This window comes from Jaculus jaculus, chromosome 8, assembly GCF_020740685.1.
Source record: "Jaculus jaculus isolate mJacJac1 chromosome 8, mJacJac1.mat.Y.cur, whole genome shotgun sequence".
NCBI classification, from domain to species: domain Eukaryota; kingdom Metazoa; phylum Chordata; class Mammalia; order Rodentia; family Dipodidae; genus Jaculus; species Jaculus jaculus.
This window is the reverse complement of record NC_059109.1, coordinates 112,030,047-112,172,461: the sequence shown is the minus strand read 5'-3', so window position 1 is coordinate 112,172,461 and position 142,415 is coordinate 112,030,047. Positions and strand designations below refer to the sequence as shown.

The 142,415-nt window shown below is 46.7% G+C and overlaps 4 protein-coding genes across 5 annotated transcripts; all 4 read right to left on the bottom strand.

Moving 5' to 3' along the window:
* Positions 1–24,197: 24,197 nt before the first annotated feature.
* Positions 24,198–41,889, bottom strand: Bpifa1 (BPI fold containing family A member 1). 2 transcript variants are annotated; one of them, XM_004668090.2, is made up of 10 exons: positions 41,791–41,889; positions 31,771–31,985; positions 30,011–30,185; positions 29,681–29,840; positions 28,547–28,654; positions 28,131–28,280; positions 26,791–26,875; positions 26,427–26,490; positions 26,015–26,089; positions 24,198–24,382 (listed from the first exon to the last, which is right to left on the bottom strand). In XM_004668090.2, exons 3-9 carry the CDS (start codon positions 30,171–30,173, stop codon positions 26,049–26,051), a joined length of 771 nt encoding a protein of 256 aa, XP_004668147.1. In that variant the 5' UTR covers positions 30,174–30,185; positions 31,771–31,985; positions 41,791–41,889; the 3' UTR covers positions 24,198–24,382; positions 26,015–26,048. The 2 variants fall into 2 exon arrangements, with proteins under 2 accessions (XP_004668147.1, XP_045013311.1); XM_045157376.1 differs by lacking the exon at positions 41,791–41,889 and adding an exon at positions 33,648–33,666 and having other exon boundaries at positions 31,771–31,845.
* On the bottom strand, positions 39,982–57,407 carry Bpifa3 (BPI fold containing family A member 3). The gene is made up of 7 exons (XM_045157377.1): positions 57,278–57,407; positions 53,234–53,387; positions 44,147–44,254; positions 42,828–42,977; positions 41,791–41,875; positions 41,208–41,271; positions 39,982–40,074 (listed from the first exon to the last, which is right to left on the bottom strand). The coding sequence occupies exons 1-7, from the start codon at positions 57,405–57,407 to the stop codon at positions 40,064–40,066; spliced, it is 702 nt and encodes a 233-aa protein (XP_045013312.1). The 3' UTR covers positions 39,982–40,063.
* Positions 57,408–81,757: 24,350 nt separating this feature from the next.
* On the bottom strand, positions 81,758–90,724 carry Bpifa2 (BPI fold containing family A member 2). The gene is made up of 8 exons (XM_045157247.1): positions 90,247–90,724; positions 89,129–89,270; positions 88,355–88,462; positions 87,362–87,514; positions 83,596–83,677; positions 82,873–82,936; positions 82,003–82,084; positions 81,758–81,913 (listed from the first exon to the last, which is right to left on the bottom strand). The coding sequence occupies exons 1-7, from the start codon at positions 90,560–90,562 to the stop codon at positions 82,044–82,046; spliced, it is 906 nt and encodes a 301-aa protein (XP_045013182.1). The 5' UTR covers positions 90,563–90,724; the 3' UTR covers positions 81,758–81,913; positions 82,003–82,043.
* A 20,851-nt stretch (positions 90,725–111,575) lies between these two features.
* On the bottom strand, positions 111,576–133,435 carry LOC101605274. Its single transcript, XM_045157055.1, has 10 exons — positions 133,351–133,435; positions 130,758–130,991; positions 129,477–129,861; positions 126,989–127,093; positions 122,987–123,127; positions 120,747–120,810; positions 120,436–120,496; positions 116,251–116,342; positions 113,579–113,741; positions 111,576–111,679 (listed from the first exon to the last, which is right to left on the bottom strand). Exons 1-10 carry the CDS (start codon positions 133,433–133,435, stop codon positions 111,576–111,578), a joined length of 1,434 nt encoding a protein of 477 aa, XP_045012990.1.
* Positions 133,436–142,415: the final 8,980 nt, after the last annotated feature.

Below are 142,415 nucleotides of genomic sequence, written 5' to 3'. Positions count from 1 at the left end.
TAACGTGCTTGCCTGTGAAGACATGATGGCCTGACTTTGAATCTCTCACACCTACATCATATGCTGTGTACCGTACACACTGCAATCCCAGGCAGAGCGGGGGATCTCTGGGACTTGCTGGCCAGCTAGTCCAGCTGAATTGGCAAGTGCCCCGGCCAGTGGGGAGCTAAACAAGGACCCGAGGGGAAATTAACCTGGATGGGAGACAAGAGACACAAAGAAGGAGACCAAGTCTATATTCTGATCAAAGTCTCAGATTTATTCAGGCAAGCACAAGCTTATATATAGAAAATAAAACTTTCTAGACAGTGCCTATGTGCCTAAAGTCTGCTCCACAAATGCCTCTGTGTCTGAAGACTGTTTGCCAAGGCCATACGGTAAGGTCTCTGTGCCTGGAGATCCAAAAACAGCTTCAGTTCTCATGGTCAAAGAGCAGTTACAGCTCCCAACATCTCCTCCCTTCTTTTATACAAAAGACTGGGAGACCTGCTATTCAGCGGTGGGCTTTAACCAACTGGGGGAGTATTGACCTGACACCTCCCGTGGGCTGTCATTTTTTCGACCCACAATCTTGGCCCTTGGTACCTTTTGGGGAGGGGAGGCAGGACCTATATGCTCATAATAAGTGTGGTACCAACCTCCGTGCAAGTCAGGTTTTTCTCTCAGGGAATTCAGAAGTGGTCAGAAAGGGACCTTCGCTTGCAGTGCTTTGCCTCACACCTATGTTGGTGCCCACATCGTACTCACTTTATTGTGAGCCGATATGCATAGGTCTGAATCCTGTGCATCTCCTAAAGGAGGGGAGCCAAGGACGTATTCTATAGTGCATGGCTTGGACCTCTGCGCAAACATTCACAATAGACTTCATTAGACACTTGAAGAAAATAGGCAATAGGCGTAAGAGAAGCAGAAGGCAAACTTCCACAGCTGCAAAGCCGCCTATCCAGGAACTTAGAGAGTCCCAACTAAGCAACACAGACTTAATTGCAGCAAGTAAATCATTAGCAGCCTTAGTGGCAACAAAATCAAGATGACTATTTTGTATAGCTAAAATTTCTGAATGTAAATTAACCAAATCTAACGAAATGTTATCATGGTGCCAAATTCCTTCCTGCTCAGATGTCCTCTCCTTGAGAGGCTTTAGATATTTCTCTCCCTGAGCTCTTCATCTCCAGCCCCAAGAGTCAAATAAATAAATAAATAAAAATAAAATATTAAAAAAAAGAAAGTGTCTTAAAAATAAGGTAGAGGGCTGGAGAGATTGCTTAATGGCTAAGATGTTTGCCTGCAGAGCCTAAGAACCTAGGTTGGATTCCTAGGACCCATGCAAGCCAGATGCACAAGATGGTGCATGCGTCTGGAGTTCATTTGTAATGGCTAGAGGCCCTGGTGCACCCATTCACTCTCTCTCTTTCTGCCTCTTTCTCTTTCTCTCTCTCACTTTCAAATAAAACAAAATTAAATTTAATTTAATTTAAAAAATAAGGTAGAAAATGATTGAGGAAGACATCCAATGTTGTCTGGCCTCTATATGCACACACATGCATACCACACACACATAATAATAAAAAGAGCATTTGAGCCAGCCCCCAACTGTGAACCTCACCGTGACACCCTCATTTATTTTCTTTTTTTAAAAAAAATATTTTATTTATTTATTGGAGAGAGAGAGAGAGAATGACACTCTAGGGCCTCCAGCCACTGCAGACTCATGCACCACCCTGTGCATCTATCTGGCTAACGTGGGTCCTGGGGAATCGAACCTGGGTCCTTTGGCTTTGCAGACAAGCACTTCAACCATTTAGCCATCTCTCCAGCACTACCCACATGTATTTCCATCAGACCCTAGGAGCCTTGTAATGAGATGGGGTAGCTAAGGCTTGCTGACAAATGAGAGATGTCCTGGGACCTTCTATTCAGGAATCTGCTCAGATGACCTCTCCTTGAGAGGCTTTAGACATTTCTCTCCCTGAGCTCTTTGTCTCTAGCCCCAACAGCCTCTCTCCACTACTGAGCTCAAGTCATGTGATAGGTCTAGAGACAAAGATGGGTGGGGAAGGGTGGCCCTGAGGAGAATCAGCATTGTTTTGCTTGGCGTCTACTTCAGAGGACGTCATTGCCCGTTCTGTAGACATGCAGGATTAACTCTCAACCAGGATGGAGAAGCCAGTACTGTATGGGGTGAGGGTGCCGGTGTGTCTGCCACTGAGGGCAGGCAGGCTACTCCTTCAGGAAAAATAAACCCATCAGAATCTGAGAGGTCAGCGCTCTTGGCTTTATCAGGGTCTCCTGCACACATGCCCCCGAAGTTACAAGACCTCACTCTTTACTAATTAGTGCTTTCACTTTGACTGCTCACACCCATCGAGGCTGAGAAGTGAACGGACACTGTGAGTCAGCCAGCAGCATGATGAGAGCTTGTGCTTGGTTTCCAGCAACTTCGGCCCTGTGGCTGCTGGAGAGATGCTTCTCTTTCAGGATTCAGAAGCCTTTACATTGTCGTGTTCATCTGGAGCCGGGAAATTATATCTCTGAGATCATTCTCCTCCTTTGTTGTTCTATCAAGAGATGTGAGAAGTGACCAGCCAACACCATTATATTTCTCAGTGCTGTGGTTTAAACAGAAAATGTCCCTAGAAAGAGAGAACTCACCAGTGGAGATAAACAATAGTAGATACTGCAAGCCTTATGTTTGGCCAGCCAGATGAAATAAGCCAATGGGTGCAATAGTGGCATGTTTGTTATGGGGGAAACCAACTGTCCTCTAATTGGACTGGAGGCCCGCTGAACGGGAGGGAATGCATCCCTGATACTGAGAATCTACAACGGGGGTAGTCACGAGCCCTGGGATTGTAATATCTGCTGCTGCCTGGCTAAAGGTATATACTATGCTCACCAAACTGCCCAGTAAGTACTTCTCTTAATGTTTATACCCTTATAGTAATGCTACTTTCAGTTTTGGTAGAGAAGTTTCTCTTTTCAGATGGCAGTGACCTTGGGATGACTCAGAAGGCATCATGGTGCTGAGAAGAAGTGACAGAGGAGTGCTCAGCACTGCAATATCTCAATCACACCTTCCAAGGCTCAGAGTCCATTGTGGAAGAGGTGGTGGAAGAATGTAAGAGCCAAAGGAAGGGCAGGACTCTTTACAACTTGCTCCTCTAGACACAAAATGGCCTGGATATCCATGACCTCACAGTGACACCATCTACACAAGACCATCATAATAGGAGGAAAAGATCATGACATCAAAATAAAAGAGAGACTGATTTAGAGGAGGAAGGCATATGGTGGAAAGTGGGGTTGCAAAGGGGAAAGTGGAGAGGGGAGAGGAATTACCATGGTTTATTGTCTATAATTATGGAAGTTGTCAATAAGAAAAAAAAAAAAAACTTCAAAAAGAAAAAAGAAAAAGGAAATGTCCCCTATAGACTCCTGTATTTGAACATTTGGTACCAACGTGGTGATACTGTTTGTGAAGCTGTGGAACCTTTAAGAGGTGGAACCTTGCTGGAAGTGGGTCACTGTGGCGGGCGGCGCGGGGGGGGGCTAGGGGGGTGCTGGCCCTGAAGTTTTATAGTTCAACCTCATTTCCTATTCCTCCTATTCCCTCTCTCTTCCTGACTGGATGCAATGTGACCAGCCAGTATCCTATTCCTGCTACCAATGTCTTCCCTGCCATGATGGGAGGTATCCCTTCAAAACTGTAAGCAGAAGAGACCCATTTCCTTCTTAACTTGCTTCCTGTCAGGTAGTTCATCACAAGCATGAGTAACATGATGAATGCACTTTGCTTTCCAGAAATGTTTAGTGTTTAGAGTCACTCATTTTTTAATTTTAATTTTTATTTTTTTTGCCTCTTGTAAGTGGTAAATCAGCAGTATCCAATGCATTTGTCTTGCACAGTTCTTAAAACGGTACACACCATGGACTCTCAGTACACACCCTACTTTCAGGACAGCCGTGTGGTCACGTGGGACAGCCATCTCCAGACACCACCAAGCTCAGGAGAGAATTCATCCTTCCAATTCCGTTGTTCTAGAACTACTCTCCTGTTACCAAAATCTGTTTGACATGGGGTTCTCCAGAGGAACAGAACCCATTGAATGCAGATCTATTATCAAAGGCAATTAATATTAGATCGATTTATACAATAGGGGCGAGAGAGTCCAACAGAGGCCATTTGTACGCTGGAGAGATAGATTCCAATAGCTTGTGGGTCCACGGAGCTGAATGCCTCAGCAGTTTCAAGGTGGCACTGAGGGCCTGGAAGTTTGCTGGAGAGTCCCACATCGGAATTGCCAGTGACAGACCCAGAGGCACAGCTCCATGCAGCCACCCAGAGCAGCCCAAGGGATTCTCCTCACAGCTCTCTGCTCAGGTAAAGCCGGATTCTTAACTATGCTTCAGAAAAGAATTTCAGGATGAATCTGTCTGAAACAGAACTGGCTTTTATTTATTTATTTATTTTTATTTAGTTCTTGTGTGTGTGTGTGAGAGAGAGAGAGAGAGACAGAGACAGAGAGAGAGAGAGAGGAAGCCAAAGAGAGAGGAAGAATTGGTGTGCCAGGGCCTCCAGCCACTGCAATTGAACTCCAGACTTGTGTGCATGCATCACCTTGTGCATCTGGCTTATGTGGGTTCTGGTGAGTTGAACCTGGATCCTTAGGCTTTGAAGACAAGCACCTTAACCACTAAGCAATCTCTCCAGCCCCAGAACTGGAGTTTTGTTTTGGTTTGTATGCTTGTTTGTATTTCGAGGTAGGGTCTAACTCTAGTCCAGGCTGACCTGGAACTCACTATGTAGTCTCAGGGTGGCCTTGAACTCTCAGCAATCCTCCTACCTCTGCCTCCTAAGTGCTGGGATTAAAGGCATGCACCACCATGCCTGGCTGGAGTTTTAATATTATTTTAAACATGTGTATTCATGGTGGTGCATGCACCTGGAGTTTGTTTGCAGTGGCTGGAGGCCCTGGCATGCCCATTCTCTCTCTCCCTATCTGCTTCTTTTTTTTTTTTTAATTATTTTTATTATATTTTTTGAGAGCGACAGACACAGAGAGAAAGACAGATAGAGGGAGAGAGAGAGAACGGGCGCGCCAGGGCTTCCAGCCTCTGCAAACGAACTCCAGACGCGTGCGCCCCCTTGTGCATCTGGCTAACATGGGACCTGGGGAACCGAGCCTCGAACTGGGGTCCTTAGGCTTCACAGGCAAGCACTTAACCTCTAAGCCATCTCTCCAGCCCGCTATCTGCTTCTTTCTATCTCTCTCAAATAAATAAAAATTAAAAAAATTAAAGTTTTTAAACATGTGCATTAAGAGAGAGAGAGAAGGTAAAAGGAAAAGGACAATATACCCCCAATTTGGGATGTGGACTTTTCAAGAAAGAGTTGTGCTTAATTGTCTCAATAGCTATGTAGACAATTTTGGTAGCTTTTGAAGTTACATTGCTCACAGGGTTTCTAAGAACTATTTTTTCCCTTTCTATTTTTCTCCCTCCAGTGAAAGAGATCACAGGATAGTTCCTGAGGTCCACTGGATAGGATAGGATTACAGGCAGTACAGCAAAACCACAGGTCACTGGGTTGCACAGGGGAGTTAGGACACATTTTTACAGTCAGTGAAATTGATAGTCTTGTTTGTGAGATTTCCAGAACATTGTAGTCTTACTTCTGGGAAAGGAGTCAGGCCATACCCAAAGGTCTTATACACCTAGGCCTTAGGTACGGTTCATTGCTATTTTAACATTTTTATTTGAAAATCTGTATGAAAGCAATGCTGTCTCTATGAAGGCATTCTTCACAGCAAATTTCGAGCTGGAATTCTTCTTTTTTTTTTTTTTTTGATTTCTTTTTTTAAATTTTTTTTTTAATTTTTATTAACATTTTCCATGATTATAAAATATATCCCATGGTAATTCCCTCCCTCCCCACCCCCACACTTTCCCATTGAATTCTTTTTTTTTTTAGCTTTGAATATTTCTTTAATATTACATTTAAATATTCTTTTAAAATACAACATTATCACAATTTAAAGAACCTAAAGAGAAAAAGTTTTCAGAGAACCAGACAAGCTTTGGATTCACAGTGAGAATACTACCTGTGTACAGTGAGAAAGGAAACTGAAAATTAAGCTCTGGTAATGAGTCATTTCTTACCAACCTAGACTGAGTGGAATTAACCTTCCTAGCAACTGCGAGCTAGAATTTGTCCAACTCAGGTAGCACCAGAGATGAGATGGACTAGGCTATATAAAAGGCCCTTTGCTTCACATTAGTCAATGCTAATGTTCATATTTAGCATTCAGGAGTTTGAGATCCATTCAAATCAGAATTGTGGAACTAATGAAAGAAATGGGTTTAGATTAAGAAACTGGAATTTTGTGGAAATATCAAATATCTTGTGGATTGGCAATAAGCATAATAATTACAAATTTAAGTTCACTTGATTCCAGGGCCTAATGGGTTTCTTAGTGAGAACTGGATTTCTCAGCCTGAATTAAGCTGGGGCTTTTGTAAGGATGGAATGTGCAGAACCCCATCTCTTCCTACAGACTTTCAGAAAGATTCTTCTCTCCACAGCTGAATTCCCAGTTAAGTTTCAATTCTGAGTTTGAGAGTTTTAGTGAAGTAAGGGTGTACTCTATTGGTTTGGGAAGTATCTAGCCCTTGGGTACTGAAGATAACTTTTTGTGAGGGAATGGGAAGAGATAAGGACCTATGAACTTCAATAAGAACTTTCTTCTAACACAAAACCAAACTAATCAGGAGGGCTGGAGAGATGGCTTAGCGGTCAAGGTGCTTGCCTGTAAAGCCTAAGGATCCAGGTTTGATTCCCTATTGAGCTGGAATTCTTAACTTTCAGCAGGATGGGTGCTTCAACTAGGCTCTGAGATACGAGGGTTTCTTTCCTTCCCTGTGTCCCCTTAACTTTCCTTGTCATTCTGTCCTGCCTCAATGTCCCCCTCTGACACTTCACTTCCTTAGCCTTGAAGGCTGATGATGACCAAATCCCATTTCCTGAAACTCCTCTTTTGAGCAAGGATAGAGACCCTGTCAAAAGCCTTGATCCAGGGGGCGGGGGGGGGGGATGGAGAGATAGTTAAGGCATTTGCTTGCAAAGCTGAAGGATCCCGGTTTGATTCCCCAGGACCCACGTAAGCCAGATGCACAAGGGGGCACATGTGTCTGGAGCTCATCTACGGTGACTAGATGCTCTGGTGTGCCCATTCTCTCTCTCCCTCCCTCCCTCTTTTTCCTCTCTCAAGTAAAAAAATAAAAATAAGGGCTGGAGAGATGGCTTAGCGGTTAAGCGCTTGCCTGTGAAGCCTAAGGACATTGGTTCGAGGCTCGGTTCCCCAGGTCCCACGTTAGCCAGATGTACAAGGGGGCGCATGCGTCTGGAGTTCGTTTGCAGAGGCTGGAAGCCCTGGCGGGCCCATTCTTTCTCTCTCCCTCTATCTGTCTTTCTCTCTGTGTCTGTCGCTCTCAAATAAATAAATAAATAAATAAAAAATAAAAATAAAATATGTTAAAAAAAAGTCTTGATCTGTATAAAGGGATATGAGGTCAGAGCTTGGAGACTGAGGATCATCATTCCAAGGGAATGTGGAAGAGAAGATATTATCACTCGGGACAACAAACTCTATCTCAGCAATTATTCACACAGCAGATTGTCATACCTGATCCCAAAACCAGCACCAGAAGTAGCAGGGTCGTTTTAGTCATGAGGTGCTAGGAACATGCTCCCGCCATCTTCCCTGATGCCGGGGGTGGGGGGGTGGGGGTGGTGGCCAGCTCTGAAGCAGTGTTGCTGAGTGTCCTTGATGGCTGCTTAGCCACTCTGCATTATTATTTTGGCTTGGTTTTCTGCTGTTGTTTCTTGGCTAGAGACCCATAGGGCGTTCAATGAATGCCATCGGAACCAAAGATAGGAATGCTCCTAGAGCTTCACAGAATAACCATGGCTGTCACTGCAGTTACCTTTGCATTGCTGGACAAACATCCCACCAGACGCAGCTTATGGGAGGAAGGTGTTTATTTCAGGCTCACAGAGTCCAGGAGAACAACATCAATGGTGGAAGAAGCCGGCCCCCTTTCCATAGATCCAAGCCAAGAGGCACCATCAAATAGACCGCAAACAAGGAACAGCCAGAGTTCCAACTGCTCTGAACACACCTTGGGGCTGGACTTAAGATCAGTCTCCAGTGACACACCTTCCAGCAGATGCCTGGAGACTTAAGTTGCAAGCTTAATCAAGAATACCTCCGGAGGCTAGGTGTGGTGGTGCACGCCTTTAATCTCAGCACTTGGGAGGCAGAGGTAAGAGGATTGCCATGAGTTTGAGGCCACCTTGAGACTACATAGTGAATTCCAGGTCAGCTTGAACTAGAGTGAGACCCTACCCTCAAAAAACAAAAACAAAAACAAAAACAAAAAGCCTCAGGGGGCTGGAGAGATGGCTTAGTGGTTAAGGCATTTGCTGCAAAGCCAAAGGGTCCTCGTTTGATTCTCTAGGACCCATGAAAGCCAGATGTACAAGGCGGCACATGCTTCTGGAGTTCGTTTGCAGTGGCTGGAGGCCCTGGCATGCCTATTCTCTCTCTCTCTCTCAAATAAATAAATAAATAAAAAGTTAAAAAATTAAAAAATATACTTCAGGGGCTGGAGAGGTGGCTTAGTGGTTAAGGCACCTGCCTGCAAAGCCAAAGGACCCCAGTTCGATTCCCCAGGACCCATGAAAGCCAGATGCACAAGGTGGAATATGCGTGTGGAGTTCCTTTGCCATGGATGAAGGCATTGGTGGGCCATTCTCTCTCTTTCTGCCAATTTTTCTCTTTCAAATAAGTAAATAAAAATAAATAAATAAAAGAAAACACCTCAGGCTGTGGGGAGATAACACATTACATTCACATACAAACCGCCACAGCTGTCCAGAAGGACACTGCTATAAGGACTGAGCTACTGAGATTCCAAGCCACTCCCTTGTATGCAAGAGAGCCCCCTGAGGCCCTGCTTGGGAGAAGCAGCTTGGGGTTGACACCCAGAGAAGCACACTTGGTTTAGCAGTACAGTTGGATCCAAAACACATTAGGAATGGCGCTTCCACGCAAGAGATGCTCCAGCCCCCTTTCTGGTAGCACAACTTACCAAGGCCAAAATTGTGAATTTAGACACCATGGGTCTTCATCTGGCTGCCTCTGCGTATCTGTCCTTGAGCCATTATAAAGTTACCTTCATTTATTTATTTATGTGAGAGAGACAGAGACAGAGAAAAAGATAGAGTATGGTGCGCCAGGACCTCTAGCCCCTGCAAACAAATTGTAGATGCATGCGCCACCTAGTGCATCTGGCTTTACGTGGGTACTGGGGAACTGAACTTGAGTCCTTAGGCTTTACAGGTAAGTGCCTTAACCACTGAGCCGTATCTTCGGCCCCAGACATAAGATAGCATACTCAGAGGAGATCTCCAAGGACACCTGGAGAGAAGTTAGCCACCAGAGGCACAGGATGCCCAACCCCTGGTGAATGGTTTTTGGACAGGCCAATGCTGTCCAGTCCAAGAGCAGAGCTCAGTGTGAGTATCCAAGGCTGTTCTCTTCTTTCTTCTAGATGCACAAGGGAACAGTGGAAGTACAGTGTAGCCTCACTAGAAACTGGAAAGTGGGAACATTTTCGTCTTGAAAACGACATTTCAGGAAAAATTTCTGTTTGTAAGACTTATCTCCTTCTCTGATGCTCAGCTCTTGAAATAGGAAAGACAACACCCTAAGATGCACGGCCAGCCCCACTTCCTGACCTTGTGATTTCATTTAAGGAAGATCCCAGGCCATGAGTGTTTGCCACCTTGTTGCCATGGAGACCTGTCTTTGGACATGTAGCTCTGAGGTAAGTGACTACTTACTGCTGAGGAGGAAATACTCAGATCTGGCAAATGACAGATCTAGATGAAAGCTACAAGATCTTTGGTTTAACAAAATCCACATACATGGCTACACGTATATAAATACTGTCCCCATATATGCTGTACATTGTTTGCATGGAGATATATATATATATATATATATATATATATATATATATATATATATGTTTGTCCTCATATATGCTTAAGTTATATATTGCTTTCATAGTTATAAATTGACCTATGGGGGGCTGGACGGATGGCTTAGTGGTTAAGGCCTGTGAAGCCTAAGGATCCTGGTTCAGTTCTTCAGATCCTGCATAAGCCAGATGCACGCGGTGGTACATGCGTCTGGAGTTCTTTTTCAGTGGCTAGAGGCCCTGGTGCACCCATTTTCACCTTCTCACTATCTCTTCCTCCTCTCTGTGTCTCTAATGAATAAATAAATAAATAAATTAAAAAATAAAAATAAATCTCTAAAAAACCAAATTGATCTATGGGAAAGTGAGTGCTCATGTCAATTGAAACTGTTAGATTATCCCAAATTCCTTTTAGTTCATAGTGAAACAGAAGTTACAGAACAAGTCTTAGATCAAACACCCCCAAGAGGCCATACTTGGCCACTGATTGCAATATGCTAACGGAAGAGACAGTGCAATGGTGAAGGTCAGAGTGAGAGAGATTTAGTCAAGGTGACCATGGTGGGGGGAGGGGATCGAGGGGCCCCAGGTCAGGGTTCAGGTTTAAGTAGATAAGGAATGAATACAAGGGGCCAGGGCTGCATAGCTGGGCGTTGCTGATCAGGATGGGGTCTGGTTGCAGCTATTGCCTTGGTTCTGGTTCTGTGGGGTGGTCCAAAGAACCATGAGGTGGAAACTGCCGCTCTTCCCTGCACTCTTTTTTTTTTTTTTTTAATTTATTTATTTGAGAGCGACAGACACAGAGAGAAAGACAGATAGAGGGAGAGAGAGAGAATGGGCGCGCCAGGGCTTCCAGCCTCTGCAAATGAACTCCAGACCCTTGTGCATCTGGCTAACGTGGGACCTGGGGAACTGAGCCTCGAACCAGGGTCCTTAGGCTTCACAGGCAAGCGCTTAACCACTAAGCCATCTCTCCAGCCCTTCCCTGCACTCTTAACAGAATGTACAGCCATAGATCCACAGTAAATGGGGCCAGCAAATCACGGCTGACACCTCTAAAACCATGGGCCAAAGAAAACCTTTTCTCTATGGTAGTTGATTACTTATTTATATTTATCATAGTAACAGTATAGTAACATTATATTTACTGTAGTAACTCAGGTATTCATTGTAGCAACAGAGAACCAACGATACAGGGCTATAGCCTACACGACATTTACTTACACTCAATCTATGCTTGTAATGCACTTACAGTAAAAATTATTTATTGCTTATATGAAATGCCAATTTAAAACTGCCATATCCACACATATACTTATTTATTTGTTTTAAATTAACATACAAAGTAACAGGCTTTATTATGGCATGTTCACGTATATCACTTAATATAATAATTTCCAGAATTATTCATTTTCTGCAAAATTTCAGAATTCCATTTTTTTTCTTTTTTGGTTTTTCGAGGAAGGGTCTCACTCTAGCTCAGGCTGACCTGGAATTCATTATGTCGTCTCAGGGTGGCCTCAAACTCATGGAGATCCTCCTACCTATGACTCCCAAGTGCTAGGATTAAAGGCGTGGGCCACCACTCCCGACTCCATTTTCTTTATATATGAAAAAAAATTACACTATATATGTGTCACATTTTCACTTTCTATTGAAAGGCTGACTCCATTTCCTTGATATTGTGAATAGAGCAGCAATAAACATGATGAACAAGTTTCTCTGGATAGGACATAGAGACCTTTGGGTATGTGACCAGGAGTCAAAAAGATGGGTCATACTGTATTTCTATTTTAAGTTGTTGAGAAACCTCTTTACTGATTTCCACAGTGGCTCTACCAGTTTATACTCTCACCAGCAATAAATAAGCGTTCCTCTCTTTTCCCGCATCCTTGACAGCATTTATTTTATTTTATTTATTTTTCTTTTTTTTAATTTTAATTCATTTATTTTAGAGAGTGAGGGAGGGAAAGAGGCAGAGAGAGAGAGAGAGAGAATGGGCTGCACCAGGGCCTCTCTCTGTAAATGAACTCCAGACGCATTTGCCACCTTGTGCATCTGGCTTACGTGGGTCTTGGAGAATCGAACAGTGGTTCTTTAGCTTTGCAGGCAAATTCCTTAACCACTAGGCCATTTCTCCAGCCCCTTATTTTATTTTTTGATGAGAGTCATTTTGATTGGGGTGAGATGGAATCTTTTAAAAATTTTATTTATTTATTTTATTGACAGCTTCCCTACTTACAGACAATAAACCATTATAATTTTCTCACCTCCCCCACTTTCCCCTTCACAAATCCACTCTCCATAATATCCTCTTCCTCTCTCCATTAGTCTTTCTTTTATTTTGATATCAGCATAGGAGGGAATCTTTTTTTTTTTAAGTTTTTCTTTGTTTTTGGTTTATTTTTATTTATTTATTTGAGAGCGACAGACAGAGAAAGAGGCAGAGAGAGAGAGAGAATGGGCACGCCAGGGCTTCCAGCCACTGCAGACGAATTCCAGATGCGTGCACCCCCTTGTGCATCTGGCTAACATGGGTCCTGGGGAATCGAGCCTTGAACCAGGGTACTTAGGCTTCACAGGCAAGCGCTTAACCGCTAAGCCATCTCTCCAGCCCTTTTTTTTCTTTTTGAGATAGGGTCTCCCTCCGGGTCAGGCTGACCTAGAATTCACTATGTAGTCTCAGGGTGGCCTTGAAGTCACGGCGATCCTCCTACCTCTGTTTCCTTAGTGCTGGAATTAAAGGTGTGTGCCACCACACCCAGCTTATAAGATGGAATCTTAAAGTAGTTTTGCTATGTATTTTCCAGATAGCTAAGGATGTTGAATACCTTTAAAATATTTCTTGGACATTTGTGTATCTTTTTCTTAAAATATTTTAGTTATTGATGTTGAGAGAGAGAAAGGGAGATCCAGGGCCTCTAGCCACTGTAAATGAGCTCCAGATGCATGCACCACTTTGTGCATCTGGCTTTACATGGGTACTGGGGAATCGAACCTGGGTTTTTAGGCTTTGCAGGCAAGTATCTTAACTGCTGGGCCATTTCTCCAGCCCCCATTTATGTTTCTTCTTTGAGGACTATCTCTTCAGCTCATTTTCTCATTTGTTAATTGGCATGGTGTTTGGTTTGTGCATAATTTTTGTAGTTCATTATATTTTCTAGTTATTAAGCCCTACTGATATCAAAGGCTGATATTAAGCCCTGTATAGCTGGCAAAGAATTTTCTCCCATTCTATAGGCTGCCTATTCCCTCTGCTGACAGTCTCCTTTGTTTTGTTTAAATTCATATGATCCCTTACATCAATTCTTGGGATCATTTCCTGTGCAATTGGAGTCATTGCTAGAAAGTTTTTTTTTTTTTTTTTTTTTTTTTTGCCTATAGCTATATGCTGAAATGTTTTTCTTATATTTTCCTCTGGTGATTTCAGTGTTTCAGGTTTTACACTAAGGCTTTTTTTTTTTTTTTTTTTTCCTCCCAAGATAAGGTCTTGCTCTAGCCAGGCTGATAAAGCTTTTTTTTTTTTTAAATTATTTATTTATTTTTTAGTGACAACATCAATAATTATAGACAATAACCCGTGGTAACTCTCTCCCCAACAACTTTCCCCTTTGCAATGCCACTCTCCATCATACCCCTTCCCCCTCTCAATCAGTCTCTCTTTTATTTTGATATCATCATCTTTTCCTTCTATTATGGTAGTCCTGTGTAGGTAGTATCAGGCACTGTGAGGTCATGGATATCCAGACCATTTTGTGTCTGGAGGAGCATGTTGTAAGTCCTACCCTTCCTTTGGCTCTTACATTCTTTCTGCCCACTCTTCTGCAATGAACCCTAAGCCTTGGAAGGTGTGATAGAGATGTTTCAGTGCTGAGCACTCCTGTGTCACTTCTCAGCACCATGGTGCCTTCTGAGTCATCCCAAAGTCACTACCATTTGAAAAGAGAAGCTTCTCTAACCAAAAGTGAATAACATTAATACATGGGTATGAACATTAAGAGAAGTGCTTACTGGGCAGTTTGGCAAGCATGATATATGCATTTAGCCAGACACCAGCAGATATTACTTCCCTAGGGCTCATGACTTCCCCTGTCATAGGTTTTTCAGGTATCAGGTATGTGTTCCCTCCCATGGAGCAGACCTCCAGTCCAATTAGAGTGCAGTTGGTTTCTCCCATAACAGACATGCCACTATTACACATCTCATTTCAACTGACTGGCCAAATTTAAGGCTTGCAGTGTCTGCTGTTGAGTATCTCCAGTGGTGGTTTTTCTCTTTCTTCCATGGAACTGTATGCAACATAGCTGTTTCTAGCTTTCTATACACTGGTCTACAGGGAAGGTATTTTCAGCTCAGCTCCAGCAGGGTTTCTCAGTGACCTTGCAGCCCCAGTAGGTGGAGTTTTTAGAAAGAGGGTCTCACCATCTATTCCTGGTGGGAAACCAAGAGCCTCAGCAATGGTCTGTAATGTTTTGAGGGGCATCTAGGAACTCCCTGGCCACAAATTCACTGGAAGTATCCCATCCCTGGTGCTGAAAATTTCCTAGTAATAATCTATGGCTTCTGGGTGTTCCATTGTCCAAAAAAGTTGGTTTCCATATGACTTATTCATACCCTCTTAGATTTTTTTTTTTTGTTTTTTTGAGGTAGGGTCTCACTCTAGCCCAGGCTGACCTGGAATTCACTATGTAGTCTCAGGGTGGCCTCAAACTCACGGTGATCCTCCTACCTCTGCCTCCCAAGTGCTGGGATTAAAGGTGTGCGCCACCATACCTGGCCCCTCTTAGATTTTGATTAGCCTTCCCTCCACCTTTCCTTTATTCAGTCTCTTCCATCCCCAGTAATCTGTTCTTCTACTTACATATATACAATACTGTCCTATTAGGTCCCCCTCCCTTTTTATTCCCTTTATATCCCCTTTCTAGCTTACTGGCCTCTACTAGTGAGTTTTATTCCAACTCACATAGAGGTGCAAACATTTGTAGCTAGGATCCACATATGAGAGAGAACATGTGATATTTGGCTTTTTGGGACTGGGTTTCCTCACTAAGTATAATCCTTTCCAGATCTACCCATTTCCCTGTGAATTGTGTAATTTCATTTTTCTTTACCACTGAACAGAACTCTATTGTGTAAATGTGCCACATCTTCTTTATCCACTCATCCACTGAGGGACATCTAGGCTGGTTCCATTTCCTAGCTATTGTGAAAAGAGCAGCAATAAATATGGTTGAGCAAGTATCTCTAAGGTAATGGGATGAGTCCTTAGGATATATGCCTAGGAGTGAGTGCCATAGCTGGGTCATATGGTAGATCTACTTTTAGCTGTCTTAGGAACCTCCACACTAATTTCCACAATGGCTGGACCAGAATGCATTCCCACCAACAGTGTAGAAGGCTTCCTCTTTTTCCACATCCTCGCCAGCATTTATTGTCATTTGTTTTCATGGTGGTAGCCAATCTGTCAGGAGTGAGGTAGAATCGCAAAGTAGTTTTAATTTGTATTTCCCTGATGGCTAAAAAAATATACTTATTTGTTTGCAAGCACACAGAAGAGAGAGAGAGTGGGAAAGAGGGAGAGAATGGGCACACCAGGGCCTCCCAGCCACTGCAAATGAACTCCAGCTGCATGTGTCACTTTGCACATCTGGCTTTTGAATTGACTGTTGTGCATGGTGAGTGACAGGAATCGAATTGCAAGTGGATCTGCAGCTCGGTCTGCATCACTGGTTGAAAAGCCTCCACCCAAGTGTATGTTTTTGGAAACCTTTGTCAAAAATTGGCATCAAAATAGAAGAGAGACTGATTGAGATGTGGAGGGGATATGATGGAGAATGGAATTTCAAAGGGAAAAGTGGGGGGGGGGGAAGGAGGGAAGGTATTACCATGGGATACTTTTTATAATCATGGAAAATGTTAATAAAAATTGAGAAAATAAATAAAATTGGATGTCCATAGTTGTGTAGGTTTATTCTGGGATCTTCTAGTTTGTTCTATTAGTCTACATGTCTGTTTTTGTGCCCATAATATATTGTGTGTCACCATGACTCTGTAGTGTCATTTGAGACCAGGTGCTATTTAGATTTTACTTTCAGAACTGAGGATGGAACCCAGGTCCTTGTGAGTGATTACTACTGAGCTACACTTTCATCATGTATATGTATGTATGTATGTGTGTGTGTATATATATATATATATATATATATATATATATATATGTATACATATATATGTATTTCCCCCCCCCCCCCAAGGTAGGGATTCACTCTAGCCCAGGCTGACCTGGAATTCACTATGTAGTCTCAGGGTGAACTCAAACTTATGGGAATCCTCCTATCTCTGACTCCCAAGTGCTGGGATTAAATGCATGTGCCACCATACCTGGCAATCTCTCTTGTATTTTTATTGGTACGCCTACAACAGGTAGTCAATGTAAGATGACGGGCTGGGTGTGGTGGCACATGCATTTAATCTCAGAACCCAAGAGGCTGAGGTAGGACGATTGCTGCGAGTTTGAGGCCAACCTAAAACTAATTCCAAGTCAGTCAGGATAGAGTAAGACCTTAACTTGAAACCCCCCCCCCCAAAAAAAAAAGTGATTTACGTGCTGGTTGGACATTTTACAGTTTATACTCAGGTGGAGACTAATCAGCATTAAAAATAATTTTTAGGGGGCTGGAGATTGCTCAGTGGTTAAGGTGCTTGACTGTGAAGCCTAAGGATCCAGGTTCGATTTCCTAGGACCCACAAAAGCCAGATGCACAAGGAGGGGTGTTGCAGTCAGGGTCGCATTGCTGTTAGAAATCACCCAACCAAGAGCAGCTTGTGGGAAAAAGAGATTTATTTTGGCTTACAGGCTCGAGGGGGAACTCCATGATGGCAGGGGAAAACGGTGGCATGAGCAGAGGGTGGACATCACCCCCTAGCCAACATAAGGTGGACCACAGCAACAGGAGGGTGTGCCATACACTGGCATGGGGAAACTGGCTATAATACCCATAGGCCTGCCCCCAACAATACACTCCCTCTAGGGGGCATTAATTCCCAAATCTCCATCAGCTGGGAACCTAGCATTCAGAACACCTAAGTTTTGGGGGGACACCTGAATCAAACCACCACAGGGGGCATGCATCTGGAGTTCGTTTGCAGTGGCTGGAGGCCCTGGCATGCCCATTCTCTCTCTGTCTCTGTCAAATAAGCAAATAAAATTTAAAAAATATATTAAAAATAATTTTTAGGGGATGGAGAGATGGTTTACTGGTTAAGGTGTTTGCCTGCAAAGCCTAAGGGCCCAGTTGAATTCCCCAAGACCCACATAAGTCAGATGCACAAGGTCGTGCATGCATCTGGAGTTCATGTGCAGTAGCTAGAGGCCCTGCCTTGCCCACTGTGTGTATGTGTCTCTCTCTATTTGCTTTTCTCACTCTCAAATAAAAGATAAATAAATAAAGTTTGAAAAAACTTTTTCCGTGTGTACATACACATGTGTTTGGTGCATTTGTGCATGTGGGTGAGCATGTACACATGTGCCCATGCATGTGGGGGTCAGAGGTCAACACTGGGGAGTCTTCTCAGTCACTCTCCACCTTAGTCTTTGACACAAGTCTCTTGCTAAACCTAGAGTTCACCAATTCAGCTAGACGAGCTAGCCAGTAGGCCTCAATGATTCCCTGTCTGTTTCTCCAGCACTGGGATTAGAGGCACATGGCACCATGCTTGCTATTCTATGTGGGTGCTGGGGATCAGGTCCTCATGTTTGTGTGGAAAGCACTTTACATATTCTAATATATGTGTATACATATGCTTAAAAGCACACATATATATGTGTGTATATATTTACTTATTTCTTGTTAAGTACTGGATTTGTCTAGAGTCCTTCAGTTTTCAATCTGCGGCAAATAGCCTGAGCTGTGGAGCTGGCTACTGGGATCTGAATGCTGAGCTCACCAGCTGTGACTTTAGGCATTGGAGTTCCCATCTCTGTTTAGACCTGATGAAAATCGCTGCAGGACAGCAAACTCAGGACTGCGGCTGGGAGTAACATGTGCATCAGCGCCCTCTGGTGGCTGCAGGGTAAACTGCACATTGGCATATAAATAGATTCCTGGAGATTGCGGCGTTGGCAAATCTAGAATAGAGGCTTGCCAGGTGACACCCATTAGCTTTATTTATGCTTTATATCCATTGGAATAGTCTACCTATTTTTTTCTTCAAGAAATATATAACAGACAACCTTATAGCAATATTTTAAGTAAATAAGATTTCTCGGGGCTGGAGAGATGGCTTAGCGGTTAAGGCACTTGCCGGGGAAGCCTAAGGACCCATGTTCGACTCTCCAGATCTCATGTTAGCCAGACCCACAAAGGTGAGGCAAGTGCTAGGTTTCACATGCCCACTAGGTGGCGCAAGTGTCTGGTGTTCAATTTTAGTAGCTGAGGCCTTGGTGTGCCAATTCTCTCTCTCTCTCTCTAAAAATAAAATAAAATAAAAAGATTTCTCAGAATCAAACTTCAAAGTAGATACATGTAAGAGAAAAATTAAGTTTTCATGGATAATGAATTGAGAAAAAGAATTCCTTCTTTCTTAAATATAGCATCACCAAAAAAAGTAATCAAGGCAGGCTAGGTCCCTACTGAGACGTTATTCTGCTGCCACTAGAATGAGAAAAGAATTATATAATGGTGGAAGGATATCGCCCCTTGTATCAAAATTGTTTCTTCTGGCCAGGCATGGTGGCTCACACCTTTAATCCCAGCACTTGGGTGGCAGAGGTAGGAGGATAGCTGTGAGTTTGAGGCCACCCTGAGACTACATAATGAATTCCAGGTCAGCCTGAGCTAGAGTGAGATCTTCCTTGGAAAAAAAAAAAAATTAAAAATAACCAAAAAAAAAAAAAAAAAAAGAAGAAGAAGAAGAAGAAGAGGAATTGTGCCTGTCAGCTTGGGATGGAGAAACAGCTGGGAGATCAGTAAGGCTTGTGTCTGGGGAAGCCTGGGAAGGCTTTGCCACACAGCATTAACTAAGTGTGAAGACACACCCTGAATGTGGATGGCATCATCCTGTGTGCTGGGGATCCTCATGGGATACAAGAGGAAGAAAGTCTATTAGTGCAACCATTCTCTCTCTCTCTCTCTTTACTGAGGTTAGCTGTCCTGCTCCACCATATCCTTCCTCCATTGTGCACTGAACCCTCCAAAACAGTGAGCCAAAATACCTCCCCCACCTTTGTTTTTCTCAGGTATTGGTTATGGTGAGTAAAAAATGACTAACACTCCTAGCCACAGGTGATTGGACTTCTGTATGAGTAGGAAGAAAACTCAGTAGCAAAGGCCAGTAAGCTAGAAAAAGAGATATAAAGGGAAGAGAAAGGAAGGGAGGGGGTACTTAATAGGATGGTATTGTATATATGTCAGTAGAAAAATAGACTAATGGGGGTGAAAAGGCCCCAAGTGAGGTCAGGAGAAGAGATTTGAATAAAGGAAAGGTGGAGGGAGGGCTAATCAAAATCTAAGAGGATATAAATAAATCATATGGAAACCTACTTTTTTGGACAATGGAACACTCAGGAGCCGTAGATTGTAGCTAGAAATTTTTCAGTCCCAGGGATGGGATACCTTCCAGTGATTTGTTGGCCAGGGAGGTCCCTGATGCCCCCAACACATTATAGGCCATTGCCAAGGCCCTTGGTTCCCCACCAGGAATAGATGGTAAGACCCTACTGCTGAAGACTCCACATACTTGGGCTGCAAGGCCACTGAGAAATACTGCTGGAACTGAGCTGAGAACCTCCTCCATGTAGACCAGCTGACAGAAAGCTGGAATAAGCCATTCTGCATGCAGTTCAATGATAGAGAGAGAAATCACCAGTGAAGATACTCCACAGTGGACACTGAAAGCCTTATATTTGGCCAGCCAGGCCAAATGAGCCAACAGGTGCAATAGTGGCATATCTGTCATGGTGGAAACCAACTTCCCTCTAATTGGACTGGAGGCCTGCTCCATGGGAGGGAATACATCCCTGATAACTGAAAACTTAAAACAGGGGTAGTCATGAGCCCTAGGGGTGTAATGTCTGTTGCTGTCTGGCTAAATGTATATACTATGCTCATCAAACTGCCCAGTAAGCACTTTTCTTAATGTTCAAACCCTTATATTAATGCTACTCTCAGTTTTAGTAGAGAATCTTCTCTTTTCAGATGGCAGTGACCTTGGGATGACTCAGAAGGCATCATGGTGCTGGAAAGAAGTGACAGGAGTGCTCAGTACTGCAGTATCTCTATCACACCTTCCAAGGCTCAGGGTCTATTGTGGAAGAGGTGGCAGAAAGAATGTAAGAGCCAAAGGAAGGGTAGGACTCCTTACAACGTGCTCCCCCAGACAGAAAATGGCCTGGATATCCATGACATCACAGTGCCTGACACTACCTACACAAGACCACCATAATAGGAGGAAAAGATCATGACATCAAAATAAAAGAGAGGCTGATTGAGAGGGGGAGGGGATATGATGGAGAATGGAGTTTCAAAGGGGAGAGTGGGGGGAGGGAGGGCATTACCATGGGATATTTTTTATAATCATGGAAGTTGTTAATAAAAAATTTTTGAACAAAAAAACGACTAACACTGGACCACCCATGCTTGGCTATCTCGTGTTTTCCCTGAAGATGTCATTACCAATAAGCAATGAGGGTAGGCAGAGGTAGGAAGATTGCCGTGAGTTCGAGGCCACCCTGAGGCTACATAGTGAATTCCAGATCAGCCTGAGCTAGAGTGAAACCCTCCCTCAAAAAATAAAACAAATAAGTAATGAACAGCAGCATTTAGTCTGCCCTTGGGGTTGGTAACCAGTCCATGCCATTTTGCTCAGCAGTGTGTCACAGTGAGCAGGGTTACTGAGGAAACACATCATGCATGGCACAGTAGACATGGAAGGTCATTGCTCCAGGGTGGGTCAGCTCTCTGGTGGAAGGGTACGATGGACTGACTGAAGCACTGGCCACCTCAGGGACACACAGAGATAAATGAGGTGTGGCAATTATTAAATCCTATCACATCCTTCGAGTTGTAGATGATGCCTGGGGGAAAGGGAGAAGAGGAGCCATGCCGGTAGCCCTTTCTGGTCTGGGTTGCTCGGTGGGGGAGGCCTCAAATGAGACCCGTTTCCATGTGCAGTTAGACAACAGATGGCCCTGCTGGGAATGAGGCTGATAAAACAATGACGTCATCCTCTGAGGGACAGATTTGATAATGAAAGGGCAGATATGGACAAAGACCAGGGAAGTCTTCCACAGCCTGATTAGTTCTTGTCTGGTAAAGGACCATTGTAACAGGGCCTACTTATACAAAGCCAGATGCATAGGCTTGCACAGGAAGTGCTAATCTCTCTTTCCATGTCAGGAAAGGTTATGTATTACATTTGAATTATATGTTCTTGGTTGACTTTATCCTTCTCAAATAAGCTGTATTTTGGTGTTGACTATGGTTGCCTTTGATGTTTCTTGATTTTTAGGGCCTTTGTCTTTTTCTTTTATTTATTTATTTATTTTTAATTTTTATTAACATTTTCCATGATTATAATACCCTCCCTCCATGTCTTTTTCTTTTGTCACCTATTGGGGGCACCAACTGTTTGGCCCCAGACTGACTTGGCACCTGTTTCAGACTAGAAATCTTAAACTCCTAGTTGATAGGATTAAGAGTGTGGGGCAACACATACCCTCAGGGACTTTGGCTTTACTAGATTATCTGTTTAGTTTAATCCCCACACTTGTGTAAGTACTCTGTGCTGGTTTTGATTGAATGTCTATTGCTCAATTGAATTCTAGAAATTTCCAGTAATTTGCTTCACCTAGTCTACTACAATACTTGAATAGCAGGAAAACTTAACACCTAGGGTCACTTCTGTTATTTCTCTTGGAATACAAAATCTACACCCTGGGGCTGGAGAGATGGCTCAGCAGTTAAGCGCTTGCCTGTGAAGCCTAAGGACCCTGGTTCGAGGCTCGATTCCCCAGGACCCACGTTAGCCAGATGTACAAGGGGGCACACGCGTCTGGAGTTCGTTTGCAGTGGCTGGAAGCCCTGGTGTGCCCATTCTCTCTCTCTGTCTCTCTCTCTCTCTCTCTGCCTCTTTCTCTCTCTGTCTGTAGCTCTTAAATAAATAAATAAAAATAAACAAAAAAAATTAAAAAAAAAGAGCTACACCCTGGCACCTTAAACTCCTACACCGAAGATATATAAAGTCGGCTTTACATGGCTAAGAACAGTGCAGATAATTAGAAAATGGCACTGTGGTGGTTGGGACGTGAGCTATCCCCCATAGCCTCTTGTGTTTTGAATACTTAGTCCCCAGCTGGTGGCAATTTGGGAGAAGGAGTCTTGAAGGAGGCAGTGTGTCACTGGTGGCTGACCTTGAGGATTATTAGCCCCCCCCCCCCAAAAAAAAGTTATTTTATTTACAACCCTAATTGGTTTTCTCTAGACCTGTCTTTCACAAGCCCCTTAGCAGCTAATACTCTGGACCCTTAAAGTGTCCTTTTTTCTACTCTTCGTTTTTGCCATTTCTTTCTTTTTTTTACTTTTTTTTTATAAATTTTTTATTTACTTATTTGAGAGCGACAGACACAGAGAGAAAGACAGATAGAGGGAGAGAGAGAGAATGGGTGCGCCAGGGCTTCCAGCCTCTGCAAACGAACTCCAGACACGTGCGCCCCCTTGTGCATCTGGCTAACGTGGGACCTGGGGAACCGAGCCTCGAACCGAGGTCCTTAGGCTTCACAGGCAAGCGCTTAACCGCTAAGCCATCTCTCCAGCCCCTTGTTTTTGTTTTTTGAGGTAGAATCTCACTGTAGCCCAGGCTGACCTGGAATTCACTATGCCATCTCAGGCTGGCCTTGAACTCACAGCAATCCTCCTACCTCTGCCTCCCAAGTGCTGGGATTAAAGGTGTGCACCACCATGCCTGGCCATTTCTGTCCTTTTGTTTGGAGAACAAAAAGGAGGCCAGGATGCCTGGGTCCAAGTAAGCAAATGATGGGCAGTGGGTGACATGTGTGGCTTTTCAGCTTCCCAGACATCTCCTTCAGGGTCTCCCAGGCATCTCCCCAAGGAGTGGCCACAGTTCAGATTTCCTCTCCCTGTTGCAGTCAGTTTATCCTCGCACAGTTCTGGTTGCCCCTGGCTCTCCAGTGTGAGATGTGGGCTGGAGTCTCACCTGGAACATCTACTCTGTCCGCTGCTTCACTTCTTTTATCAAAGCATAAAATTAATAAATATTTCTGTAAGACTCTCCACCCACCAGGTTCTGGAAATTGAACCTAAGACTCACCTTCTAGGCAAGCACTCTGCCACTGAGCTAGATCTATAGCCCAATTCTAGAAATCTTAATGATCTCTTTTTTTATTCAATTTTTCAACAGCTGTGGAAGCCAGTGACTTTACTGACAGAAAACAGAAGCTTCTCTAAATATTATTTTCAATTCTTTCTTCAAAACTGAAGGAAGATCCAATAAAACTGTCAACTGATAAGTTCTTACAAATAATGTCTGATTATTGATTGCTGTGATTTTTTTTGGAGTGGTATAACTCAAAATTTTCAAATAATTGAGCAGCCTTGCTATAATAACTGTCTCACTATGTATTTGTTTCCTTTCCTTTTTTTTAAGCAGGGAGAGAGACAGAGAGAGAGAGGAGAGACGGAGAATTGGTGCACCAGGGCCTCCGCCACTAAAATCAAACTCTAGACACTTGCGCCACCTAGTGGACATGTACAACCTTGCGCTTGCCTTGCCTTTGTGCGTCTGGCTAATGTGGAATCTGGAAAGCCCAACATGGGTCCTTAGGCTTCGCAGGCAAAGCTATCTCTCCAGCCCTCACTATGTGTTTCTGAGAAAAATCCTCCTCAGCTCTTCTCTCATGCTTTGCTATTTGTGAGTCGCCATCTGTGCCTGTCATGTTCCTCCCTCCCAGAGTCCTCACGAATCCTTCCTCATGACAGAAGAGCAGTCATCAAAACTCCTCACCTCCTGGAGCCGCCTCCCCTTAGCTGCTCAATAACTAGATCCACACATGAGGGACATCCTGGTGTGTGGCCCTGACCCCCTAATCAGAGCTCTCCCTCTCCTCCTGGTGATGTTGAGGAACAGTGAAAACTCAGTGCGGAGGGAGAGTCCTTTATTTACTGAGGAACATGGGGTGTTGGCACTCATGCCTAGAGGGAAAGGAGTGGGGCAGGTTCCCTGGGGAGGAGAAGGCAGCCTCGTGATGCTCCGGGACGTGCTCTGCCTCCTGCAGGCTCGGAAGCTGGGCAGGAGGCTGTAGGCTGAGCAGCAAGAAATGTTTCTGTTGGGAGAAGAGCTCAATCAGGAGGGAGGATTGGGGCTGGAGAGATGGCTCAGCGGTTGCTAGCAATGTCTGTTGGCCTGAGTTCCCTTCCTCAACATCCATGTAAATAGTCAGATGCAAAAAGTGGCACATGCATCTGGTATTCACTTGCAGTGGCAAGAGCTCCTGACATGCCACCACACACAAGCACATGCAAATAAGTAAATAGGAATTTTGTTTTGTTTTGTTTTTTGAGGTAGGCTTTCACTCTAGCTCAGGCTGACCTGGAATTCACTATATACTCTCAGGGTGGTCTTGAACTCACGGCTATCTTTCTACCTCTGTCTCCCAAGTGCTAGGTTTAAAGGCATGTGCCACTGCACCTGGCTAAATCAGAATTTTTTCAAGATGGAGACCTGGAACTGGAGAGATGGCTTGGTGGTTAAGGTACTTGCCTACAAAGCCTATGGACCCAGGTTTGATTCCCCAGAACCCGCATAAGCCAGATGCGCATGTGTCTGGAGTTCATTTGCAATGCTAGAGGTCCTGGTGTGTCCATTCCCTCTCCCTGTCTCTAATAAATAAATGAATAAAAATAAAACATTTAAGAGGGAGACCTGAGGCCAGTGACACTCATTAGCACTGTCCCATCATCAAAAATGTCCTCTGAGGGACAGAAGCAGGCTGAGGCCCAATGAGAGCATCCCAGCCACAAGCTGCATGTATTTGAACATGTGTATACTTGTGTGTACTTGACTGTGGTGAGTCTGCAGATGTGTGCACATGTGCACGTGTGTGCTCTTGTGAGAGTGCATGCATGTGCATCATGTATGTGTTTGGTGTGTGTACCCGCTATCACGATTCTCTTTGTAGCCACTGTGGTACCTCTCTGCCTCTGTCAGGTGTTCCGCGGACTTTTCTGTGTATCCTGTGTATGCCTGCGAGGGTATTTGTCTTTTTCTGTGGGTATCACTAAGACTTGGATCTTAAATGCTCCCCAAAGCCTATGTGTCAAAACCTTGGTCACCCAGGGTGTAGCTGCTGGGAATGGGAGGTGTCTTTAGATCACTGGGACAGGCTCTTGGGGGGAATTGTGGTCCCATATAGCTGTTTCCTCTCCTTTCTTACTCCTGGGTGGTGAGTGAGTGGTTTTCCTCCAGCCTGTGCTTCCTCCAGCCCCAGAGCTTGGGAACAACCAATCATGGACTGAAACCTCCAAAGCTGTGAGCCAAAATAGACCCTTTGCTCTTTATAAGCCAATCATCTTGGGTATTTCTTTTTTAATTTTCTTTTTTTGAGACAGGGAGAGAGAGAGAGAGAAAGAGAGAGAGAGAATGGGCACGCCAGGGCCTTTCAGCCGCTGTGCACGAACTCAAGATGTGCGTGTCCCCCTTGTGAGCACGCGTGGCGTTGCACGCTTCCATCACTGTTGCGTCTGGCTTCGTGGGACCTGGAGGATTCTAACGGGAGTCCTTAGCCTTGGCAGGCAAGTGCCTTAACCGCTAAGCCATCTCTCCAGCCCTTAGGTGTTTCTTTATTGTGATGGGAAGTTTGCTAATACTGGTCCCATTGTCCCAAGAGACCTGTTTTTGTTCTACAAGGAGGATAACACCTGGTCACTGGGTGCTGGGGAGCAGGGACAGCACTCACTGGCTCCGCTGAGGCGGGCTCCTTCCCAGGAGGCCTAGACCTTGATGACGAATGTCAAGCCGTGGATCAGTAAGTCTAGCAGGGGAGAAGAAAAGACAGCCTCGAGTCACAATCTGGAGGGGACAGCACCCAACGAGAGCCCACACACTGCCCACGGTGGGGGCCAGCGAGGGGAGCTGTGGGTCCTCAGCCTGGCCCAGGCACGTGGGAGGCGCTGGGCCTCCCCATCCAGCCAGCCCAGCTGTTCTCGGGACTCTCTCCCACAAAATCACCTCCATCTTTTCGGGGACAAGTAGCCCAGGGCAGGGAAGGTGGGGCTAATGTGACATGTGACCTTGCTGTCCTATGCAGGATGGGGGCAAAGCTCTCTGAGGAGAAAGCTGCTTCTTCAGAGCTCGGACACAGTACTTACCAGCAATGTCATGCACCAGGGTGACATCCAGTTGGCTGAGAACCCCATTGACCAGAGGGCATACCTGGCCCAGGGCAGAGAGGAGAGTTAGGCGCAGGGGAACCCGCAGGGAGAACCTTGGGAACTGTAGCCTACCCAGGACGGAATCTGTGAGGAGCCTTTTTATCAGCCCAGGGCAGAAAGCAGCCAATGCATTTGGAGGGGTGGAAAGATAGAACATGGGCAAAGGGGTCAAAGGACAGATAAACGGGGGAACTTTACTTCCCACACACCAGAGCTCAGCCTAGCTCATTCCAGAACTCTCTTCCAGCCTAAGACCTTCGGAGTCCCAGGGAGTAGGGGACTACCACTTCTGCCTTCTTACCTTGCCCTGCACCAGCTCCGGAAGGACTTTAGTCAAGATTCCCGTGAGGTTGTCCAGAAGGCTCTGAAGGGGGAAGGGGACGACTCTGGAAGAGAAAAGCCATGTGTGTGAAGCAGCGGTCCGGGGTTGGGATGAGGAAGTCCTCAGGGACCAGCTTGAAGTCTCAGTGTCCAGTAACCGAGGCCAAGCCTCACCCACTCATACCCACAGCAGCCGACCAGCAAGGGTTCTAGCCCGAGAGTTATACCCAACACAGCAGTGGGTACACAGTTGTGTGTAGAACAAACACGTGGTTCCAGGACATAGTAGGTTTTCAACAAGACCGTGTAGAATGTATGAGCCATGCTTAGTATGTAGCCATCATGAGGATTCAGTGAAACGATGCATGTGAATCACAACATGTGTGTTCAGTACGTGTTAGCCATGGTATGAACAACTCTCTGCTATGAATGACTTGGCCTCATCATGTGAAAGGTAACTGAAATAAACAACCCAGCTAGGAATTATACCTATTTAACCCTTAGTAAGATTCTATCAGTAACTCCACTGTAGTTCCACAGTACAGATAAGTAACCTGAAACCAAATTGGAGAGGTGGTGGTGGTCAAGTTCACACTCGAGACCCTCTGACTCGATCCAGCTTCCTGTAATAGCTGGGGGTTTAAACCTCAAGTTCCTTACTGCCCAATCCAACATAAAATTTGTCACCTTTTTTGTTTGTTTGTTTGTTTTTTTGAGGTAGGGTCTCACTGTAGCCCAGGCTGACCTGGAATTCACTTGGTAGTCTCAGGTAGCCTTAAAGTCATGGTGATCCTCCTATCTCTGCCTCCTGAGTGCTGGGATTAAAGGCGTGCACCACTATACCTGGCTAAGCTAATTTTTTTTTATATGTGTGAGAGAGAGAGAGAGGAAGAGAGAGAATTGGCATGCCAGGGCGTCCAGCCACTGTAATCAAACTCCAGATGTGCATGCCACCTACTGTGCATATGCGACCTTGTGCACTTGCGACACCTTGCATCTGGCTTATGTGGGACCTGGAGAGCCAAACATGGATCCTCGGGCTTCTCAGGCAAGCGCCTTAACCACTGAACTATCTCTCCAGCCCTTGTCTTCCTGTCTTAACAAAGCTTCAGTGAGACGATCTCTATTCATTTACTCACTCATCTGTCCATAGAACTGCCTATAATCTTCTCCCCAACCCACCAAGCATCTTACAATGCACTTTTCATCTATCCACCCATCCATTCACCCACACATCTTCCGTTCCATCCTTTTATCCATTCTCCCCTTACTGCAGCATCCCACCCTGTTGTGTGTGAGAAGTCAGCCCTTTGGCCTCACCCATTCATCAGGGAGATTCTCAGGCTGCCAGGGGAGTGGGTGCAGTCACCGAGGACCAGGTGGATCCTCCCCTGATTGTTTTTCACAGCTAAGACTTCCGCAGTGATGTTCAGCCTCACAGCCAGCTCCAGCAGATCGCCAATCAGGTGCCTGCCGGGAAAGGAGGAAACAGCCCTGTTGGTACCTGGTCCCGTCATGCTCCAAGGGGGAGGGTTTATCCCTGACAGGAATTCCAGCCTCACCTTACTCCATCTTTCTCCCAGTTCCCAGTGGGAGAAACTGAGGCCCAGAGAGGTCATGTGACCCAAGGTTACTGGGCATAACAGGAAGTGAGCTGAGGCCTGTGTGGCTGCCCACAGCCGTTACATGCTGCCTTTGTGAGCCATGCCTCCCATACCCCCTTGGGACCTACTCACATTTTCACTTTGAGCGTCAGGCCCAGAGGGATGTTGACATAGAGGCGATGGCCATCTGGGCTCTGTACAAGGCCCAGTTCCAGCAGCTGGGGGTTTGTGACTTTTATGCTATTCAGGGTGCAACGGTGGAGGGAGAAGCATTAGTCTCTGGAGGTCCAAACCTGGAAACCACCACGAACCCAGGGTGTTCCTTTCAGAAGGAGGGCGGGCCTCCTGGGATGAGGGTGGCAAGGTGGACAGACTTGCAGCCAGAGCCGCACTGGGTGCCCAGCCACGTGCCCGTCTTTCTCGACAGCTGCTTTTCAGGGACCCGAGGAGCACCTCATTTGCCAAGGAGAGTATAGAAAGGGTGGAAAAAAAGCCTTCTCCAAGCCATCCACGGGTCAGGTGATTTATACCGTCCCCGGTCTTTCTCTATGGATACCGTAATCTCCATTTGTGGAGAAACCCAGCCCAGAGAGACTGGAAGCCTTGTTTTGGGTCATCCAGTGAGTACAGTTCATATGCAGTCTGTCTGTTCCCATGCCACCAAGCAAGACCTGAGCGGCTGGACATCGTGACAGTGGCTTGGATCCAGCCCTACTGAGGACCCAGGCGTGGCGTCAAGCTTCCCTTGTTGCTCTGGGCTCAGAGTCTCTGGTGACTCATGAGAAGCGCCACATCGTTTGTGCACAGATGTCACACTGCTTAGTGACACTGTTGATCGAACTGGGGAGGGTGGCCCGGTGACTGCTCACGGCACTCAGGCAGGAGGACAGTGACTGCCGTGGGCTGGGGCAGGCCTTGGCTTTGGACTTTGGTGAGGCAGGGGCTGGTCCCTCACGCTGTGTCACCCCGCCGTGTGAACACAGGCACGTCTCCGTGCCTCCACTGGGGATGATGAAGCTGACAGTGAAGGGTTGCCATGGGGATTTAGAGACACTACTGGGGTCCCCAGATGTGCTTTAGGACGGGGGGGGGGTGGGACTGTGAGTGCAAGAGGCCCATTGTTCCCTGCCACACTGGAGGAAGGTCTTAGGATCAAGTCAGTCCCAGCTTCATGCCCAGCCCATCCTCTCCCTCGTAGGGGCTGCTGCCTAGCGTTAGATCTTCTGTTGCTGGTGGGGACCAAGACTCTGCTTTATGGCAACTCACTCGATGATGTTGTTTAGGAGAGGAATTGATGACGTCAATTTTTCGAGCAGACCCCCAACCAGGCCACCAGAACTGCCTCCTCCAGACTTCAGGATGTCCAAGATTGGAAGGTTTTCCAGAATGCCCAGCAGGTTTCCAGACAGCAGGCCACCACTGAGAGCTGTGACGGTGTACAAGGGTCTCAGTTCAGTTCTGACAAGCGCAGTTCCTCAGACCCTCTCCCCCCACTCACCCTTGTCCTTCCTCGTATTGGGAGCTTGGGTGTGCAAAAGCACAAATGTATAAACACATCACACACACACATACACAAAGGGGTTGTCACAGACTCACCATCTGTGAAGCTTCCAGCAAGATGATCTGTAGGATTCGAGGGAAGAGCTGGGGTGACGGCCAAGGGCAGGCCCTGGCCCAGGGATAAAGGCAGGCTGTCTAGCTGGGCCCTGGTCTGAGCCAGCAGCCCACAGAGGACAACAAGGCTCTGGATCTGCAACATCGCTCTTGCTGTCTGTGGACAGAATGGCAATTCCACCGTGATGTGGACACTGGAGGAATCTATCCACTGCCTCCTGTGCCCCTGGGAGTGGGGTGGCTCTTTGTCTTCTCTTCTAGAACACCAGAGGGTGACTAGCAATAATAGCTAATGCTCCTGAGTACTTTCAGCCACAGGCTGATGGTTTTACAGTAGGTGACCAAATTTATCTTCTTAAGATGGCCTTACTCATGACCAGCATTTCATAAATAACAGAGACCTAGTGACTGCAGGGCAATTTCTCTCAGGATCACAATTTTGCAGCATCAAAAAAAAAAAAAATCTTGGGGAGGAAGGGCTGGCTCGGTGTTTGCCTGCGAAGCCTAAGGACCCGGGTTCAATTCCCCAGTACCCACATAAGGGGCACATGCATCTGCAGTTCGTTTGCAGTGGCTGGAGGCCTTGGTGTGCCCATTCTCTCTCTGCCTCTTCTCTCTCTCTCTCTCAAATAAATAAATAAATTTAAACAAATCTGGGAGCTGGAGAGGTGACTTAGCCATTAAGATGCTTGCCTGAAAAACCTAACAACCTGAGTTTGGCTCCCCAGTACCCACATGCATCTGGAGTTTGTTTAGAGCGGCTAGAGGCCTTGTCACACCATTCTGTTTCTCTCTGCTTGCAAATAAATAAATACTTTTTTTTTTAAAGACAAACATTTGAAGTGGGCCACTTCTGTCTATTGAATTAAGTGACCTTTTGGTTTCTTCTCTAGGCAGAGATAGGACTGTTTATTAAGGTGGCTTGATCAGCTCTTCCTCATTCCTATGCTTCTTCTTCTTCTTCTTCTTTTTTTTTTTTTTCCCTGTTTCATTCCTACCCTTCATAGCAGATGAAGAGGTTTAAACATGCCAGTGGATGAAGATGGGAACAGCTCTTACATTGTCCCTGCTAAGAGATGGTCCTTTGATCTGAGTGTTCAGGTCAGGATAGCCTGGAGACACTCCTCACAAGATACATTATCAGAAGTCACATTTTTCAGCTAACACCTCCATGCAGCAGGCAACCTCAAGTTAAAATTCTTTTCTTAGAGCTTTTTTGTTTGTTCATTTTGCTCTCTCTGTGTGTGTATGTGAGTGAGGTAGGGTTTTACTCTAGCCCAGGCTGACCTGGATCTCACTCTGTGGTCTCAGGCTGGCTTTGCACTCACAGGGATCCTCCCATTTCTGCCTGCTGAGTGCTGGGAATAACAGCGTGCGCCGTCATGCCTGGCTTCCTTTGAGCTTTTAAGTAGGGTACAATGAGAATCCATTGCTATATCAATGTTGTGGTCTCTTAGGGAAGCAGAGTAGCCTTTTTGCCTGACCACAGCCAGTTCTGTTTCTCTTGCAAGGTCTCCAATGAGTGTCCCTAAGCACAACCTGCCAGAGGTGCCCGTAGTGAGGGGCCTGGCCTCCCTGGTCCTTAGTGAGGGGCCCAGCCTCCCTGGTCCATAGTGAGGGGCCCGGCCTCCCTGGTCCATAGTGAGGGGCCCGGCCTCCCTGGTCCATAGTGAGGGGCCCGGCCTCCCTGGTCCATAGTGAGGGGCCTGGCCTCCCTGCTACCCAGAAGGGGCATTTCTTACCTGGGCTGCTCACTGACTCAGTGGCTGTTTTGGTCTCCTCTTCTCTCCTCCTTGTTTCTGCCAAGCAGGTAGCCTCTTTTATAGTATGAGAATCAGGAAATGTGAGATTGGATGATGGGTTTCTAGATAATTCTGAATTCTGCAATCTGGTAGTATTTTTCAGAGGCATCCAAAGTAAATAATTGCCAGTCACATTAATAGGTGAGTCAGTCAAGCTATTTGGTCCAAAAATTAAACAGAGAAAAAAATTTGAGATGGCATGTTACTCAAGACTTCATGGTCCCATGCACGAGGCTGAGGTTAGGGACCCATGCTTAGAGGTGGCCAGAAGATCAGGTTTAGGGTGTTGAAAGGGGCAGCTATGGGGAGCCCTGTTAGGGAACTTGGCCTCATTTCTGGGTCCTCATCCTTCCCTGGGCCAGTGCTTTTTCTTCTAACTGGCAAACTCTTGCTCCCACAGCATCTGGAGTTAAACTACCTCTGGCCTCCCCATTTGTGAGCTGTCCTTCAATTCTGTGTGTGGGGGTCTTCTGTCTTCTGTCTTTAGGTACATGACAGCCACGTGCCTATTCAATGGCTCAAGAATCCTAGGAGGGAGGGGCTACTGTGTCTCCTTTACAGAGGGGAGAAACTGGGGCCCAGTGGGGACGTGTGACCCAGAGAGGACATGGAACAGTAAAAACGCAACTCCCTGGGTAAGAATAGTGAGGAAAACAAAACTAGCAGCTCATACTTGTCAGGCTCTTGCCTGTGCCAGGCCCTCACAACATCCAAGGTGGGGAATGCCTTTTTTGTTTTTTGTTTTTTTTGAGGTAGGGTCTCACTCTACCCCAGGCTGACCTGGAATTCACTATGTAGTCTCAGGGTAGCCTTGAACTCACAGCAATCCTCCTACCTCTGCCTCCCACCACATGCTGGGATTAAAGGCATGTGCCATCAATCCTGGTGAAAATGCGGGTTTTTTAAAAATTTTATTTATTTATTTGTAAGTGACAGGCAGAGAGAGAGAAAGAGACAGACAGAGACAGAATGGGCACACCAGGGCCTCCAGCCATTGCAAACGAACTCCAGACATGTGCGCCCCCTTGAGCATCTGACTAACGTGGGTCCTGGGGAATCGAGCCTCGAACCAGGGTCCTTAGGCTTCACAGGCAAGCGCTTAACCGCTAAACCATCTCTCCAGCCCGAAAATGCGGTTTTTAAAAATATATATTTATTTGTAAGGAGACATGCATGCATGAGAGACAGACAGAGATAGAAGGGGGAGAGAAAGAGAGAGAAAGAGAGAGAGAGGGAGAGAGAGAGAGGGAGAATGGGTGCCTCAGGGCCTTCTGCTGCTGCAAACTCCAGATACATGCAGCACTTTGTGCATCTATCTTTATGTGAGTACTAGGGAATCAAATCCAGGTCATCAGGCTTTGCAAACAAGCCCTGCCCCAACCTTTTTTTTTTTTGGTTTGTTGAGGTAGGGTCTCACTCTAGTCCAGGCTGACCTGGAATTCACTATGTAGTCTCAGGGTGGCCTCGAACTCATGGTAATACTCCTACTGCTGCCTCCCAAGTGCTGGGATTAAAGGCGTGCACCACCATGCCTGGCTGCTCCAACCTTTTTGTGACCTCCATGGACTCCTGTAGAATGAGGTCTCTGCTATATTTGTGGAGAAACTGACGCAGCTATGATCAGGAACAGAGCCAGTGAACCGATGCTTTGATGTTTGGAGGCTGGGTATTAAGTCACAGCAGAAATCAGAATAAATTAGGAAGTAGCCCTGGTCCTGTGAAACCTGGGCAGGTCGCTCCAGTTCCAGAATCTCCCTTTCCTCATGTGTAAGAGGGACTCGGGGTGGGGGAGGGGCTGTCCAGACCCTCTGTCTTACCATCTCTCCCTGGGGCACCTCTCTCAGGTCTGTGGCGGGGTGTGGGCATGGAGTACCTTCTGTTCTCCGTTGTCTACAGGGTTGCTGGAACCCCTTCTGTGTTGAGGACTCTCTGCAGGTGGGGTTGACGCTTTTCGGCACTGGAACCGTGTTCCAATCAAACTGGTGTCCTCTTTCATTTCTCCTGGCCTCTCTCCCTCCCATGGAGCTGCATGCAGCATAGATTTTCCAGCTTTACTATTAGCTAGTCTACAGGGAGGAGGTTTTCAGCTCAGCTTCAGCAGGATTTTTCAGTGCTCGTGTAGCCCAAACATGTGGAGTCTTCAGCAATAGGGTCTTACCATCTATTCCTGATAGGAAACCAAGGGCCTCGGCAGTGGCCTGTAATGTTTTGGGGCATCAGGGACCTCCCTGGCCAACAACTTGCTGGCAGGTATCCCATCCCTGATACTGAAAATTTTCTAGTAACAATCTATGGCTTCTGTGTGCCATTGTCCAAAAAAGTAGGTTTCCATATAACTTATTCATACCCTCTTAGATTTTGATTAGTCCTCCCTTTCTTCTCCTGACCTCACTTAGGCCTTTCTACCCCAGTAATCTGTTCTACTTACATATATACAATGCCATCCCCTACGTCCTTCCCTCTTTTCCCTCCTTTATAGCCCCTTTCTAACTTACTGGCCTCTGCTACCGAGTTTTATTCCAAGAGTTGAGTTTTCTTGTCAAACAATTTACCTATGCCAGCTTCGTTCTCTAGAACTTGGGAGTGGGGTCTACTTCCTTTTGAGCAAGGTCAGGTTGGGAGTTGGGTGTGAAGAATTTAAAAGAATTAATTAATTAATTAATTAATTTAAGAGAGAGAGAGAGAGAATGGGCATGTCAGGGCCTTTAGCCACTGCAGAGGAACTCCAGAAACATATGCCACCTTGTGCATCTGGCTTACATGGCTTCTAGGGAATCAAACCTGGGTCCTTAGGCTTCACAGGCAAGTACTTTAACTGATAAGCCATCCCTCCAGCCCCTGAGGTTTCTAAGTGGGCTTGAAAACTCTAGAGAGTTCTCAGAGAGAAAGTGAGGCACCCTACATTTGATGAGAAAATAAATGCTCTTAAGCCGAGTGAGCCTCAAACTCCCCCTGCCTTAGAGATTGATCTAGAACAAAAGTTAACAAGACCCTTTTATGAGACACTAGTGCTTTATACCACCTGTATGACTCCATCTGGAAAACTGAGGTGCAGAGAAAGTAGTGACCTGTCCAGGGTCCCCTCAGCTGGAAAGAGGTAATGTCAGGCCACCATTTGGGACTATACAGTTTCAGTGTCCTTCAAGGGCAAGTTTGCGCATCAGCCTTCAGGTCAGCAAGCACCAGCTGTGTTCTCTGGAGACCTCTCATGGTTGTGATGGGAGCCGGCTCTGAGTTCTAAACCCAGCTTAACTCATTAGCAGCCAAGTGGCTCTAAGCAAGACGTTTTACTCCTCCTTTTCTTCCCCTTTGTTCTTGTTTTTAAAGTTTTACTTTTATTTGTTTTTATTTTTTAATTTTAGAAAGAACAAGAGAGAGAGAGAGAATTGGTGCACCAGGGCCTCAGCCACTGAAATTGCACTCCAGACACTTGCGCCACCTAGTGGGCATGTGCGACCTTGTGCGTGCCTCACCTTTGTGTGTCTGGCTTATGTGGGATCTGGAGAGTTGAACATGGGTCCTTAGGCTTTGCAGGCAAGAGCCTTGACTGCTAAGCCATATCTACAGCCCCTTTTGTGTGTGTGTGTGTATGTGTATATGTGTGTAGGTGCAGATGTGTGTGTCGGGGGGGCAGAGACTGGTATCGGGTATCCTCTTCAATCACACTCCACTTTTCTCACTGAACCTAGAGCTCACCGATTCAGCTAGACTAGCTAGCCAGGAAATCCTAGGGGTCCACCTGTCTCCACCTCTCTAGCACTGGAGCATGAGTGACCATACCCAGCATTTTATGACTCCAAACTCTCAGACTCCAAACTCAGGTCTTCATGCCTGTGCAGCAAGCACTTTACCCACTGGACCATCTCTCCAGCTCCTTTCTTTTTAAATTTTTTTTTAAAAAAATATTATTTATTCACAAGTAGAAAGAGATAGAAGAGAGACAGACAGAGAGAATGGGCATACCAGGGCCTCCAGCCACTGCAAACAAACTCCAGGCACATGCACCACTTTGTGCATCTGGTTTTATGTGGGTCCTGGGGAATTGAACCTGGGTCATTAAGCTTTGCAGGCAAGCACCTTCACCACTGTTCTCTCTAATCTCCCCCCCCATTTTTAGCATAATACTTTATTTATTTCAGAAAGAGAGAGAAAGAGAGAATGGGTATGCCTGGGCCTCTAGCCACTGGAAACGAACTCCAGATGCATGCACCCCCCCTTTTTTTTTAATTTTTAGAAGTTTATTGTGGTAAGAACACAAACTAGGAGCTACTTCTTCAGTGTATTTTTTATGACAGATAGAGAGAGAGAGAGAGAGATGGTGTGCCAGGGCCTCCAGCCACTGCAGTTGAACTCCAGATGCATTTTCCAGCTTGTGCATCTGTCTTATATGGGTACAGGGGAATTGAACCCAGGTCCTTAGGCTTCACAGGCAAGTGCCTTAACCACTAAACCATCTCTCTAGCCCTTCAGTGTACTTTTTATTTATTTATATTTTTAACGTTTTATTTATTTATTTGAGAGAGAGAGAGAGAGAGAGAGAGAGAGAGAGAGAGAGAGAGAGGGAGAGAATGGGCATGCCAGAGCCTCCAGTCATTGCAAAGGAACTCCAGACATATGCACCACCATGTGTGTGTGGCTAACGTGGGTCCTGGGGAGTTGAACCAAGGTCCTTTGGCTTTTCAGGCAAACGCCTTAACTGCTAAGCCATCTCTCCATCCTGCCTTCAGTGTACTTTTAAACACAGTACATTACTATCTGTAGGAACAAGATTGTGCTGCAAACTAGAACATTTCTAACTCTTTCCCTCATGAGCTGTTTCCTCAATTATAATGGGTAACTAACCACACCCGCCTCCCAGAGCTGTGGGGGAGTTAAAATCTGGGGAAACCAACGCACTGCCAGCTGCATACCTGGCCTTGCAACCAAAGGGCTGCAAAGGTACAAACCTCCAGGACAAAGCTAAATATTTGTGACTTGATTTCGTTTCAACTACTCCCGGCTGTGGAGTCCACTATCATGAGAGAGGGCCAAGAGCTCAACAAGCCCTTTCAGGTGAAAGTGTGGTGAGTCTTAACATGAAAACAAAATTTGAGAATCCCAAGGAGGTATCTCGATGAAGCCCTCAAGCCAGCCCAGGAGGCATCAAGAAGAGGGCAGACAAAAGCGCCTTCGCAAGGGGTCACTGCCTGGCCCTTCGGTGTTTGTTCTGTGACTCAGGAGCAGGAAGAACACCGGGAGCTCAAGGATGTCAAGTGGAAGGGTGGGAAACACGAACATTTAGGGTTGCAAATCCCCGGTGAAGCATTTCGGATTAGGGAGGATGAATTGAAAGATGGAGGCGAGAAGCTCTGTGGCCTTCTCCTCATCCCTGAGTTGTTGACATTTCCTTGTTTGAACTTGTCAACCGCTGAGCCTGGATTTCATCACTGGGTACAGAGGGGTGTGTTGGAAGGGAAGGCCAGCGTGGGCATTCACAGTAGTTAAAGAGCATGAATGCTGGACTCTGGCTGTCTGGGTGTGGTAGACTTAGTCACTGTCCCACTGTGTTACTCTAGGCAAGAAGTTGTCTCTTTGGGGGCCTCAGAGCTCTCAGTGTTAGAAGCAGACAACAGTTTTTATCACATGGAGTTGCTGTGAGGCATTAATGAGATGCTGAGTCTAAGTTCTAAGCACTGAGCTCAGTGCTGGCCAAGTGCCCGATATGTGTGTGCTACTGTTATGAATATGTGTGATGTCCTGATTCCTCAACCCTTGGGCAAGAAGGGCGGGGATCGATACTTAATCACCGACTAGCCAGTGGCCAAGAAAGACTCTCAGAGTTCAGCAATGAATCAACGAATTAAATGGCATTAAATAAACATTTTCCTACCCACCTAGCACATGGTAAACATATTGCAAACGATTTAAGATATGCATATAATATGTATATATATAATTTATTTATTTGAGAGAGAGATAGGGACAAAGAGGAAGACACAGAGAGAGTAGATGTGGGCATGCCAGGGCCTTGAGGCTGCCACTTCAAGTGAACTCCAGATGTATGTGCCACTTAGTGTATCTGGCTTTACGTAGGTACTGGGGAATTGAATTCAGTCCATCAGGCTTTACATGTGAGTGCCTTAACTGCTAAGCCATCTCTCCAGTCTGCAAATGATTTTTCATGTGTTCCTAACACAAATGCTGTATGCTAAATATTTTCTTTTTTCTTTTTTTGTTTATTGTTTTTTGAGGTAGGGTCTCACTGTAGCCCAGGCTGACCTGGAATTCACTATGTAGTCTCAGGGTGGCCTCGAACTCACGGCGATCCTCCTACCTTTGCCTCCTGAGTGCTGGGATTAAAGGTGTGTGCCACCACGCCCGGCAATATTTTCTTTTTTAACAAGTGTTATATCGGGGGCTGGGGTCGTGGCTCAGTGGGTAAAGTGCTTGCTTTGCAAGCATGCAGATGAGTATCCAGAGTATCCCAGTGTTGAGGAGGTGGAGAGAGGAGGATCCCTGGTGGGCCAGTGAGAGACTCTGTCTCAAAAAAAAGAGGTGGACAGTGTTCCTGAGGAGGACACGTGTGGTTGTCCTTCAGCCTCCAGAAGCACGCACACACACACACGTGTGTCCATATACATACGTATATACACACCACACACAAGTTATTCAAATACAGTACATCTCAGAAACATGCGCACTCATGAAAAGCTGGATGAGTTTCCCAAACACCCCTCCCCATAGCCAGCACCTAGGTCAAGAGATAGACTTGGACCAGTTGGTTCCTTGAAGCGCCTCCTGGTCCCTATTGTAACTACCTTGACCTCGAACAGCATGCGTTCATTTTGCTGTTTTTTTTTTTTTTTTTTGAGGTAGGGTCTCACTCTAGCCCAGGCTGACCTGGAATTCACTATGTAGTCTCAGGGTAGCCTCGAACTCACGGCATTCCTCCTACCTCTGCCTCCCGAGTGCTGGGATTAAAGGCATGCGCCCCCATGCCTAGCTTCACACCCAGATTTTACATGGGTGCTAGGGGTCCAAACCCAGGTCCTCGTGCTTGAATGGCAGGCACTTTACCTGCTGATCCATCCCCCAGCCCTTTGGTGTATTTTTTTTAAATTATTTATTTATTTATTTGAGAGCAACAGACAGAGAGAGAAAGACAGATAGAGGGAGAGAGAGAGAGAATGGGTGCGCCAGGGCTTCCGGCCTCTGCAAACGAACTCCAGACGCGTGCGCCCCCTTGTGCATCTGGCTAATGTGGGACCTGGGGAACCGAGCCTCGAACTGGGGTCCTTAGGCTTCACAGGCAAGTGCTTAACCACTAAGCCATCTCTCCAGCCCCCCTTTGGTGTATTTTTGCTGACTGCACAGCTCACGGTGCACCCTCCCCATGTGACTGAGCAGGCCCCAGCTCAGCTGTTATTTTTGGATGTAGTGTGTGATCTCCTACCAGCAGTGGCCCAGGACTCCCGGGGCAAAGTACACTGGGTTATTTTTATTCCCACAAAGCAGCTGACAAAGACCAGACAGTAACATGCTTTGGTCCAACATAGCCAGTGAGTCTTCAAGACCAGGGCTCATCCATTCATTTCATCCCATCCTTTGCTGAGATTACCTGCTGGGCCACAGAGAGGCGCTGGCCCTGGGGGCCACACTGGTCACTTGTCAGGCTGCACCTTCATGGAGCTGAATCTGTTCTGGGGTCAGGTCTGCTTTTCACTCCCACTTTGTTGTGATTTCTTTATACCTCCCAGGCATCAGGCAATGGGCCTGGCACATGGCAGGTGCTAGATAAATATGGGTGACTGAACTTGAGTATGAAAAATTTCAGGGCTCTCCCAGCAGTGATGAGCAAAGTCATGGGTATGCGGGGGTTGGGGGGAGCTTTCTCTGGTACTTCTGGGTGATGAGCAAACCTACAGATATTTGTTCTCAGGGTTCAAGCAGGGGCAACCAGTGTTCCCTTTAGAGTGAGAGTTTATTATGGAGAAGACAGGATGTCCTGGGGCCTAGGGTCAAGTTTCCAGTGAGCAGAAGCAGTTCCTTCCACATTGAGGGAGACTTAAGGTCCAAACTGGTGGGTTCCTCCTTCTGACCAAGCAGCCGGAGGACCCTGGGGCTGTCCTGGATTCAGACTTGGTCAGGTTCGTAAGCAGTCACCTGTTCTGGAAGGAGAGGAGGCAGTCTCGGTTCGCAGGTGGCTTCTCCAGCCCCCAGGTCCACACCAAAAGCAGCTCTCTTCCATCCATTCTCAAAGACCTGCTGGCAGGTGGACTTACTTCACTCATTCCAAATGACATCCCTCAGCTCACTTCCTGTCCTGCACTCTCAAGACTGTGGACTCTACCAGGGCAGGGGCTGATGCTGTTCACCTGACCTTGAATGGGGTCTTGGGTTTGGGTGGGACCAGTGTTCCTTATTAAGCTGGCAGAATTGGGCTGGAGAGATAGCTTAGCGGTTAAGGTGCTTGCCTGCAACACCTAAGTACCCAGCTCTGGGATTACAGGCAGTGACACCACGCCTGGCATTTTACATGGGTTCCGGGGACCCAATCTCAAGTCCTCATACTTGAATGGCAAGGTCTTTGCCTCTGAGCACCTCCCCAGCTCCATCAAGATATTTCTTTAAGACTGTTTCTTTGGAGATGAATTGATGTCTAAAATTTGATTCAAGGGCTGGAGAGATGGCTAAGTGGTGAAGAAGCTTGCCTACAAGGCCTAAGGACCCATGTTCTACTCTCCAGATCCCACATTAGCCAGATGCATAAAGGTGAGGCAAGTGCAAGGTCGCACGTGCCCACTAGGTGGTGCATCTTGAGTTCAATTGCAATGGCTGAGGCCCTGGTCCACCATTTCTCTCTCTTTCTCTAAAATAATAATAAAAAATGTTGGGCGGGAGAGAAGGCTTAGCTGTTAACCGCTTGCCTGTGAAGCCTAAGGACCCCGGTTCAAGGCTCGATTCTCCAGGACCCATGTTAGCCAGATGCACAAGGGGGCGCACGCATCTGGAGTTCGTTTGTAGTAGCTGGAAACTCTGGTGTGCCCATTCTCTCTCTCTCTCTCTCTTTGCCTTTTTCTGTCTCTGTCACTCTCAAATAAATAAATAAAAATGAACAAAAAAATAAAAAAAATAATAAAAATGTTCAAACGGACAGAATTTTGTGGAGGAAGCTAGAATCACTGCTTTGGTATCTTGATAAGGTACGGCCTCATTAGCAAGAGTTCCCTCCATCCTCTTACTTCTCTTGGGGGACGATAATAGCCATCACTATAGGGTTGCCTGTCATATACCCTCACAGCACATAAGCTGGCATCACTAGGCGCCCCAAGGCTGGGGTCCCTTCTTTGGCACTTGCCAAACCTAAGGAAGCCTTCTGGGATGGGCCTGACACTCACCTAGGAGGCCTTTCAACAGCTTCACATCCAACTGCTTGAGGGTCTCGCCGATCAGGGGACACACCTGGGCCCCCGGCACAGAGAGAAAGTCAGCCAGGGCTGGGAAGGAGCTGAGGTATGCTAGGCTGGGAGTGCTGACACCATTACATTTTCCGTAGGACCCGGACAAGAGGGGGTCCACTCTGAGGACCAATTCCACACCAGGTACCATGCATAGCATGCCCATGGTTCATATACTGAATTCCCATAAGTCAAGCTGGGTGTGGTGGTGCACACCTTTAATCCCAGCACTCGGGAGACAGAGGTAGAAGGATCGCTGTGAGTTAGAGGCCGCCCTGAGACTACAGAGTGAATTCCCATTAGTCTATGAGATGGGGACTGTGACAGCTTTCATGCTACAGGTGGGGAAATGGAGCCTGAGGAAAGCTATCCCTTGCCTGTAGAAATAAATGGATGCTCATTGAGATTTGTTTTTCAGGTTCTACAGCCCAGGGATTGAAGTCTTCTGCTAAACTGCCCACATATATGCCTCAGCCCTCAGATCCAAAGATGTCCAGGGACCGCACATTTTTCTGTAACTTACCTGATTCGCCACCAGATTCGGGGTAAGTTTCCCCAAGTTTTCTTTGAGGTTGTGGAGAAAATGTTTCGTCTTGGATGGAATCACTCTAGGAAGAGAGGCAGGTGTATTGGACAGAACAAAACCAGCCTGGGCAGCAGTAATGCCAGGCAGCATGTGCCAATCCTGTTTTTTACACAGACTCTTCCCTGGCCCTGTGGGCAGGGTATCCTTGTGAGCAACAGGCAGAGGGGTCTCTGAGAGGTGACACGATTTGATGAAAATCGCACAACTGCTTCTGTCAGGATCATATCAGGAGATCACCACAGTTAGATCTGTCAGGAGATCAGCAGAGATTGTAGTCTTCCTCTACACTGTCTCCTGAGAGAGTCTGCCATAGTCTAGAGCTTTGCTAACCATCTGGGGCTTAAAAGAGCAGGCATTCATGGGTCAGCATTCTGCAATTACAGACATAAATCTGCACGACCCTAGCCTTGTGTCGAGGCCAAGAGAGTCAGTCAGCCCGTCCCTAGATCTTCACCTTCTCAGTTGTCACCATTGCGTTCCTAGCATTAGTAGACATGGTGTCCTGCCTGGGGCTTGGGAAATTCCTGGGAAGTGTATGGATGTTATCTTCATGAGGCGCCTCATGGTAGACAGAGGGGACTGTCCAAATCAGGTCAGCAGGCACAGGCGCTTGGGTTGGGAGAATGAGTGGCTGTTATGCAGGGGAAAGCCCTTCCAGAGACTGGCGAGTAAAGAGCTGCAGAACCCGGCCGGGGACAGGACAGAGGGGGACGAATGACATCACTGTCATTGTTCAAAGCTGCAGCTCTCTGGCACAGGGCTGGGGGAGGGAAGGCAGCATCACGCATTGGAAAGTGATTTCTGCAGTGGGATGGAAAGTGGAGTGAAGAGCTGAGATCGGAGCGAGGGAATGTGGGCTTCTGGGAGGGAGGGGGGCCCTGACTTCAGGCGTGGGTCCTGGCAAAGGGGTGAGAAAGACGTAAGGCTGCAGCAGCCTGTGAGGTGGGGCGCCGTGGGAGGGAAGGGGTCCTTACTCAGTGGGATCCAACATGCCCACGCTGCCGAGCGCTATCCGGCATCCGCCCATTACCAGCTCCCTCCGGCCAAACTTATCTTTCTCCAGCCAGAACTCCGTGGTGAGGCCCATGCACGCATGCATCTTGACGATGTTCTCATTTAAGGGCCTGCGGCGAGAGAAGAGGAGCAAACAAGCGGAGGCATGTGGAGGCGGCCTCAGGAAAGACAGCTCCCCTGTGGGCAAAGCTGGGACCCACCGTCCTCCCCACCACACAGGCCGAGCTCAACCCTAAGTCAGTGATTACCGAGAAAACAGCTTCTATCTAGCCAGAGTGATTTCTGCCTTTCTTTTTTTGTTCTCTCTTTTTTTTTTAATTTTTTTTTGTTCATTTTTTATTTTATTTATTTGAGAGTGACAGACACAGAGAGAAAGACAGATAGAGGGAGAGAGAGAGAATGGGCGCGCCAGGGCTTCCAGCCACTGCAAACGAACTCCAGACGCGTGCGCCCCCTTGTGCATCTGGCTAACGTGGGACCTGGGGAACTGAGCCTCGAACCGGGGTCCTTAGGCTTCACAGGCAAGTGCTTAACCACTAAGCCATCTCTCCAGCCCCTTTTTTTGTTCTCTTGCTTTTGGTGGTGTAACAACAATGCCTTGGCATGTTGAGCTATGCCCCAAACCCTGGAGTGGCTTTTGAAAATCACTTAAGAAGACCATTTCAGAGCTGGAGAGATGGCTTAGTGGTTAAGGCCCTTGCCTGTGAAGCCTAAGGACCCATGTTTGACTCTCCAGGTCCCGCATAATCCAGGTGCGCAAAGGTGAGACAAGCGCAAGGTGGCACGTGACCACTAGGTGGCGCAAGCATCTGGGGCCCTAGCATGCCAACTCTCTCTCTCTTTAAAAAATAATAATAATAAAAAGAGGATCACTTGAGGCACCTTTGGAAATTCAAGTGTTAAGAGCTCATCAGGAGTTTAAGATCTCTCCCATTAGCTGAAGATTCTTCACAGGAGCAAGTTAAGGACATGTGAGCAGGAGGGGACTGAGCTCACAGGAAGAGGCCCCGTCTCTCCATCCATGGGGCTGGATGCTGAGCCCACATAGATTTGACTGAACAAATGGCTTTTCTCCAATGCCTGTCATATTTGTTTCAATGGAAAAAAAAAAAACCAAGGTTCACAGAGAAGAAGTGACTTGTTCAAGAGCACAGTGAGTTCAGGAGCTAGAATTTGAACTCAGGTGAGGGTCTGGATTTCCCAGTCTGCCATTTCCCTCCCAGCTCCCAGGTCCCTGGGAAGAACAGTGCCTCGTGGGTACTGCTTGGGTAAGACTCACACTCTCGATTCAATGTCAAATTCAAGTGAGGTGTTTGCCGAGAACCACTCCTTGGGGAAGGACATCTGGATCCCACCACAATCCAGCTGGACGTTGGTGATTTTGATGCTATGCGGGGAAAGAACACTGGGTGAGTGACGGCAGCCAGCGGGCCTGAGACTGGCCTGCCTGTCTGCAAAGGGGGGGCTGCAGGCGAGGTTGAGAATCAGGACCTGTTGCAGACACCCTCAAAACTAGAGGAGGTGCAAGTGCCCTGGACTGCCAGCTGTCCCAAAGACCCCAAATGGTTCCCCACAAATGTGATTTGTGCAAGACAAAGCCAGCTGTTGACAGGACCCCAGTCCTCCTCTGCGATCAAGGTTCCCCATCTCAGTACATGGACCTGCCATCTGCTAGGGGGAGCTCTTTGGCATCTCCTCACCCTGTACCCCCACATTCTACACTTCTGCAAATCACGCTGGTCTGCTTGCATATATGGCCTTGAGCTTGGCCGTTCCTGCTGTTCACACTTGGTCAAGGTCACTGGAAATGCTCTCGTGCCTTTCTCCTGGGCTCCTGCTGGGATCTTGGCCTCAGAACGGTCTGTTCTCTATGAGGCAATCTGAGGGGCTTCTACACTCCTACTTCTCCCCTGGTTTCTCACTCACAGAATAAAATCCAAGCTCCACACCATGGGCCCCAAGACCTGCAGGATCCGTCCCCACCCACCTGTGGTAGCCCCATCTCTTACTGCCCGCTGTTTGTTCAGCTGGCCACGGGGGCAATTTCTCTTCCCCAAACACACCTAGGTCTTTCCTGCGTCAAGGCTTTTGCACCTACGAGCCCCCGGGCCTGCGTTCCCCACAACCTCCACATCACTCGCCGCCTCCTCTTCATCAAGGGCTTCCTCTTTAGAAAAGTCTTAACCAGCTCCCACATTCTCATCTAAACTTGTCTTCCGAACACGTCTCTCTCCTTGAAATTACTACTGTCTGTGACTCATGTTACTACCTGGGATTTTTACTGCCCCAAGTGCAATGGACACATGTCTTGTTCATAGCTCCACTTTAAAAAAAAATTTTTTTTTGAGGTAGGGTCTCACTATAGTCCAGGCTGACCTCGTGCTCCCTCTGTAGTCCCAGGCCGGCTTTGAACTCACAGCGGTCCTCCTACCTCTATCTCCTGAGTGCTGGGATTAAAGGCGTGCGCCACCATGACCAGCTCATAGCTGAATTCTTTTTTTTTTCTTTTCACAATTTTTATTAACAGTTTCCATGATTATAAAAAATATCACATGGTAATACCCACCCCTGCACTTTCCCCTTTGAAATTCCATTCTCCATCATATTACCTCCCATCTCAATCATTGTACTTATATATATACAATACCAACCTATCAAGTACCCTCCTCCCTTCCTTTCTCTTCCCTTTATATCTCCTTTTTAACTTACTGGCCTCTGCTACTAAGTATTTTCCTTCTCACGCAGAAGCCCAATCATCTGTAGCTAGGATCCACATATGAGGGAGAACATGTGGCGCTTGGCTTTCTGGGCCTGGGTTACCTCAATTAGTATAATCCTTTCCAGATCCATCCATTTTCCTGGAAATTTCATAACTTCATTTATCTTTACCACTGAGTCGAACTCCATTGTATAAATGTGCCACATCTTCATTATCCACTCATCAGTTGAGGGACATCTAGGCTGGTTCCATTTCCCAGCTATTATAAATTGAGCAGCAATAAACATGGTAGAGCACGTACTTCTAAGGAAATGAGATGAGTTCTTAGGATATATGCCTAGGAGTGCTATAGCTGGGTCATATGGTAGATCAATCTTTAGCTGTTTTAGGAACCTCCACACTGATTTCCACCATGGCTGGACCAGATTGCATTCCCACCAGCAGTGTAGAAGGGTTCCTCTTTCTCCACATCCCCGCCAACATTTATGATCATTTGTTTTCATGATGGTGGCCAATCTCACAGGAGTGAAATGGAATCTCAGTGTCGTTTTAATCTGCATTTCCTGATGACTAGTGACATAGGACATTTTTTAGATGTTTATATGCCATTCGTATTTCTTCCTTTGAGAATGCTCTATTTAGCTCCATAGCCAATTTTTTGATTGGTTTGTTTGATTCCTTATTATTTAACTTTTTGAGTTCTTTGTATATCCTAGATATTAATCCTCTATCAGATATATAGCTGGCGAAGATTTTTTCCCATTCTGTAGGTTGCCTCTTTGCTTTTTTCACTGTGTCCTTTGCAGTACAAAAATCTTTGTAATTTCATGAGGTCCCAGTGATTAATCTATGGTTTTATTGCTTGAGCAATTGGGGTTGTATTCAGAAAGTCTTTGCCAAGACCAATATGTTGAAGGGTTTCCCCTACTTTTTCCTCTAGCAGTTTCAGAGTTTCAGGTCTGATGTTAAGGTCTTTAATCCATTTGGACTTAATTCTTGTGTATGGCGAGAGAGAAGAATCTATTTTCACCCTTCTGCAGATATATATCCAGTTTTCCCAACACCATTTGCTGAAGAGGCTGTCTCTTCTCCAATGAGTATTTTTGGCATTTTTATCGAATATCAGGTGGCTATAGCTACTTGGGCTTACATCTGGGTCCTCTATTCTGTTCCACTGATCTACATGTCTGTTTTTGTGCCAGTACCATGCTGTTTTTGTTACTATGGCTCTGTAGTATAGGTTAAAATCAGGTATGGTGATACCACCAGCCTCATTTTTATTGCTCAGTATTATTTTAGATATTTGAGGTTTTTTGTGATTCCAAATGAATTTTTGGATTGTTTTTTCTATTTCCATGAAGAATGCCTTTGGAATTTTGAAAGGGATTGCATTAAATGTGTAGATTGCTTTTGGTAAGATTGCCATTTTCACAATATTGATTCTTCCAATTCAGGAACAAGGGATGTTTCTCCACTTTCTAGTGTCTTCTGCAATTTCTCGCTTGAGTGTTTTAAAGTTCTCATTGTAGAGATTCTTTACTTCCTTGGTTAGGTTTATTCCAAGGTACTTTATTTTATTTTTATTTTTTTGATGCGATTGTGAATGGGAGTGATTATCTGATTTCATCCTCTGTGTGTTTGTTGTTAGCATATATGAAGGCTACTGATTTCTGTGTATTTATTTTGTATCCTGCTACATGGCTAGTAGAGTCTTTAGGGTCCTTTATGTATAGAATCATGTCATCTGCAAATAATGATAACTTGATCTCTTCCTTTCCAATTTATATCCCTTTTATGTGTGTCTCTTGCCTTATTGCTATGGCTAAGACTTCCAAAACTATATTAAATAAAAGTGGGGACAGTGGACACCCTTGTCTTGTTCATGATTTTAGTGGAAAAACTTCCAGTTTTTCCCCATTTAGTAATATGTTGGCTGTAGGCTTGTCATAAATAGCTTTTATTATATTGAGATATGTTCCTTCTATTCCCAGTCTCTGTAGGACTTTTATCATGAAGGGATGTTGGATTTTGTCAAATGCTTTCTCTGCATCTAATGAGATGATCATGTGATTTTTGTCCTTCAACCCATTTATATAATGTATTACATTTATAGATTTGTGTATATTGAACCATCCCTGAATCTCTGGGATTAAGCCTACTTGGTCAGGGTGAATGATCTTTTTGATATATTCTTATATTCTGTTTGCCAATATTTTGTTGAGAATTTTTGCATCTATGTTCATGAGGGAGATTGGTCTGTAATTTTCTTATTTTGTTCTACCTTTGCCTGGTTTTGGTATCAGGGTGATGCTGGCTTCATAGAAGGAGTTTGGTAGAATTCCTTTCTTTTCTATTTCCTGGAAAAGCTTAAGAAGCAATGGTGTTAGCTTTTCCTTGAAGGTCTGGTAAAATTCAGCAGTGAATCCATCTGGGCATGGATTTTTTTTTAGTTGGGAGATTATTGATAACTGTTTGGATCTCCATGCTTGTTATAGGTCTATTTAAGTGATTAATCTCATCTTGATTTAATTTAGGTAGGTCATATAAATCAAGGAAATCATCCATTTCTTTCAGATTTTCATACTTTGTGGAGTATATGCTTTTATAGTATGTCCCTATGATTTTTTGAATTTCTCTGGAATCTGTTGTGATGTTACCTTGTTCATCTCTGATTTTATTAATTTGTGTCTCTTCTCTCTTTCTTTTGGTCAGATTTGCTAAGGGTTTATCAATCTTGTTTATCCTTTCAAGGAACCAACTCTTTGTTTTATTAATTCTTTGGATTTTTTTTTTCTATTTCATTAATTTCTGCCCTAATCTTTATTATTTCTTCCCATGTACTGATTTTTGGTTTGCCTTGTTCTTCTTTTTCCAAGGCTTTAAGGTGAAGCATTAGGTCGTTTACTTGCGACCTTTCTAATTTCTTAATATAGGCACTTAAGGCTATACATTTACCTCTTAGAACTGCCTTCATTGTGTCCCAGAGATTTTGGTATGTTGTGTTCTCATTATCATTTGACTTTATAAATTTTGATTTCCTTCTTGATTTCTTCATTGATCCATTCCTCATTTAGTAGTGTATTGTTTAGTTTCCATGATTTTATGTATGCTCTATAGCCTTTCTTGCCACTGATTTGTAGTTTAATTCCATTGTGGTCAGATAGAATGCAAGGAATGATTTTTTTCCCCTGAATTTGTTAAGATTTGCTTTGTGTCCTAATATATGGGCTATTTTAGAGAATGTTCCCTGTGCTGCTGAAAAGAATGTATATTCTGTAGCATTTGGATGAAATGTCCTGTATATATCTGTTAGGTCCATTCCTTCTATGACCTCATTTAGACCAGATGCCTCTCTGTTTATTTTTTCCCCAGGATGACCTGTCAATTGATGAGAGTGTGGTGTTAAAGTCACCCACCACCACTGTGTTTGGTGTTATCTGTGACCTATTAGCTCTAATAGTGTTTGTTTGATGAATTTGGGAGCCCCCATGTTAGGTGCATATATGTTTAAGATTGTAATGTCCTCCTGTTGGAGTGTGCCCTTAATCAATATAGAGTGACCTTGCTTATCTTTCTTGACTAACGTTGGACTGAAGTCTATCTTGTCAGCTATTAGGATAGCAATCCTTGCTTGTTTTCTAGGCCCATTTGCTTGAAACACCATTTTCCAACCTTTCACCCTAAGATAATGTCTATCTTTTGTAGCAAGGTGAGTTTCTTGGAGACAACAAATTGTAGGATCCTGCTTTTTTTTTGGTTTTTCGAGGTAGGGTCTCACTCTGGTCCAGGCTGACCTGGAATTAACTCTGTAGTCTCAGGGTGGCCTTGAACTCATGGCGATCCTCCTACCTCTGCCTCCCGAGTGCTGGGATTAAAGGCGTGCGCCACCACGCCCGGCTGGATCCTGCTTTTTAACCCAGTCTGCAAACCTATGTCTTTTTGTTAGGGCATTGAGGCCGTTGATATTAAGAGATATTATTGAAAGGTGTGTATTTATGTTTGCCAATTTTTTTTTTTGTGTGTGTGGTTCTGGTTCTACCTTTGCTCTCTTGTGTTAACTAGTATTTGAGTATTGCTTGTTTTCTCCAGGTTCCTTATATGTGTGTTTTTCCTTTTCTTCAGCATGGAGGATTCTATCAAGTATTTTCTGTTGAGCTGGTTTTGTCTTCAAATACTCCTTTAACTTGCTTTTGTCATGGAATGTCCTTATTTCTCTGTCTATTTGAATAGATAGCTTTGTAGGATAAAGTAACCTTGGTTGACAGTTGTTATCTTTCAGAACTTGGAATACATCACTCCAAGCCCTTCTGGCTTTTAAAGTTTGTGTTGAATATTCTGCTGTAATCCTGATGGGCTTGCTTTTGTAGGTAACTTGATTTTTCTCTCTAACTGCTTTCAATATTTTTTCTTTGGTTTGTGTGTTTGGTAGTTTGATTATAATATGACAAGGAGAGGTTCTTTACAGGTTTTGTCTGGCTGGGGCTCTAAAGGCTTCCTGTATCTGCATTGGTACCTCTTTCCCAATTTGGGGGAAGTTTTCTTCTATGATTTTGTTGGAGATGCCAACTATGCCTTTGGAGAGGAATTCTTCTCCTTCTACTATGCCCTGAATTCTTATATTGGATCTTTTCATAGTGTCCCAAATATCTTGAAATTCCCACTCATACTTTTCTGTAAGTTTGTCTTTCTCTTTGTTGGACTGTATTAGATCTGCCACCTGGTCTTCTAGCTTAGATATTTTGTCCTCTCCTTCATCCATTCTACTGGTGAGATTTTCTACAGAGTTTTTTATTTCATTAACTGTGTTCTTTGTTGCTAGTAATTCTGCCTGGTTTTTCTTTATTATTTGTATTTACTTATTTGTGTCTTGTATTGCCTTCTTTATTTCATTAAATTGGTGTCCTGCATCTTCTTTGATTTCCTCTTTGATTTCTTCGATTTGTTCTTTGACTTCTTTGAACATATTTACCATCATTCTTTTGAACTCTTTCTCAGGCATTTCCTCTAACTTGTTCTTACTGGAGGTCATTTCTGATGCATTAATACTTTTAGGTGGATTTATATTGTCTTGCTTTTTAGTGTTCCTTATGTTATAATGTATATATTTTTGCATCTTGGATTAAGTTAATGCTTGGATTTTCTAGCTAGCTGGGCATTCTTAGCTGTATCAATTGATTTGATGTTATATATCTTCAGGGTAGGAGCTTAAGGTATTAGGTGTGGCTCTTAGGACTCTCAGAGTATCTACAAAGGTGTTCCTAGGGGTTGAGTTTCCCTGCTATGGGAGTATTCAAATAGGCTGAGTGGTATAAAATACAGGTAGATTCTAAAATTTAACTAAACACTGTACACATTCAATCAAAAACAGCACCAAGTATTTATGCAAGAGTAGTTATTTTAACAACGAGATCCTCTATCAACAAAGAGGTTAAGATTTCTGGTCTGTTGAGGGATCCCAGTCAGCTTGTGACCAAGTGAGACCCTTCCCTGGTGCAATCCCAGTTACCTTTTTGGATGATTTTTGGTTTCAGTCAAGTTGCTGGCTGGGTCATTGGGCTGCTGTTCTGATTTCTGGAGCTGGGCACTGGCTTTTCCTGTGGGGCAAACCAAGCCTGGCAACTGTGGCCCGGCAGATCAGCACCCCTGCTGCTGGATCCGCTGCTGCTGCCTTTGTAGCTGCTGCTGCTGGAGCCACTGCTGCTGGATCTGCTGCTGCTGTTGCTACTGGATCTGCCGCTGCTGGGGCCACTGTTGCCGGTGCCAGAGCTGCTGATGTTGATGCCAGACTCTGCTCCTGCTTAGGTCCTGCGGTCGGCTCAAGTTTGTGTGGCTGGGTCCAGGGACCGCTGCTCTGTTCACTGGAGCTTGGCACAGGCGGTGGGGGAGGGGATGGAGTCGCAGCTGCTCTGGTTCTCTCGCTGTTCCACGTATCCTTCTACCTTGTGATCTGCTCCTCCATCGCTCACTGCTGCTCTCCCTTCACGTTTCCTGAGTTGTGGAGAGCCCAGGTGTGAGTGGAAGCTCCTGCACCTGGCTTTTCCTGCGGCTCTAGCTGAGCCTGGCGGCTTTCTGGTGCGCCACCGCGCTGTGGTTGGCAGAGCTGCCAGGGCCGCTTTTGCCGGCCTGTGCGGGCTCTGGATGCTCTGGATCTCTCCTACTTCTCCACTGCTGTTTCAATTTCCTATACATGTCACTTTTTAGTAAAAGTGTGTATTTTACTGAGGTTTTTGGTCTCCCCCAGGCTGCTTTGGCATGGTACCTACGCCACCATCTTAACCGGAAGTCTCTTTTTTTAATTTGAGAGAGATACAGAGAGACAGAGGTAGAGAACTGGCATGCTAGGGCCTCAACCACTAAGCTGTCTCTCAAACTTTCATAGCATAATTTTTTTCTTTTTCTCTTTTTCCTTTCTTTTCTTATTCCTTTCTTTTCTTTTCTTTTTTGAGGTAGTGTCTCACTCTAGCTCAGGCTGATCTGGAATTTACTATTTAGTCTCAGGGTGGCCTTGAACTCACAGCAATCTTCCTAACTCTGCCTCCCAAGTGTTGGGATTAAAGGCATGCGCCACCACGCCTGGCTTCATAACTGAATTCTTGATGCAGTTCAGCTGAAGTCCTGGCACACAGTAGGTGCTTAATGAGTAGCTGTGACATTTGTGAAAGCATTGAATGAAGGGAGGTGTAGACATTATAGAACAACCCTGATGGTACCATTGTTGAGCTTTCAGATGGAGAGAATGGGAGGTTCAAGTCCAAGAGAAGTTGCTCAGGGACAGAGCAGGTAGAGCAATGATTCTGCCAGGGAGCAGCATGATGGCCTTGGAAATGGAGATGTACCATGTCTGTCTGAGCAGGGTAGCAGAGGATGAGGGCAGGACAGGCCCAATTCTGCCACGTGAATCCCAGCTACTGATGGTATGTGTTTCCTGTGTGACCAGATAAGTGACATGCACATTGAGAGCTTGCAGCATCTCCTGGAGGCAGGGACAATCGCTATGCCATTTCCCTGGTGAGGAATTGAGGCTGGTGCCAGTTTGCTACAGGGCACTGCGTAGAGTTACAAGCCACCAAGTTGAGTCCCACATGAGTGGGGACCCAAGTACCTGTTTGCAGCCCTGGCTTCTTTTGACACCCCAGATGTTTATACAGGCTGGGTTCCTGTTGTACAGACAAGTCTAGAACGGTAGAATGACCCCCCCCCCTCAAGTTGGCAGCAAAGCTGGGATTTACCATATTTATTTATTTATGAGAGAGAGAGAGAGAGACCAATAGAGAGAGAATGGCCATGCCAGGGCCTCTAGCTGCTGCAAACAAATACCAGACTCATGCGTTGCCTTGTGCATCTGGCTTTACATGGGTACTGGGGAATCGAACCTAGGTCCGTTGGCGTTGCCAGCAAATGCCTCAACCACTAAGCCATTTTTCCAGCACAAAGCTGGGATTTAAATGAGACTTCTGAGCTGTTACTACTAGTTTCTCTGCTCTACCAATTCCCCACAAATATCCCCCTGGCATTGGCTCCACCCATCCGCATCGCTGGGCCTTCTGTCTTGTCTTCCTTCCCACCTCACGAGCTGTGTGTACTATCCTCCTAGCTCTGCTCGCTGACCCAGACTCCCGAGTGTGCCCAGAGCCAGGTGGGGCTTACCTGATGCCTTGCTGCTGTTGGACGTTCGTGCTGCCACCCATCAGCCAGCCCACCATCCCCTGGGCCACCTGTCCTGAGACATTCAGCTGGTCCAAGAGGCCGATGTTCTGGATTTGGCCTTCAGCATTGTACTTCAGGAGGCCCTGGGCAATAACTGGAAAACCAATGAGAGACAGGGCTTTGCACGTTGTTGTGATAAGGTAGGGGTATGTGAGGGGTAAGAGGCCCGGGGTATGGACTGGTGCACCCTCTTTCTGCTAAGCCACGTTTCATGTTGCTCTGTCCCCCATAGAGATCCACACCCTTCACCTGTGAAATCCCGCTCTGCAGGATTGACACGAGAAACAAAAACAAATCCTGGCGGGCAGCAGCTGCCCCCAGATGCTCTGGGCAGAAGTCCACCCCTCGCGCCCCTCGCCGTGTCTCTGAGTCTGCAGGACAGAAGGAATGCAGGATGGAGGTCAGCAAGACAGAGCGAGGCAAGGAAGGAATTTACTCCCTCCTTCTCTCCTTTCTTTTCTTCTTCCCTCCCTTCCTTCTTTCCACTTACCTTGACAGAAAAGAGCTAATCGGTTAAGGCACTTGTCTGTGAAGCCTAAGGACTCAGGTTTGACTCCCCAATAAGCCAGATGCACAAGGTGACACATGCATCTGGAGTTTGTTTGAAGTGGCTGGAGGCCCTGGTGTGCCCATGCCCATTCTCTCTCTTTCTCTCTCTCTCCCTCCCTCTTTCCCTCTCTCTCAAATATATAAATTATATATATATATATATATATATATATATATATATATATATATATATATATATATGAAAAGAGCTAATCTCCAAAGGAAGATTTTCAAAGCTGCTAGCTTGCTGAGTTCTGGTCCTCTGGGCCACAGACCCTCCTGCCTGGGATGGGAGTCTCAACTCTGACAAAGCCTGGAGCTCCAACAGGGCGCGCATTTTCTTCACAGCCTCTCCCTTCCCCACTCCATACCAGGTGCCACAGTGGGAACCCTGGGTAATGTCGAGTAGAAACAGTTGCTGCTCCCCACCCTCTCTCCCTCTGGGGCCAGTCCTAGACCTCCTTTCAAGATCTTCTGCTTAGCCTGACAGTGCTAATTTGGGTCATGGGCCAATTGTGAACCCAAGAAAGTCTCCAAGGGTGAGCCACACACTGATAGCTCAGACCAATAATCAGACAGCCTCATCTGGATTCAGAATTGGAATGATTATGTGAATCAAGTCTGTATTCAGGCTGGATGTGGTGGCATTTGCCTTTGATCCTAGAACTGGGAGACAGAGGTAGGAGGATTGCTGTGTGTTCGAGGCCACCCTGAGACTACACAGTGAATTCCAGGTCAGTATAGGCTAGAGCAAGACCCTACCTCAAAAAACCAAAAAACAAAACAAACACAAAAACCAAATCTGTACTTAGGTGGGAAAGATTGGATGGGCAGATGGGTGGGTGAATGGGTAGATGGATGGACGAGTGTATAGATAGATGGATGGACAGATGTATACATGGGTGGATGGACAGATGGATGGGGTGGGTGGATAGATGGATAAGTCCATCCATTCTTGTTTCTTTCATGCGCGACAAAGAAAATGTACCTGGAGTCACAAATTCAGGTTTAAAGTCTGGCTTTGTTATTTCCCCCAAGTACTGAATTCCTAATCTGAGTAAGATTTGTGGTAATATGAGCCGGGTTTCTGTAAGGAATATTGAGACCATCCATCCAACAAATACTGAGTATCTGCTGGGTGTAGGTGCTGAGCCCTAAGGACACAGTTGCTGTCATATTGCTGAGACAAAACACCCGATCAGAAGCAGCCTGTAGAAGGAAAGGGTTGGTTCTGGCTTATTGTGTCAAAGGGGACGTTTCCTATGGCAGGGAAGGCATGGCTTGAGAACGCGGAGCATCACATCTTGTAGTATCAGCAGGGAGGAGGCAGCAAAAGTGAGCTCACTAAAACGCCTGGTGAGATTGAGCTGATATAACTCAAGGTCAGCCCAAATGACACGCCTCCTCCAGCAAGGCTCCACCTCCACCAGCTGGGGACCACGTGTAAAGCTGAATCACAAACACATAAGGCTATGGCAGGAACATTCCACATTCAAACTGCCACAGACAAAACCAGCTTTCTGTCTAGTGGGAGAGATATGTTCAGGATAGAGCAATATTATAGGTATGACCAGGCTGCTTAGCAGTCAGAGTTAATGACACTAGCAGCACCATTAGCCATTGGGAGTTTGTTAGCACCAAATACAAGTGGTAGCCAGTCAAATTTCCTTCCTTCCTCCCTCCCTCCCTCCCTTCCTCCCTCCCTCCCTCCCTCCCTCCCTCCCTCCCTCCCCCCCTCCCTCCCTCCCTTCCTTCCTTTCATCCTTCTTTCCTTCCTTCCTCTCACCTACCTAGCTGCTTAGCCTTCCATTTTTCTCCTCTCCATACCCATCCATCCATCCATCTAGTTTTTCCCATCTAAATGCTGATTTTATTCAGGAACTCTGATTCTGGGTCCTGATGAAACTGTGTCTATTTGAGCTATTAGTGTGTGGCATCACACACACACACACACACACACACACACACGCCTTTAATCCCAGCACTCCGGAGGCAGAGGTAGGAGGATTGCCTTGAGTTAGAGGCCACCCAGAGACTCCAGAGTGAATTCCAGGTCAGCCTGGGCTAGAGTGAGACCCTACCTCGAAACCCCTCCTCCCAAAAAAAGGAATTCAAAGAAGTCAAAAGAACTAACAAGATTATGATGTTATGATGAGATGCTTGAATTACCTACTCATCAGCTAAAGACACACTGACATATTGGTGATCACGGACTGGCCACACACTAGTAGTGAAGATGTGTGATGCCCTAAATTGTGGAATTGTGTTCCCCTTTCCTCCTGTGACTACATTTGAGATGGGGCCTTCAAGAGTATAAATAAGGTTGGATGCAGCCACAGGGCCAGCCATAACCCCATAAGAAGTCAAAGGGGCACTAGAGATCTCTTTCTCCGAGAGACCATGCAAGGACACATGGGGAAGGTGGCCATCTGCAGCCAGCCAGAGAGGGAGACCTCACGAGGTGACAGTCCCGTCTGCATCTTGGATGTGGACTTCCAGCCTCTAGAACTGTGAGAAAATAAATGTCTATTGTTTAACCACCGCCCACCCTCCAAACCTCAGGTTTGTGGCATCTTGTTGATGATACAGGTGAATACCCTCTGGTGGTGGGGAACGTGGGAGGGAGATATATTTACTTATTACTGGAGCGAGTATATCCTGGCCCAGCCATCTTGAGGATCCCAGCAGCTTTAGGTAAGCTGAGCTCTACATCTGCTTTGGACACAGCCTAGAGGAATTCTCCCATACATTCCAACAGGGACTCATCCAAGGATAGCTCATCTCCGTGGCCTTTGTGGGAAGTTACAACCTAAGTGACTATCCCCAGGGCAATGCCTGATTAAAGGAGGTAATGACCTTATGGAGCTCTACACTGGCCAAAGCCGTGAAGATGTCAGCAGTGTGGAAAATGCAAACCGCAGTGAGCAGCATGCCAGTCTTGTAAAATTCTAGGTACAGGCAGAGTTAAAAAAATTATATATATGTATATATATTTGGTTTTTCCAGGTAGGGTCTCACTCTAGCTCAGGCTGATCTGGAATTCAGGTTGGCCTTGAACTCACAGCAATCCTTCTACTTCTACCTTACCAGTGCTGGGATTAAAGGCATGCGCCACCACTCCTAGCTTTAAATATGTATTTTAAAGTGGAAAGTGCCTGCCAAGGCAGTACAGGAGTGAGAATGAGCACGTGGAGAAAAAAAAATAACATAAAACAATGAGGGATCTGGTAGTGATTCCTATAAGTGATGATGTACATAACAATGGGTGTAAATTTAACTCTTTTTTTTTTTTTTTTTTACACTTGAGGCCCAAGAAAGCAAAAGGAAAGGAAGAGAGAGCCCAACCCAAGGTTACCCAGAGGTCAGTGATGCGGGTGCAGTCTGTGCCTTTCCCATCCCCTGTGGTCAGCGGGCCGAACGCAGGGCTGAACTCACTTCTTGCCAGGGTGGACTTGCTGTCTATGCAGCCCATGGCCGGGCCAGGCCGAGGCTGCTGATGCAGGGCCGAGGGGAAGGCCAGCGATGCCAGGAGGAGGAGGAGGAGGAGCCTCCGGAGCAGGTGCATCTTGGCAGGTGTCAGTAAAGACCGGATGGGCGGGGGGGGGGCACTCAGCTGTGAGGGTGCACCCCGGCTGATGGGCCTATGGCTGTCTACGGGCGGGTGACTCCAGAGTGGCCCTGGGCATGCTGCGGGAGGTGGCGCGATGGGCTCTGGCAGCTGCTCCCAGGGCTGTCACGTGGCCCGCAGAGGGCAGAGGCCAGGGTGTCAGAGGGAGGCCCCGTTGCTTGGAGACACTCAGCAGAGCCACTGTTGGGTCATCCAGTAGGAGTCCTCTCCCTGTCCTTGACACAGGTTGCATGTGGTGGCCCTCTACTGAGAAGGCATGAGTGAGGATGGCCAACCCTGTCTGCACCGTCCAACTTGACTAGAACTTTCTATCTTCTCTAGGTCTCGAGAAGTTCTTCATCTTCTAACTTCAAGGTTATATACCCTTCCTTCACCCACATTTTTTCACCCACACCCAGGCCCTGCTTTACTCTCTGTTTCTGTGAGTTCTACCTTTGTAGATTTCATATATATAAGTGGGATCAGTGTGTCTTTTCGTATCTGGTTGGTTTCACATAGCCTAATGCCCTCTTGGCTCATCAATCTCAGAAGTGGTAGCACTTATTCTTTGTTAACATTTAATAATATTTCATTCATCCATTAATAGACACTTAGATTGTTTTTATACAGTGACTGTTATGAACTATTGTTATAGTCAGGTTTGCATTGCTGGCAGGAATCACCCAACCAAGAGCAGCTTGTGGGTAAAAAAAGGTTTATTTTGGCTTACAGGCTCGAGGGGAAGCTCCACTATGGCAGGGAAAATGATGGCATGAGCAGAGGGTGGACATCACCCCCTGGCCAATAGCAACAGGAGAGTGTGCCAAACACTGGTAAGGGGACACTGGTTATAATACCCATAAGCCCACCCCCAACAATACACTGCATTAATTCCCAAAATTCTATCAGCTGGGAACCCAGAATTCAGGACACCTAAGTTTATGGGGGACACCTGAATCAAACCACCACAACTATGTTTCAATGAACATAGGAAATATATATATAAATAATAAATAAATAAATAAAATAAAAATAGAACTGATAACCATATATATTTTTTATATAAATTTTATTTTATTTATTTATTAGAGAGAGAGAAAGAGGCAGATAGAGAGAGAATGGTCACTCCAGAACCTCTAGCCAACTAACCCCAGATGCATGTGCCACCTTGTGAAACTGGCTTCACGTGGGTACTAGGGAATCAAACCTGGGTCTTTTGGCTTTGCAAGTAAGCACCTTAACCATTAAGCCATCTCTCCAGCCCTATTTTTAATTTTTTAAGACATTTTATTTTCCATATGGTTGCACCAATTTACATTTTCATCAATGATACATAAGGGGCCCATTTATATTCTTACCAACATATGGCATATTTCAATTTTGATTTTAGTAATATTTAAGTTGGTATAGAAAGCAATGTTTCATTGTGGTTTCTTTCTTGTTTTGTTTTGTTTTTAGAGGTAGGGTCTCACTCCAGCCCAGGCTGACCTGGAATTTACTATGTAATCTCAGGGTGGCCTGGAACTCACAGTGATCCTCCTACCTCTGTCTCCGGAGTGCTGGGATTAAAGGCGTGCTTGGATTAATGGCATGTGCCACCACACTTAGCTATTGTGGTTTCTTTAAAAAAATAGTTTTATTTAATGTTGTTAGAACTTATTTGTGTGTGTGCAGGACACAGTATACATGTGGGGTCATAGGATAGCCTTGTGTTGCGCCTTGTTTGAAACAAGGTGTGTTGCCACTGCAGGTGACCTGCCAGACTGCTACTGAACATCCCACTAGCTGGCCCGCGAAGTTTGGATCCTCCTGGCTCTGCCTCCCATCATCATAGGCTTGCTGGGATCACAGATGCATGTGCCACTTTGCATCCAGCTTTACATGGGTGCTGGGGAATCGAACCCAGGCCAGTAGGCTTTGGAAACAAGCACCTTTAACTGTTGAGCCACTTCCTAAGCCTTTACCATTAGAGAAAGAGAGACAGGGAATTTGGGTATGATTACTGGCATGCGTATGCCACGGCACATGTGTAGAGAGGTTGGAAGACTACATAACTTTCAGGTTGCTTCACACATTCCACCTTATCTGAGGCAGGGTCTCTTTCTTTCTTGTTCCCTTCCCCTCTCCTCCCCTTCCTGGTGCACTTGCCATGACCTTCTTCTGAGCTTCCAGGAAATTCTCTCGTCTACACCTCCCATTTCATTTTCAGCATGCTGGTATTGCAAACGTCTGCTTCTTAAGTGGGGCCTGGGGACAGAACTTGGTTTGAACAGCAAGTGCTTTATCCACTGACAAAGCCCTTCCTGTGGCATCTTCATGCATATGCGTTACTGCTGCCACCCATGCTCTTGCCCTCCTTCAGCTGGTTCCTGTCTTTCCTCTTTAGCCCCCTTTTCTCTTACCACATGTTTTCCAGTCTTTATTTCCTACCTCCCTTAAAAATCTCTTTCTCTCCTCTCATGATCCTTTTTTAGTCCCTTCCTTCCTTCCTTCCTTCCTTCCTTCCTTCCTTCCTTCCTTCCTTCCTTCCTTCCTTCCTTCCTTTCTCTCTCTTTCTTTCTCATACACACTGTTTTAAATTTAGCTCTTTCATATAAGAGAAAATGTGGTATTTGACTTTCTGAGCCTGCTTGAAATAATGATTTCTGGTTCCATGCACTTTCTTGCAAATGTCATGATTCAAGTTTTCTTTTGTTTTTAAATTAAATTTAATTATTTATTGACAACTTCTATAATTATAAACAATATCCCATGGAAATTCCCTCCCTCCCCCCACTTTGCCCTTTGAAACTCCATTCTCCATCATCACCCCTCCCTCTCTCAGTCTCTCTTTTATTTTGGTGTCATGATCTTTTCTTCCTATTATGATGGTCTTGTGTAGGTAGTGTCGGGCACTGTGAAGTCATGGATATCCAGGCCGTTTTGTGCCTGGAGGAGCACGTTGTAAGGAGTCCTACCCTTTCTTTGGCTCTTACATTCTTTCTGCTACCTCTTCTGCAATGGACCCTGGCCTTGAAATATGAGATAGAGATATTTCATTGCTGAGCACTCCTCTGTCACTTCTCAGCACCATGGTGCCTTCTGAGTCATCCCAAGGTCACTGCCATCTGAAAAGAGAAGGTTCTGTAACCAAAAGTGAGAGTAGCATTATTATATGAGTATGAATGTCAAGAGAAGTACTTACTGGGAAGTTTGGTGAGCACAGTATATATTCACTATAGTATAATTTGTAGTATAGTATATTTAACCAGGCACCAGCAGATGTTACACCCCTAGGACTCATGACTACCCCTGTTGTAGGCTTTCAGTATCAGGGATCTATTCCTTCCCATGGAGCTGGCCTCTAGTCCAATTAAGGGCCGTTGGTTTCCCCCATAACAGACATGCCACTATTGCACCCATTGGCTCATTTGGCCTGCCTGGCCAAATTTAAGGCTTGCAGTGTCCATTGTTGAGTATCTCCACTGGTGATTTCTCTCTCCCCAATTGAACTGCATGCTTTCTGTCAGCTGGTCTACATGGAGGAGGCTTTTGGCTCAGCTCCAGCAGGGTTTCTCAGTGACCCTGTAGCTCAAGTATGTGGAATATTCAGCAATAGAGTCTTACTATCTATTTCTGGTGGGAAACCAAGGGCCTCGGCAATGGTTTGTAATGTTTTGGGGGTGTCAGGGACCTCCCTGGCTAACAAATCACTGGAAGGTATCTCATCCCTGGTACTGAAACTTTTCTAGTAACAATCTATGGCTTCTGAGTGTTCCATTGTCCAAAAAAGTAGGTTTCCATATGATTTATTTATATACTCTTAGATTTTGATTAGCCTTCCCTCCACCTTTCCTTTACTTAATCTCTTACCCTGACTTCACTTAGTCCTTTCCACCCCCATTAATCTGTTCTTCTACTTACATATATACAACACCATCCTATTAAGTCCCCCTCCCTCCTTTTCTATTCCCTTTATATCTTCTTTCTAGCTTACTGGCCTCTGCTACTGAGTTTTATTCCCACTTACATAGAAGTCCAATCATTTGTAGCTAGGATCCACATATGAGAGTTCTACATATGTGACATTGGGCTTTCAGAGCCTGGGTTACATCACTAAGTATAATCCTTTCCAGATCCATCCATTTCCCTGCAAATTTCATAACTTCATTTTTCTTTAATGATTGATTTTGCTTTATATAGCTGCACAAAATTCTGTTGTATATACGTTCCACATTTTCTTTATCCACTTATCTGTTGATAGACCTCTAGGCTGTTTTTAGTTGTTGGCCATGGTGAATATAAATGTAGATGTACAAATATTTCTGTGATGTGTTGACTTATAGTACCTCAGGACTGGTATACCTAAGTTGTATGGTATTTCTTTCTTTCTTATTTATTTATTTTTTTATGAGAGAGAGAGAGAGAGGCAGATATAAAGAGAATGGGCATGCCAGCCCCTCCAGTCACTGCAAGCAAACTCCAGATGCATGTGCCACCTGGTACATCTGGCTTATGTGGGTGCTGGGGAATTGAACCTGGACCCTTTGGCTTTGGAGGATGCTAAGCCATCTCTCCAGCCCAGTATTTCTATTTTTTTTTTTTTTTTTGAGATAGGGTTTCACTCTAGTCCTGGCTGACCTGGAATTCACTATGTAGTCTCAGGGTAGCCTCAAACTCTTGGCGATCCTCTACCTCTGCCTCCCAAGTGCTGGGATTAAAGGCGCCACCACGCCTGGCAGTATTTTTTTTTTTTTTTTGAGCAATCTTGGCTGAACAAGTATATATATACCATTTCCTCTTTCCCCACATCCTTGCCAGCATTGGTTGTCACTTGCTTTGCAATGATAGCCCTTCTGAAAATTTAATTTGTATTTCCTTCTGTCTATGGGTGTTGAACACTTTTTCAGGTGTTTATTGGCCATTGTATTTCTTCTTTGGGGAACTATCTAATCAGCTCATGAGCTCATTTATGGACTAGATTACCTGGTGTTTTGGTGTTAAGTTTTCGCAGCACTTTATTGCTATTGTTACTAATCCCCTGTGTATTGTGTAGTTGGCAAATACTTTCCCCATTCTGTAGGCTGACTCCTCATCCTGATGATTGTTTCTTTTGTGGTGCAGAAGCTTCTTAATTTCATATGATTCCACTGTCAGTTCTTGGGATTATTTTCAGTATTGTTGGAGTCATTATTAGAAGGTCCTTGTCTATGCCTGTATCTCAGTGTTTTTTTTAAACTTATTTTTATTTTATATTTTATTTTTATTTACTTATTGAAGAGAGAAGAGAAAGAGAGAGAGAGAGAGTGAGAGAGAGAGAGAGAGAGAGAGAGAATGGGAGTGCCTGGGCCTCTAGCCACTGCAAATGAACTCCAGATGCATGCGCCATCATATGCATCTGCCTTACATGGGACCTGGAGAATCAAAACTGGATCCTTAGGCTTCTCAGGCAGGCTGAACCACCCTCCAGCCCCCTCAAAGTGTTTTTCTTTGTTGGTTCCAAGGTTTTGGGTTTTACATTAAGAGTTTTTATCCATTTTAAATCTATTTTTATGCAAGGTGAGAGATATGGATTTGGTCTCGTTCTTCTACATGCAGCAATCCAATTTTCTGAGTACCATTTGGTGAAAAGGTTTGGACTAGAGTTTTCTTGAGGGCAAAATAAACTCCAGTTCCTCCCAGCATGCATGCTTTGCAGAAATCAAGTGCTAACAAGTGCTTCCAAGTGAAAAACTCAAAAGATGAGTGAAGATGGCCGTGGTAGCTTTAGATCATGGTGACAAAATACCTGAGTTAAATAACTTAAAAAGATGAAAGGAAGGCTGGAGAGGTGGTTCAGTGGTTAAGATGCTTGCCTGCAGAGCCTGAAGACTTGAGTTCTATTCCCCAGTGCCCGCATAAAGCCAGATGCACAAAGTGGCACATGTGTCTACAGTCTGTTTGCAGTGGCTGGAGGCCCTGACCTGCCCATTCTCTCTGCCTGCCTCTCCTCTATCTCTCTTTGCTTGCAAATAAATAAATAAATAAAATTACTTTTTATGATAGAGAGAGTGTGTATGCATGTGCACATGAGAGAGAGAGAGAGAATTGGCATGCCAGGGCTTTCAGTCACTGCAATCGAACTCCAGATGCTTGTGCCACCTTGTACACATGTGCCACCTTGTACACATGTGTGACCTTGTGCATCTGGCTTACTTGGGACCTGGAGAGTTGAACACCACTGACAGTGCTTGCTCAGTAAATAATTAGTTGGATGGACGGACGGGTGGTGATGAGTGAATGGATTGGTGAGTGGAAGATGGGTGGATGAACTTATCCTAGATAAGATCTAGAGGATGAAACAGAGTTTTGAAGTCAGAACATTAGGCTTTCCTTGCAACTCTAGGGTTGGGTAGATTAGAGAATTCAGTTCACCATCTCACAAAATAGTACCAAAGTCCACCCAAAAGTCCGTGTGCCAGCCCTTGGAGTTGCCCCTGACTTCTCCTTCCCCTCAAAACCCGTCTGTCAGGAGGTCCTGTCCACGCTTCCAGAGTCCTATCACGTCTTACAGCTCCCACTCAGCCGCTGCCACTTGGGCTTGGACCGTTGCAGAGGCTCCTGTCTAGTGCCCGTCTTATGCCCTTGCCACCGACCACCCCTTTTCCGCACAACTACCCGAGAACTCATCTGAAGACGTCACTCAAACCACGCACCACTCCTTTTTCAAAGCTCTCCAAGGCACCCTAGGGCTCACTGCAAGAAACCGTGTGGATGACCAGCAACCTATTGGGGCCCCTATGTCCTCTCTGACTCCACCTCTCCCCCCTTCCCTCCTTTGTAACCAACCACACACAGGCCGGGAAGCCTGGGTCACACGGTTCCCCAAAGGCTGGGTTGTGCTCAGGTTAAGGGAGGATGGCAGAAGTGTCAGCCCACCCCCGCCCCCGGGGCCCCTGCGCTCTGCTTTTAGAGGATCTCATATTGAGAGTTCAGGGTGTTGGCTTTGTACTGTTTGTAGTCCTTTCTCAGAGTTCCCTCTCCTCTGGAGGCTGTTTACAGAATATCCATTACTTTTAAGTGTCCCTTTCTACCCTTCCTGGTCTTATGTAATCAGGTGAAATTTCATTATCTTTGTCAAGAAAATTGAAGAAGGGTGGGCCACTATGGAGGAACAAACTTGGTGTTCTAGCCCTTGGAGCCTTTGCCCCGGGGTGGGGCTGTGGCCTGTCCTGCCTCCTTATAGCTGCAGTTCTCAGGGTCACAGAGACTCTTGATGTGATGCTATGGAGAGTGTGGACTCCCAGCCCTTGACGCCTGGCAGGAACATAATTGGAGGAGAGGGTGTGAGCCGCTGGATCTGAAGCCAGCTGGATGGAGAATTAAATGCAAGGGTGCACGTGTTTCATAGTCACGGGGACCAGGTCCAACACCCGCCTTTGCCTCTCTTCTGACTTGGGGCTCAGGGTGAGGGGACAGAGAATGAGCATGGCAGGGAGGGTGCTCACAGACCACGACCCTTTATGTGTATCTCTCTGAGCCTCTGAGCTTCCCCATCCTCAGACCAGTCAATGACAGAAAGGATGACAGTCCCATGAGTGCCTGAGACATAAAAGCACGACACAGGCCGACATATTATGTAACAGTCCCAGCTATGTAACTGTTTGGGCGACGGTGGTAATCTCATTGGGCACTACGTCTCCAGAGCGCTGGGGTGCGGGGGACTCACAGGGAGAGGCCAGCTGGGCTCCTTGTCCTCGTGGAGCGTGTATGGGACCATGTGGAGACTGACAATCTTCTGATGTCACTGCAGCTGGGAAGGGTTCTGTGTATGGCCTGGCTGGAAAGGAAGTAAGGACGAGGAGAGAGAGTTCTGTGAGGGACACCTGGGCAGGGGGATGGCCAGGAAAAAGACATTTTTGAGGGCGTGAATGTGACCTGGGTAGTGCTTTGAATGTAAAATGTTTCCCATGGGCTCCTGTGTTTGAACACTTGGTCTCCAACTGGCTATTTGGAAAGACTGTGGAGCCCGTAGGATGTGGAGACTAGCTGGAGGGAGTGGAGCTTTCTTCACTGGGGGGCTGGTCTTGAAGTTTCATAACCCAAGACCACTTCCTGTTTGTCCTCTGCTTCCTGAGCGCAGTGGGACAAGCTTCTCCCTTCTGCCGCAACGGAACGTATCCTCTTGGAACCGTAAGTCAACTTATACCCTATCCTTAAGTTCCTTCTGCTCAAGTATTTGTTCACAGCAACGGAAAAGTAACTGAATCAACTTGAAATCCACAGGAAAGACCCTGAGTTGGCTGGCCGCTGCGGCATTTGGTCCTCTAAGGGAGGGTGATGCTGCATGAGGAACCTCGTTCACAAGTGACTCCCTGGAGGATGCTGCTGCTGCTGCTATTGACCGATAGGCCTCCTTCTCGGTGCCTAGCCTGCCCTGTGCATGATCCCACTCCACCCTCATGCCACACCAGTGAGGGGCTGGGAAGACAGAGAAACCATTGGCTGATGAGCTCCTAGCCAGGCCCCAGCCAGGCTGGAACCCCAGTGGGCACTCTCGTCTTCCCCAGATCTTCACAAAATGTTTAAACCTCTTCCAGGCCTTTAGGCAACAGCACCAGATCTCACATGGACAATCTTCTTTGCCACCCTAAGCAGCTTTCCTTAGGGCCAACTTCTCTATCTTTTGGGGAATCGCTTTGAAAGTGTGATGAAAACTTTGGTTGACAACCTCCTCTGTGTGTGTGTGTGTGTGTGTGTGTGTGTGTCTGTGTGTCTGTGTGTGTGTGTGTGTGTGTGTGTGTCTGTGTGTGTGTGTGTAGGCCAGAGGATGATCCTAAGTGTTGTCCCTTAGATATGCTGTCTACCTTTTTTTTTTTTTTTTTTAGGGCAAGCCCAACAGACTGGTCTTTTAAAAAAAAATGTATCTTTGTTTATTTATTTATTTATTTGAGAGAGAGGGAGAGAATGGGCATATCAGGGCCTCCAGCCACTGCAAACTAACTCCAGATACAAGACCCCCTTGTGCATCTGGCTTACGTAGGTCCTGGGGAATTGAACTGAGGTCCTTTGGCTTTGCAGACAAGCTCCTGAACCTCTAAGCCATCTCCAGCCCTGAGCTTTCTTTTTGTTTTGCTAAATATTTTATTTTTAATCTATTGATTTGAGAAAGAGAGAATGGCGTACCAGGGCCTCCAGCCACTGCAAAGGAACTCCAGATGCACACACCACCTTGTGCATCTGGCTACGTGGGTACTGGGGAATCAAACCTGGGTCCTTGGGCTTTGCAGGCAAGTGCCTTAACCACTAAGTCATCTCTCCAGCCCAGACTGGCCTTTTTTTTTTTTTATGAGAGAGAGTGAAAGGAGAGAGAAAGGAAAAAAAAAGAGAATTGGCCTGCTAGGGCTTCCAGCCGCTGTCATCGAACTCCAGACATGTGTGCCACCTTGTGCACATGTGTGACCTTGTGTACTTGCATCACCTTGTGCATCGGGCTTATGTGGGATCTGAAGAGTTGAACATAGGTCCTTAGGCTTTGCAGGCAAGCACCTTAACCACCCTCACAGACATGCCCAGAGATTTGTTTCCATGGTGATTATAAATTGACAACAGAGATTAACCATCTCCATGAACAAGGCAGACAAAACTTGCCACCTTTGCCAGGCGTGGTGCACACCTTTAACCCCAGCACTCGGGAGGCAGAAGTAGGAGGAGCACCATGAGTTCAAGGCAACCCTAAAACTCCATAGTGAATACCAGGTCAGCCTGAGCTAGAGTGAGACCCTACCTCGAAAAACCAGAAAAACAAAAAACAAATCAAAACAAAACAAAACAAAAAAAACCCCCAAAAAACTCACCACCTTTGTAAACCTGGAGCCTGGTGTGGTACACCAGCAATACAGCACACTAAGAATTCAGTAAAACGAGCCAGGTGTGCACGCCTTTAATCCCAGCACTCCGGAGGCAGAGGTAGGAGGATTGCTGTGAGTTCAAGGCCACCCTGAGACTACATAGTGAATTCCAGGTCAGCCTGAGCTGGAGACCCTACCTCGAAAAACCAAAAAATAAAAATAAATAAGAACCAGGCATGTTGGTGCATGCCTTTAATCCCAGCACTCCGGAGGCAGAGGTAGGAGGATCACCGTGAGTTTGAGGCCACCCTGAGACTACATAGTGACTTCCAGGTCAGCCTGGACTAGAGTGAAACCTTACCTGGAAAAACCAATAATAATGATGATGATGATGATGATGAATGGAAAAGGAATTCAGTAAGATGATTCAAACTATGAGAACAATCCCTGAGAACCCAGTCCTAATGAAGTGACTTTACAGAACCAACAGTGCTATGCAGGAGATCAAGCAGAGTCATGAGATGGTGCTTGGAAGGACAGACCTGAGTGTCCTTCACATGATCTGGGCATGGAAACCCTCTCAAATGGATACCCTCATGGAAATGTGGATATCTATAAAAGCCATAGGAGGGTTGGAGAGATGGCTTTAGCGGTTAAGGCACCTGCCAGTGAAGTCTAAGGACTCATGTTCTACTCTGCAGGTCCCATGTAAGCCAGACACACGGTGACACAAGCGCACAAGGTCGCACATGCACACGAGGGGGCGCATGCGTCTGGAGTTCGATTGCAGTGACCAGAGGCCTTGATGCACTGATTCCTTTTCCTCTCTTCCCTTCTCCCCCCTCCCATCGTAAAAAGGGCAGTCTGTTGGGCTTGTCTCAAAAAAAAAAAAAAGGGACTTCCGGTTAAGATGGCGGCGTAGGTACCACGCCAAAATAGCCTGGGGGGGGAAGACCAAAAAAAACTCAGCAAAATACACACTTTTACTAAAAAGTGAGGTGTATAGGAAGTTGAGGCGGCAGCGGAGAAGTGGAAGAGTTATAGAGCATCCGGAGCCTGCACAGGCGGGAACAGCGGCCCGGGGCGGCTCAGCTACCCGCCGCAACCGCGGAGCGGCAGAAAACCGCCGGACTCTTGGCTCGAGCCGCAGGACAAGCCAGGTGCGGGAATTTCCCCTCACACCGCGCTCTCCGCAACTCGGGAAACGTGAGGGGAGAGTGGCAGTGAGCAACGGAGGGAGGAGCAGACCGCGAGGTAAAAGCACACGATACAACCAGAACAGCCGCGGCTCCCTCCCCTCCCCTGCCGCCTGAACCCAGCTCCAGCGAACACAGCAGCGGCCCGGGACCCGGCCACGCCAACTTGGGCTGACGGCGGGACCCAAGCAGGAGCAGAATTTGGCAGCAACTTCAGCGGCTCCAGCACCGGTACCAGTGGCCCCAGCAGCAGCGGACCCAGGAGAACAGCGGCTTCGGGGTGAGCAGCAGCGGTGGACACGACAACGGCAGCTTCAGCAGTGGTGGGGGCTCCGGAGGTGACATCTACAACAGCTGCAGAGGCGGCGGCAGCGACTCAGTTTGCCCCGTAGGAAAAGCAAGTGCCCAGCTCCAGAAATCAGAACAGCAACCCGACGACCCAGGCAGCAACTTGACTGAGACCACAATCACCCAAGGTAACTGGGATTGCACCAGGGAAGGGTCTCACCTGGTCACAAGCTGACTTGGATACCTCAACAGACCAGAAATCTAAACCTCTTTGTTGATAGAGGATCTGGTCATTATAATAACTACTCTTGCATACATACTCGGGGCTGTTTTTGATGGAATGGGTACAGTGTTTAGCTAAATTTTAGAATCTACCAGTATATTATTCCACTCAGCCTGCTTGAATACTCCTATAGCAGGGAAACTCAACCCCTAAGAACATCTTTGTAGATACTCTGAGAGTCTTAAGAGCCACACCTAATACCTTAAGGTCCTACCCTGAAAATATTTTACACCAAATCAATTGATACAGCTAAGAATACACAGCTAGCTAGAAAATCCAAACATTAACTTAATCCAAGATGCAAAAATATATACATTATAACACAAGAAACACTAAAAAGCAAGACGATATAAATCTACCTAAAAGTATTAATGCATCAGAAATGTCCTCCAGTGAGAAAGAGTTAGAGGAAATGCCTGAGAAAGAGTTCAAAAGAATAATTATAAATATGTTCAAAGAGGTCAAAGAACACATGAAAACAATCAAAGAAGAAATCAAAGAGGAAATCAAAGAGGAAATCAAAGGAATCAAAGAAGAGGCAGGACACCAATTTAATGAAATAAAGAAGGCAATACAAGACATAAATAGAGAAATAGAAATAATAAAGAAAAACCAGTCAGAATTACTAGCAATGAAGAACACAGTTAATGAAATAAAAAACTCTGTAGAAAATCTCACCAGTAGGATGGATGAAGGAGAGGACAGAATATCTAAGCTAGAAGATCAGGTGGCAGACCTAATGCAGTCCAACAAAGAGAAAAACAAACTTATAGAAAAGTATGAGTGGGAATTTCAAGATATTCGGGACACTATGAAAAGATCCAATATAAGAATTCAGGGCATAGTAGAAGGAGAAGAATTCCACTCCAGAGGCATAGTAGGCATCTTCAACAAAATCATAGAGGAAAATTTTCCCCAAATTGGGAAAGAGGTGCCAATACAGATACAGGAAGCCTTTAGAACCCCAGCCAGACAAAACCCAGAAAGAAACTCTCCTCGCCACATTATACTCAAACTTCCAAACACACAAACCAAAGAAAAAATATTGAAAGCAGTTAGAGAGAAAAATCAAGTTACCTACAAAAGCAAGCCCATCAGGATTACAGCAGATTATTCAACACAAACTTTTAAAGCCAGAAGGGCCTGGAGTGATATATTCCAAGTTCTGAAAGATAACAACTGTCAACCAAGGTTACTTTATCCTGCAAAGTTATCCATCCAAATAGATGGAGAAATAAAGACATTCCATGACAAAAGCAGGTTAAAGGAATATCTGAAGACAAAACCAGCTCTACAGAAAATACTTGATAGAATCCTCCATGCTGAACAAAAGGAAAAGCACACATATAAGGAACCTAGAAAAAACCAGCCATACTCAAATACCAGTTAACAGAAGAGAGCACAGGTAGAACCAGTAACACACACACACACACACAAAAATGGCAAACATAAATACACACATTTCAATAATATCTCTTAATATCAACGGTCTCAATGCCCCAACGAAAAGACATAGATTTGCAGACTGGGTTAAAAAGCAGGATCCTACAATTTGTTGTCTTCAAGAAACTCACCTTTCTACAAAGGATAGACATTATCTTAGGGTGAAAGGTTGGAAGACGGTGTTTCAAGCAAATGGGCCTAGAAAACAAGCAGGGGTTGCTATCCTAATATCAGACAGGGTGGACTTTAGTCCGAAGTTAGTCAAAAAAGATAAGGAAGGTCACTTTATATTGATTAAGGGCACACTCCAACAGGAGGACATTACAATCCTAAACATATATGCACCTAACATGGGGGCTCCCAAATTCGTCAAACAAACACTATTAGAACTAAGGTCACAGATAACACCAAACACGGTGGTGGTGGGTGACTTTAACACCCCACTCTCAACAATTGACAGGTCATCCAGGGAAAGAATAAACAGAGAGGCATCTGGACTAAATGAGGTCATAGAAGATATGGACCTAACAGATATATACAGGACATTTCATCCAAAGGCTGCAGAATATACATTCTTTTCAGCAGCACATGGAACATTCTCTAAAATAGACCATATATTAGGACACAAAGCAAATCTTAACAAATTCAGGAAAATTGAAATAATTCCTTGCATTCTATCTGACCACAATGGAATTAAACTACAAATCAGTAGCAAGAAAGGCTATAGAGCATACACAAAATCATGGAAGCTAAACAATACACTACTAAATGATGAGTGGGTCAATGAAGAAATCAAAAAGGAAATCAAAAAATTTATAGAGTCAAATGATAATGAGAACACAACATACCAAAATCTCTGGGACACAATGAAGGCAGTTCTAAGAGGTAAATTTATAGCCTTAAGTGCCTATATTAAGAAATTAGAAAGGTCGCAAGTAAACGACCTAATGCTTCGTCTTAAAGCCTTGGAAAAAGAAGAACAAGGCAAACCAAAAAGTAGTAGACGGGAAGAAATAATAAAGATTAGGGCAGAAATTAATGAAATAGAAACAAAAAGAACAATCCAAAGAATTAATGAAACAAAGAGTTGGTTCTTTGAAAGGATAAACAAGATTGATAAACCCTTAGCAAATCTGACCAAAAGAAAGAGAGAAGAGACACAAATTAATAAAATCAGAGATGAACAAGGTAACATCACAACAGATTCCAGAGAAATTCAAAAAATTATAGGGACATACTATAAAAGCATATACTCCACCAAGTATGAAAATCTGAAAGAAATGGATGATTTCCTTGATCTATATGACCTACCTAAATTAAATCAAAATGAGATTAATCACTTAAATAGACCTATAACAAACATGGAGATCCGAGCAGTTATCAATAATCTCCCAACTAAAAAAAGCCCAGGCCCGGATGGATTCACTGCTGAATTTTACCAGACTTTTAAGGAAGAGCTAACACCATTGCTTCTTAAGCTTTTCCAGGAAATAGAAAAAGAAGGAATCCTACCAAACTCCTTCTATGAGGCCAGCATCACCCTGATACCAAAACCAGGCAAAGATAGAACAAAAAAAGAAAATTACAGACCAATCTCCCTCATGAACATAGATGCAAAAATTCTCAACAAAATATTGGCAAACAGAATACAAGAGTATATCAAAAAGATCATTCACCCTGACCAAGTAGGCTTTATCCCAGAGATGCAGGGATGGTTCAACATACGCAAATCTATAAATGTAATACATTACATAAATGGGTTGAAGGACAAAAATCACATGATCATCTCATTAGATGCAGAGAAAGCATTTGACAAAATCCAACATCCCTTCATGATAAAAGTCCTACAGAGACTGGGAATAGAAGGAACATATCTCAATATAATAAAGGCTATTTATGACAAGCCTACAGCCAACATATTACTAAATGGGGAAAAACTGGAAGCTTTTCCACTAAAATCAGGAACAAGACAAGGGTGTCCACTGTCTCCACTTCTATTTAATATAGTTTTGGAAGTCTTAGCCATAGCAATAAGGCAAGAGACACACATAAAAGGGATACAAATTGGAAAGGAAGAAATCAAGCTATCATTATTTGCAGATGACATGATTCTATACATAAAGGACCCTAAAGACTCTACTAGCAAGCTGTTAGAGCTAATCAAAACCTACAGCAATGTAGCAGGATACAAAATAAATACACAGAAATCAGTAGCCTTCATATATGCTAACAACAAACACACAGAGGATGAAATCAGAGAATCACTCCCATTCACAATTGCATCAAAAAAAATAAAATACCTTGGAATAAACCTAACTAAGGAAGTAAAGAATCTATACAATGAGAACTTTAAGACACTCAAGCGAGAAATTGCAGAAGACACTAGAAAGTGGAGAAACATTCCTTGTTCCTGGCTTGGAAGAATCAATATAGTGAAAATGGCAATCTTACCTAAAGCAATCTACACATTTAATGCAATCCCTATCAAAATTCCAAAGGCTTTCTTCATGGAAATAGAAAAAACAATCCAAAAATTCATTTGGAATCATAAAAAACCTCGAATATCTAAAATAATACTGAGCAACAAAAAAGAGGCTGGTGGTATCACCATACCTGATTTTAACCTATACTACAGAGCCATAGTAACAAAAACAGCATGGTACTGGCACAAAAACAGACATGTAGATCAGTGGAACAGAATAGAGGACCCAGATGTAAGCCCAAGTAGCTATAGCCACCTGATATTCGATAAAAATGCCAAAAATACTCATTGGAGAAGAGACAGCCTCTTCAGCAAATGGTGTTTTGAAAACTGGATAAATATCTGCAGAAGGATGAAAATAGATTCTTCTCTCTCGCCATGCACAAGAATTAAGTCCAAATGGATTAAAGACCTTAACATCAGACCGGAAACTTTGAAACTGCTAGAGGAAAAAGTTGGGGAAACCCTCCAACATATTGGTCTTGGCAAAGACTTTCTAAATACAACCCCAATTGCTCAGGCAATAAAACCACAGATTAACCACTGGGACCTAATGAAATTACAAAGATTTTGCACCGCAAAGGACACAGTGAAAAAAGCAAAGAGGCAACCTACAGAATGGGAAAAAATCTTCGCCAGCTATATATCTGATAAAGGATTAATATCTAGGATATACAAAGAACTCAAAAAGATATCTAATAAGGAATCAAACAGGCCAATCAAAAAATGGGCTAAGGAGCTAAATAGAGAGTTCTCAAAGGAAGAAATACGAAAGGCATATAAGCACCTAAAAAAATGTTCTACGTCACTAGTCATCAGGGAAATGCAGATTAAAACTACATTGAGATTCCATCTCACTCCTGTCAGATTGGCCACCATCATGAAAACAAATGATCATAAATGTTGGCGGGGATGTGGAAAAAAAGGAACCCTTCTGCACTGCTGGTGGGAATGCAATCTGGTCCAGCCATTGTGGAAAACAGTGTGGAGGTTCCTAAAGCAGCTAGAGATTGATCTACCATATGACCCAGCTATAGCACTCCTAGGCATATATCCAAAGGATTCATCTCATTTCCTTAGAAGTACATGCTCAACCATGTTTATTGCTGCTCAATTTATAATAGCTGGGAAATGGAACCAGCCTAGATGTCCCTCAACAGATGAGTGGATAATGAAGATGTGGTACATTTATACAATGGAGTTCTACTCAGCGGTAAAGAAAAATGAAGTTATGAAATTTGCAGAAAAATGGATGGACCTGGAAAGTATTATACTAAGTCAGGTAACCCAGGCCCAGAAAGCCAAGCGCCACATGTTCTCCCTCATATGGGGATCCTAGCTACAGATGACTGGGCTTCTGTGTGAGAATGAAAATACTTAGTAGCAGAGGCCAGTAAGTTGAAAAGGAGACATAAAGGGTGGAGAAAGGAAGGGAGGAGGATACTTAATAGGTTGATATTGTATATATGTAATTACAATGATTGTAATGGGGAGGTAATATGATTGAGAATGGAATTTCAAACGGGAAAGTGTGGGGGTGGGGAGGGAGGGAATTACCATGGGATATATTTTATAATCATGGAAAATGTTAATAAAAATTAAAAAAAAAAAAAAAAAAAAAAAAAAAAAGAATCCAGATTCTTATGACCCAGAAAAAAAAAAAAAAAAAGCCATGGGAGGTGGCACCAGAGTGGTGTGCCAGACAGTCCTCACGGCCCAAGAGTGAATTGTGAATAGACGTAAACACTGCCAGCAAGATCAGGAGGAGAAGTGGGAATTGGAGTCAGACCCATGCATGGGGCAGATGTGGTACGTCCTGCAAGGCTGTGTGAGGTCCCTGAGACAGACAGAGGTGGGAGTTCTGACTCTGTCGGTTCCCGGTCGTCTCCTGGCCACACCGTGCACCTTCCGATGCTCAGCTTTCCTTCCTGTGGCTCACACACAGTGTCATAATGGTATGCACAGCGGCCAATTCTAAGATACTTCTGCTGTTCCACAGCATGTCAGTATCAAATTAGCATATGTTTGGATTTGTTAAAATGATTGGTTTTCAAAATTGCCGATTGAGTTTCATTAAAAAAATCATTAAATGAGCTGGGTGTGATGGCTCATGCCTTTTATCCCAGCACTCAGGAGGCAGAGGTAGAAGGATCGCCGTGAGTTCAAGGGCACCCTGAGACTACATGGTGAATTCCAGGTCAGCCTGGGCTAGAGTGAGACCCTTTCTCAAAAAACAAAATGAAACAAACAAACAAAAATGTCATTAAATGAATTTTGTCTTGGGATCAGGACAGAATTACCAGAAATTTCTGAAATGGCCCTTAAACATACTCTACCATTTGGTATGATGTATTTCTGTGAAGTGGCTTTCTTAGCACTGATGACTACAAAATTAAAATATTAATCAACTCTTAAGATATGTTGAAAATAAAAGCCAGGCATGGTGGCACATGCCTTTAATCCCAGCACTCAGGAGGCAGAGGGAGGATTGCCATGAGTTTGTGGCCACCCTGAGACTACATAGTGAATTCCAGGTCAGCCTGAGCTAGAGTGAAACCCTACCTCGAAAAACAAAACAAAACAAAAAAGTTGAAAATACACAGCATGCACTATCAAATGTTCAGCTAAGCTTTAATTCTTTTTTTTTTGTTTGTTTGTTTTTTAAGGTAGGGTCTCAGTCTAGCTTTAATTCTTTTTTAAGAAAAAATTTTATTTATTTATTTGAGAGAAAGAGAAGGGGAGAGAAAGAGACAGATAGAGAATGGGCACATCAAGGCCTCTAGCCACTGCAAGTGAACTCCAGATGCATGCACCCCCTTGTGTATCTGGCTTAAGTGGGTCCTGGGGAGTTGAACCTGAGTCCTTTGGCTTTACAGACAAACACCTTAACTGCTAAGCCATCTCTCCAGTTTTAAATTTTATTTATTTATTTATTTATTAGAGATGGAGGGTGGCAAATGGGTGCTCTTGGCTTCTAGCCACTGCAAATGAACTCCAGACACATGTGCCACCTTGTGCATCTGTTTAATGTGGGTTCTGGAGAATTTAACCTGGGTCCTTTGGCTTTGTGGTCAAGTGCCCTGACCACTAAGGCATCTCTCCAGTTTTCTAGCTTTAATTTTTAATATAAAATGAACAAACACATGTATCTCATTAGTATTCAAATTTGCTTTTATCATTAACAAATGATAAAATCACATGCATATCAAAGGATTGTCTTGAAATACATGTCTTTATAATTTCTTGTCAGTCCATTTTCCCAGTATCCTCCCTCTTTTCTAGACTTCGGTCATCATAATGGGATTCAGTAACATCTCTGCATCCTATTGTCCTTGTTTGTGAGACACTGAGGAAACAGATGCAAGTCAGGGCTGAAGACACTTTTATTGTGGGAAGATTTTGTAACAGGGCCTTAGGGATCTAGGAAAGTTCTTGAACACCAAACCCTGGGTTTATTTTTAATTTTAATCCAAGAATTGAATAAAACAAAGAAGACAGAAAGATAATTATCGAATTATTATATTTATTGAGGGAAGTACAGTGCCAAGGAAAGGCATCCATGTGGCTAGAGATTCCACATGGAGGGCCTGGAAAAAAAAAAAAAGCGTGGATCCAGGTGTAGTGGCTCACGCCTTTAATCCCAACACTTGGAAGGCAGAGATAGGAGGCTGGCTGTGAGTTTGAGGCCACCCTGAGACTACATAGTTAATTCCAGGTCAGCCTGGACCAGAGTGAGAACCTACCTTGAAAACCAAACAAACAGCTGGGCGTGGTGGCGCACGCCTTTAATCCCAGCACTCTGGAGGCAGAGGTAGGAGGATTGCTGTGAGTTCAAGACCAGCCTGGGACTCCATAGTGAATTCCAGGTCAGCCTGGGCTACAGTGAGACCCTACCTCGAAAAAACCAAACAAACAAACAAGCGAGGAAAGAAAAGAGAAAAGAAAGTTCAAGAAGCTCTTGCCGTGTGGGGAGTTGGAGGGGGTAAAGGAGCTCATGTGGAGAGTAAGGGCTAGGGGTCTCTCCTAGCTGGGCCTGGGCCCAGCCCAAGGAAAACTTCACCCACAGATGGAAGTTCCTAAGTGGTCAGAGAGCCTAACCTCCCCTTGCAAAGGTATTTATAACCTTGTGGTGGTGGGCTGTCTTCTGGCTCAGGTGAACTAGAGGAACAGTTAGGGGCTGCTCAAGAAGAGACTAACCCTGACACCAAGTTGGGGAGGAGGCTGAACTTGATTAAACACAATGCTTAAATCTTATGGAAGACCTCTTTCCCAGGAGAGGTCCAGGTTGTTTGTGGAAAAGCAATCTAGTGAACGAGGCATGGTGACCCAGGAGGGGCAGCCTCAGGCTCCTGCTGGACAGGCTAAGAACTGTGATTGAGCCTTTCCCCTCTAGCCCACTCCCATGGCCGCTGCTGTCCATGGGCTGTGGTGCTGAACCATGCCCCATTCATATGGTGTTCCTCACTGTTCCCCGCATGCCTGTCCATTAAAATACATCTTCTAGGCTGTGGTGAAGGCACTTGTCTGCAAAGCCTAACAACCCGAGTTTTATTCCCCAGTACCCACGTAAAGCCAGATGCACAAAATGGTGCATGCATCTGGATTTTGTTTGCAGTGACTGGAGGCCCTGGTGCACCCATTCATCCTCTTTCTCTCTTTATCCTTTAAAACAAATAAATAAAAATATAAAATACATCTTCCCCTTATTTTTTGCTAGCTATGATAAAATGTAAAAAAATATCTTCCCCTCTTATCTTTGCCAGCTATAAGTGACACAAGGATGCAAATAAGCCATCAGGTAATCTGTTGATCACATTCTTCACTAATAAAAAACATCTTAGGCAAAGCCATTATGTCTGTGAGCCGACTATGGTATGGAATTACAAAGTGTGGGATGTGTGTGCCGCTCGTGAGGGCATGATGGCATGTTCTAGGCCTTTCAGGGTGCTGCCTACTGATAGCAACATAGTTTCGTTAGAGCCTTACTGACCAATATAGCGGCCTTGTGAGTTGCAGTGGATGTGAGGTGCAGGAGGCAAATAGAAATCATTACAAGCAAGAAATACACACACTCTGGGATGTTTCTGGCTATGCGTCTTTTTCTCCACTCATTGTTCATTGGCCCAAGTGTGACACAAGGTCCAGGAGAGAATCTAGAAGTGTGGCTAGCACATAGCAGATACTTAATTAAAATGTTATGGATGGATGGATGAATGAAACACTTATAATGATACTGATGGTCAAGTTTCACCACTTAGGAATGGAATTATGCTTGGGTTTCTCACCAGAGTGGTACATGCATGGCTCCTTTGGTGATCTTTAGTTTGGTGACTTGGCCATTATTCTGATGCATGATTGGCACCTAGAAGACAAAACAGAGCCTTCAGATGGTCGGAGTAGAGGAGGGTCAGAGGCATGGAAGTAGCTTCCCTCAGATTCCACGGGAGTAGAGCAGGCAGGGCAGGAGACTGAGCCAAAGTCGTGGACACGAACACCTGGGGCTGGAAGTGCTGGCCATGTTGGGCCACTTCACGGCCATCTTTTCTTTATTTCCTTTCACAGGGCTGGAGATCCAAAGCAGGCAAGCAGTCCACCACCGAGATGCCCACCAGGCCCAGGGACAGGCAGTGTAAGGGTGGCACGGGGGGGGGGCAGAGTGCAGCTACGGCAGGGCAGTGTGGATTCTCTTTTGTATCTCTGTCTTCCTTCCACATATGGACAAGTGTTTTTATTTTAATTTGAGAGAGAGAGAGAGAGAGAGAATTGATCCACCAGGGCTTCAGTCATTGAAATCTAATTCCAGACACTTGCGCCACCTAGTGGGCATGTGCGACCTTGCACTTGCCTCACCATTGTGCATCTGGCTTATGTGGCATCTAGAGAACTGAACATGGTTCCTTAGGCTTGGCAGGCCAGGGCTCTAACCACTAAACCATCTCTCCAGCTCTGGACAAGTGTTTTTAAATCTCCCTCTCTCTCTTCCTCATCTTTAAAATGTGGCAGGGACGGATACCTACCCAAGTGTTGCTGTGGGGTCTAATGCATGCCAGCTCAAAGCAAAGCCTCCGCCTTTCGCTCTCAGCACCTCTTCCTGAGCAGTCTGAACACGCTGCTTACACTTCCTGAGCTTGGAAGAGCGAGGGGTTGGCTGAGCTTCACTGCTTGCGCTCCACCTGGGATAGCTCGGAACCCAGGATTTGTGACTGCTACCCTCCTACATCAAGCCTTGTACATTGTAATGGGCTTCCTGTCAATAGTGATATGTGAGTAGAGGCTAGGAAATGGTTTGCTGGGGAAGTGCTTAGAGGGACCTTAGAACCTCCATTTTGTAGAATGTGGCCGGACTAGTGAATCTTGAGTGAAGAAAAGAAGGAATAGACCAACAGACCTTTCAGCTCAGCAATTCTTGCCATTTTCTGATTCCCTTGGTTGGGGGGAAGTCTTTGATATCAACCATCAATTTTTAAAACTTATTGATATTTTTTCAAACATGTACATAAGGGATTTTGATCATAATTCTCTCCTATTAACTTCTTTTGTCCCCCCCTTCCACTGAATCCCTTCTTTCTAGCTACTTCCTCTTCTATTTCATCTTTCTCCCTCCTCTTCCATCATCCTCGACTAAATGTCGACGGGCCCACTATTGAGCGGATTTTGTGCAGGTGAAGACAGACAGCCCGGTGCCGTCACCGAGCACTTCACCCACGTCCAATTTTGAGCTGCTTTGTGTCCTGGTGGAGATGCAAAGGCATCTCTCGACGTAGAGCCGGCAGGAAGGAGGCCATTTCTGTCTGGACTGAAACCCATAATGCAAGGCACATTTGAGAGGAAGGAGGAGGAAAGCAAGGCAGACTCCCCACTGCACCCCGACGCCCCATTCGTAGCTCAGCTCCTGTAGGCTTTTGACACCGGAATCCAGTTGAAAGCAGCGTGCCCCTGGCTGGCAGCAGGCTTCGGTGGCAACCTAGTGTACCCCCAGCTCCGCGCTCCCTCGGGAGATGGCGGATGCATTTCGTAGGTTTGCTGTTAATGGAGTCCATGCTGTCCTAGAAGTGTCCGTTGGTGCTGGAGAGATGGCTCAGTGGGTAAGAGTGCTTGCCACACAAGCATGGAGGCCTGAGAGGGTCTGACTCATCTTGAATTCAACTCCCCAGCCCCCCCAAATAAATAGGCCACCCATGCCTGTAACTGCAGTCCTGTGGGGGAACAGAGACTGGGAGATTGCTGAGGCTCCATGGACAACTGCTGGGGTTAAATGGGCGGCCAGTTTAAGAAAACAAAATGAAATTGCTCCAGGTTTAGTGACAGATTATGTCTCAACAAATAAAAACAAAAATAAAAAAATCCCAAAAAAACCAAACGAACAACAACAACAACAAAAAACACACAGATGAGTAATAGAGGACACTTGATGTTCTCCTCTGGCCTCTGCCTGCGTGCACATGGGGTACATGCACGCACACACACACCCTACTTCCAGTATACAATGATGGTACAGAGACGGAATGGGAAGATAAGAAGAAAAGAGAGAGTGTTGGGTGTGCCCTTCCTTCACTCACCCATCTTTTTTACCCCTTGCAACAAGAGCCTCTTTCTTAGACGTGGGCCTTGCTGTTCCCCAGCCCGGGTGGGTTCTCTGGATTGCAGACGTGCATGGCCCTGCCCAGTTTCTCTGGAGATTCGCACTTGGGTGTCCTCGGGCCCACTTAGGTCCTTATGCTTGTGCAGGAAGCACACTTAACTTCTGAGCCTTTTCTTCAGCCCTGTTAGGCTTCATTCTGGTGATGCTCTAGCCCACAGTCCCAAACTCTTCCACATCCCCCCCCCCACAAACTGGTCCCAAAGGCTTACACACCACGTGGACTGGATTAGGACAGCACGATTCTGGTCTCCAGTCCCTGGCACCAATTCTCTGTGTTAGCTACTCTTTAGGCACCAGTGAAAATCCTGGGGTTGGAGAGATGGCTTGGTAGTTGAGGCACTTGACCACAAAGCCTAATGACCCAGGTTCGATTCCCCAGTACCCACATAAAGCTGGATGTACAAAGGGGCACATGCATTTAAAAATGAGATAAACAGGGCTGGAGAGATGGCTTAGCTGTTAAGGCTCTTGCCTGTGAAGCCTAAGGATCCATGTTCAACTCTCCAGAGTCCACATAGGGCAGACGCACAGGGGTGAGGCAAGGGCAAGGTCGCACAAGCCCACTAGGTGGCAGAAGCGTCTCAGGGAAGGCATGGCCTGCCATGTTGGGAGCATGTGGCACATGTTGACAGATCAGGAAGCAGGGCCACAGGTGGACATCATCTTCAAAGACTGCTCCCGGCAGCCTTCTACCAGGGCCATGGTCCCAAAGGTCCCATAGCTGCCCAACACTGTTCTACCAAGTGTTCAAACGCATGAAGAGGGTGGGGGGAGACATTACAGGTTCATGGGGGGGTGTATGTGTGCTGCGTGGGGTGTGTGCTGTGTGGGGTGTGTGTGCTGTGTATGGTGTGTGGGGTGTGTGTTGTGTGTGTGTATGTATGTTGTGTGGGGTGTGTCCTGTGTGGGGTGTGTGCGCTGTGTGGTTTGGGGTTCTGCTACTTCCTCACAGTGGCTATGTGACCAGTTGCTCGCCCTGCCCATGGTTCAGTGACCCAGGTGTAAAACAAGGACGTGGGCCTGGACATGCCCTGATGTCCCTTCCCGCTCTGAATCACGCCTCTGCCACCCCGTTACCACGCTCCCCTTCCTTCGCTGGCCCTCGCCCTCCCCGTCCCTGCCAACAAATCCCAGTGGGAGGACTGAGGCGAGCCACACAGGGGACTGCAGTTGGTGTTTTATTGCTGGGGAGAGGGTAGAAGGGGAAGAAAGGACGGAGTCCCAGGGTCCCCGTGGCTGGGCTCAGGCGTTTCCGCGTGGACGAGGGCAGCTCCTCAGCTCTTCTCAGGGAACAAGGTGATCTCAGCCGCCGGGTGTCACCCTGGGAAGACAGCAGGGGACATCTGCAGCCAGGCCCAGGGCGCGCATCAAGCGTGCAAAGGCAGGCGCTGCACGGGCGCTGTCGCTCACCAGCAGGGGGCAGCACGGCGCGCCGCCTTCGGTCCTCGCATTCAGATGAGGAGCTGCTGCGTCGGCAGGGCCTGGAGGACAGCTGGGGGAAGCAAAGGAGGGGCAACCTGGCCGTCAGCCTCAGCCGCGGAAAACTAACCAGGTATCCACCCCAGGGGTCACCACCCTCTTGCTGGTCCGTCTGACAGCGTGAGACCTTCTCACCGCTCACACCGCGTGTGAGCCTCTGCTTGTTCATACGGAAAATGGGTAGAGCACGGTGCCCCGCTGCACAGGGGGTTCTTGTGACAATCCAGTTGCAGTGGTGTTTGCAAGACATAAGAATGGGGGCTGGAGAGATGGCTTAGCGGTTAAGCGCTTGCCTGTGAAGCCTAAGGACCCCGGCTCGAGGCTCGATTGATTCCCCAGGACCCATGTTAGCCAGATGCACAAGGGGGCGGACGCGTCTGGAGTTCGTTTGCAGAGGCTGGAGGCCCTGGCGCGCCCATTCTCGCCCTTCCCCTCTCTCTCTCTCTCTCTCTCTCTCTCTCTCTCTCTCTCTCTCTCTCTCTCTGTTACTCTCAAATAAATAAATAACAATAAACAACAAAAGACATAAGAGTGACTTGTCCAAGAGACAGGTGTGGTGGCCACTTCCACAGAAGAGCCATCTTCAGGGCCCTGACACCTTAATTTCTCTATTTATTTTGCCAGATGTTCCAGAGACCCTGTCATGCTGGTGAAGCTAAGGTTTTATCAGTGTCCCCAAGTGGCTAGGAGAAGCTGCAGCCTCTACTGGATTCAGATGCAGAGCTGCTTGCTGCCTGGGGCAAGGGCAGAGGTGAGGGCTTGACCCAAGGAACACGCCCCCTTCCCCAAGCTGAGACTTACTGGCGAGTTCCTGAACCAATTCTACTTGCAGCTGGCTGGTGAGAAAGTTGATTACTGGGCACACCTGAGAGAGAGGGGCGGGGGGGGGCATCAGAGGAGAAAAATGGGGAGGGCAAAGAGATGATTTTCTGCTAGAAACACACTGTCCACCTCACACAGAGGGGCTCACTTCCAGGACCTGCGAACCTAATTAAACCTTGGGATTCTGGAAGTATGGAATCCTAACAGAAAACGAACAAACAAAGAAACAACAAGAAAAAAAAAACCAAACACTGAAATTCCCCAGGCCGCTAGAACATCAAAATTTCAGAACTTTGAGAATTAAACGTCTAGAGTGCTGACATCCCAGATTTTCAGAAACCTTAAACTTGGGAACCCTGGAGGGCTTCATGGTGCTCTGGGTCTATCTAGCAGAATTCCCAACCCCCTGCAGATCCCTTGAATGCATTCGTTTAGATAAAAACATTGGTGGAGTACGCTTATGTAAATGGCTCAAGTGGGGGTATCTGCTGATTTCAGATGATGCCAGGCCTCCCTCGGACCTCTGCTTCCTCCCTCTCAAGCTTAGTTAGTGACTGAGGAGGAGGTAACAGCAGACCTTCCAGCCCAGGGGTTTACACCTCAGCAGCAAACATGTCCCCTGGAACACAGCCACCTGGGCCTGCAAGTGCCTCTCCTGCTTCTGCCTGGCCAGGCTCTGGGCCCCAGGTGTGGGAAACTCACTTGCTTCTGCAGCACGAATGTCACAGTCTTTCCTAGGAGCTTAGACACCGAGTCCAAAGCCATGTTGATCAGTGGGCTTCGTCTGAAAAAAAAGATGAGACATTGATAAAGTCTGGCTCAGCAGGTAGCATGGCCAAGAGGGTCCCCTGGAAGTCAAGTGAACCCCGGAGCCTGAGATGCTCACATCCAGATGGATCACCACTTCAACAGCCGCCTCATGGCTCGTTTACAGCTCCTGGCTAAGCCTTGCAGTAATGGGCCAGGCAAGGTTCAATCAGCTTCTAATCCACAGTCACCAAGACTGGCTGCTGCTGCCTTCATCTTCACACAACTGTCACCTACTCAGGGTGGCCACTCCTGACCACTCAGCTAAGGAGGATTTGTTCTCATCACTGTCCTGGTTAAGCTATGGTCTGTGCAGAGCTCATCATTTTCCTTGATTTTCCCTTTCTTTCTTTCTTTCTTCCTTTCTTTCTTTCTTTCTTTCTTTCTTTCTTTCTTTCTTTCTTTCTTTCTTTCCTCCTTCCTTCCTTCCTTCCTTCTTCTTCTTTCTTTCTTTCTTTCTTTCTTTCTTTCTTTCTTTCTTTCTTTCTTTTATTTTTATCTTTTTTGAGGCAAGTCCAACAGACTGGCCTTTTTTTTTTTAATGTGAGGGAGCAAGAGTGAAAGAGAGAGCGAGAGAGAGGGAGGGAAAGAGAATTGGCACATCAGGGCCTCTAGTCACTGCAATCAAACTCCAGATGTATGTGCCCCTTGTGTGCATGTGTGACCTTGTGTGATTGCATCACCAAGCGTCTAACTCATTTGGGACCTAGAGAGTCAAACATTAGTCCTTAGGCTTCACAGGCAAGTGCCTTAACCACTAAGCCATCTTTCTAGCCCAATTTTCTTTTTCTTTTTATTTATTTGAGTGAGAAAGAGGGAAAGAGAGTGAGAGAGAAGGAGAGAGAGATAAAGATAATGGATGTGCCAGGGAATCCAGACACTGCAAATGAACTCCAGATGTATGCGCTACCTTGTGTATCTGGCTTACAGGGGTTCTGGGGAATCAAGCCTGGGTCTGTTGGCTTTGCCGGCAAGCACTTTGACTGCTAAGCCCTCTCTCCAGCCTCCAGTTTTCTTTTTTTCTTAAATGTGTGTGTGTGTGTGTAAACCAGAGGACCACCTCAGGTGTCATTCATCAGGAATACAGTCCACTTTGTTTCTTTCTTCCTTTTTTTCTCTTTTCTTTTTTTTTTTGAGACAGAGTCTCTCATTGGCCCAGAGCTCACCAAGCAGTCTAGACGGGCAGGTAAGCAGCTCCAGGGAGCCTCCTGGTTACAGAGTTCCTCTCCTCTCCTGTGTGTTCTCCGTGCTGGGGTTACAAGCGCCGCACCACCATGCCTCTCATTTTTACATGGGATTGAACTCATGCTTTGAAAGCAAGTGCTGTTACCCACTGAATCATCTCCCCAGTCCCCTGAGTTCCTTTGTTGGTGGGCTGAATGCCCTCAGGAGATGCTACACAGGAACGGGGGAACCCTGTCTGTCCTCCCCAGATAGTATTCAGGAGCTTAGAACAGTGTCTGACTGGAGCAGGCCAAATGCTCGATGTGTTTTTTGGCTAAAAGAAGGAGAAAAGAAAACGTGCCATCCACCCATCACAGCCCGAGACAAGCACTCCGAAGGCCAAGAGCCGAGTCTCGTGAGGAAGAAGAGGAGGAACCTTGATGAGTGAGAAGATATATTGAGTTCGAATAAGGAGAAAGATATTCAAGGGAGCCAGAGCGTCCCACGCAAAGACCCTGTGGTAGGAAAAAGCTTGTCTGAGACACAGAACAGAGGTCAGTGTGGCTGGATCAGGGCAAGGGTGAGGTCACATCAACCCAAGTCGCCATGACCACTGAGGGATGCGTGGGACTGGATCCAACGTGAGAAAGAGAAAAATCTCCAAGTGGGCTGGAATCATGGGCCAATGCCATTTGCCAGTGGGGCTCCTGGCCCAGCGCAGCTGCATGAAGTCCATGGGGCTGCTTGGCCAGGCGTGGTCTTTGGATTTGCATCTGAGAGTGGCGACCCTTTCTTTGGGACCAGGGTTATCTCTGTGAAAGCTGTGGCAGATCCTTTGGTAGGGGGAGGATGGAGTGGTGTCTGGGGGTGGTTATCAAGACAGAATAGAGAACGTGACCAAGCACCCCTCCCCGCCGGCCCACCGCCAGCCCTGGTCCTTGGCTTCCAGGGATGTTTTCTTCGGACACCGCCCTTTCTCTCTCCACCCTCTTGCCTGAGCCAACTTTGCTTGTGCAGTTCAGAATGTATTTTTGAGGATTATCAAGGAACAGTGATTTAAACCAAGAAGATTAAGATTTCCGGATCTCATTTGGGGAATTTCCCAGTGTGTGTGGAGAATGGTTTGGGTGCAGCCTGACCTTGGAGCCCTTAGAAGGCTTTTATCCCCAAGTTGCCTCCCAATTGGAGGCAAGAAGGTCGGTACAATTTTAATATTATTTTATGTATTTATCATCCAGTGATGATAGAGGGGTCAGTTCTCCTAAACAGCATGATAATCCTTAACATACTACACTTAGTGACAAAGTTCCAAAAGCACAGAGCAGGGCTGGAGAGATAGCTTAGAAGTTAAGGTGCTTGCTTGTGAAGCCTAAGGACCCAGGTTTGATTCCCCAGTACCTAGGTAAGCCAGATACACAAGGTGGTGCATGAATATGGAGTTCATTTGCAGTGGCTGGAGGCCCTGGTGTGCCCATTCTCTCCCTCTCTCTTTTTCTCTTTTTAGTAAACAAATAAAATATTTTTTAAAAGCATAGAGCAAATTGATAGACCCCGAAGGCAGCAGGCAAGTTCCTAGTTATGGCTACAGAGGCCAGCACTCCTAACCTCGGTGTTGGAAGAGGACAAATGACTCCAGTCAGCGTGAGTGTTCTCTTGATTGATTATCACTGCCGGCTCTCTGCTAAGCATTTGTATCTTCTCATCTATTTATCTCAGAAGCCTATGAGTAGGGGTCATTATTTATTGCTCTGAGTTTACAGATGTGAAAACTCAAGCCCCCGGAAGATTATGTTGGAGCTACAGAGATAGTCCAGTGGGGGCAAAGTCTTCAATGAGGATGAGAGTCTGATCCCCAGTGCCTAGTTAAGATGCCAGGCGTGGCAGCGTGCCCCTGTAATAGTAGTGCTGGGGAGGCAGGGGCGGGAAGGCCTCTGGAGCTCCCCGGTCAGCCGACCTAGCCTAATAGTGAGCTTCAGCCCAGTAGGAGGCCGAGTCTCAAAACGAAGTGGACGGAGGCCGGGCGTGGTGGCGCTCGCCCTTAATCCCAGCACTCTGAAGGCAGAGGTAGGAGAATCGCTGTAAGTTTTAGGCCAGCCTGGGACTAAGAAGTTCCAGGTCAGCCTGGACTAGAGTGAAACCTTACCTTGGAAAATCACAAAAGAAGGAGGAGGAAGAAGAGGAAGAGAAGGTAAATTTCCTGAAGATGATAGCATGGTTGTCCTTTGGGCTCCACACACATGCACACATGCATCTGCACATATATGCATGCCTGCGTACATATTGAGCATGCATACCCACATGTGCACATCACATCCACATGAGAAAATGAGATGAAGTTAGTTATAAAGTTATGATGTCGTGTCAGAGCTAATACCTGAACCAAGATTGCCCTAACTTCAGATCTGACTCTGCTACCTCCCAGGTATAGCCGCAGCGCTGAGATGAAAAGCCAAACGTCCCCTGAGATCCCAGCCCTGCTGAGTTGGACGGGCCTTACCTGTTCAGCAAGGAAAGTGCGATTTTGTCGTCGTCACTGGAGCATCCCGACACCACCAAGACAGGGAGTTTGGTCTGGGGATCTGTTTCTATCCTGAGTCCAGTTATGAGGTTCAAGTTGACACTCAGGTCAGCTGTCTGGCCAATGAGAGGCCTGCGGGAAATAAGGTTCATTCACAATGGACAGAGGTCTGGAAGAAAACCTTGCAAGATGCCCCCTTATGGGCCTCTACCTGTGTGGACTTTGTTCAAGAAGTCCACGGGCGGTGTCCACACAGTCCATAGTCTTTATGGCGTTTACATGTGTGGACCATGCAGGTTTAGGGTAGGTGAGATTTTTATTCAGCACTCACCAATAATGAAGGTAGTAGTCAATGCTTATAGGTGTTCATTTATCTCTGTGTGTGGAAGTGCCATCTCAATTTTGTTTTTCAAATTTTACCTTCAGATCAACATTGGAATTTCAGAAAGATGTTCAATGGAACATTCTTTGGAAAGAGACTTGAAATGGCCTGTGTTCACTAGAATAAAGATATTTCATTTTCGGCCTGTGTACCAGTAGGGTATGCATGCGTGTGTGTAAGCATGTTCATGTGTGGATGGATGTACTTAGAGGGGACATACACACATGTGCAGACCAGAGAGGTCAGTGTTTGGTGTCTTCCTTAGGCATTGTTTGAGGAATGGTCTCGTACTGACTTGGCTAGACTAGCTAGCTGGCAAGCCCTGTCTCTGCCTCCCATACACTGGGCTCACAGGCACATGCCACCACGCCCAGCTTTTACGTGAGTGCTGGGGATCCGAACCCAGGTCATCCTATGCTTGTACAGCCACACTTTATGCATGGAGCGTCTCTCCAGCCCCTAGAATATTTTATTGGAATTTTTAGATCTGGGGAGTTCCCTTCTTTCTGGATGGATCAATAAACTGAGGCACAAGGCCACCCAGCACCCCCCCCCGCCCGCCCACCCGCATCAAAGTGCCGCTTACTCACAGCCACAGAGAGATGTCAGCAGCCAATGGGAACTTCAGCTCAATGCCTTTGCCGTCTTTTGCTAGACCCACTTTGAGGTCCAGGATACTGAATTTGTTGATGTCCAACCTGCACCGAACCACAATTCCCCCATTAGTCCTTCTGGCATTCCTAGGCCAGGGTTTGTGAGCATTTGGGCTCCATTGCTATTATGGTAGTTTAAATAAATGCCTCTCCCCTCCCCCAAATGATTCAGGAGTTTGTTAAAACTTTTTGGATTTCCAGCTACTTGGCTGGAGGAGGAGTCCAGCCCTAAAGTGAGGAGGTGAATTTGGCATTCCAACCTAAAAAATATGCAAAGTGCCTGGAGTTTCTGAAGTGTGCTTTGTTTTGGGATGTGGTCTTAGGGATTTGGCTTGTGGCCTCTCTCTCTCTCTCTGCCTGGTCCTTTAAGAGGGGTCCAACTTCTACCATTATGGAACTTCCCCGGATCTGTAAGCTTCAATAAATCCCTTCCTCCATAACTGTGCCTGGTCTGGACGTTCACCACAGTTAACTTGAAGCTGTCTGCTACACGTGCTAGCTCCAGCTTTGCTGTACCCTGTTCACCAGTGTGAGTCCCTGACCCTAACACACAGCAGGCTGAAGCTAAAATAGAGAGGATTTCTTTTTTTTTCCCCCCAAGGGGACTCACAAGTGTTAAGGCCAGAGCTTGAGCCCTGAACAGTCTGACTTCCAAATTCTAAATGTGAAACCTTTTCCAGGCGCACAGAACACTATGGGGTATCAACACACCTCAAACCGTTCACAACTGAAGGGAGGTTGGAAGTGCTAGGGAGCGCCAGGTTCAAAGCTTCTAGAATGTTGCTCTTGGAAAGCAGCAAATCCTTGGTATTTTGAACAGCTCCCAAGTCAACCTTCAGGTTCTGAAGGACATCTGCTGAAAGACAGTCGACATTTAGTGTCACGCGCCACTTACGCTGTTACCCTCTTGGTTTGAGAAGTTGGTTTGCTCGTGTTACTTCCCTTAACCTCTGTCACTACTTCATGAGGCAGCTGCAGTTACTGCCTTCATTTTATCCATGAGAAATGGAGGCCCCCAAAGGTTAAAGAATATGCCCAGTCACACAGCTAGGGTACCCTTGTGTATTTATACTCATATCTATTGATCATTAGCAAAGCAATTGATTGACTGGCTAATCAATTAACATTGATTGAACGAGTGTTGAGGAGGTCTATTACTCTAAATGAGAAGCTCACAAGAATTTGAGAAAGTACGTGGTCAAAATGGACGAATAAACCAAGATCTGGCAAGTCTAGAATGGAGGAAGGACTATGGCTCCAACTCATGAACATGTCCAACAGGGACCTCAGAGTGACAGCTCTGCAGCCAGCCCAGAGAGCAATAATTCATACAGAAGTAGGAGGACAGAGGCCTGATGGGAACAGGCCCAGGGAACAGGCCTCCAGGGGAATGAAAAACCAGGGAGCAGGTCTCCAGGGAAGGAAATAGAGTCAATGCCATGGTATATGTCAGATGGTACATATGAAAAAAAAAAAAAAAGGATATATGTGTGGAAAATATTTCCAGTGAGAAATAATGTCATCCATCATTTAAAAAGTGCATACTTTGTTTTTCATACTCTTTGAAAATTAGAAATTCCACTATTAGGAATTTGTCCTATGCCTGTGTTGGCAAATGTTTACCAGGATAGAATGTATAGGAGGATACTTGTAGAATTGTTTAAAATGGTAACTAACGAATGAGGCAGGAATTAAGGAGCCCTCACTCCCTTTCTCAGTAAGCCATCCAAACAGGACAGCACCCCCACGTGGTAGTTTCTGGAATTACAGGCATAATGTTCTGGCAGTTAAATCCTGGCCTAGGTGTTTGGAGCTTTGCATTGACTCACCTGCGTTGTTTAGAGCTTGTTTCAGAGGGTCTGCAGCGCTTACAGCATTGTCAACAACGGACTGTACGGACTTCAGAGGGTCTGCAGCGCTCACACCATTGTCAACAGCGGACTGCACGGACTTCAGAGGGTCTGCAGCGCTCACACCATTGTCAACAACAGACTTCACAGGGTCTACCACACCACTCACACCGTTGCCAAGAACGGACGTCAGCGGGTCCACAGCGCTCAAAGTATTGCCAAGATTCCCGAGAAGTGACGCCGAAGTCCCAGTGAGCAGGCCGCACAGGAGAACAAGGTTCCAAAGCTGGAACATTGTTTTTTTTTGTCCTGACACCTATATGATCATAGGAGGAACAAGGAAAAAGGAAAGTCCATGAACACCTGTCGCTCCCCAGATTAACTTCCTGCTTAGATGTCCATGGCCAGATGAACTGATCAAGAATCCATGGTACTGTTAGGACCCCTCCTCACGGAGGGACTCACCAGGGCTCAACACAGAGTCCTCACACAGGAGGGGTAAAGAACCCCAAATAGCAATTTTGCAGGGTTTATATAGGGAAAACCCACAGAGCTAGGGAGGGGGTCTTGCTCAGGAGACTTTCCATATAGGGTGGATTCTGATTGGTGGAGTCTGTCTGGTGTTGCATGTCTAGGCCAGAAGTGACCACAGGCAGGGTGGTGGCTTCCTGGGTTCCAGGAAACTGAGACAGGGTTCGGGAACTAGGCAGTTGAGCAAGGTTTAAGAATAGCAACAAGTTGGTTAGGGTCTCAGGGCAGGGGCTAACCAGAGACTGTCATCTTAAAATGTTTGTTTTTTAGTCAATTTGTGGCAAGCAAGCCATGTTACAAAAGCTAAGAAGGCAGGTTAGTAATTTTATTTTATTTTTTTAACCTTACAGTACAAACACACAAATGAACTTAATTGATCCATGAGGAAAATGAGATGACATTTGCAGGAAGGAAAACAGATGCAACTGTAGATTATTATTATTATTGTTGAAGTAAGGTCTCACTCTAGCCCAGACTGACCTGGAATTCATTATGTAGTATCAGGGTGGCGTTGAACTCATAGCAATCCTCCTACCTCTGCCTCCCAAGTGCTGGGATTAAAGGCGTGCGCCATTATGCCCTGCTGTAGCTGTAGATTATTATATTAAGCAAAATCATCCAGACTCAGAAAGACAAATACCATGTGTCTTCTCCACAGCACAGATTTAAACTTGTGTATATGTGGACACGGTTCGTGTAGGTCATGAAACTAGAAGGGGGATTATGAGGGAGAGAGAAGAGATCCTCGGGGAGAGTGTACAAAGACTATAATGGAGCTCATGTGACATAAAAGCAGAAAGAAGGATATCTGGGGGGCAGGAAGGGCACCCGTCAAAGAAGGGGGTAGGCCAGTAAGCACTTCTGTTAATGTTCACACCCTTATATTAACGCTACTCTCACTTTTGGTAGAGAACCTTCTCTTTTCAGATGGCAGTGACCTTGGGACGAGTCAGAAGGTATCATGGTGATGGAAAGAAGTGACCGGAGTGCTCAGTACTGCAATATCTCAATCACACCTTCCAAGGCTCAGGGTCTAATGTGGAAGAGGTGGTGGAAAGAATGTAAGAGCCAAAGGAAGGGCAGGACTTCATACAACATGCTCTCTCCAGACACAAAATGGCCTGGATATCCATGACCTCACAGTGCCTGATACTACCTACACAAGACCATCATAAGAGGAGGCAAAGATCATAACATCAAAATTAAAACAGGGACTGATTGAGATGAGGAGGGGGTATGATGGAAAAGAAGGGGGCAGGTGAAACGGAAGGGCTATGGAGGAGAGGGACTCATGAACTAAATGTCTGAAAACACCACTGAAAGGCATAATAAAATTAACCAAAATCCTGAAATTCTCATTAAGAGAGAGAGAGAGAGAGACATAGCTAGGGAGTAGCAGAGCTGGGTTTGCAAAGTCCAACCAACTCGGGCCCACACTTAACACTCAGGTCCTGTGTCCATGCTGCCTTCTGGTCTTGGAGGATCTTTCCTCCTCTGTCTGGGTTGTCTGGCTTCAGAAAAACCTCACCTCCTCTGGAAGGCTCCTTGGCCCCTTCCCAGAGTCCAGGTGGAGGAACGCACCCCCACTGAGTCCACTGCCCGACTGCCTTCATCCTAGGTCACCTGATGACTTTCCTACCAAACTGTGGGCTCCACAGGGAAAAGACCATAACTTGTGTCACTGTCGAGCCTTTGGCCCCAGCAAGAAGCCTAGCCTGTCCCCACATGGTAAAAACAAGGATTTATTAGTGAAGTTGTGAGCCACCAACAGATTCCACTTTTAGTGAGCCTGACGCATTCCACAACGTACTCTGTTGCCTCTAAGTTTGGTCTAATCATGAGTTTACTAATCGAAGGCTCTGTAGTTAAAGGTGCTTTCTTGCAGAGGCTGATGGCCCAGGTTTGATTGATTCCCCAGTATCCACATAAAGCCAGATGCACTAAGTGGCCCATGTATTGAGTTCGTTCACGATGACAGAAGGCCTTGGTGTGTCCATGCTCGCTCTCTCTCCCCTCCCTTTTTCTCTCTTTCTCTGCCTCTCTCTCTCTCTCAAAGAAATATATATATATAATAAATAATATATATATATTTATATATATATAAATATTTCTTTGAGAGAAATATTAAAGTTTGCTAATCCAAACAGCTTCTTCCCTCTGCACCTTGCCCACAAAGCCCTCTGAAGAGTTCTATGCAGGGCATCACCTGGAGAAAACCCACTACTTACAGGTTTGGGGCAGGATGATATGAAATCCTTACTCCTCTGCACGGTCTCCTAGGATTTTGTGCGTGTCAGTGGCCCTTATATACGGTGGTGACAGGATGAGAAGCAAGCCTTGGTTCCTGGATCATCCTAGGAGACTCCAAAGAAAATAACCTAAGCCCAGCCAAGAGACTTCCAACTCAAAGGTCACCCAGGATGCTTGAGCTGCAGTGATGGATGGGGGAAGAGCTTCTGCCAAGATGAAGGCCTAATCTCGTGGAGCTTGTGGCTGCCAAGGAGGGTCTTCATCAGGGGCTGGGGTAAAGAAATGAGAGGATGTGCCGGCGGGCTCGTCATGGTGAATGTCCAGTCATCATTTGGAAACCGAGGCTCAGACAGGGGGGAAGTCACCGGCCCATGGTTATCCAGCAACATAGGGTAGAAATGTGGCTCTCAGATCCCTCTACCCACCGCCCCTGCGTCTGAGCATCCTCCCCTCGCCTTCCCTCCTGCCTGGGAGAAATGAGCCCTCAGTGTGAATGGCTGCCTCAAGGGGACAATCATGTCCCCTCCCCAGGCATGCGTGGTCCACCTAGTTGGTAGACAGGTCCTTGAGAATGATCAAAACCTGCTTCAGCATTAGGGTCACAGGTAGCCAGGAGCAAGCTTCAGGAAAGTTTAGTGCCTTGCCACAAGTGTGCTTGGGCGGGGTCAGGAGTCGCATGCTACCTGCCTTGTCCCTGGCCTCCCACTGCTCTCTCTGCAGCGTGCACGTGAGCACCTTGTGTGGAGGAGAAAGCCTGACACTGAGTGTCTGCCTCAATTCTCCACTTTTTGAAAAAAAAGTTTTTAAAAATAATTTTAAGATTTTTATTTATTTGCTTAAGAGAGAGAGAAAAAGAGGCAGACAGAAAGAGAGAGACTGGGCATGCCAGGGCCTTCAGCCACTGCAAACGAACTCCAGATGCATGTGCCACCTTGTGCATCTGGCTTGCATGGGTCCTGGGGAATTGAAACTTGGTCCTTTGGCCTTTCAGGCAAGCACCCTAACCACTAAGCAATCTCTCCAGCCCTAAAAAGTTTTTAATTTTATTTACTTATTAGAGACAGAGGGGTGGGGAGAGAGAGGTTGAGAGAAAGAATGGGGGCACCCGGGCCTCTGGCCACTGCAAACGGAACCCTGGACACATGTGCCACCTTGTGTATCTGGCTTACATGGGACTTGGAGAATTGAACCTGCATCCTTAGGCTTCACAGGCAAGCACCCTTAATGGCTAAACTATCTTACTAGCCCTCCACTTTTTTTTTTTTTTGATTGCTGTTGTTTTTCAAGGTAGGGTCTTGATCTAGCTCAGGCTGACCTAGAATTCACTATGCAGAACCAGGGTGGCCTCAAACTCACAGCTATCCTCCTACCTTTGCTTCCCTAGGTGCTGGGATTAAAGGCAGTACTTACCCCACCCTGCTTGCCCCCACTTTTTTGAGACAGCTTCACACTGAGCCTGGAGCTCACTGCCTTTGCTAGACTACCTGGCCAGTAAGCCCCAGGGATCCTCCTGTCTCTGCCTCCCCAGCACTGGGACTACAAGTGGGTGCCACCATGTCCAGGTTTTAACATGGGTTTTGGGAACCTGAACTGAAGTTCGTGTGCTTTTCATAGAGCCATCTCTCCAGCTGTCACACTGACTTGGCACTAAGTCTTGTCTCCTTGGGAGAGGCCTGAAGGCTGGGGACCCTGGGCTTCCCCAGACAGCTCAAAGGACTCACCTTCTAAGGGGCCAGTTCTCACAGTAACTTCCTTCTCTGAAGCCCACTGGCCCCAGATCACACATGGACCTGTCTTCACCACACCTCCACAATGGGCCCCTTCCGCTAGAGTGCTGGGCGCTCCCAAGTCTGGCCTGTACTGGGCTAAGCCAATCAGGATGGGAGAAACCAGACCTCCTGCTTCCAGATGCCACCCCCCCCCCACCAAATCCTTGTCCTGAGAGTGTGTGGAACAAGCACATGCAGGCTTGACGACACGTATGTACACATGCAAGGACAGCACAAGCTAGGCTTACATGAAGAGATGCTTCCCTGCCGCAAGGTGGAGTCGGCGTACATAGAATTGTGTTATCATGAGGTGTAGATGGCACCCTTGAGGAGCCAAATTGGTGAGCTCTGGGTTCAAGTGAGAGATCCTGGTGCCTCAGCAAATAAAGTGGAGACCAGTCAAGGAAGACCCCTGATGTCAACCTCTGGCCTCTGCACACATGTGCATACACATGCACACACATGAACATGCACATGGCACACATACACACATATATGAACGTGCATACTACACACGTGCACATGCAAGAAAAAAGAATCACATTAGCAACTTGCTGATGGGAACAAACCATCTTTCTACCCCCACAGGAGGAGGTGGTTTTCCATGGACCTCTTGGATACGTTTTCATCCATCAAGTCTTCAGATACAACGATTTAGCTAGTAAAGCCTGCCAGGAAACAAAAGCCAATACATAAATCAAGGGGGCTGGAGAGATGGCTTAGCGGTTAAGGCACTTGCCTGTGAAGCCTAAGGACCCAAGTTCGATTCCCCAGTACCCACATAAACCAGAAGCACAAGGCGACGCATTCATCTGGAGTTCATTTGCAATGGCTAGAGGCCCTGGCGTGCCCATTCTCATTCTCTGTCTCTCAAAAATAAATAAATAAAATATTTTTAAAAGCATAATTTGAGGGCTGGATCCAGTCAGTATCTAAAGTTTGTAGGTACTTGAGTTTTAAAATGATTTATTTTGGTTTTTTTCAAGGTAGGGCCTCACTCTAGCCCAAGCTGACCTGGAATTCACTATGTAGTCTCAGGGTGGCCTTGAACCCACAGCATTCATCTTACCTCTGCCTCCTAAGAACTGAAACTAAAGGCATGCGCAACCTGGTCCAATTTTATTTTATTTTTTCCTGAGGTAGGGTCTCACACTAGCCTGGAATTCACTATATAGTCTCAGGATGGCCTTGAACTCTTGGCGATCCTCCTACCTCTGCCTCCCGAGTGCTGGGATTAAAGGTGTGCACCTCCATGCCCAGCTCAATGTTTTATTTATATTTAAGCCGAGAGAGCTAGAAGAGAGATGGAGAAAAGGGGTGAGCCAGGGCCTCTAGCTGCTGCAAATGAACTCCTGATGCATGCTCCACTTTGTGCATCTGGCTTTATGTGGATACAGGGAAAATGAACCCTGGGCCCACAGGATTTGCAAGCAAGCACCATTAACTGGTTTCTTTTCTTTTTTCCTTTTTTTTATTTGCAAGGAGAGGGATGGGGACAGACAGAGAGAGAATGGGTGTGCGAGGGTCTCTAGCCAGCTGGGCGTGGCGGCAAACGCCACTGCAAATGACCTCCAGATGCTTGTGCCCCCTTGTGCATCTGATTTACGTGGGTACTGGGGAATTGAACCTGAGTCCTTTAGCTTTGCAGGCAAATACCTTAATCACTAAGCCATCTCTCCAGCCCCCCCCCTCCCCGGTTTCTTTTCTTAAAGCATGGGAGCTGGCTCCCTGCCTCTTAGCCCTCAGCAGTCCTGGCTTGTGTCCTTGGGACTCCCATGGGACCCCTGTCCAGTGGTCATGCATGGGTCACACAGCCATGGTGCAAATACAGAAGACATCAAGGACAGAGGAAGACCATCTCTCACCCCCTGCTGGCCCTGAGCCGGGGAAGTATTCCAGGCAGAGGGCAGCCTTGAAGCACTTATTTTCCTCCTTTAACTTTTTTTGTTTTTGTTTTGTTTTGTTTGTTTGAAGTAGGGTCTTGCTGTAGCCCAAACTGACCTGAAATTCACTGTGTAGTCTCAGGGTGGCCTCGGACTCACGGTGATCCTCCTATCTCTGCCTCCCGAGTGCTGGGATGAAAGGTGTGCGCCACCATGCCCTCTCTCCTTTAACTTTTGGTTTTGGTGAAGTTTCTACTCTGAGCAATAGCTTTTAAAACATTGTTTTGTGCTGGGAGTGGTGGCAAACGCCTTTCATCCCAGCACTCGGGAGGCAGAGGTAGGAGGATAGCCGTGAGTTCGAGGCCACCCTGACACTGCATAGTGAATTCCAGGTCAGCCCGGGCTACAGTGAAACCCTACCTCGAAAAAACAAAAAACAAACAAGCAAACAAAAAAACCAAACCAAACCAACCAAACCAACCAACCAACAGCAACAACAACAACAAACCACATTGTTTTGCAGAAAAAGGTTAAACAAAATCATCTAAATGGTTAGTTTAAAACACAGATGCTTGAATCCCATCCCCAGGTTGTTTTGAGTTGGGGACTCAGGCTGCCCAGGGTAGCTGCCCAGGGTCACAGGTAACCTCCACCTCAGATTCCATGAGCTAGTCCTACTTCTAGGGCGCCAATTCCACCTGCACAAGAAAAACCCTGGCTCGGGTGCTCAGTCCTCCACAGTACGATCTGTGGAGGCCTAGACCCACACGAGCAGACCATTGATAATGACAGCTGCCACCGGGAACTTTTTTCTTTTTTGTCACCAGGAGCTTTTCCACTTCCTCTTGTTTCATCCTCCAGACAGACCTCTTCCATCTGAGCTGGGACATTCGGGAACCTTGGGCCCTAAGCAGAGGAGTGGCAGTTCCACTATGTGGCCTCCTGGGGCAGCAGTGAGCATTATTCACCTGCCCTCTGGGCAGGTGCCCTGGCGTGCCAGGCTTGCCTGAATCCTTGTGCGGATTCCAGGAGGCAAGTTTGACAGCCTTGTTTTTCCATTTGAGGGAACTGAGGTTCTGATAGGAAGGTGGTTGCCAAGGTCACACAAGGGCAGAAGTCCGATGACTGGGCAGGTGTCCCTGGGCTTACACATCCTGTTTTCCCTCAGCCACTGTTGTTTGATTGGGTTGGTTTCCATGCTGAAGGCCCTGAGCCTTACAAGCCAGAACAGCCCAGAAACTCAGGTGGGAGCCTTTAACCTTGGACTGGGGACAGTATAGAGGTGGGCATCTGGGTCACTGTCCCTTTGCTTCCCCAGGAAGCAACGTCCCGTGGGCCTGTCCTAAACATGAGGGTGGCTCTGCGGTTCTGGGAGTGAGACTTTTTCTAGTGTTGACCATGGCTCCACCATGGGCACATGAAGCAGGGAGCAGGTGGCAGCCAGGCTCAGCCTGGGCACTCAGCCCATCCATCAGACCCTTGTAATGGCTTGCATCTGACCTTGGACCCTCTTCCTGACTGCCTGCCACTGAGTTCTAGAAACGTGAGATCCCTCTTGCCCAACTGTGGGACACAGAGCCCAAGGCCATGCTGACATCTTGTACAGAATGGGTTTTCACACCCCAGAAACCCAGCCTCAGTGGGTGGAGCAGAAGGCGGTGATATGCTGCTGGTCCCCTGCTCCGGTTGTAAAGTGAAATCAACAAACCTTGTCTCTGCTTCTCCTTGACACAACGGACTGGCAAAAGCTTGAGACATCAAAAGGGTAGGGAGGCGGCAGAGTCCGAGCCTGGCCCCAGGATTAGGAGGGCCTGAGTTCAAATCCTCACTCCTTGCTAGCTGCATGACCTTGGATGGAGGCCTACAGCGTGACCCTGCCCCTCCAGAGGACAGGTGGGGAACGCATGTGAGTGTCTCTGTACGTGGCAGGCCGTCAACACAGGAAGCAGTGATGATGGCAGCTCCATTACATAACACACATATATATTTTTTAATTATTTATTTATTTATTTGAGAGCGACAGACACAGAGAGAAAGACAGATAGAGGGAGAGAGAGAATGGGCCTGCCAGGGCTTCCAGCCTCTGCAAACGAACTCCAGACGCGTGCACCCCCTTGTGCATCTGGCTAACGTGGGACCTGGGGAACCAAGCCTCGAACTGGGGTCCTTAGGCTTCACAGGCAAGCGCTTAACTGCTAAGCTATCTCTCCAGCCCATAACACACATATTAAGGGCACTTGTGTGGGAAGAAGTTGCTATTGTCAGAGGTCACCTCATGTCTGGGCCTGAGTCACCCTGGAAAGAGAAGCTGCGACAGCACTCCCGCCCCTCACCCCTCTCCATGGACAGAAAGTCTCCTTGCAACGGATACTGCTTGTCTTTTGGGAACAAAGGCCCAGGCCACGAGGGTCGTGGGATGAATTTCTCATTGAAAATCTCCAGCGAGGCATTAAGGATTAGCTGTCCCAGGCGAGGACATCCTACCCCAACTGCTAATCCCCAGCCAGGACAGCTTCCTGGTCTAACTGACTCAGCCCTTCACAACCAGCTGGGTATCTATCTCCAAACGCCATTCAGTTTTCTGTTTGGAAAAGGACTAGGAAGTTATCCAGGCTCTTGAGACCAGAGCGGACAGATGATGAGGCTGGAAGCTCGCATAGGCTGGGTTGAGACTCAGGGATTCTTCTTCTTCTTTTTTAAAAATTTTTTATTAACAACTTCCATGATTATAAAAAATATCCCATGGTAATACCCTCTCTCCCCTCACTTTCCCCTTTGAAACTCCATTCTCCATCATATCTCCTCCCCATCTCAATCAGTCTCTCTTTTATTTTGATGACATGATCTTTTCCTCCTATTATGATGGTCTTGTGTAGGTAGTGTCAGGCACTGTGAGGTCATGGATATCCAGGCCATTTTGTGTCTAGGGGGAGCATGTTGTAAGGAGTCCTACCCTTCCTTTGGCTCTTACATTCTTTCCGCCACCTCTTCCACATTAGACGAGACTCAGGGCTTCTAATTGTACTTTATTGAGTTGCTTATCATTCATTTGTTTGAGAGAAAGAGAGAGGCAGATAGAGAGAATGGGTGCCCCAGGGCCACCAGCCACTGCAAACGAATTCCACATGCATGTGCCACCTTGTGCATGTGGCTTATGTAGGTCCTTAGGTTTTTCAGGCAAGCGCCTTAAGTGCTAAGCCATCTCTCCAGCCACTAATTGTATTTTGGAGGATCTACTCTATGGACTTTCCTTATCTCTGAAGATGGAGGCAGTCCCCAGACTGTTTCCACAAGAAAACCTACACAGAAATGTGCACCCCCATCTCCATCAAGTGTCGTGTCAGTGTGTGTGTGTTGTTGTTAAGAAGGAAATGGGTGAGGCTGGAGAGATGGCTTAGCCCTTAAGGCACTTGCCTGCAAAGCCTAGGGATCTGGGTTCAATTCCCCAGGATCCACACCCACGTAAAGCCAGATGCACAAGGTGGTGTATGAAGCTGGAGTTCGTTCGTAGTGGCTGGAGGCCCTGGTGCTCACTTACATGCTCTCTCTCTCTCTCTTTTTCTTCTTGCCTCTTTCTCTCTTTCAAATTAATTCATTAAATAACTATTCTTTTTTTAAAAAAGAAAAAAATGGAGGTGAGGGGATTTGTCAACATTTTGCTTTTAAAGTCAGTCAGTTATGAAGAATTCATAACGTTGACCCTAGTGGTTCACACCTGAACTTGAGCCACTCACCTACTGGGAGGGAAGAAAGGAGAGAAAGGAAAGAGAGAAGGGAAGAGAAAAAGAAAAAGGAGAATATGGAGAAAAGCAAGGAAAGAATGAGAGTGTGAGAGGGAAGAAGAAATGAATAGAGATAGAAAAGAAAAAGAGGCAGAGAGAGCTAGTAAAGAAGGAAGAAGGGCGGGAGAGAGAGAGCAAGAGGAAAGGGAGGAGGCCAGCTGTTCATACGAGTCCAGACCCTGAGGTCTGGATCCCACCATCGTTGAACCTGTGAGGTCCTCACAGGATCTGGGTCAGTCCAGTGACCCTGTACAACTGCCTGGCTGGCTGGCTGGGTGGGATGAGCTCAGTGAACCTCCAGCCATGGACAGGTTCACCGATTTGCTCCCTGCACTTAGCTGATTGGCCTCTGTCTGTCCCTTGTTCTGTGTCACTTTCAGGTCCTTCTTGGGGCAGGGGACCTGTCATTCATCCATCTATTCCTTCCTCTAGTCTCCTTTTTATTTTATTATAGTTTATTTATTGATTTTATATTGTTTGTTTTTTTGAGGTAAGGTCTGAATCAGGCCGACCTGGAATTCACTATGTGGTCTCAGGGCAGCCTTGAAATCATGGCGATCCTCCTACCTCTGCCTGAACCTCACCTCCTCTACACCGGTGCTCATCCTGAGCCAGTACCTCACCTCCTCTACACCACTGCTCATCCTGAGCCAGTACCTCACCTCCTCTACACCACTGCTCCTCCTGAGCCAGTACCTCACCTCCTCTACACCACTGCTCATCCTGAGTCAGTACCTCACCTCCTCTACACCACTGCTCATCCTGAGCCAGTGCCTCACCTCCTCTACACCACTGCTCATCCTGAGCCAGTACCTCACCTCCTCTACACCACTGCTCCTCCTGAGCCAGTACCTCACCTCCTCTACACCACTGCTCCTCCTGAGTCAGTACCTCACCTCCTCTACACCACTGCTCATCCTGAGCCAGTGCCTCACCTCCTCTACACCACTGCTCCTCCTGAGTCATTACCTCACCTCCTCTACACCACTGCTCATCCTGAGCCAGTGCCTCACCTCCTCTACACCACTGCTCATCCTGAGCCAGCACCTCACCTCCTCTACACCACTGCTCATCCGGAGCCAGTGCCTCACCTCCTCTACACCACTGCTCATCCTGAGCCAGTGCCTCACCTCCTCTACACCACTGCTCATCCTGAGTCATTACCTCACCTCCTCTACACCACTGCTCATCCTGAGTCAGTACCTCACCTCCTCTACACCACTGCTCATCCTGAGTCATTACCTCACCTCCTCTACACCACTGCTCATCCTGAGCCAGTACCTCACCTCCTCTACACCACTGCTCATCCTGAGCCAGTGCCTCACCTCCTCTACACCACTGCTCATCCTGAGTCAGTACCTCACCTCCTCTACACCACTGCTCATCCTGAGTCATTACCTCACCTCCTCTACACCACTGCTCATCCTGAGCCAGTACCTCACCTCCTCTACACCACTGCTCATCCTGAGTCAGTACCTCACCTCCTCTACACCACTGCTCATCCTGAGCCAGTACCTCACCTCCTCTACACCACTGCTCATCCTGAGCCAGTGCCTCACCTCCTCTACACCACTGCTCATCCTGAGACAGCGCCTCACCTCCTCTACACCACTGCTCATCCTGAGCCAGTGCCTCACCTCCTCTACACCACTGCTCATCCTGAGCCAGTGCCTCACCTCCTCTACACCACTGCTCATCCTGAGCCAGCACCTCACCTCCTCTACACCACTGCTCATCCTGAGCCAGCACCTCACCTCCTCTACACCACTGCTCATCCTGAGTCATTACCTCACCTCCTCTACACCACTGCTCATCCTGAGCCAGTACCTCACCTCCTCTACACCACTGCTCATCCTGAGCCAGTACCTCACCTCCTCTACACCACTGCTCATCCTGAGTCAGTACCTCACCTCCTCTACACCACTGCTCATCCTGAGCCAGTGCCTCACCTCCTCTACACCACTGCTCATCCTGAGTCAGTACCTCACCTCCTCTACACCACTGCTCATCCTGAGCCAGTACCTCACCTCCTCTACACCACTGCTCATCCTGAGCCAGTATCTCACCTCCTCTACACCACTGCTCATCCTGAGCCAGTATCTCACCTCCTCTACACCACTGCTCATCCTGAGCCAGTACCTCACCTCCTCTACACCACTGCTCATCCTGAGCCAGTATCTCACCTCCTCTACACCACTGCTCATCCTGAGCCAGTATCTCACCTCCTCTACACCACTGCTCATCCTGAGCCAGTACCTCACCTCCTCTACACCACTGCTCATCCTGTGCCAGTATCTCACCTCTTCTACACCACTGCTCCTCCTGAGCCAGTACCTCACCTCCTCTACACCACTGTTCATCCTGAGCCAGTGCCTCACCTCCTCTACACCACTGCTCATCCTGAGTCAGTGCCTCACCTCCTCTACACCACTGCTCATCCTGAGCCAGTATCTCACCTCCTCTACACCACTGCTCATCCTGAGCCAGTACCTCACCTCCTCTACACCACTGCTCATCCTGAGCCAGTACCTCACCTCCTCTACACCACTGCTCATCCTGAGCCAGTACCTCACCTCCTCTACACCACTGCTCATCCTGAGTCAGTACCTCACCTCCTCTACACCACTGCTCATCCTGAGTCAGTACCTCACCTCCTCTACACCACTGCTCATCCTGAGTCAGTACCTCACCTCCTCTACACCACTGCTCATCCTGAGCCAGTACCTCACCTCCTCTACACCGGTGCTCATCCTGAGCCAGTACCTCACCTCCTCTTCACCACTGCTCATCCTGAGTCAGTACCTCACCTCCTCTACACCACTGCTCATCCTGAGCCAGCACCTCACCTCCTCTACACCACTGCTCATCCTGAGTCAGTACATCACCTCCTCTACACCACTGCTCATCCTGAGTCAGTACCTCACCTCCTCTACACCACTGCTCATCCTGAGCCAGCACCTCACCTCCTCTACACCACTGCTCATCCTGAGTCAGTACCTCACCTCCTCTACACCACTACTCATCCTGAGTCAGTACCTCACCTCCTCTACACCACTGCTCATCCTGAGCCAGTACCTCACCTCCTCTACACCGGTGCTCATCCTGAGCCAGTACCTCACCTCCTCTTCACCACTGCTCATCCTGAGTCAGTACCTCACCTCCTCTACACCACTGCTCATCCTGAGCCAGCACCTCACCTCCTCTACACCACTGCTCATCCTGAGTCAGTACATCACCTCCTCTACACCACTGCTCATCCTGAGCCAGTACCTCACCTCCTCTACACCACTGCTCATCCTGAGCCAGTGCCTCACCTCCTCTACACCACTGCTCATCCTGAGCCAGTGCCTCACCTCCTCTACACCACTGCTCATCCTGAGTCAGTACCTCACCTCCTCTACACCACTGCTCATCCTGAGCCAGTACCTCACCTCCTCTACACCACTGCTCATCCTGAGCCAGTACCTCACCTCCTCTACACCGGTGCTCATCCTGAGCCAGTACCTCACCTCCTCTACACCACTGCTCATCCTGAGTCAGTACCTCACCTCCTCTACACCACTGCTCATCCTGAGCCAGTATCTCACCTCCTCTACACCACTGCTCATCCTGAGCCAGTACCTCACCTCTTCTACACCACTGCTCATCCTGAGTCATTACCTCACCTCCTCTACACCAGTGCTCATCCTGAGTCAGTACCTCACCTCCTCTACACCACTGTTCATCCTGAGCCAGTACCTCACCTCTTCTACACCACTGCTCCTCCTGAGTCAGTACCTCACCTCCTCTACACCGGTGCTCATCCTGAGCCAGTGCCTCACCTCCTCTACACCACTGCTCATCCTGAGCCAGTGCCTCACCTCCTCTACACCACTGATCATCCTTACATGAAGACCTGGGAACGCTCTAAATCAAAGGAGCAATGGAAACACTTAAACGTGACATGGTGCCACCCAATGAAAGGGGAAGCAAAGGCAGGGGAGAAATGTCACTATCACTCTCCTCACTCATGGGTTCCTTGCAGGATTCACGTCTGGGACATCTCAGCTCCCAAACTTCTATCTCCTTTGGACCACTCCTCTCAGCCTCTCTCAGTACCAGGTACACTTAGAACCAGAGCCAGGAAGTCACACGTGCAAATCCCCCGTCCTGCCCACAGACATGTGCCCAGCTCTGCTTGTCATCCATCTTCCCCTCCCCCGCGGTGGTGCACACAGAAGGGCAGACTACAACATCTTTGTCAGTTGCACTGGCCAGGGTTATCTGTGATGTGGGTGATACAAGCCAGTGACCTAAGTGTGAAGGGGACTCCTACAGGGCTTGTAGTTTTCAGGCCTGGCTGACTCCAGATACTGAAAGAATTCTTAATGATCTTTTCTTTTTCCCCTCTCCACGACTGGCCTCTGCTTTCGTCAGCATTGGCTTCTGGCTTCACACTGACTCTGTGTGAAGGGATGGCAGAGATGGATGCCATACTCACTTCAGCAGGAAGAGGCCATTTCTTTCCTAAGTGTCTCTTCAGTGGTTCTAGCACTGACTCCCGCCACCCTGGCTGAGGTCAGCTTGCTGAACTCTTCAGCCAATCACAGTGGACAGGGCAAGGGAAAACAGTAGTTGGCCATTATGAAAACCCACCTGAAGGAAAGGTGAGGTGGAAGGGCAGAGGCCTAGGGTGGCGACCATGACCAGAATGCGGTTATATCTGCCTTGATCTCTGTTTTTTTTCTGCACGTTGACTGCTGCAGAACTGCCAGGAGGGGGCGCAGGGGGGCTGCTCTGCCGGGGATGACCACTATAAGTCACAGAAACAGAAAGGGTGGCCCTATCTAAAAGAAAGAAGCATGCTGCTCACAGGAGCACAGGCCCTGCCCCATCTCAGCTCCTCTGACCTGAATCTGCACTGGTGGTTCATGCAGTTTGGTCAAGGCTGACTAACTGGTGCCCCAGGGAGCTTGTCTGAGCTGGGAGAGAGAAGGAAGGAGGGAACCGGAGGGCATGTGACTCCAGGGTGGCCTTTATTCTTTCTGAGAAGGGAGACTCTTGAGCCTGTCTCGACTACATTCTTAGTAGAAAGGAGGGAACTCCTGTTGTTTAACTTTCTGCTTACAGCGTGACCCTCCACTAATGCTGTGCAGAGCAACTTGTCAGATCCGCATAAACAGATCTCTGTCGAGTGTGACCGGCCTGGAAGGGTGCGCATCGTTGAGGAAGCGTTTCCCAAGAGCCTCGCCTAGTGGATCCTTGGGTACCAGAGGGAGGCCTTGTCCTTCATCTGAGCCTTCATGCCTGGGCCTCTGAGGCTGTGAGGATGACACAGTGGCTGCTGACTCCACTTGCTTCTTCTCCCTGCTCTTTGCACAGTTGTCTGGCCCAGGCAGCAGGGTCCTTCAGGTCCTTTACACAGAGGGTCCTGATAAAAGTGTTGAGAAAACAGATGTTACCTGTGCAATCAGGTATGGGCCTGATGTCAGAAGGACCTGAGCTTTGGGAGGCTTTGAGCTGATGGGGAGACTCCATGGCTTGAGATCATTCATTTGTGGCAGGACGTGGCCTCAGTGACCACCGGGATATGGGCTCTGGGCTGTGTCACAACACATAGAGTCAGAGGCAGCAGGTGGCGAGGGAGCTCCGATCCTGTGAGGTAGCAGTGGAGAAAATGAGGACATAGCAGAGCACCCAAAGGCCTAAACACCTTCCCTTCCAGCCCCTGCCCTCTACGGAACACGTGCGTTGAGCTCGGTTCTGCCTCCTGCAGGCTGTGTGGAAGTAAGTGAGGCAATTAACCACTGGGAGCCTCGGTTTCCGTATGTGCAAAGCAGGAATAGTGACAAATACTTGCGGGGAACAGCTGTAAGGGCTGCACTCAGTGACCCGTGACTGAAGAAGTCCTGGACAATGCTGGAGTCGTCATGGTCCCTCATACTACACCACAGGGCCACAGTAATCACCAGAGCAATGCACCAGCACAAAGCACACCAGTGGAAGAGATCAGGGCCCAGAAATAAACCCAGTCAGTTACATCCACCTGATTTTTGACAAAAGCACCACTAAAAACATTTGAGAGAAGACAGCCTCTTCAACAAATAGTTCTGGGAAGACTGGACATGTAGAATGGAACTGGATCACAATCTCCCACTGTGCGCAAAATTCAACTCAAAGTGGACCAAGGACTTTCATGTAAGAACTTAAACTCTGAAACTGACACATGAAAACACAGGGAAGGGCTAGAGAGATGGCTTGGTGGTTAAGGCACTTGTCTATAAAGCCAAAGGACCCAGGTTCAATCCCCCAGGACCCACATAAGCCAGATGCACAAGGTGACTCATGCATCTGGAGTTCGTTTGCAGTGAGTGACTGAAGGTCGTGGTTATACCCATTCTCTCTATTTGCCACTTTCTCTCAAATAAATTTTTAAAAATACATTTTCTTAAAAAAGGAAAACATAGGGAAAAGACTTCATGATATAGGCACAGTCAAAGGCTTTCTGAGTAAGAATCGAACTGACCAATGGGGTTGCATGAAATTAGGGAAGTCTGCACAACAAAGGAAATACTTCACTGGAGTGAGGAGACAATGCAGAGTAGGAAAAAACCAAGCATACATAAAATAAAGGATTAACATCCAGAATATATATATTTTAAAAACTGCAAGCACCAAGAAAACAAATTACTCCATTAATAATTGAGCAGATAAAATGAACTGAAAGTTCTCAAAAGAAGAAATACAAATTGCTAATAACTGTTTGAAAAAATGTGCAATATCCTTTGCTCTCAGAAAAATGAAAATAAGCCAGGCGTGGTGGCACATGCCTTTAATCCCAGCACTCCAGAGGCAGAGGTAGGAGGATCACAGTGACTTTCAGGCCATCCTGAGACTACACAGTGAATTCCAGGTCAGCCTGGGCCAGAGTGAGACCCTACTTTGAAAAGCAAACAAAACAAAACAAGGAAAAATGCAACTTGGCCGTCATTAAGAAAATAAAAGACAGGGCTGGAAAGATGGCTTAGCGGTTAAGCGCTTGCCTGGCAAGCTTAAGGACCCCGGTTCGAGGCTCGATTCCCCAGGTCCCACGTTAACCAGATGCACAACGGGCGCATGCGTCTGGAGGTCCTTTGCAGTGGCTAGAGGCCCTGGAGTGCCCATTCTCTATCTATCTTTCGGCCTCTTTCTCTCTTTGTCTGTCGCTCTCAAATAAATAAAAAACAAAAAAATTAAAAAAAAAAAAAGAAAATAAACAACACTAAATGTGGAGGGTGTGAGGAAAGAGAAATGGTAAATCCCGTGCAGCCACTGTGGAAGGTAGAAAGAAGGTTCTTCAAAAACTAAACACCAAACATGTGATCCTGGGTGTAGACCTGAGGCCTTTGAAGTTGACGTGCCACAGAGATCCTTGCGCATGAATGTTTATTGCTGCACTATTTACAGTAGGGAAGGGAACCAGTCTAGATGTCTATCGACACGTGCATGGTTAAAGAAAACGTGAATGAAGTTTCATTCAGGCATAGAAAAGAATGAGTCATCGATCTGTTGATGGACATCTAGCAGGTTCCATAACTCCGCTCTTGGGCACAGCGCAGCAGCCGACAGGGAGGCCCAGGCGTTTATCGGTTATGCTGACTTGGGTTCTCTGGGTGCATACTCAGGAGTTATTTAGCCGGGTCATATCATACTCCTAGTTTTAGGTTTTTCTTTTGTCTTTTTTCCCCCCATTTTATTTTATTTGCAAGCAGAGAGAGAAAGAGAGAAGAGAGACAGGAAGAGAATGGGCATGCCAGGGCTTCTAGCCACTACAAACAAACTCCAGTCACATGCACCATTTTGTGCATCTGGCTTTACGTGGGTACTGGGGAATCAAACCCTGGTCATTAGGGTTTGCAGGCAAGCCCCTTAACTGCTGAGCCATCTCTCCAGCTTTCTAGTTTTAATTTCTTGAGAAACTTCCACACTGACTTCCATGATGGCCCTACCAGTGTACGTTCTCATCAACAGTGAATCAGGGCTCCTCTGTGCCCACATCCTTACCAGCATGTATTGCCACTTGATTCCTGGAAGCCAGCCATTATGACTGGGGTGACATGGAATCTCAGTGTACTCTTGCCTTGCATCTCCCAGGTGGCTAAGGATGTTGAGCTTCTTCTTACAAGTATAGATTGGCCATTTTTATTTCTTCTTCTTTTTTTTTTTAACAGAGTGAGTGAGCAAGAGAAAGAGAGAGAATTGGCATGCCAGACCCTCAGCCACTGTAATCGAACTCCAGATGCTTGCGACACCTGGTGCACATGGGTGACCTTTGCGTATCTGGCTAACATGGGATCTGGATAGAGATCGAACATGGGTCCTTAGGCTTCACAGGCAAACGCCTTACCCGCTAAGCCATCTCTCCAGCCCTTATGTCTTCTTTTCAGAACCATCTGTTTAATTAATTTGCCAATTTATTGATTGAATGACTTGGGGAGGGGGTTGGTGTTTAATTTTGGGGGTTCTTTATAGATTCTAAATATGAATTCCCTGCTGGACGTATATCTGGCAAAGATTTTCCCCATGCTGTAGGCTGTCTCTTCACTCTGTTGACTTTTATCCTTCCCCTTTCGGAGTTTTAAATTTTTACACAGTCCCATAATATTATCCGTAATAGTATTATTATGGCATCAGAGATTTTATATTTATATGCATATATGCAACATGGAAGTAGAAAGGGACTTTTTGGGAAGGAGACTAGAGATATGGAAGCATGTAAAAGGCAGCAGGGGGTCAGTATGGTCAAGTCTTGAATAAAAATGTCATTACAAAGTCCATCATTTTGTATAACCAACATATGCTAATAAAATTTCTTTTTAGGGCTGAAGAGATGGCTTAGTGGTTAAGGCATATGCCTGCAAAGCCTAAAGGTCCAGGTTCAATTCAGCAGTTCCCACGTAAACCAGATGCACAGGGTGGCGCATGCATCTGGGGTTCATTTGCAGTGGCTGGAGGCCCTGGCGTGCTCAATTCTCACTTTCTCTTTGTCTCTCTGTCTTCCTGTCTTTGTCTCAAATAAATAAAATAGATAAATAGTTTTTAAAAATTGCTTTTTATATGATCCACGGTTGGCTAGAGGAAAACCCAATGAATTATCGTTATTATTAGTTCTACTTTTCAGTGGGGACACTGAGGCACAGTGAAATTAAATGTACTACTCTGCCGTTTTGGAAACACAAATTGCGACTTGCCCTTTGGTTGTAGGCTAGAGTGAGAAACATGGGTTATAGGTCATGGCTTCCCCTGGTGGCCAACATGGGAACTGCGCCTGCCCTGACCCAACCAAGTCTCTCTGCCTGGCCTCCCTCAGGCCAGGAGCAACAGAGCAGAGGAAGCTCACGCAGTTCCCAGCCTGGGCTTGTTCAGGGTTTGTCTGTGAGGGGCAGCTCCTGAGGATCCTGCCCACTTCCTACTTTTTCTCCAGCCCTTCCTTCTGCCTGGTAAGGGTTGCACAATCCGACCATGCAGGTTTTGTGCTTAGATTTTTGCCCTGCGTTTTTGTCATGGTTATCTTATTGGACAGATGCTCCCATTTTATGGAAGAAGATACAAAGTCTCAGAGTCAGTGGGGGCATGGGATTTGAACTCAGATCTGCCCAAGACTCCAAAGCCTGTGTGCCTTTCCCTGTTACGCAGGAGCCACCCCCTTCAGAGAACACACAACTGCACCATGACCCTTCTCTGCAAAGAACGTGCTCAGGGCTTGGACGATGTGGAACCAGGGCCTGGAGCGCCTGCTCACCTGTGGCCAAGGTCTGGGGACTTCTTATTCTTTAAAGCCAGGACTCTGACCTTCTAGAATTCTAATTATTCTTCCATCTGTCCCCAGACAGATCCTGAAGTGAACCTCACATAGCTTTGGAGCCTGGTTTTAATTTAAGAGAAAAAGGCCCAGGTGCAGCAATGTGGGATAGCCACGGTTCGGGGCCAGGACTCCAGAGACCGAGTCCTCTAAGCATCCTGTTTTCTTTAGTTCCAAAAGACCCAGAGCCAGGCCTGACTCCTGGTTTGCACATCTTACCAAAAAGCCAAGTACCTCCCTTGCTCATTGGCTTCAGACAAAATCCCACCCACTGTCTGAAGTGGAGGGCTGTTCGCTGTTCTTGCCCTGTTTGAGCTCATGCCTTTGGCTGCCTCCAGCCACCCTGTTCCAGAATGCCTGCCCGTGGGAAGGTTTCCTTTGATAAGCTTCAGTGTGTGCAAAGCCAAGCCCCATGGAAGGGACTGGTGGGGGCGGAGGGTGGCTATGGAAGATCACTGGAGGGCAGACCAAGGTCCAAACCACCTAAGCCGAGTGAGCTCCACCATGGCACTCAGTGTTTGAGCATCTGTCTCCTGTCCTGCCTGGTCTCTCTCGTCCTCGTTCTCCAGATGGGGGCTGGACACTGACAACGTGTAGCTGACAGCGGCAGGAGGAGATTAGAAGACACAAATAGGGGACATTAGATATTCAAAGAAACTGGCTGTCATAAGGAAGACCTGTCATGGCTGTGGTTTTGCTAGATGCCCCAGGCCCCTCATCTTGTTCCCTTTCCCATGTCCCTAAATATTTCCCATTGAATAAAAGCCTTCAGAGATTGGGGATTCATAGCACTTGGAAAGAGAGCCTAGAGAAAGAACAGGATTTGTAGAAAGTTGGCCGAAGGTTTCCTGGCTTTCTCAATGCCCACGGAGAGCTCTCAGCAGGAGGGTCCCCCCCCCCCGCCGACTCCCCCAGGCACAACAGGTTGCCCTTCTCTTCCTGACTGAGACCTACCTCAGGAAGAAGCCGAGAGAGACAGAAATGGCCAAGGCACGCTACGGTGACAGTCCAAAAGTGGGGCCAGGACCCCTCTTCTCCTTTACCCACCTCCCCTGACTCCAGTCCAACCTTAGCAGTGGGCACGGGGGCAGAGGAAATGGGAAGGAAGAACAATGATTAAACAAATTTCTCTCAACTCAGAAGTCACTTGACCTGGTTGAAGAAGAAGGGTGGAAAACCCCAGAAATGCTCTGCGCTCCAACGTGGGAGAGCCCCGGAACTTCGCTATACTTCCAAGACTGCGACAGCCTGACACGACCATCAAGGGAATGGGCTAGCCCAGAAATCCACTAGTAATGTCTTTACTACGCAGTGAGATACTCCGAAAATGGATAACTGCGGTGACGTCTTTTAGGAATTCTACTATAGCAGTCTTGTCTGTGGAGTGAGAGAGCCCATAGCACTGATCATTACTGGGTGTAAACCCAGCAATTTCAGTAAAAGAGTGAGTCACCGCAGGAGGCCCACAGTAAGATGATGGACCACGGAGTAGGTGTCATGGTTAACCCTTGTGGTTGACCAGATTTAGAATCCACTATGGGTTAACCTCTGGGCATGTCTGTGAGGGTATTCTCAGGAAGGCTTCACTGTGGTGGGGGAAAAACCCCTGGATGTGGGTGGCACCGTCAACAGAGTGGAGTCCCGGAGAGAATAAAGAGGAGAAAGGAAGCTGAGCTCCAGCATGGAGCTCTCTCTGCCTCCTGACCGCAGGTGCACTGAGACCAGCCGCCTCACGAGTTTGCCATCTACCATCCTTGTCACGATGGGCCATGCCCTCACCCCGTGAACCAAAACAAACCCTTTCTTCCTGATCTCACTCTAGTCCAGGCTGACCTGGAACTCACTATGTAATCTCAGGGTGGCTTCGAACTCATGGCAATCCTCCTACCTCTGCCTCCCCAGTGCTGGGATTAAAGGCATGTGCCACCATGCCTGGCTCACATTGCTTTTTTAAATGGTGTATTTTGTCATAGTAATAAGCAGTTAATATAGTAGGTTGGTTCAGGAGGCCCACTCTATTCTTAACTATGGAAGTGGGCTATCCCAAGAATTATACCCTAACACCCATCGCTATGGAAAAGAATAGCCTTAGCATTTGGCTGCAATAGTAGTTACTATAAAGCGGGCTACCTCAGGAACTGCATGGAAACACTGGTCACTGAGGAATCTTAATGACTGTAGTGTAAGAGAACTCAGGAATCCTGCTGAGGCACTAACCAAGGACTATACCACGTTTTTTCTTTAACAAAGATCAGTGGACAGTCCTACTGACCCACTGATGCATACTCGCTCCAGGGTGGGCTATCTCAGGAGCCCTGTCGTAACACCGGAGCTGGCTTCCAGGAGCCTGGCTTCAGGAACGCTAACCCAGTGTGAAGCAGTTCAGGCAGGGTGGCCTTGAACTCAGTGATCCTCTTACATTGGCCTCTTGAGTGTTGGGAGTAAAGGCGTGCGCCATCACGCCCGGCTCCCAAAATTCTTTTCCTGTTGCTGTGCATCAGGTTCCTTGGATTTCACATTCCCTTTTGGAAGGAGGAAGGAGGCTCACGAGACTCAGGAAGTAAACAAGTCTAGGAAAGCTGAAATTTAGAAAAGCCAGGAGACCACTCCCCAAAGTTATAAAAACCGTAAACAATTGCAGGGATATTGAAGAAAAACCACATATCTAATGTTTCTAGCTTATATTAGTTTAGATGGGAAATAACCAATGTATCTATAAGAAATGTAAATGCTTCTGGGATTTCCAGCGAAGCGATAGATGTTGCACTTCCCTCCTTTGAAACTACGGCAGGGGGATTCCTCTGATGTTAGCCAAGAATTCTGTGGCTCTGAGCCTGACCTCTTTGGACAATCCATAACTACCTTATCTCAGAAGATAGCAGCCTGTATTTAATCTCCCCTGCTCTAAGCGAGGGAGAGTTCAAAAGATTGCAAAAGGTATGTAACTCCAGCACAATCCGAGCTCAGAGCCCTTGTCGTGGTGCAGCAGAGGACTGCGCACGAGTAAAGACTCCCTTTCTCTGAAGCGGATCTTGCCTGATTATTCTCCTTGACTCATGAATTCCTGTAACAGGGAGACAGAGGCTCTGAGCTGCCTGTGAGCTGTGCAATGAGCTCAGGGATGGGGCTTCTGTGAGCGTCGCCCAGGCTGGGGTGGGCTTCAGTGCAGCGACCTTTGAGTCACCCACGTGCTGTGAGTCACTCTGGCACAGCGGTTACTTTGGTCTGTTGCTGGAGCCCTCTCTGGGAGTGAATAGACACCTGTTCGCATCTCACCAGGAAAAGTCAATGTGACACTTGCTTCCAGCAACCTTCTGGAAGGATGTTCAACACAGAAGAGGGAAGTGTGATTGGGGACCAAAGGGGGAGAAGGGGGAGGTGAGAAAGAAAACTTACTTTTAATCAGCCAGCTGATGAACGAAGCAGGGAAGTTTTTGTCCTAAGAAAAATCAGAAACCCCACATTAAGTACGCTGTGTGATGGACGTTTGTGACTCACGTAGGCCTCACAGCATCCTTGCAACGAAAGGATAGATGATAGACAAGGAAAAAGGATGCAAGATGTGGGGGCTGGAGGGATGGTTTAGTGGTTAAGACGTTTGCCTGCAAAGCCAAAGGACCCAGGTTCAATTCCCCAGGACCCACGTTAGCCTGGCATGCCCATTCTTTCTCTCTCTCTTTCTCTTCCTCTTTCCCTCCCTCCCAAATCAATAAATAAAAATAAAAAATATTTTTTTAAAAAAGAATGCAAGACGTGAATAGCTTTGCTCAGGTCAGACACTGAGTTGGTGGCAGTTCCTAAAATCTAGACGCTAGTCCTGGGCAGCAGAGTGCTGGGCGGCAGGGAGCTGTTGGCCCCAAGATCCCACCCAGTAGGGGAAGGTGCCTTCTCCACAATTCAGGAATGTCCCTGAGTTCTTGGTAAGATAATGCCATGGCTCTAAAGAAGCTAGGGCGGGGTGGATGCAGGCAAGCCCACCATGGACCCCTGCCTCATTCTTCTGAGGTCCCTATGAATAGAGGTGCCAAGTAGTAAATTTGATTGCTTTAAGTGTTTTTAAATCAAGGACAAAAGCAAGATAAGCCACCATTTTTTTGAGTTCCTGATCTGTGCTGGATGTTGTATGCCTGGTATTTTCTTGCCTAATTATTACTTCATATTAAATACCATTGATTAGCATATACATCTTTTAATTTTTATTTATTTATCTGAGAGCGACAGACACAGAGAGAAAGACAGATAGAGGGAGAGAGAGAGAATGGGCGCGCCAGGGCTTCCAGCCTCTGCAAATGAACTCCAGACGCGTGCGCCCCCTTGTGCATCTGGCTAACGTGGGACCTGGGGAACCGAGCCTTGAACCGGGGTCCTTAGGCTTCACAGGCAAGCGCTTAACCACTAAGCCATCTCTCCAGCCCAGCATATACATCTTTTAATGGACCATAATGACATGTGAAGTGGGGTTTAAATATATTCTTAATATTTTATTTTTATTTATTTATTTGAGAGAAAGAGAAAGTGAGAGCAAGAGAGAGAGAGAATGGGTTTGCCAAGGCTTCCAGCCACTGTAAATGAACTCCAGATGCATGCACCACCTTGTGCATCTGGCTCACATGGGTCCTAGGGAATTGAACCTGGGTCCCTAGGCTCCGCAGGCAAGTGCCTTAACTGCTAAGTCATCTCTCCAGTCCCTCCACCTATTTTTTTTTTAAAGATAGGATCTCTAACTGAACCTGGGGGTCACCAATTTGGCTAGACTAGCAAACCAGAAAGCTCTAGAGATCTTCCAACTTCTCCATAATGCGAGGATTGCAGGTACGGACCACAACCCCAGCTTTTACATGGATGTCGGAGGTTCAAACTCAGGTCTGAATGCTTACAATGTGGCAAGTACTTTACCAACTGAGCCTTTTCTCTAGCCACCCTCCCCCAACCAAGACATTAAAAAATTTTCCAGGGCTGGAGGGATGGCTTAGCAGTTAAGGCATTTGCCTGCAAAGCCAAAGGACCCAGGTTCGATTCCCTGGGACCCATGTTAGCCAGATGCACAAGGGGGTGCACACGTCTGAAGTTCGTTTGCAGTGGCTGGAGGCCCTGGCGCTCCCATTCTCCCTCTTTCTCTGTCAAACAAACAAATAAGTAAAAATGCTAAAAGCCTAAGGCAAAAATTTTTTTTTTTTTTCCCAATTAGAGGATTGCCATGAGATTGAGGCCACCCTGAGATTACATAGTGAATTCCAGGTCAACCTGGACTAGAGTGAAACCCTACCTTGAAAAACAAAAAAAAAAAAAAAAAAAAAAAAAGAAAAGAAAAAAAATCCAATTAAACTAGTATACTATGGTATAGTGTTGAATAGAAGATCCATTCCAACTCCAGAAACTCCAAGTCTACAACACAGGGAAACGTGTATCTTGGAAGGGATAGACCGTGATAACTTTATGTGGCTGTGGAACCATTCTCACTGATAGCCAAGAAAACATTCCCAGCGGGGGAAACCTCTGATGGGGAGATGGCTCTTCTGATTCCTTCATAGGAACTGTGGTAGAAAAGAAGTGCAAAGTTGATCTGATTCAATGTGTTACTGTAAGATTAATTGCTGAGGAGCTAAAACTTATCTTTGTCAGCAGATTGGAAAAATCCCAAAGAGATAGCTGTGCAGAAAGGGCCCAGAGGGACATAGAAGAAGCAAAGACAGTTTAAGCTAAAACAAAGTGAACATAGACTTCATTGTTAGGGTGGCCTGACTACAGAAGTGATTGATAAGCAAATTGCCACATTTCGTTTGTTCACTTACTCCTCCCCTCAGCTATGGAAACTATAAAATGAAGATAAAATCTCAGCTCGAGGTCAGAGCTTCTTTGGAGAGCAATCTCAGGCTCTTTGCCCACCCCGCCCCTCCCCTGGAGTGATGTTTCCAGAGAACCTCTGCAACAGAACCAGCTGCTCTTACCTTAAAGTCCAGGCTGTAATGCTGCTCAGGTGGCAGGGTCACTGGGGAGACAGGCGAGTTGACAGTCTCAAGCAAATTGAACGAGAGGATTTCTGGAGGGCAGAGGTGACCATGGAAAGCAGGACAGAGAAGACATGCAAGATTAAACTGAGAGGAGCAGCGGATTAGCCTCCGCCCATTGAAAACACACTGAGGCCCCAGAGCCTAGTGGCTTGAGGGCAACGGATGCCCCCCACTTAGCAGTGGCCCATTTCTCCTACAGTAGGGGCGCTCCTTCCGCCTGCCCAGTCAAACTGCAGCCTGTTTGACTTTCTACCATCCTTCTTCTCTTCATCTTGCCATCTGAAGCAGTCTCCAGAAATTTAGCCTAAGAGTAACCATTCTGAGCTTTTTTCAAAAAATTAGTTTTACTTATTTATTTGACAGAGAAACAGGGGGAGAGAGAGAGAATGGGCGCGCCAGGGCCTCTAGTCACTGCAAACGAACTCCAGACACGCGCGCCTCCTTGTGGCTCTGTCCTGGGGAATCGAACCTGGGTCCTTTGGCCTTGCAAGCAAATGCCTTAACCCCTAAGCCATCCCTCCAGCCCTGAGCTGTTTTTTTTTTAGTTTTTGAAAATTTAAATTTTTCAGGTCAATGGGTGATTCCGAGAAGAGCGACAGGTCAATAAATGGTTCCAGGAATGAGCAGCTGAGATGATAATGTGGGTTTGTTGCCCAGACACCTGGGGACCCAAAGGACTGTTCCAGGCTTCATGCTAACAGCTAGTTGCAGCTTATGCAACCAGGCTCGCTTCCTTTTGCAAAAAAAAAAAAATGCAGTTTGGGGCTCTTAATAGTGAGAGACCAGAAAGAAATAACATGTAACTAATTAAACAATGACACTGCCATTGTAGGACAAACCATTGTGAACAAAGGAGGATCCCGGGCTGGCTCAGATAAGGAACTAACTGATTAAAGTGCCAACCTTTGCTTCTGAAACTCATGCTTGCTTGCTCAACAGGACATTCCAGAAATACTTAGCTCTGGGGGCCTCCGGCCCCTTGCAAAAGATAGGATCTGCAAGTAGTCTGCTGACCAGAGATGAGCAACTAGAAATGTTCCCGTGCGTGCCTTCTTGGAACCAATCATTTTAAAAGATGCTATGTGATGTAACCCTTTTGCCCCCTTCCCACTCTTTTCCTTTATAAACCCCTACTTTTAGAAGGTTGGGGCTCTCTCCCACTCCCGCTGCGTCAGTCTGTGTGGATTGAGTCCCTGCTTAAGCTTGACATTAAAAGAAACCTGTTGCTTTTACATTCGAGTGTCTCGGCTTCTGTGGCGGTCCTCTAGGTGACTCCTGGGTGACCGGGGGTCTTGGCTCCTGGTCAGGGGTCATGGCACAACAATAGAATATATTTTTTTAAAAGATGATTGGGGACTTTCTAAACCGCCATGCATATTGTGGTTTTTTGCCTTTAAAATGCTGCTAAACCCAATGGTAGGGGCTGCGCCTCAGGAGCAAGTTCTGTGCTCTGTGCAGTCTCTGGCCAGCCAATAAAGACTCTCCCTTTTAACTTCTCAACTGGGTGGTCTCGATTATTATTAATTCGAACTCGCAACACGTCTATCTGCCCAACTTGCCCGACCTCCTTTTTCCTCTCCCTTTAACCATCCATCTCACCAGCTTATGGTTTTCTGCCTATCCGTGTCCAGTAATCGATCTGTCATAGATCTGTCCATTGACACGCTTCACTTTCCGGCACATCCTGGGATGGTCTTTCTCCCCATTCCTCACTTACTTCATCCAGCCATCATCTGTGTTCCCCTCAGTCCCTTCACCGTTCACCCACTGATCCTTCCTTCTTTTCTCCTCTTATTCTATTATCCACTCTTCCTTTATCCCCTCCTACCTATCTACCCTCTACCTTTCGCGGGAGTGTGTATGCATGTGCTTTCATGTGTGTGAGTACCCTTGTGCATGAGCCACAACACGTGTGTGGAGGCCAGAGGACAAGCTGGGGGTCGGTCCTCACCTCCCACCTTGCTTGAGGCAGGATCTCTCAAGCGTCGTGCTCACTGCTGCATCCGCGGGCTAGCTGGCCCGTGAGCTTCTGGGTGATTCTCTTGTCTCTGCCTACCTTCTTGCCATAGGCACATTGGTATTGTGGATGTCTGCATTGCAGCATCTGGTTTTACATGGGTTCTGGGGATCTAAACTAGGCTACTCACACTCGTGTGGCAAGGCTTCTATTCACTACGTCATCTCCAAGCCCTTTCCTTCACTTTTTTTTTTTTTTTCAAGGCAGGGTCTCTAGCCCAGGCTGACCTGGAATTCACTACATCGTCTCAGGCTGGTCTCAAACTCAGTGACCCTTTTACCTCTGCCTCCCGAGGGCTGGGATTAAAGGTGTGAGACACCATGCCCAATCTTCACTTTTTTTTTGTTGTTTTTTTGAGGGACGGTCTCACTCTAGCCCAGACTGACCTGGAATTCCCTATGGAGTCTCAGGGTGGCCTCGAACTCATGGCAATCCTCCTACCTCTGCCTCCCGAGTGCTGGGATTAGAGGTGTGCGCCACCACGCCTGGCTCACATTTTTTTAACATACAAGTTTTAGGTTGTTTTTGTGGTGCTCAGGTTTGAACTCAAGGCTTTGCACGTGCTGGGCGAGAGCTATACTGCTGAGCTACAGCGCCAAACCCTGTCCTTTACCTTTCAAGCTTCTTTTACATCTCTCCTTCACTTTCCTTCCACCCTCCAACCACCTAAATCCCTCCTTCCCCTCCACTGACTCATCCCCCCTCCCTCCATCATCTCCCTCCCCATTTCCTATCCCTCCTTCTGCTTTTCTGTTTTATCATTAACTTGTACTTCTGTCCACCGCATTGTTCATTCCCATTCACGCATCAGCAGAGTTAATTTGGGGGTCTTATCTCTGCATCCAACCAGGGCTATGTGACTCATGCAAGAGAGTCACCAGCTGAGTCCCACCCCCAAGGACCTCCTAGAAGGGACAGCCGAGAGGTGGGAAGTTCCCGCACGACCCTGTCAGAGTATAAGTGGGTGTCCATAGGGCTGTGGATTTCTTGAGGAGGGGAGTCCTGGGGAAAGCAAACATTGGAACCACAGCTTAGAGGAAGGGCTGTAGGAATGTTCCAGACACAGCATGAAGGTGTGGGGAGTCTCTTTCAGAGTGAAATGCTCATGTCCCCAAGCAGCCTGGAGTGTGTGGAGATGGCTGAGGTCACCCAGCCGGAGCAGCAGAAGGAGGATGAGGGAACTAAGACCGGCACCACTGCGGGAAAAGACCTGACCACGAGCCCTGAGCTTGCAGGTGACCCTTCCCTCCCTACTGGGTCACAGATGTGACTCAGAAAAGTCCCTCTGGCAGCCGTGTACAGGGAACAGGAGGTAGGGTGCCTATTGCAATAGGTCTAACCAAGAAAGCGTGTGCACTGCAAGCCTTATAATTGGCCAGCCAGGCCAAATGAGCCAACGGGTGCAATAGTGGCACGTCTATCATGCCCTCTAACTGCCCTCTAATTGGACTGGAGGCCTGCTCCATGGTGGGGAATACATCCCTGATAATGAAAACTTAGAACAGGGGTAGTCATGAGCCCTAGGGGTGTAACATCTGCTGATGTCTGCATAAGTGTATATACTGTGCTTATCAAACTGCCCAGTAAGCACTTCTCTTAATATTTATACCCTTATATTAATGCTACTCTCACTTTGGGTAGAGAATCTTCTCTTTTCAGATGGCAATGACCTTGGGATGACTCAGAAGGTATCATAATGCTAGAAAGAAGTGATTGGAGTACTGAGTAACATCTCGATCACACCTTCCAAGGCTCAGGGTCTAATGCGGAAGAGGTGGCGGAAAGAATGTAAGAGCCAAAGGAAGGGTAGGACTCCTTACAACGTGTTCCTCCAGACGCAAAATGGCCTGGATATCCATGACCTCACAGTGCCTGACACTACCTACACAAGACCATCATAAGAGGAGGAAAAGATCATGACATCAAAGTAAAGAGAGACTGATTGAGAGGGGGAGGGGATATGATGGAGAATGGAATTTCAAAGGGGAAAGTGGGGGGGGGGGAGGAGGGTATTACCATGGGTTATTTTTTATAATCATGGAAAATGTTAATAAAAATTGAGAAAAAAAAAAAGAAAGTGTATGCAGGCCAACAGTCCACCTTACCTGACAGGACTGCCCACTGTTGATTGATGATATGGAACCAGAATCGGACCACTGGGCACAGCTGGAATGCAGAGGAGTAGAGCCTTGGTGAGGGCAGGCTTGGCGCCCACCCCGCCCCGCCCTGGCAATGTGGTCCTGCGCTACAAGCATTGCCCTGGGGCCTTGTATCACCATGAAGGGACTGAAGGATGCAGACAGGCCTCGATCGCCTCTCCTAGCCTGTGAGGCTTCCTCCTGTACTGCCAATCACCACACGTCCCCCACGGCGCAGGTCCACGGTCTGTCTGCTAGGACCACTTTGTCAGGCTTACTATGTTTGGTAAGGAGATGTTCAAGGTCCACTTCAACATCCATTGAATCTGTTTGGTGAGCACACTGGGGAAGGGAAATAAGAATATTAGAAATGATCATTACAGCCACGAGGAACACCTTCTGTTCTAGGGACTGACCTAAGCCCAGGAACATATGAATTTCGATGACGAATTTATAGTTAAAGCCACATATTGCTTGGATTCCAACTGCACTACTTCCCAACTATGTCACCTTGTCTAATTTGCATGTCCTCTCTGTGCTTATGATTTGTACAATATGAAATAAAAGCCAGGTGTGGCAACAACAATTAGTTTTTGATCTTTTTTAAATTTTATTTTATTTGTTTGAAAGAGAGAGAGTGAGAGAAAGAGAGAATGGGCATGCCAGGGCATTTAGCCACTGTAAACGAACTCCAGATGCATGTGCTCCCTTGTGCATCTGGCTTCTGTGGGTCTTGGGGAATCAAACCGAGGCCCTTTGGCTTTGCAAGCAAATGCCTTAACTGCTAAGCCATCTCTCCAGCCCTGGTAACAACAATTAAAATCCCACCAATACTTGGGAAGATGAGGTAGGAGAATTGCTGAGAGTACATGGACAGTCTGGGCTAGGTGGTGAGTTCCAGGGCAGTGTAGACTAAATGTGAGGTTTAATTTCAGAGAAGAGAGAGAGGGAGGAAGATTAAGTGAATAAAATAAACAGATGGACTGGAGGGTGTCTAGGAGCTAGAAAGAGTCCCAGAAACCACACAGCTGACTTCTTTTTTAAAATTTAATTATATTTTATTAACAACTTCCATGATTATAAACAATATCCCATGATAATTCCATCCCTCCCCCCACTTTCCCTTTTGAAACTCCATCACATCCTCTCCCCCTCTCAATTAGCCTCTCTTTTATTTTGATGTCATGATCTTTTCCTCCTATTATGATAGTCTTGTGTAGGTAGTGTCAGGTACTGTGAGTTCATGGATATCCAGGCCATTCTGGAGGAACACGTTGTAAGGAGTCCTACCCTTCCTTTGGCTCTTACATTCTTTCTGCCACCTCTTCCACATTAGACCCTGAGCCTTGGAATGTGTGATAGAGATATTGCAGTTACAGAGCTGACTTCTTAGACCAGTCTGTCTCTTTCTTGCTACCCATGAAGCAACTGAGATGTCACGGTCCTGAAATACAGCAGCTGTCTGAGACACACAGCATTTTCCTAACCATAAGGCGATGGCTCCAGGGATCACCAGCCAGGTAGCCGGGTGTTCAGCCCTATCTCTAGACATCTTTTTAGACAATGGCCTGTTTGAAGAACTTGCTAGAGAATCTAAGTAACCTTTAGCTTTCTGCCCTTAAATGAACCAAGGGTGCATTTCCAGACCTTTTCTAATGAAGCCAGCTTAGATTTCCAGAGTCTACTAAGATCTTTTTTTTTTTTAATTTTTTGTTTATTTTTATTTATTTATTTAAAAGTGACAGACAGAGAAAGGCAGATAGAGAGAGAGAGAGAATGGGCGCGCCAGGGCCTCCAGCAGCTGCAAACAAACTCCAGATGCGTGCCCCCCCTTGTGCATCTGGCTAATGTGAGTCCTGGGGAATCGAGCCTCGAACCGGGGTCTTTAGGCTTCAAAGGCAAGTGCTTAACCACTAAGCTATCTCTCCAGCCCTATTAAGATCTTTTTAATCTACCAAATTCATCTCTTCTCTCTTCAATCTATTCTTTCACTCATACTTGAATTCATCCATGTACCTTCCATCTAGTCTCACCCATCTTCCATCCAGAGGCCCTCCCACCCATCTTCCCTTTTATTTATCCATCCACACGTCCTTCACGGTCTCATTCCCCACTGTCTCCAAGAGCACGGTGCCTGCTGGCTCAGTATGTCCTGAGCAGATGAACTATGACGACAAGGGATCCTGTGCCCCTATAGAGCTCGCACAGGCATATCAAGAGACGGCACCCAGCCTGAGCAGTCATGTGACAGAGTTCCCACCCAGGATCCCTCCAAGTGAGCCTCTCTCTAGGCAGGTGGTTACCAGAGGAGATCTGTGCTTCCAGCAAGAAGGTGTCCCCTTCTGCTTAGGAATCCAAACTCCTTGAGACAGAGACCTGACCAGAAGAAGCATGGATGTAAGGAAAGGCCACAGCATGGTTTATGGGCATCTTGGCTGTGGCTCCAGGAAGCCTGGTAAACACTCTATCTGCACACTGTGCCCAGCCTAGTGTCCAGCCCCCCTGGGTTAGTACCTACCCTGCGTGCATGTGGATCCCGGTGACGATGGGTCGGCAGTCCTTGAGGACAAACAAGACTTGGCCAGGCTTCGGTTGTTGCATCTCAAAAGGGGCCATGATGTTCACGTCCACCGAGGAGCTGCTGAGGAAGCTGAGCACCCTGGGGACACAGACGAAGGCTGTTCTGAGCTGAGTGAATGTTTGGTAATGTGTGTGTGTGTGTAGTGTGTGCATGTTTGTATGTGCGTGCGCTCACATGTATGTGCAGGGCAGAAGTCAATGTTGGGTGTCTTCCTCCATTTCTGTCCACATTATTATTATTATTATTATTATTATTACTATTTTTGGTTTTTCAAGGTAGGGTCTCACTATAGCCCAGGCTGACCTGAAATTCACTATGTAGTCTCAGGGTGGCCTCGAACTCTCGGAGATCCTCCTACCTCTGCCTCCCGAGTGCTGGGATTAAAGGCGTGCGCCACCACACCTGCCCTGCGCTCATGTGGATCCCAGGCTCTCCACTGTATTCTTTGAGACAGAGTCTCTCACTGAAGCTAAAACTCCTCGAGTCTAGTCAATCGGGTCTCCTGTCTTCACGTGTCTCCTATCTTCACCTCCCTAGCGCGCCATCCTGCCTGGCATTTTATGTGTATTCCAGGGATCCAGACTCAGCTCTTCTGTCTTAAAATATTTTATTTTTATGTATCTATTTGACAGATAGAGAGAGGGAAAGAGCCGGGTGTGGTGGCTCACGCCTTGAATCCCAGCACTCGGGAGGCAGAGGTGGGAGGATTGCCATGAGTTCGAGGCCACCCTGAGACTCGATAGTGAATTCCAGGTCAGCCTGGGCTAGAGAGAGACCCTACCTCGAAAAACCAAAAAAAAGAGAGAGAGAGAGAGAGAGAATGAATGGGCACACCAGAACACCAGAGCCTCCAGCTACTGCAAAAGAACTGCAGACGCATGTGCCACCTTGTGCATCTGGCTTATGTGGGTCCTGGGGAATCGAACCTGGGTCCTTTGGCTTTACAAGCAAGCATCTTAACTGCTAAGCCATCTCTCCAGCCCAAACTCAGCTCTTCTTGCTTGAGACAGAAGCACTTCACCCACTGGACCATCTCCTCATCCCTGTTCTGTTTGTATTTTAACTGACTGTGTTGTTTGTTTGTTTTTCAAGGTAGGGTCTCATTTTGTCTCAGGCTGACATGAAATTGACTATGTAGTCTCAGGGTGGCCTCAAACTATGGTGATCCTCCTGCCTCTGTCTCCTGAGTGCTGGCATTAAAGGCGTGCACCACTATACCTGGTTTTTTTTTTTTTTTAATATATATGCTTGACTAGGTAATGCCTATTCATAGCTCAAGATGTGAAAGCTGAGAAATAGAAGTGAAAGGCTCCTGCCAATGTCCCCTAGCGGCTCTGTCAGATCACATGTCGGCAGTGCGTACATACCCACATCCACTCATGTGCAAGTTCATTTAGCGTCTCTGAGTTTTTGTTTCCTGTTCAGTGAGATGGACATAATAGCTACACCTGAGCTGGGCGTGGTGGCGCACGCCTTTAATCCCAGCACCCGCGTGGCAGAGGTAGGAGGATCACCGTGGGTTCAAGGCCACCCTGAGACGACATAGTGAATCCTGGGTCAGCCTGGGTTAGAGAGAGACCCTACCTCAGAGGAAAAAAAAAAAAAAAAAAAGCTACACCTTCTGGAGGTGACAATAGGGTGACATAAGGTCACTCAGAAGAACCTTGACTTCATTAAGTGCTCAGTAATGTCAGGTATTGTCACCTTCATCTCTCTCTGGAGGACAACTGTCAAAAAGCTGTCAATTAACTTGGACACGGCGGTGAGCGCCTTAATCCCAGCACTCAGGAAGCAGAGGTAGGAGGATCGTCACGCATGGGTCTGAGGCCAGCCTGAGACTACAGAGTGAGTTCCAGATCAGCTTGGGCTAGAGTGAGACCCTGCCTTGAACAAGCAAACAGCAAAAAGCAAGTAAGCAAGCAAGAACGCTGAAGCTCAGGGGTAGAGTACCTGCCTAGCATGGGCAATGCCCTAGGTTCTATCTCCAACACAATAAGCAGGTAAATAAATGAATAATAAGCAAGCTATAAATATGCTTGTAATAATCTGCAGTATCAGATATGAACAGAGGTTTATTATTTAATATACTTTCATTTATTTATTTATTTGAGAGACTAAGAGAGGCAGAGAATGGGTGTGTCAAGGCCTCTAGTCACTGCAAACAAAACCTAGACACTTGTGCCACCTTGGGCATCTGGTTACATGGGTCCTGGGGAATCGAACCTGGATCCTTTGGCTTTGCAGGCAAGTGCCTTAACCACTATGCAATCTCTTCAACCTTTACTTAATATAGTAATCACAGAGTTATTTAAATGAGTGACCGTGGGGAATAATCCCAGTGTCTGATAGCAAAATACTTAATCAGTAGCATGATATATTTGTGATGAAGTAAGTGGTAGTATCATTCAAAATGCAGCAAGAGATCTGAAAAGAAGCCAGGCGCCTTTAATCCCAGCACTTGGGAGGCAGAGGTAGGAGGATAGCTGTGAGTTCGAGGCTACCCTGAGACTACATCATGAATTCCAGGTCAGCCTGGACTAGAGTGAGACTCTACCTTAAAAAACAAAACAAACAAACAAACAAACAAACAAACAAAACCCAGAAAAACCAAATCTGAAAAGAGTCGAGTTGAAATGTTAGTCACCACTGAGTTGTAAGATTTGGCATTTTTTTTCTTTTGTGTTTTAAAGATTTTACAACATGGCACTAAAAAATGACAAAAAAGGTGCTGGAGAGATGGCTCAGCAGTTAAGGTGCTTTCCTGCAAAGCCTAAGGACCTGGGTTTAATTCCCCAGTACCCATGTAAGCCAGATGTGCAAGGTGGCACATACATCTGGAGTTTGTTTGTAGTGGCTGGAGACCCTGGTTCCCATCCTCTCCCTCCATTTGCCTCTCTCTCTCAAATAAACAAATAAAATATAAAAAAAAATAAAAAGAAAATGACAAAAAAACAAAAGATTGACTCCCACTCCTATCGTCATCTCTAAGAAGCTTGTATACTTATGCTGAAATTATCAAGGATCTCTGGAAAGATGCTAAGAATAATCAAAGACCATCTGATCTGCTGTGTGTGGGGGGGGCTGTTAAAAATCCTACTACTAATGTGGAAGAGGTGGCAGAAAGAATGTAAGAGCCAGAGGAAGGGTAGGACTCCTTAAACGTGCTCCCTCCAGACACAAAATGGCCTGGATATCCATGACCTCACAGTGCCTGACACTACCTACACAAGACCATCATAAGAGGAGGAAAAGATCATGACATCAAAATAAAAGAGAGACTGAGAAGGGGAGGGGATATGAGAAGGGGAGAGTGGGGGAGGGAGGGTATTACCATGGGATTTTTTTGTTTGTTTTTCAAGGTAGGGTCTCACTCTAGCCCAGGCTGACCTGGAATTCACTATGGAGTCTCAGGGTGGCCTTGAACTCACGGCGATCCTCCTACCTCTGCCTCCCGAATGCTAGGATTAAAGGTGTGCGCCACTACGCCTGGCTACCATGGAATATTTTTTTATAATCATGGAAGTTGTTAATAAAAACTTGAAAAAAATCCTACTATCTCTAGGAATTCCCTTCCATTTGTTTTCTTACCAGTTACTTTTGCATTGCCATTACCAAAATGCCTGACCGAAACAACTTAAGGAAGGAAAGGTCTGTTTTGGCCCGTGGGTGCAGAGGGATTTCAGTCCGTGCTAGGAGGGAAGGCAGGATGGTGGAAGCATGTGGTGGAGGCAGCTGTTCCCATCATGGCAGAGCAGACAGCAGAGAGCTGGACTAGGGGGCGGGCCCCGTCTTAATGACCTGTGCCCATCAGCCAAACACTACCTCCTAAAGCCTCCAAAGCCTCTTAAGATGGCAACACCCACTAGGAATTGGGACTGAAGACACGAACCCGTGGAGGACATCTCAGACTCGAGCCACAGCACTCACCACGTTACTCACCCTGGGAAGTTGATAGACATCTTGGTCTGAAGTTTCAACTGGTTGTGAGACGAGACCAAGAACCTCCCTGACACCTGGACAATATGGAAGCTGGTGATGCTGAGCCTGAGAGAGGGGAAGAGTCAGGTGAAGCAGGTTAGTCGAATGTCCACAGTCTCCTCTCCACACCCCTTAGGCTGTGGGGACTTCCCTTCCCTCCACCCTGGGCTCTCCCTTTTCAACCTAGTTTCCACTCACAGTCCCATTCCTACAAATCCCAGATCATAAAGCATCATATATGTGTGTATATATATCATATATCATATATCATATATATGGTGTGCATGTATTGTGTGTGCATGTGTATACATATGCATATTCATATTTGTTTACCAAAGGTTGACATAGGGTGTCTTCCTCAAGTGGTCTCCACCTTAGTTACTGAGATGGGTCTCTTGTTTGAACTCAGAGCAGGCTAGTCTAGCTAATCAGCTTGCTGGGGGGGGGGGAATCCTCCTGTCTCTCCCCCCCAAAGCATTGAGATTACAGGCAGGCATTTACGTGGGTGTTGGGGGGGGGTCAAACTTGGGTCCTTCCTGACTGAGTCACCTCTCCTGTCCAAGAACTATGGTGTCTGCAGTTAATGAAGATGTGAGGCATCAATTCCTAAAATCCCAAATCCCACTTGCTCCAAGAAACTCCCAACCTTGCACAGTGACTTGACCAGTTTTCCAAATACAGCTATAATAGCTATGTTTGCTTGTTTGCTTTTTTTTTTACTTCCAAGTTTGACTCCTGGACATTCAAAATGAAACGTGAGACAATTCCTGGAAAATCCTCAGATTACTACAACTACCAAATATTTGGGGAAGAGGCATCGTCTCAAATGATTTTCACCATACGATATCAGTACTGACATTGTTATTAGGTCGACTTCCTATTCCATATGTCCAAATGCTGCTAAATCTGGACTTTACATAGTCTGATAACTAAATTGTAAAAGTAACAGTGAAATTAATCTTATAATAAAGACACATTGACTTTAAAAAAAAAAACAAGCCTGGCGTGGTAGTGCACGCCTTTAATCCCAGCACTTGGGAGGCAGAGGTAGGAGGATCGCCATGAGTTCGAGGCCACCCTGAGACTCCATAGTGAATTCCAGGTTAGCCTGGGCCAGAGTGAGACCCTACCTCGAAAAATCAAAAACAACAACAACAGCAAAAAAGAAAAACAAACAAAAAGAAAACAGATCTAAGGGGCTGGAGAGATGGTTCGGTGGATAGTGAATTCAATCACTAGGCCCCATGGAAAAAAAACCAGAAGCACTGACAAGCATCTATAATTCCAAGCTGTTGGCGGTGGTTGTGAGATGGGGGGCAGAGACAGGAGAAGTTCCTGGATGCTCAAGGTGAGCCCCGCAAAGACCAGCAGAGTATGAGAATCCAGACCAAGAGACGCTGCCTCAAATGAGGTGGGACAGGTGAGGACCACCCTAAAAGATGTCCTCTGCCCTCCACACACAGTGGGTGCATCGGCACTCACCCAGGAACCTGGGCACACACAACTAAAGAACAGCAATAAATTCATATAAAGATGTAAGGGAAAACTAAGATAACACTTGTAAAGCATCAGCCAGTGACTGTGGTGTTAGCTTACAACAACAGTGCTCTTCTAATCACTGGGGGATGAGTAATGACTAAGTATTAGCCAGATAGAACATCTTCAACATGCTGTCCTGGTGTGGTTTATAATTTTATATATATTATTTGTTTTAGGCAGAGAGAGAGAGAGAGAGAGAGAGGAGAGGGGGGTGGGGGAGGGAGAGAGGGAGAGAGGGAGGGGAGAGGGGGGTGGGGGAGGGAGGGAGGGCAGGCAAGCATGGGCACGCTGTTAATGAACTCCAGACACACGTGCCCTCTTGTGGGAATGTGTGGCATTGCATGCTTACATCACATGTTTGGCTATTCCTGGGATCTGGAGGATTTGAACAGGAGTTCTTAGGCTTCTCAGGCAAGCTCCTTAACTGCTAAGCCATCTCTCAAGCCCTAATTTAATATTTTCATTTATTTTTTATTATTTGTTTACCAGAGAGAGAGAGAGAAAGAAGCAGAGAGAGAGAGAGAGAGAGAGAAAGAGGGGCCATTGCAAACGAACTCCAGACGCATGTGCCACCTAGTGCATCTGGGTTTACGTGGACACTGGAGAACTGAACTTGGGTCCTTAGGCTTTGCAGGCAAGCACCTTAACTGTTGAGCCATATCTCCAGCTCTGCAGCTTATAATTTAGTAGGGCTCAGATAAGCCCACACAGATCCAAGGAACGGGCCATGATGGACAATGGGTTGAGACATGGGAGGATGAGGTGATATCTGAGGCTGCCTTCTCAATACCAGCTTTCTAAATGGATGAAGCTGGCTCCAACAGCACCGACTGATGTCTTTCGGGTACCTGGGACTTTCACAGGCCAGTGCTTTAGGGAACTATTGCATTGCCAAAGAACTCAAACTCACCAGGTGTTGAGCTTCCCAGAACTCATGTTCTTCAGGACATCGTTCATGCCAGTAAGGCTCCCATGGCCACAGAGGCCACCCAGGGGACCTTTGCAGAGTAGGCCTTCCAGAGCCAGAGGCCCAGCTATCTGCAGCAGGTCATCTGTGTCATTGAGTAAATTATTGCTACCCAGAAGAATCTTCAGTAGCCTTTCCCTCTCTGTGAGCAGCTTCTGACTGTTGACAATAATGGCTACCAGGAGCCCTTCCTGGGCCAGGAAGTCTTGGTTGATGACAAGTGTTGACAATTGTTGGTTAAGGAGGCTTACAGCTCTCTCTACGGTGCCTTCACCTTGAGCCCCAACATCCACCAGGCTAATCATGTTGTCAAGACCACCAGACAGTGCTTCCCCAGTAGGACCAGAAGGGTCAGGGGATGCCAGACCATGACTCAAGGAGGGCCTAGCCTCAGAGTTGCAGTAATAATTAGGTAAGCTAGCTTGAGTGACCGGAGCCCCAAACTGCCATCACAGCTAGATGGTCACGCTCCAGCCTGACCATGGCCATGGGATGAACTCAACCTGCTCCAGGTTAACTCAAACCCCAGATAACACAACCGCAGACTGGCCATTCATAGACTCTACTCCAGAGTCATCAACTGACCTTAGATCCACACTGGACATCTGCTGAGCCTCCCTAGCCTGACCAGACCTTTCAGTTGAGCATGCCCCACATCGATCCTAGCTACCTACTAATCCTCTGCCACATTAACCATAGCCCTGAGATGACCCATCACCTGTCTATTTCCTGAAACTTCCCCGATTGATCCAGTCCCCCAGGTAACCTGACCACTGTCTGACCATTGATTGACTCTGCTCCAGAATGACCCAGGCCACCCAATAACCTGGCCCCTGACTGGCCAGAACTGCCAGATGTAGTCACCTCAATCCTTGCAGAACTTCCCAAGAAGCACCAGGGTGGCCACTGCCTAGGTCATACCACCCATAGCAGGGCCAGACTGGCCCTTGTGGTCAAAGTAGCCAAGGCCTTTTGCACGCTTAAATTTTTTATTTTATTTTATTTTATTTTATTTTATTTTATTTTATTTTATTTTATTTTATTATTTGAGAGACAGAGAAAGGGCATGCCAGGGCCTGTGGCTGCTGCAAAGAAACTCTGTCACCTTGTGTGTGTGACTTTAGGTGGGTAATGAACCTGGGTCTTTTGGCTTTGCAGGCAAACACCTCAACCGCTAAGCCATCTCTCCAAACTGTCCAGAGGATACTTGGTTGGTCATGTCACCTGTGTCAGGGGAGTCCAAATCACTTATTTCCTGCCAAACGAGTTCAGACACGGTGTTCTGAGTGTTCACAGTGACCTCCTTAAATGGGTCAGGAGTCACATCAGGTGAGGTCCCGGAGAGCAAAGTTGATTGAGAAGGCTGGTCACTGACTTCAGTGTATTCCCCACTGTCATTGTCTTCTGGATCAACATGTTCTTGGTAATTGGGGCTTGTGATGTCAACTTCTCCACTGCCTGCAGAGACAAAAACATGTAGGGCACATCCTCCTGCTAGGGACAAGGAGTGAGGAACTCGACCCAGAGGCAGCTGTGACCTTGCCCTGGAGCCAGAATCCTCATAAATAGAAAACCAAGGCTCAGCCTTGAACTCAGTTACTGCCCAGGAGGCCATGAAAAGTCAGATACGTGGAGACCACATTGGACCATCAGATATGTGGAGACCACAATGGACCATCAGATATGTGGAGATCACATTGGACCATCAGATAGGTGGAGACCACAATGGACCATCAGATATGTGGAGATCACATTGGACTATCAGATATGTGGAGACCATGTTGGACCATCATATACGTGGGGACTACAGTGGACCATCTATGGTGGGACAGAGAACATATAGAGAAAATGACCGTGCAGTTATGATCAGAGAGGTGGGATAAAGCACTAAAAGGGTGAGTACCCACAGTGAGTGAGTGTCAACAGCTTTCCAGGTCCTGCTCCATTTCTAGTCCCTAAATGTTGGGATCCTAGAAGGTCCAGAAGAGTTCTGAACTTTAAGATCAACAAGACAATCTTCTTCCTCTTGCATAAATCTTCTTTAACTAAATAGTTCCTTTTTGCTTTCTTTAAATTTATTAGAGACAGAGAGGGAGAGAAGGGGAATGAGAGAGAGAACAGGTACACCAGGGCCTTTGGCCATGACAAATAAACTCCAGGCATATGGGCCACCTTGTGCAGCTGGCTTATGTGGGACCTGGAGAAATGAACCTGGGTCCTTACGTTTCACATTTTAAGTTCTCCAGCCCTAGACATTTTATTTTTGATAAAGAAAATTTCTGTTTTTTGAAACCAAACCACACCTAAAACAAAAATCTGTCCCCAGGAGTTTGGCTGCAGATCAACTTCTTCAGAGGACACATGGGCCTTGGACGTGAAGACTATGGACTTGAAGTGCATGAATGGTTTCTGAAGTCTGTCTTGATGACACTGGAAAGTGTGCTTCCAAACCACTAGTTAGGCTCTTACCTGTAACCATGTAACAAGTTCTTAGGAACTATCTTTGCTAAAAAGCCCTGACTCCTGGTGTGGTGGCACAAGGTGACCAAAGGCAGTGTGGAAGTCTGGCACCTTTGACTTTACCCCTGCTTGAGTCTGCACAGACCTGTCAGTCACTCAAGGAGTATCTATCTATCTGCCCAACCTAGCTTATCATCCTGCAAGGCTGAAGGTCCTAAACCTTCATTCACCTTGGATTCTGGGAAGAGAAAAACCTCTGAGAACAGACTCCCCCACAGATGAGTGTTGTACCCTAGGGCACAAATGATCATCTTGTAGGAACCAGATTGCTCTCCTCAAGCAATGGCAGCAGTAACAGCTTCCTTGGACCCTCTTTCAGAGACAGAACAACCAGACCATCTTGACTAGGACTGTTGACTTCTGCATACCTCTTGCTCCAGTTATTTTACTTAAACTTAAAGCTTATACCAGTGCCCCAAAGGTGAAATTTGGGTATCACTGGACCTTTTTATTTGTTTTTGTTCCCAATGTACTGATTAAACCTCCTCTATGCTTTTCACCATTACTCATCTTCCTTCCTTCCTTCTTTTCTTCCTTCCTTCCTTCCTTCCTTCCTTCCTTCCTTCCTTCCTTCCTTCCTTCCTTCCTTTCTCTCTTTCTCTCTTTCTCTCTTTCCCTCTTTCCTTCCTTCTTTCTTTCTTTCTTTCTTTCTTTCTTTCTTTCTTTCTTTCTTTCTTTCTTTCTTTCTTTCTTTCTTTTCAAGGTAGAGTCTCACTCTAGCCCAAGCTGACCTTGAACTACAAGTCTCAGGCTGGCCTCAAACTCACAGTGATCCTCTTACCTCTGCCTCTCAAGTGCTAGGATTAAAGGCATGTGCCACCATGCCTGGCATGCTCATTTGTTTAACTGGCATATTGTGGTGGGTGGCTGAGCCTAGCCCACTGACCTGAGGCTTTTGCCCTAAAACTTGGGTTGCAAACTCATGGTGCTTAGATCATCAGAGATGAAGGCTAGAAAAATTACTTGGGGTTTGGGAAGATGGTTCAGTGGGGAAGGGCACTTGCTATGAATGACCTACCTTGGGTACTGGGTGTAAGAATGGAAGACTATGGTAAGATAACACAGAGATGGTTGCTGCTGGCATTAGATATGTGATCTAGACAAAGATGTGTCATAAAGAGATGAGTCTCGATGGAGGGCTTGGTGCCACCAGGAGCTTCCAGGGACACTTGCATATCTAAATTCTTTGGATGAGACAGGCATAAGGACAGATGGTAGTTTTTCCACCAGAGGTGAGTGTGCTTCTTTCTGGAATATTCTTAGAAAGAGCTTCCAAGAGGAGGAGGGTATGGCTTACCTGCTTCATATCTGGAATCTTCCAAGTGTGCATGGCTTGTGCTTAGCAGGTTCCCAAGGAAGAATAAGACACATAAAAGTCTCATGTTTGCTGCAGACACCTGTGGAGACAACAGTTGGTGGGCAGGGCAACACTGACCTGAGAACCTTAAGTCCTGACATCCTGTACAATTGTCATTATCACTTTCTATGTGGCTTAGCCAAGCTTCTATTTCCTTAGCTGCCCTTCTTGAGAGGAAATCCCAGTATTGGGTATGGAGGCACTTTTAAGCATGAACTTCTCTGCATGTTAGGTCACACCCATGGACTTTCCCCAAGCTTGTTATGTGTTAGCTAATCATCACTAATGCCAAGTCCTCTTGGGCAAGGTTGGTTTGGTTACTATTTTTTTAAACTATTTTTTTTTAAATTTTTTATTTATTTATTTGAGAGTGACAGACACAGAGAGAAAGACAGATAGAGGGAGAGAGAGAGAATGGGCACGCCAGGGCCTCCAGCCTCTGCAAACGAACTCCAGATACGTGCAGCCCCTTGTGCATCTGGCTAACGTGGGACCTGGGGAACCGAGCCTGGAACCAGGGTCCTTAGGCTTCACAGGCAAGCGTTTAACTGCTAAGCCATCTCTCCAGCCCTGATCACTATTTTTTTCTGTAGCCCCTAACACAGGGTCTAGCTCATAACACCAAGAACAAGTTGTCAAGAGGATGAACTGGAACTCATGGTCTCAAGATTCTTCCAAATAGTTTAAAAAAACATTTTAAAAGGGCTGGGGAGATGGCTTAACAGTTGAGGTACTTGCCTGCGAAGCCTAAAGACCCAGGTTCAATTCCCTAAAACCTATGTAAGCCAGATGTGCATGGTGACACGTGCATCTAGAGTTCGTTTACAGTGGCTAGAGAATGGCACGCCCATTCTTTCTGTCTCTAATAAACGAATAAATCATTTTCTAAAAATCAAAAGAAAGCTATTTGAATACACTTTTAAAGACGTGTGCACAAATACCCACATACTACACACACACTTGTGCATATGCCTCCGATACTGTTAGCTTGAGCACAAAGCCTAACCTGTAAGGGTCTGATGATGTAGCCCCAGTGAGCCTGAGGCTGAAAGATAAGGAAGGGAGAGTTCATGGGGGACACAAAGACAGGCATGGACATGAAAGCTAAGCATGGGTTTGGCACTACTCAGGAAGCCCTGGACACCTGGCTTTCAGGGAGGGTAATGACAACTGCTAGGGTGAGGAACGGGTTCCAACATGCCCAGAAAACTGAAGTGTGAGGGCACTTCAAGGGCCCTTTAGAGCCCCCTGCAGACTATGTGAGGGGCTGCAGGTTGAGCCTGAGTCAATGCAGCTGCTCACGTCTGAAATCTCAGTACCGGATGGCACAATGGGAGACGAAGGCAGGAGAATCCCTAGAAACTCATGGACTAGGTGGCCTGGAACACACAGTGGGGAACAAAGGGAGCCCCTGTCTCAAACAAGGCGGACCCAAGGACTGACACCGAGGCTGCCTTCTGGCCTTCACATGTACGTCCTAGCACAAAACCCACATTCACACCCACCGATCGAGCATGTGCGTGCACACGCACACACATATGTATATACAAAGATTAAAATACATATTGTTTTGCTTTGAATAACAATTATGAAAAGTTGATCTAAAGAACAAAGATTATTTGTTCACTACTAAGCAAGCCTGGCGTGGTGGCGCATGCCTTTGATCCCAGCACTCAGGAGGCGGAGGTAGGAGGATCCCCCCCGTGAGTTCGAGGCCACCCAGAGACCACGTAGTGAATTCCAGGCCAGCCTGGGCTAGACTGAAACCCTACTTCATAAACAACAACAACAAAAGATGGGCTGGAGAGATGGATCAGTAGTTAAAGGCACTTGCTTGAAAAGGCCAGTGACCCAAGTTTGATTCCCTACTACCCATGTAAAGCCAGATGCACAAAGTGGAACATGTGTCTGGAGTTCATTTGCAGTGGCAGTTTTTCTTACCAGTTACTTTTGCATTGCCATTACCAAAATGCCTGACCGAAACAACTGAAGGAAGGAAAGGTCTGTTTTGGCCCGTGGGTGCAGAGGGATTTCAGTCCGTGCTAGGAGGGAAGGCAGGATGGTGGAAGCATGTGGTGGAGGCAGCTGTTTCCATCATGGCAGAGCAGACAGCAGAGAGCTGGACTAGGGGGCGGGCCCCGTCTTAGTGACCTGTGCCCATCAGCCAAACTACCTCCTAAAAGAAGAGAGATTATGGACTCACCAGGGCCTCTTGCAACTGCAATCTCCAAATGCATGTGCCACTCTGTGCATCTGGCTTGATATGGGTAGTGGGGACTTGAACCCAGACCAGCAGGCTTTGCAAGCAGGTGCCCTTAACCACTGAACCATCTTTCCAGCCCTAGAATTCATTCTTTGTAGTTTACCCTCATGGAGCTATTTAAAAGGAAGGATGACTCCCTATGCAATGTAATGGGATATCTTCTGACTCTTGTATCCTGCGTCGACTTTGGGCTTATACGTGACTCTTCTCACTTGTGTGCTTCAGTATGTGACAGCCTGTGTTGACACTCACTCATTAGTTTATCACTGGGGACAGGAAACCAAGGAGCCAGACCGGCCAACATCTTAATTCCCTTAAGACTGAGGGAATTATACACAGAGGGAATTGGAACAGTTACTTAGAAACTACTTTGGCTAAAATATATTAGCCACTCATTTGGGGCCACAAGTCACTTTGGATTCCAGGAAGAGCAAAGCCTCGATTGGCCCAATAGAGGGCAATTATCTGTGGAGGCGAGACTGCACCCTGGAGCAGGAGTGGCCACCCATAGAAGCCAGGTTGATCCCCCAAGGGATGATAGCAAGGAGGGCTTCTTTGGGCCACTGTGCAGAGCCAGCTCTGAGCAGATGATCAGCTAGAACACATCGTCATGGACTGCTTAACTTCATGCCCCTTGCCTAATTCTTCCTCCGTTTAAACCCGAAGCTCAGGTCAGCACCCCCAAAGACAGACTTGGGGGTCTCTGGACCTCTTTATCACTTTACCATCACGACCACATTGATTAAATCCCCCTTCTCTGCTTTTCACTAATACTCATCTCTTTAATGGGTGCATTGGGATGGGAGCCAAGCCTCACGTTTAAGAAGCATTTGCCCTAAACTCTGGCTATGATGCTAGGGCACCACAGAAGGCTAAAGGAGAAATCTGAAATGGGTTTAATCTGGCTTTCTCAAACAGAAATGTGGGAGAGTTGAGCCATGAAAGGCCATGGATGGATCTCCTGAATACTATGTTAAACAAAGAAGCCAGTGATGGTTTAGTGGTTAAGGCACTTGCCTGTAAAGTCTTAGGACCTCTGTTCAATTCCCCAGGACTCACATAAGCCAGATGCATAAGGGGGTGCACACATGTGGAATTCATTTGCAGTGGCTGGAGGCCCTGACACACCCATTTTTTTTCTCTCTCTCTACCTATTTCTGTATCTCTTTCTCTCTCTCTCTCTGTCAAGTAAATAAATAAAAATAAATAATAAAAAGGCCACACTCTACATCTATGAAGCTCAAAGTTAAGACAGACTTGGCCTGATGAAGGTGAGAAGAGTTTGGACTGGCCTCAGACTCAGAATATTGTAGATTCCTCTTTTGAAGTCCAAGGATCACCTTGCGGGTTGGTGTCAGAGGCAGGAGTGGAGTTCCTTCCTCATGGGCCTATTCTCCTTGCTTTGAGCATGGGGTCACAGGGCCCTTACCTGGGTCGTGGCTGTGGTTATCCAAGACCTGCAGGTCTTCTGTACCTGTCTCAGGAGTGCGAGCTGAGAGCAGACAGATGTTTAAGTAGCTGGTGAGCCAGGCCAAGGGACAGGCCAGGGACAGAGGGGCTGGGCAAAGTGAGCTGGAGATCGGAGCTAGCTGTTGGAGGCTGGGCCTCTTCTGCTAATGCAAGAGCAGAGGTGAGACTGGGAAGGCAAAGGCTGTGCCCCGGAGGCCTGAGGAGGATAAGGCCATCAGTCATGTGACCTAGCAACTTATGCAGAGAGTTTGACTTCCCGAAACTACCGCAAACCCACGTGAGCTTGAGCGTGTTTGTGTGTCCATAGGTGGGCCTGTGCCTCCGGGTGTGTGTGTGGTTGCACATGTGCGTGCATGTGTGCGTGCACATGCGTGTGAACTTGTGTCCAGGTGCCTGTGTATGAGGGTGTCAGTGTGTGTGAGGGTCTCTGCTCTGTGTGAACATCTTCTCAAAGTCACGGACAGAGGCCACAGTTTGGCTCTGATCTCCCAGGGCGCCCTGACCACCCAGGACATCTGCTCCCAATTCCAAGGCAAACTCCTGCGGTTTCCACCCTGGCAAAGAAAGCTCTGGGCTGCAGTGGACCTGTCACCCTTTTTTGAGGCTCTTGTTGTTCTTTGGAGACATTTTAAATCCCCCCAGCACTCTGCTCGCCTTCCAGAGCAGATACCCTAGCTCCTGAAGGCTGCTAACGCGGCGTTTGTTGTTGGTTTTCTATACAGAAGAGGGCTCCGTGCCTGCTACACAAACTTGAGATCCTGGAACCACGTTTCCAGCCCCTTTTTAACACTTCTTAGCTTGAGACAGGGTCTTACTAAATTGCGAGGGCAGGTCTTGAACTTGTGTCTTGAGCAGCTGGGATTATAGACCTGGCTGCAATGTGGCTTTTCATTTATTCCTGAAGGAATTCTGAGGATGGCTCAGTGTCAGAGGCCCCCCTCTCAAGGGGGTCTGCTCCTTCCATGGAGATGCAGGGAGCTGGGGCAACGTTCCTAAGGAATCTGCTCTTCCTGACACAACTCTTGAATTCAGGGAACTCTGGAAATGCCAGTAATTTTCCCCTAATTCCCCTTTTCTCAAGAGTGTGGAGGTCTTGGACATCCAGACTAAATAGAAAGTTTGCACTGGGGTTTTCCAGGCAGGTCCCAACTCTGCCCTTGGCCAGCTGTGAGACCCCACCTGTCCCTTCCCACTAGGTGCTCTCAGGTTCCCATAGGCCTGGGCCCTAGCACCCACTTGTCAGGAATGGTAAGGTGCCCCCTGCGGAAGGTGGCAGCCACTGACGGGGTTGGTGAAAGCATGAGGATGGGTCTCTCTGTCCCTTTCACTTCCCTTAAACACATGGTTCCCTGGGCATGTCCTGGCAGCGTGAGGAACATCAGAGCAGGAAGAGGTGGCACCCAAGAGAGGTACGGGAACTCAGCCCTGGTCCCAGTTGATCTCTCCTACTTTTACCTCTATTTTTCCTAGATACCCTAGTTCCCAGTCCCTCAGGGTATTACTGGCATGGTAACCAGGAATTAGTCACAAGGTTTTCCAGGCCAAGGGTTGCATGGCCAGACACACACAGTTGGCCGAGCCAGGCAGCCTTCAGGTGCTAATCTCACCACTTATTCTTTTTTTGTTTGTTTGTTTCAATCTCTCTTTTTAAAAAATTTTTATAAACATTTTCCATGATTATAAAAAAATATCCCATGGTAATTCCCTCCCCCCCACACTTTCCCCTTTGAAATTCCATTCTCCATCATATTACCTCCCCATCTCAATCATTGTACTTACATATATACAATATCAACCTATTAAGTACCCTCCTCCCTTCCTTTCTCTTCCTTTTATATCTCCTTTTTAACTTACTGGCCTCTGCTACTAAGTATTTTCATTCTCACGCAGAAGCCCAATCATCTGCAGCTAGGATCCACATATGAGGGAGAACATGTGGTGCTTGGCTTTCTGGGTCTGGGTTACCTCACTTAGTATAATCCTTTCCAGGTCCATCCATTTTTCTGCAAATTCATAACTTCATTTTTCTTTACCGCTGAGTAGAACTCCATTGTATAAGTGTGCCACATCTTCATTATCCACTCATCAGTTGAGGGACATCTAGGCTGGTTCCATTTCCCAGCTATTATAAATTGAGCAGCAATAAACATGGTTGAGCACGTACTTCTAAGGAAATGAGATGAGTCCTTTGGATATATGCCTAGGAGTGCTATAGCTGGGTCATATGGTAGATCAATCTTTAGCTGTTTTAGGAACCTCCACACTGATTTCCACAATTCACCGCTTATTCTACAAAAGGGAGCAAAACAACCACACCAGGGTGGGTGATGCCAGGTCTGAGGGACAGGACAGCGTGACCAGGCTGAGTTAAGGCTGAGGGCATTCACAGGCAAGGAGCTGGGCTGCTGGGTGAATCCTGTCAGGCGGGCCTGGCCAGAGCCTCCTCTGCCAGCTCTCTCCAGTCATGCACAGCAATCTCGGGGGGGGGGGGGGGGCTCTCTTCCCTTGTGGGACTTAAGAGGGCCCCTCCTGACAGCTTCTGGAGAGCCAGCTGTGCCTTTCAGTTGTAGCAACTTTTACCCAAGTGGACACCAAGCCTTTGTTTGAACTCAAGAACAGATCTTAAAGTGCACGGGCGCCTCACATCTTTGTGCAGCAGAGCACGCATACATAGGGTACGGGGGGGGGCACTTGTGTAGAGAGAACCCATGTACTGGACACTCTGGTATGCTCTACCCCCCCCCAAAGAAGTTTCTATGTCTGGGAAATAACAAGAATAATGAAAGCTTTTTTTCAGCCACAAAGAAGAATGAAATTATGTTCTTTGGAAAATGGATGCCACTAAATATAACTATATTGAGTGAATTGAGTCTTAAAAATGCAAATATCGGGCTGGAGAGATGGCTTAGCGGTTAAGCGCTTGCCTGCGAAGCCTAAGGACCCCGGTTCGAGGCTTGGTTCCCCAGGTCCCACGTTAGCCAGATGCACAAGGGGGCGCACGCGTCTGGAGTTCGTTTGCAGAGGCTGGAAGCCCTGGCGCGCCCATTCGCTCTCTCTCCCTCTATCTGTCTTTCTCTCTGTGTCTGTCGCTCTTAAATAAATAAATAAAAATTTTTTTTAAAAATGCAAATATCCAGCTGGGTGTGGTGGCGCACGCCTTTAATCCCAGCACTCGGAGGCAGAGGTAGGAGGATCGCCATGAGTTCGAGGCCACCCTGAGACTACATAGTGAATTCCAGGTCAGCCTGGGCTAGAGTGAGACCCTACCTCGGAACAAACAAACAAACAAACAAACAGGCAAACAAACACCAATCAGACAAATATCCCATTTATTTTCTCTCATTTGTGGGTTTAGATGTGTACATCAAATCATGTGGCACATGACGTAAATGCAAAAGTGAAAGGGCTAGAAACAAGGGGGCCAGTGAGAGGGGAGCACAGGAGAGGAAGTGGGGGATGCGCTGACGGTGCACTGCATGCGCGCATGAAAACGGCCTGATGCAACCCTATCTGTTAATGTTTAAAAGCCACATGTGTAAATAATTTTAAAATCATACACACACATAAAATACTACATTGGAATTCTATCCCCTCAACTTCAGAATGGGACTATTGAGACAGAAGGGATATATGTGTATATATATTATATATACATATATGTTTTCATATATATGAAAGCAGAGAGAGGGTCAGAGAGACAGGAGAGACTGGGCACACCAGGACCTCCAGCCACTGCAAACAAACTCCAGATGCATGCGCGCCACTTTGTGCATATGGCTTTACATGGGTACTGGGGAATTGAACCTGGGTTGTTAGGCTTTGCAGGCAAGTGCCTTAACTACTAAGCCATCTCTCCAGCCCCAGACAGGAGGCTTTTCTCTTTTAAAAATGTTAAGAGAGAGAAAGAAGGCAGATAGAGAGAGAGAGAATGGGTGCTCCAGGGCCTCAACCACTACAAACAAACTCCAGACGCATGTGTCCTCTTGTTCATCTGGCTTTACATGGGTCCTGGGGAATCGAATGTGGCTCCTTAGGCTTTGTTGGAAAGCTCCTTATCCACTGAGCCATCTCTCTAGCTCTCTGTTGCTGAAGACTCCACATACTCGGGCTTCAAGGCCTCTAAGAAATCCTACTGGAACTGAGCTGATAACCTCCCCCATGTAGACCAGCTGAGAGAAAGCTAGAAAAGGCCATTCTGCATGCAGTTTGATGGGAGAGAGAGAAATCCCCAGTGAAGGTACTCAACAGTGGACACTGCAAACTGTATATTTGGCCAGCCAGGCCAAATGAGCCAATGGGTGCAATAGTCTGTCTGTCACGGTGGAAACCAACTGCCCTCTAATTGGACTGGAGGCCCACTCCATGGGAGGGAATACATCCCTGATACTGAAAACTTAAAACAGGGGGAGTCATGAGCCCTAGGGGTGTAACATCTGCCGATGTCAGGAAAAATGTATGTACTATGCTTATCAAACTGCCCAGTAAGCACTTCTCTTAATGTTCATAGCCTTATATTAATGCTACTCTCACTTTTGGTAGAGAATCTTCTCTTTTCAGATGGCAGTGACCTTGGGATGACTCAGAAGGCATCATGGTGCTGGGAAGAAGTGACAGGAGTGCTCATCACTGCAATATCTCTATCACACCTTCCAAGGCTTGGGGTCTATTGCAGAAGAGATGGCGGAAAGAATGTAAGAGCCAAAGGAAGGGTAGGACTCCTTATAACATGCTCCCCTAGACAAAAAATGGCCTGAATATCCATGACCTCACAGTGCCTGACACTACCTACATAAGACCATCATAATAGGAGGAAAAGATCATGACATCAAAATAAAAGAGAAGCTGATGGAGAGGGGGAGAAGATATGATGGAGAATGGAGTTTCAAAGGGGAAAGTGGGGGAGGGAGGGCATTACCATGGGATATTTTTTATAATCATGGAAGTTGTTAATAGAAAAATTTGAAAAGAAAAAAAAGAAGTTTGAAGAAGGAAAAAAAAAAAAGAGTTTTAGCCTAAGTAATGCACATTTGTGAATGAAAACCTGCTGCAGGGTAAGCTCACTTATTCATTCCCTCCCTATTTCGTGCCTCAATTCATTCAATCTTAATTTGTTGAGTAATCCATGCTTAGTGCTGAGGACACAATGGTGAGCTGACAAAAAAAAATAAAATAAAATAAACCCTCTGGTTGAGCTGGAGAGATGGGTTAGTGATTAAAGGACTTGCCTGTAAAGCCTGGTAACCCAGATTCCATTTCACAATACCCATGTCAA

What these genes read in the sequence shown, in the direction of transcription:
- Bpifa1 (XM_004668090.2), bottom strand. Translation starts at nt 30,173, where the DNA reads ATGTTGCAGATCCAGAGCCTTGTTGTCCTCTGTGGGCTGCTGGCTCAG. An exon ending in TGCTGGAAGCTTCACAGATG is followed by an intron (nt 29,841 to 30,010) that starts GTGAGTCTGTGA and finishes ACACCGTCACAG; the next exon opens with CTCTCAGTGGTGGCCTGCTG. An exon ending in AGAATCTCCCTGATGAATGG is followed by an intron (nt 26,876 to 28,130) that starts GTGAGGCCAAAG and finishes TTTCTCTTCCAG; the next exon opens with AGTCGTCCCCTTCCCCCTTC.
- Bpifa3 (XM_045157377.1), bottom strand. Translation starts at nt 57,407, where the DNA reads ATGCACCTGCTCCGGAGGCTCCTCCTCCTCCTCCTCCTGGCATCGCTG. An exon ending in CAAGTCCACCCTGGCAAGAA is followed by an intron (nt 53,388 to 57,277) that starts GTGAGTTCAGCC and finishes TTGGTTTTCCAG; the next exon opens with TTATTGCCCAGGGCCTCCTG. An exon ending in TTTGACATTGAATCGAGAGT is followed by an intron (nt 42,978 to 44,146) that starts GTGAGTCTTACC and finishes CTCTCGCCGCAG; the next exon opens with GCCCTTAAATGAGAACATCG.
- Bpifa2 (XM_045157247.1), bottom strand. Translation starts at nt 90,562, where the DNA reads ATGTTCCAGCTTTGGAACCTTGTTCTCCTGTGCGGCCTGCTCACTGGG. An exon ending in TCAGTTGTGAACGGTTTGAG is followed by an intron (nt 88,463 to 89,128) that starts GTGTGTTGATAC and finishes GGTTCGGTGCAG; the next exon opens with GTTGGACATCAACAAATTCA. An exon ending in GCTGACATCTCTCTGTGGCT is followed by an intron (nt 87,515 to 88,354) that starts GTGAGTAAGCGG and finishes TATTTCCCGCAG; the next exon opens with GCCTCTCATTGGCCAGACAG.
- LOC101605274 (XM_045157055.1), bottom strand. Translation starts at nt 133,435, where the DNA reads ATGAGACTTTTATGTGTCTTATTCTTCCTTGGGAACCTGCTAAGCACA. An exon ending in AGATTCCAGATATGAAGCAG is followed by an intron (nt 130,992 to 133,350) that starts GTAAGCCATACC and finishes TTGTCTCTGCAG; the next exon opens with GCAGTGGAGAAGTTGACATC. An exon ending in ATGTCTATCAACTTCCCAGG is followed by an intron (nt 123,128 to 126,988) that starts GTGAGTAACGTG and finishes CTGTGTCCCCAG; the next exon opens with GGTGCTCAGCTTCCTCAGCA.